At 34.7% G+C, this 144,179-nt stretch overlaps 4 protein-coding genes across 6 annotated transcripts; 1 reads left to right on the top strand and 3 right to left on the bottom strand.

Annotated features, from left to right (window-relative positions):
• Positions 1–57,137: 57,137 nt before the first annotated feature.
• Positions 57,138–62,483, bottom strand: LOC130979998 (probable alpha,alpha-trehalose-phosphate synthase [UDP-forming] 9). 2 transcript variants are annotated; one of them, XM_057903588.1, is made up of 5 exons: positions 62,299–62,483; positions 62,088–62,197; positions 58,980–61,000; positions 58,613–58,886; positions 57,138–58,501 (listed from the first exon to the last, which is right to left on the bottom strand). In XM_057903588.1, the coding sequence occupies exons 3-5, from the start codon at positions 60,962–60,964 to the stop codon at positions 58,178–58,180; spliced, it is 2,583 nt and encodes an 860-aa protein (XP_057759571.1). In that variant the 5' UTR covers positions 60,965–61,000; positions 62,088–62,197; positions 62,299–62,483; the 3' UTR covers positions 57,138–58,177. The 2 variants fall into 2 exon arrangements, with proteins under 2 accessions (XP_057759571.1, XP_057759570.1); XM_057903587.1 differs by lacking the exon at positions 62,299–62,483 and having other exon boundaries at positions 62,088–62,285.
• Positions 62,484–72,287: 9,804 nt separating this feature from the next.
• On the top strand, positions 72,288–72,929 carry LOC130980636 (classical arabinogalactan protein 9-like). Its single transcript, XM_057904296.1, has one exon. The coding sequence runs from the start codon at positions 72,288–72,290 to the stop codon at positions 72,927–72,929; it is 642 nt and encodes a 213-aa protein (XP_057760279.1).
• A 26,112-nt stretch (positions 72,930–99,041) lies between these two features.
• On the bottom strand, positions 99,042–101,111 carry LOC130980635 (protein FAR-RED IMPAIRED RESPONSE 1-like). Its single transcript, XM_057904295.1, has 5 exons — positions 100,780–101,111; positions 100,239–100,642; positions 99,826–100,130; positions 99,229–99,507; positions 99,042–99,149 (listed from the first exon to the last, which is right to left on the bottom strand). Exons 1-5 carry the CDS (start codon positions 101,109–101,111, stop codon positions 99,042–99,044), a joined length of 1,428 nt encoding a protein of 475 aa, XP_057760278.1.
• Positions 101,112–102,873: 1,762 nt separating this feature from the next.
• On the bottom strand, positions 102,874–107,987 carry LOC130980072 (potassium transporter 6-like). 2 transcript variants are annotated; one of them, XM_057903696.1, is made up of 9 exons: positions 107,790–107,987; positions 107,370–107,487; positions 106,664–107,153; positions 106,475–106,528; positions 105,106–105,366; positions 104,956–105,008; positions 104,659–104,782; positions 104,306–104,560; positions 102,874–104,088 (listed from the first exon to the last, which is right to left on the bottom strand). In XM_057903696.1, the coding sequence occupies exons 2-9, from the start codon at positions 107,403–107,405 to the stop codon at positions 103,019–103,021; spliced, it is 2,343 nt and encodes a 780-aa protein (XP_057759679.1). In that variant the 5' UTR covers positions 107,406–107,487; positions 107,790–107,987; the 3' UTR covers positions 102,874–103,018. The 2 variants fall into 2 exon arrangements, with proteins under 2 accessions (XP_057759679.1, XP_057759678.1); XM_057903695.1 differs by lacking the exon at positions 107,790–107,987 and having other exon boundaries at positions 107,370–107,764.
• Between the last annotated feature and the right edge of the window lie 36,192 nt (positions 107,988–144,179).

Raw genomic sequence — 144,179 nt, 5'->3', positions numbered from 1 at the left:
GACATATTCAAAAATATAGTCTAAGTTATCATATGATTTTTCTAATGGTTCCATGAAACAAGACTTAGCAATTTCTAATTGTTTGGTAAGGTCTTTTTTATCCTTCTTTTTTGGACATTCATTTGCATAATGTCTTTCTTCTTGGCAATACCAACACTTACAATTTTCTTTTTTATTTGGGCAATAGTCATTTTTTTTTGTTTTTTGTTTTTATTGTTACTTCTTTTTCTAAAATACCTCTTTTTTCTTCAATTTGGATAGTATTTTTTTTCTAAATTGATATTTTCTTTTTCTTTGAAAACTTTTTATTAAGACCATATTTTTGAGGTATTTCTTCATTATCCTGACAGCAAATTCTAATTATATTTTCAAATTTTTTTGAGTTGCTTCTTGCATACAACGTTCTTTTATTTCCTCTCTTATTGTAGAGGTTGCTCCTCCAAAATTATTTTCAATTGTTCATCTATTTATTTCTCTTATAAATCTTCCCATTATAAATTCATTAGCAGGGTATGGAAATTTTGTTATATACATACTAAGATAATGGTTTTTATCTTCTTCGTTTAGTTTATAATAATATATTCTATATTCACATATGTAAGATTCTACATTACATAAATCATATATTTGAATATTAGTTAAATGGTTTTTCGCTTCTTGATATTCTTTATTATAGACTTCTTGTCTATGATCTATAATATTTTTTTCTAAAAAATTCTTTATATAGAATCATCATTATATGTAATATCTTATCGTAAACTGTTGTTTTTGTTGCTAATTCTTCTATTATTTGGTTTTCTATTGATGTCATATAATCTCTTATAGTTCCTTTAGTATGAAACCCTATATAATTCCAGATATCTCCTCCAGATAATTCACTAAGTTTTGGATTAGTAAAGGCTTCTAATAAGAAGGAATTCAACCAGTTCTCAAAAATTTCTTGTTCATTCTTTTTACAGTCTAAATCGAGCATTCTTTCTCCTTCCGTTTCCTGGATTTTAGGAACGTACTTTGATGGTATTTTTGTATACTTTGAATTTTTATTTATAAATCCCTTTTTAAAAGCATAATTTTCAAAACTTGTTTCCCATTTAAATTGAGATTGATTATCCTTAGATGTTCCAACTTCATTTTTTACTTGTATTGGAATTGCTGGTTCTTCATCACTTGAATAATCTAGGATGTGTTCTTCATTTTCTATATTTTCAGAATTTACTAATTCTTCTTCTATTTGAAATTTTTGTTCCATAATATTATTTTCTTGAGCCATTTTTAATTGTTTAAAAAGCATTATAACTTCTTCTAATTTTTTTTCAATATTCATAATTTCAATGGTGGTTTTACTTTTAGTTTTGTTATGTTGGCTATATTTTAAATTTTTTCTTCTTTGGGATTCTCTTTCTGAAAATATTTATTTAATATTTATTTAATTTCGTTTATATTAGGTTCCTCTTTTTTCTTATTTCTTTGAAAATTTATGAATACTAATATTTCTTTAAGCATATCTACTATAGAATTTAATTGTGGGTTAAACGTATGATAGAGATGTGGGGAATCATTTCCATGGTAGCATTTTTTAGAAATTTCATGTGAAATATAAGTTTTTTCAGGTTTTTAAAGTCCTTCAATAAAACTTATAGTAAAATAAAGATTTTGAGAAAAATCATTCTGTATTGATTTTAAGAATTCGGTATTATTACAATTAACATTAGTTAAAATCATTAGTTTTTGATCTATTAATTTTGATAATTTAATTATTTCTTCTCTTAAATCTTTTAATTTATTTTTTTCTATTAGGTGACGCTTTTCTCATAAAATGCTATGATTTTAAGTGTTATGTAGTTAAAAGTGTGGCTTTAGAATGTATGGTTTAAATTTTGCCTCGTAAACATCTTTAAAAAAAAGTTATTTTTGGGATCTTTATTTGAGTGGTGCCTTTATTTATATACGAAGAGACATGAATTGAGCACTAATTCTACTGTCTTTTGATTTCCACTTCTTCCGAAAACAACCTCAACTCCACTCTTAATCTAAATCTTAATTCGTCCATAATTTTTTGTCTTTCTCCCTTTTAATTTTCTTCTAACTTAATCACAGTAAAATCACATACATAATTAATTGTTTTACATTTTTCTATTGACATCGTATATTTTTTTTAATAGGTAAAAGAAGCATAAACGTACGTCTTATGAGCTATTCTAAATCTAAAATTTCTTTATATAAGTGAAATAAGGTATAGTTATTTGATAATTCATTTATTATTATTATTATTATTATTATTATTATTATTATTATTATTATTATTATTATTATTATTACATAAGTGAAATAAGGTATAGTGAAATTCTTCCGCCTGGATCCTTCAAATACTAAGGGAAGTGAAAAACGATTTAGAAGTGGAAAAGAGAAAGGAATTGAACAACAATAAAAAAACAAGACTTTGCAAGGCCTACAAATAATGATAGCCGCAGTTGCCCCACAAAAACTTCTTCCTAAATTTTGGTAATCGATTATACTATTTAGTTTAAATTTAATATAATTTTTTCTCGTACTTCACTTTCTAATTTCATTATTTTTTTTTTCTAATTAGCAGTAACCAAAGATATGAAATTTTGTTACTTAACCATGTGTTTGAAGATAATTGTTGATTTGGCGAATTATAAGCGAGTTGTTGCTTTAGTTTGTGTGTGAATGGTATGTCTTAATTTGTATATAGATATTTTTTATGCTTTAATTAAGTTGTGGTTATGAGATGTCTTTTATATGACTTGTTACAAATTAATAATTTGTGATCATTTTTTATGGCAATGTCAAAAGGAATGTATCACAAATTATTAAATTAGTTTTATGTTATTTATAAACTTGTAATTTATATTATTTTATGAAATTTTCATTACTAATTAGTGTTTATCATGAGTTTTTATGAAGTTAAAAATTAATTTAAACTTATAACTTCTCGTTATATCATTACTCTTAATTTTATCATATCATAAAACTCAATTATGCAGCAAAATTATATTTACTTATATATTATTTATTTATGAACCAATCAACTTGTTTATTAATAGATAAAATTATTTTATTTCATAACTCATATATTGAATTATACATTAAAAATAAGTTAAATAATATATATTTATATACAAATATATAAAGACTATTTTTAATATATACATATTTTAAAAATATTTTAATAAAAATTCACATATAACTATGTTGAGTTTGAAAACAAATATTAAAAATAATGATCAAATATTATTAAAATATTAATTAAATATTATTAAAATATTATTAATTGGTTGTTTAATGCATTTGATCAAATGTGCAGAAAATAAAATGAAACAAATTGGCCTAACAAACAAATGTTTAAAGTCCATGAACAAATTCAGCGTTGTACAAAATTGATTCAAGTTAGTGGCTGAACTTTGGTATTAAGAAAGAAAATACAAGCTAAATTACAAGCCCAGGAATCAAGCTTAATGAATTCAAGTAAGGAATCCAAGAGACCAAATTTCATATGGTCATCTCATCCTTGGTAACTGAAACTCCAAATTCAATTCAATTTAACTCTCTTGGGGCTTCCACCGAAAGCTTCTCTCCTCTCTCTCCTTTCTCACTTGCTTCGGTCACGTCACTTTATCTTTGATGAGCGAATAATTTATACGTTTTTTGGCATTATTTTTAGGAAGTTTTTAGTATGATTTAGTTACTTTTTAGTATATTTTTATTAGCTTTTAAGAAAAATTCACATTTCTGGACTTTACTATGAGTTTGTGTGTTTTTCTGTGATTTCAGGTATTTTCTGGCTGAAATTGAGGGACCTGAGCAAAAATCTGATTCAGAGGCTGAAAAAGGACTGCTAATGTTGTTGGATTCTGACCTTCCTGCACTCAAAATAGAGAAAAGATAGGCCAGCCGGGAAGCAGGAAAGAAGTTGTACTCTTGTCGCGAAACCTCATTCCCAGACGACCTTCACGCTACAACTTACAGAATCCCAATTGGCGCGCTCTCAACTGCGTTGGAAAGCAGACATTCTGGGCTTTCCAGCAATATATAATAGTCCATACTTTGCTCGAGTTTTGTCGACGCAAACTGGCGTTCAAACGCCAACTTCCTGCCCTATTCTGGCGTTAAACGCCAGAAACAGGATAAAAGCTGGAGTCAAACGCCCAAACTGGCATAAAAGCTGGCGTTTAACTCCAAGAAAAGTCTCTACACATGAAACCTTCAATTCTCAGCCTAAGCACACACCAAGTGGGCTCGGAAGTGGATTTCTGCATCATTTACTTATTTTTGTAAACCCTAGTAACTAGTCTGGTATAAATAGAATATTTTACTATTGTATTAGACATCTTTGGATTATCCTTAGATCATCTTTGGACAGTCCTTAGACCTTGTTCTTATGTATTTTCAACGGTGGAGTTTCTACACACCATAGATTAAGGTGTGGAGCTCTACTGTTCCTCGAGTATTAATGCAAAGTACTATTGTTCTTCTATTCAATTCAAGTTTATTCCTATTCTAAGATATTCATTCGCACACAAGAACATGATGAATGTGATGATCAAGTGACACTCGTCACCATTCTCACTTATGAACGCGTGCCTGAAAAACACTTCCGTTCTACATGAAAACAAGCTTGAATGCATATCTCTTGGGTTTCTAATCAACGATTCACATTGTCTCCCCTCTAACAATGGGGCATCTGAATTTGAGATTAGAACCTTCGTGGTATAGGCTTGAATCAATCGGTTGCATTCTTGAGATCCAAAAAGTCAAAACCTTGTCTGTGGTATCCGAGTAGGATCTGGGATGGGATGACTGTGACGAGCTTCAAACTCATGACTGTTGGGCGTAGTGACAGACGCAAAAGGATCACTGGATCCTATTCCAACACAAGTGAGAACTGACAGATGATTAGCCATGCGGTAGCTGTGCCTGGTATTTTTCATTCGAGACGAGAAATCCGACAGTTGATTAGCCGTACAGAAACCGTAGAGGACCATTTTTACTGAGAGGACGGGAGGTAGCCATTGACAACGGTGATCCCCAACATACAGCTTGCCATGGAAAGGAGTATGAATGATTGAAAGAAGACAGTAGGAAAGTAGAGATTCAGAAGGAATAACGCATCTCCATACGCTTATCTAAAATTCCCACCAATGAATTACATAAGTATCTCTATCTTTATTTTATGTTCATTTATCATTTAATTATCAAAACTTCATAACCATTTGAGTCCACCTGACTGAGATTTACAAGATGACCATAGCTTGCTTCAAGCCGACAATCTTCGTGGGATCGACCCTTACTCACGTAAGGTATTACTTGGACGACCCAATGCACTTGCTGGTTAGTTGTGCGGAATTATGAGGAAAGTGTTGAGATTATGATCGCGTGTACCAAGTTTTTGGTGCCATTGTCAGAGATCACAATTTCGTGCATCAAGTTTTTGGCGTCGTTGCCGGGGATTGTTCGAGTTTGGACAACTGACGGTTCATCTTGTTGCTTAGATTAGGTAACTTTCTTTTTGTTTTATTTTCAAAAAAAATTTATAAAATCGTAAAATAAAAAATTTTGTGTTTCTTGTTTGAGTCTAGTGTCAATTTTAAGTTTGGTGTCAATTGCATGTTTTAATTTTTCTAAAATTTTTTTTCAAAAATTCATGCATTGCATTCTTCATGATCTTCAAGTGTTCTTAATGAGTCTCCTTGTTTGATCTTCATATTTTCTTGTTTTGTGTCTTTTCTTGTTTTTCATATGTATTTTTGAATTCATAGTGTCTAAACATGAAAAATCTCTAAGTTTGGTGTCTTGCATGTTTTTCTTTTCTTGAAAATTTTTCAAAAATAAGTTTTTGATGTTCATTATGATCTTCAAAGTGTTCTTGGTGTTCATCTTGACATTCATAGTGTTCTTGCATGCATCATTTGTTTTAATCCAAAATTTTTATGTGTTGAGTCATTTTGTGGTTTTTCTCTTTCCTCATTAAATTCAAAAAATAAAAAATAAAAAATATCTTTTCCTTATTTCACCCATAAATTTCGAAATCTTTGGGTTTGCTTAGTCAAAAATTTTTAAAATAAGTGTTTCTTGTTAGTCAAGTCAAGATTTCAATTCCAAAAATTTATCTTTTCAAAAATCTGTTTCAAAATCAAATCTTTTTCATTTTTTCCTTTGCTTTTTGAAAATTTTCAAAAATCTTTTTCAAAACTTTTCAAAATCTTTTTCCTATTTTTACCTCATATTTTTCGAAATTAATACTAACAATTAATGTTTTGATTCAAAAATTTCAAGTTTGTTACTTTCTTATTAAGAAAGATTCAAACTTTAAATTGTAGAATCATATATTTTGATTTCTTATTAGTCAAGTCATCAATTTTAAAAAAATCAAATCTTTTTCAAAAATTTGTTTTTCAACCATATCTTTTCAATCATATCTTTTTAAAAATCAAATTTTCTTCAATCATATCTTTTCAATTATATCTCTTTTAATTTGATTTCAAAATATCTTTTTCTAACTTCTTATCTTTTCAAAATTAATTTCAAAATCTTTTTCAAAACCACCTAACTAATTTTCTCTCTCTAATTTTCGAAAACTCCTCACCCTTTTTCAAAATTCTTTTAGTTAATTAATTGTTTCAAATTTTAATTTTAATTTTATTTCTTCTCTCAATTTTTGAATTCTAACTAAATTTTAAAATAAAAACAAAAATATTTTCCCTTTTCCTTTTAATTATTTTCGAAAACTCTCTCTCTCATCTTCTTCTATTTATTTATTTAATCACTAACACTCTTCTCTTCTTCTTATAATTCGAACCCTCTCTCCCTCTTTCTGTTCGAATTCTTCTTCTTCCTTCTTCATTCTTATTCTTCTTCTCTTCTACTCACATAAAGGAACCTCTATATCTGGGCAAAGAGGATCCCTATTATTTTCTGTTCTCTTCTTTTTCATATGAGCAGGAGCAAAGACAAGAACATTCTTGTTGAAGCTGACCCTGAACCTAAAAGGACTTTGAAGAAGAAGCTAAGAGAAGTTAAAGCACAACAATCCAGAGAAAACCTTACAGAGAATCTTGAAAAAGAAGTAATGACCGAACCCAACAATAATAACAATGCAAGGAAGATGCTTGGTGACTTCACTGCACCAAATTCCAACTTACATGGAAGAAGCATCTCAATCCCTGCCATTGGAGCGAACAACTTTAAGCTAAAAGTCTCAATTAGTTTCTCTAATGCAACAGAATTGCAAGTTTTATGGACTTCCATCAGAAGATCCTTTTCAGTTCTTAACTGAATTCTCGCAAATCTGTGATACTGTTAAGACCAACAGAGTTGATCCCGAGGTCTACAAGCTTATGCTTTTCCCTTTTGTTATAAGAGACAGAGCTAGAATATGGTTGGACTCTCAACCTAGAGATAGCCTGAACTCTTGGGATAAGCTGGTCAGGGGTTTCTTAGCCAAATTATTTCCTCCTCAAAAGCTGAGCAAGCTTAGAGTGAATGTTCAAACCTTCAGGCAGAAATAAGGTGAATCCCTCTATGAAGCTTGGGAAAGATACAAGCAACTGACCAAAAAGTGTCCGTCTGACATGCTCTCAGAATGGACCATCCTGGATATATTCTATGATGGTCTGTCTGAATTGTCTAAGATGTCATTGGACCATTCTGCAGGTGGATCTATTCACCTGAAGAAAATGCCTGCAGAAGCTCAGGAACTCATTGAAATGGTTACAAATAACCAGTTCATGTACACCTCTAAAAGGAATCCTGTGAATAATGGGATGCCTCAGAAGAAGGGAGTTCTTGAAATTGATGCTCTAAATGCCATATTGGCTCAGAACAAAATGTTGACTCAGCAAGTCAATATGATTTCTCAGAGTCTGAATAGATTGCAAAATGCATCCAACAGTACTAAAGAAGCATCTTCTGAAGAAGAAGCTTATGATCTTGAGAACCCTGCAATGACAGAGGTGAATTACATAGGTGAAGCCTATGGAAACACCTATAATCCCTCATGGAGAAATCATCCAAATTTCTCATGGAAGGATTAACAAAAGCCTCAATAAGGCTTTAACAGTAATAATAGTGGAAGAAACAGGTTTAGCAATGGCAAGCCTTTTCCATCATCCTCTCAGCAACAGATAGAGAATTTTGAGCAGAATTCATCTAGCTTAGCAAACATAGTCTCTGATCTATCTAAGGCTACTCTAAATTTCATAAATGAAACAAGGTCCTCCATCAGAAACTTGGAGGCACAAGTGGGTCAGCTGAGTAAAAGGGTTACTAAAACTCCTCCTAGCACTCTCCCAAGCAATACAGAAGAGAATCCCAAAAGAGAGTGCAAGGCCATAACTGTGACCAACATGGCCGAACCTGAAGAGAGTGAAAAGGCAGTGATTCCCAGTGAGGAAGACCTCAGGAAACGTCCACTGGCCATTAAGGAGTACCCCAATGAGGAACCAAAGGAATCTGAGGCTCATACAGAGACCATAGAGATCCCTTTGAACTTTCTTTTTCCATTCATGAGCTCTGCTGACTATTCATCTTCTGAAAAAGATGAAGACATTGTTGAAGGGCAAGTTCCCCAGTATTTAGGAGCAATCATGAAGCTGAATGCCAAGCTATTTGGTAATGAGACTTGGGAGGATGAACCTCCATTGCTCATTAATGAACTGAATACCTGGATTCAGCAAACTTTACCTCAAAAGAAACAGTATCCTGGCAAATTCTTAATACCATGTACCATAGGCACCATAACCTTTAAGAAGGCTTTGTGTGACATAGGGTTAGGTATTAACCTCATGCCACTCTCTGTAATAGAGAAACTAGAAATCTTTGAGATACAGGCTGCAAGAATCTCACTAGAGATGGCAGACAAATCAATAAAATAGGCTTATGGACTAGTAGAGGACATGCTAGTGAAGGTTGAAGGCCTTTACATCCCTGCTGATTTCATAATCCTAGACACTGGAAAGGATGAGGATGAATCCATCATCCTTGACAGACCTTTCCTAGCCACTACAAAAGCTATGATTGATGTTGACAGAGGAGAGTTGGTTCTTCAATTGAATGAGGACTACTGATGAGCGGATAATTTGTACACTTTTTGGCATTGTTTTTAGTATGTTTCTAGTAGGATTTAGTTAGTTTTTAGTACATTTTTATTAGTTTTTAGTTAAAATTCACTTTTCTGGACTTTACTATGAGTTTGTGTGTTTTTCTGTGATTTCAGGTATTTTCTGGCTGAAATTGAGGGACCTGAGCAAAAATCTAATTCAAAGACTGAAAAGGACTGCAGCTGCTGTTGGATTCTGACCTCCCTGCACTCAAAGTGGATTTTCTGAAGCTACAGAAACCCAATTGGCGCGCTCTCAACAGCGTTGGAAAGTCGACATCCTGGGCTTTCCATCAATATTGATAGTCCATACTTTGCCCAAGATTTGATGGCCCAAACCGGCGTTCAAAGTCACCTTCAGAATTCCCAGCGTTAAACGCCGGAACTGGCACCAAAGTGGGAGTTAAACGCCCAAACTGGCACAAAAGCTGGCGTTTAACTCCAAGAAGAGTCTCTACACGAAAATGCTTCAATGCTCAGCTCAAGCACACACCAAGTGGGCCTGGAAGTGGATTTTTATGTCATTTACTCATCTTTGTAGTTCTTAAGCTACTAGTTCCCTATAAATAGGACCTTTTACTATTGTATTTTGAATCTTTTGATCACTTTAGATCTCTAGATCATCAGGGTAGCTATCTTTAGTCTTATGCTATCTTAAATCATTGGGAGGCTGGCCTCACGGCCATGCCTAGACCTTGTTCTTATGTATTTTCAATGGTGGAGTTTCTACACACCATAGATTAAGGTGTGGAGCTCTGCTGTACCTCGAGTATTAATGCAATTACTATTGTTCTTCTATTCAATTCAGCTTGTTCTTATTCCAAGATATTCATTCGCTCTCAAGAACTTGATGAATGTGATGATTATGTGACGCTCATCATCATTCTCACTTATGAACAAGTGACTGACAACCACTTCTATTCTACAAGCAAACAAGGCTCTAATGTTTATCTCTTGGGTTCTTTAACCGGAATATTCGTGGTATAAGCTAGAATTGATGGCAGCATTCAAGAGAATCCGGAAGGTCTAAACCTTGTCTGTGGTATTCTGAGTAGGATTCAATGATTGAATGACTGTGACGAGCTTCAAACTCGCGATTGTGGGGCGTTAGTGACAGACGCAAAAGAATCACTGGATTCTATTCCGACATGATCGAGAACCGACAGCTGGATAGCCGTGCCGTGACAGGGTGCGTTGAACATTTCCACTGAGAGGATGGGAGGTAGCCACTGACAACGGTGAAACCCTTGCAAACAGCTTGCCATGGAAAGGAGTAAGAAAGATTGGATGAAGACAGTAGGAAAGCAGAGAGACGGAAGGGACAAAGCATCTCCATTCGCTTATCTGAAATTCTCACCAATGAATTGCATAAGTATCTCTATCTCTATCTTTATGTTTTATTCATCATCTATAACCATTTGAGTCTGCCTGACTAAGATGTACAAGGTGACCATAGCTTGCTTCATACCAACAATCTCCGTGGGATCGACCCTTACTCGCGTAAGGTTTATTACTTGGACGACCCAGTGCACTTGCTGGTTAGTTGTGCGAAGTTGTGTTTATGCCATGGTATTGAGCACCAAGTCTTTGGGGCCATTACTAGGGATTATTTGAGTTGTGAAAAGTAGTGCTCACAATTTCGCGCACCAAGTTTTTGGCGCCGTTGCCGGGGATTGTTTCGAGTATGGACAACTGACGATTCATCTTGTTGCTTAGATTAGGTATTTTTCAGAGTTCTTAAGAATGAATTCTAGTGTTTCAAGGTGATGATCCTATCATCACCAAAGCTGATTGATTCTCATCAATTTAGCTCTTGAATGCAATGTCCTGCTGAAGCTTGGCTATCCATGTCTAATTCCTTTAGACTGAAGCTTTAGACTAACATTGCATGATTCCTGGAATTCTCATTAAAAATTTTGATACCTTTATTTTCTTTTCCACTTAATTTTTGAAAAAACCAAAAAAATTACAAAATCATAAAAACCAAAAATATGTTATGTTTCTTATTGAGACACTAGTCTCATTTTAAGTTTGGTGTCTTGTATGCATTGTTTATTTGATCTTGGTTCTATTTTCAAGTCAATAATACAGGGAACTGAAGATTCAGTATATGTAGTAGAGGAATTATACAGAAAAAGCTGGGCGTTCAAAACGCCCAGTGAAGAAGGAAAAACTGGCGTTTAAACGCCAGCCAGGGTGCCTGGCTGGGCGTTTAACGCCCAAAAGGGTAGAGCTTTGGGCGTTAAACGCCAGAATGTGCACCATTCTGGGCGTTTAACGCCAGGATGGCACAAGAGGGAAGATTCTGTTTTTAATTCAGATTTTTTTCAAGTTTTCAAAGTTTTTCAAAATCAAATCTTTTTTTAAATCATATCTTTTCAATCAAATTTTTTTCAAAATCAATTTCTTTCCTTTTTCAAAGATACTTGCTAACAATTAATGATTTGATTGAACATTTCAAGTATGTTGCCTTTTCTGTTGAGAAAAGTTTAATGTTTGAATCATATCTTTTCTTGTTAAGCAAGTCATTAATTTTTAAAACCAAATCTTTTTAAAATTGTTTTTCAAATCATATCTTCTCAATCACATCTTTTTCAAAAAAGTTTTCAATCATATCTTCTTCAAAATCTTTTTCAAAATGATTTTAAAATCTTTTTAATTAATTTTCGAAAAAACGCTTCCTCTCTTCTCACATCCTTCTATTTATGGAGTGACACTCCTCCTCAATGCATAATTCGAACTCTATCTCACTAAGTTCGAATTCTTCTACCTCTTTCTTCTATTTTTCTGTTCCTCTAACACCTCAAGGAATCTCTATACTGTGACATAGAGGATTTCACATTTTCTTGTTCTCTTCTCTGTCATATGAGCTGGAACAAAGACAAGGGGATTCTTGTTGAAGCTGACCCTGAACCTGAAAGGACCTTGAAGCGAAAGCTAAGAGAAGCTAAGGCACAACTCTCTGTTGAGGACCTAACAGAAATCTTCAAAGAAGAAGAAACCATGGCAGCCGAAAACAACAACAATGCCAACAATGCAAGGAAGGTGCTAGGTGACTTTACTGCACCTACTCCCGACTTCTATGGGAGAAGCATCTCTATCCCTGCCATTGGAGCAAACAACTTTGAGCTTAAGCCTCAATTAGTTTCTCTAATGCAACAGAATTGCAAGTTCCATGGACTTCCATTGGAAGATCCTCATCAGTTCTTAGCTGAATTCTTGCAAATCTGTGACACTGTCAAGACTAATGGGGTTGACCCTGAGATCTACAGACTTATGCGATTCCCTTTTGCTGTAAGAGACAAAGCTAGGATATGGTTGGACTCACAACCTAAAGAAAGCCTGAACTCTTGGGAAAAGCTAGTCAATGCCTTCTTGGCAAAGTTCTTTCCACCTTAAAAATTGAGTAAGCTTAGGGTGGAAGTCCAAACCTTCAGACAGAAGGAAGGAGAATCCCTCTATGAAGCTTGGGAAAGATATAAACAATTAATCAGAAAATGTCCCTCTGACATGCTTTCTGAATCGAGCATCATAGGTATTTTCTATGATGGTCTGTCTGAACTGTCCAAGATGTGTTTGGATAGCTCTGCTGGAGGATCTCTTCATCTGAAGAAGACGCCTGCAAAAGCTTAAGAACTAATTGAAATGGTTGCAAATAACCAATTCATGTACACTTCTGAAAGGAATCCTATGAACAATGAGACAAATCAGAAGAAAGGAGTTCTTGAGATTGATACTCTGAATGCCATACTAGCTCAGAACAAAATATTGACCCAACAAGTTAATTTGATCTCTCAAAGTCTGTCTGGAATGCAAAATGCACAAGCAGTACTAAGGATGCTTCATCTGAAGAAGAAGCTTATGATCCTGAGAACCCTTCAATGGAAGAGGTGAATTACATGGGAGAACCCTATGGAAACACCTATAATTCTTCATGGAGAAATCATCCAAATTTCTCATGGAAGGATCAACAGAGACTTCAACAAGGTTTCAACAACAATAATGGTGGAAGAAACAGGTTTAGCAATGGCAAGCCTTTTCCATCATCTTCTCAGCAACAGACAGAGAATTCTAAGCAGAGCCGCTCTGACTTAGCAACCATGGTCTCTGATCTAATCAAAACCACTCAAAGTTTCATGACTGAAACAAGGTCCTCCATTAGGAATTTGGAGGCACAAGTGGGACAGCTGAGCAAGAAAATTACTGAACTCCCTCCTAGTACTCTTCCAAGCAATACAGAAGAGAATCCAAAAGGAGAGTGCAAGGCCATCAACATGGCCAAATTTGGAGAGGAGGAAGAGGCAGTGAACGCCACTGAGGAAGACCTCAATGGACGTCCACTGGCCTCCAATGAGTTCCCTAATGAGGAACCATGGGAATCTGAGGCTCAAAATGAGACCATAGAGATCCCACTGGATTTACTTCTGCCATTCATGAGCTCTGATGAGTATTCTTCCTCTGAAGAGGATGAGTATGTCACTGAAGAGCAAGTTGCTAAATACCTTGGAGCAATCATGAAGCTAAATGACAAGTTATTTGGTAATGAGACTTGGGAGGATGAACCTCCTTTGTTCACCAAAGAACTGGATGACTTGTCTAGGCAGAAATTACCTCAAAAGAAACAAGATCTTGGAAAGTTTTTAATACCTTGCACCATAGGCACCATGACCTTCAAGAAGGCTCTGTGTGACTTAGGGTCAAGTGTGAACCTCATGCCTCTCTCTGTAATGGAGAAGCTAGAGATCTTCGAGGTACAAGCTGCAAGAATCTCACTAGAGATGGCAGACAACTCAAGAAAACAAGCTTATGGACTTGTAGAGGATGTTTTGGTGAAGATTGAAGACCATTACATCCCTACTGATTTCATAGTCCTAGAGACTGGGAAGTGCATGGATGAATCCATCATCCTTGGCAGACCCTTCCTAGCCACAGCAAAGGCTGTGATTGATGTTGACAGAGGAGAATTGATCATTCGAGTGAATGAAGAATCCTTTGTGTTTAAGGCTCAAGGATATCCCTCTGTCACCATGGAGAGGAAGCATGAAGAGCTTCTCTCAAAACAGAGTCAAACAGAGCCCCCACAGTCAAACTCTAAGTTTGGTGTTGGGAGGCCACAACCAAACTCTAAGTTTGGTGTTGAACCCCCACAGTCAAACTCTAAGTTTGGTGTTGGGAGGTTCCAACATTGCTCTGACCATCTGTGAGGCTCCATGAGAGCCCTCTGTCAAGCTACTGACATTAAAGAAGCGCTTGTTGGGAGGCAACCCAATGTTATATTTAATCTATTTTCCTTTGTTATTTTATGTTTTCTGTAGGTTGATGATCATGGGAAGTCACAAAATCAATTGAAAAAGCAAAAACAGAATGAAAAATAGGAAGAAAAACAGCACACCCTGGAGGAAGGTCTTGCTGGCGTTTAAACGCCAGTAAGGGTAGCAGTTGGGTGTTTAACGCCCAGTCTGGCACCATTCTGGTGTTAAACGCCAGAAAAGGGCAAGCACTTGGCGTTAAACGCCAGAAATGGGCACCAGCCCGGCGTTTAACGCCAGAATTGGCAAAGGGTGCATTTTTTGCACGCCACTTGGTGCAGGGTTGAATTTTCCTTGACACCTCAGGATTTGTGGACCCCACAAGATCCCCACCTACCCCACCACCCTCTCTCTTCTTCTCTACCCATTCACCAATCACCTCTACCACTCTTCCCTAAAAACCCCTCACCTATCAAATCCCACTATTCTCTTCACCACTCACATCCATCCTTCATAAAACCCCACCTACCTCACCATTCAAAATTCAAACCACTTTCCCACCCAAACCCACCCCTTTGGCCGAACCACAAAGCCATCTCCCTCTCCTCCATTTCTTCTTTTTCTACTCTCTTCCTTCTTCTTTTGCTCGGGGACGAGCAAACCTTTTAAGTTTGGTGTGGTAAAAGCATTGCTTTTTGTTTTTCCATAACCATTTATGGCATCCAAGGCCGGAGAAACCTCTAGAAAGAGGAAAGGGAAGGCAAAAGCTTTCACCTCCGAGTCATGGGAGATGGAGAGATTCATCTCAAAGGTGCATCAAGACCACTTCTATAAAGTTGTGGCCTTGAAGAAAGTGATCCCCGAGGTCCCTTTCAAACTCAAAAAGAGTGAATATCCGGAGATCCGACATGAGATTCGAAGAAGAGGTTGGGAAGTTCTTACCAACCCCATTCAACAAGTCGGAATCTTAATGGTTCAAGAGTTCTATGCCAATGCATGGATCACCAAGAACCATGATCAAAGTGTGAACCCGGACCCAAAGAATTGGCTTACAATGGTTCGGGGGAAATACTTAGATTTTAGTCCGGAAAATGTAAGGTTGGCATTCAACTTGCCCATGGTGCAAGGAGATGAACATCCTTACACTAGAAGGGTCAAATTTGATCAAAGGTTGGACCAAGTCCTCACAGACATTTGTGAAGAGGGCGCCCAATGGAAGAGAGATTCAAGAGGGAAGCCGGTTCAACTGAGAAGGCACGACCTCAAGCCCATGGCTAGAGGATGGTTGGAGTTTATCCAACGCTCAATCATTCCCACTAGCAACCGGTCCGAAGTTACTCTAGACCGGGCCATCATGATTCATAGCATCATGATTGGAGAAGAAGTAGAAGTTCATGAGGTTATAGCCCAAGAACTCTATAAGGTGGCGGACAAGTCCTCTACCTTGGCAAGGTTAGTCTTTCCTCATCTCATTTGTCACCTCTGTTATTCAGTTGGAGTTGACATAGAAGGAGACATCCTCATTGATGAGGACAAGCCCATCACTAAGAAAAGGATGGAGCAAACAAGAGATCCCACTCATCATGAAATTCCTGAGATACCTCAAGGGATGCACTTTCCTCCACAAAACTATTGGGAGCAAATCAACACCTCCCTAGGAGAATTGAGTTCCAACATGGGACAACTAAGGGTGGAGCACCAAGAACATTCCATCCTCCTCCATGAAATTAGAGAAGATCAAAGAATCATGAGAGAGGAGCAACAAAGACAAGGAAGAGACATTGAGGAGCTCAAGCACTCCATAAGACCTTCAAGAGGAAGAACAAGCCGCCATCACTAAGGTGGACCCGTTCTTTAATCTCCTTGTTCTTTATTTTTCTGTTTTTCAAAAATTTTATGCTTATGTTTATCTATGTTTGTGTCTTATGATCATTAGTATCTTAGTGTCTATACCTTAAAGTTATGAATGTCCTATGAATCCAACACCTTTCTTAAATTAAAAATATTCTTAATTGAAAAAGAGAAGAATTGCATGAATTTTAAATTTTATAACAGATTAACTATTTTGATGTGGTGGCAATACTTTTGTTTTCTGAATGTATGCTTAAACAGTGCATATGTCTTTTGAATTTGTTGGTCATGATTGGTTGGCTCTTGAAAGAATGATGAAAAAGGAGACATGTTTCTGAGGATCTGAAAAATCATAAAAATGATTCTTAAAGCAAGAAAAAGCAGTGAATTCAAAAAAAAAAGAAGGAGAAAAACGAAAAAAAAACGAAAAAAAAAAGAGAAAAAGAAAGAAAAAGAAAGAAATAAAGTTGTGATCCAAGGCAAAAAGAGTGTGCTTAAGAACCATGGACACCTCTAATTGGGGACTCTAGCAAAGCTGAGTCACAATCTGAAAAGGTTCACCCAATTATGTGTCTGTGGCATGTATGTATCCGGTGGTAATATTGGAAGACAGAGTGCTTTGGGCCACGGCCAAGACTCATAAAATAGCTGTGTTCAAGAATCATCATACTTAACTAGGAGAATCAATAACACTATCTGGACTCTGAGTTCCTAAAGAAGCCAATCATTCTGAATTTCAAAGGATAGAGTGAGATGCCAAAACTGTTCAGAGGCAAAAAGCTAAAAGCCCCGCTCATCTAATTAATACTGATCTTCATAGATGTTTTTGGAATTCATTGCATATTCTCTTCTTTTTATCTTATTTGATTTTCAGTTGCTTGAGGACAAGCAACAATTTAAGTTTGGTGTTGTGATGAGCGGATAATTTGTACGCTTTTTGGCATTGTTTTTAGTATGTTTCTAGTAGGATTTAGTTAGTTTTTAGTACATTTTTATTATTTTTTAGTTAAAATTCACTTTTCTGGACTTTACTATGAGTTTGTGTGTTTTTTTGTGATTTCAGGTATTTTCTGGCTGAAATTGAGGGACCTGAGCAAAAATCTGATTCAGAGACTGAAAAGGACTGCAGCTGCTGTTGGATTCTGACCTCTCTGCACTCAAAGTAGATTTTCTGAAGCTACAGAAGCCCAATTTGCGCGCTCTTTACGGCGTTAGAAAGTAGACATCCTGGGCTTTCCAACAATATATGATAGTCTATACTTTGCCCAAGATTTGATGGCCCAAACCGGCGTTCAAAGTCACCTTCAGAATTCCCAGCGTTAAAGGCCGGAACTGGCACCAAAGTGGGAGTTAAACGCCCAAACTGGCACAAAAGCTGGCGTTTAACTCCAAGAAGAGTCTCTACACGAAAATGCTTCAATGCTCAGCCCAAGCACACACCAAGTGGGCCCGGAAGTGGATTTTTATGTCATTTACTCATCTTTGTAGTTCTTAAGCTACTAGTTCCCTATAAATAGGACCTTTTACTATTGTATTTTGAATCTTTTGATCACTTTAGATCTCTAGATCATCGGGGTAGCTATCTTTAGTCTTATGCTATCTTAGATCATTGGGAGGCTGGCCTCACGGCCATGCCTAGACCTTGTTCTTATGTATTTTCAACGGTGGAGTTTCTACACACCATAGATTAAGGTGTGGAGCTCTGCTGTACCTCGAGTATTAATGCAATTACTATTGTTCTTCTATTCAATTCAGCTTGTTCTTATTCCAAGATATTCATTCGCTCTCAAGAACTTGATGAATGTGATGATTATGTGACGCTCATCATCATTCTCACTTATGAACAAGTGACTGACAACCACTTCTATTCTACAAGCAAACAAGGCTCTAATGTTTATCTCTTGGGTTCTTTAACCGGAATCTTCGTGGTATAAGCTAGAATTGATGGCGGCATTCAAGAAAATCCAGAAGGTCTAAACCTTGTCTATGGTATTCTGAGTAGGATTCAATGATTGAATGACTGTGACGAGCTTCAAACTCGCGATTGTGGGGCGTTAGTGACAGACGCAAAAGAATCACTGGATTCTATTCCGACATGATCGAGAACCGACAGCTGGATAGCCGTGCCGTGACAGGGTGCGTTGAACATTTCCACTGAGAGGATGGGAGGTAGCCACTGACAACGGTGAAACCCTTGCATACAGCTTGCCATGGAAAGGAGTAAGAAGGATTGGATGAAGACAGTAGGAAAGCAGAGAGACGGAAGGGACAAAGCATCTCCATTCGCTTATCTGAAATTCTCACCAATGAATTGCATAAGTATCTCTATCTCTATCTTTATGTTTTATTCATGATCTATAACCATTTGAGTCTGCCTGACTAAGATGTACAAGGTGACCATAGCTTGCTTCATACCAACAATCTCCGTGGGATCGACCCTTACTCGCGTAAGGTTTATTACTTGGACGACCCAGTGCACTTGCTGGTTAGTTGTGCGAAGTTGTGTTTATGCCATGGTATTGAGCACCAAGTCTTTGGGGCCATTACTAGGGATTATTTGAGTTGTGAAAAGTAGTGATCACAATTTCGCGCACCAACTACCTTGTATTTAAGACTCAAGGTTCTCCTTCTGTACACATGGAAAAGAAGCATGAAAAGCTTCTCTCAATACAGAGTCAAACAAAGCCCCACATTCAAACTCTAAGTTTGGTGTTGGGAGGCCACAACCAAACTCTAAGTTTGGTGTTGAGAGGCCACAACCAAACTCTAAGTTTGGTGTTGAGAGGCCACAACCATGCTCTGATTATCTGTGAGGCTCCATGAGAGCCCACTGTCAAGCTATTGACATTAAAAAAGCGCTTATTGGGAGGCAACCCATTTTTATTTATCTATGTTAAATTTCTATTATTATTCTGTGTTTTCTTTAGGTTGATGATCATGTGGAGTCACAAAAACAACTGCAAAAAAATCAAAGCAAAATAAAAAATAGCATTGAAAACAGCACACCCTGGAGGATGAACTTACTAGCGTTTAAACGCCAATAAGAGTAGCAAAATGGGCGTTAAACGCCCAGTCTGGCACCATTCTGGGCGTTTAACGCCAGAAAAAGGCACCAGACTGGCGTTTAACGCCAGAAACAGGTTACAGCTTGGCGTTAAACGCCAGGAAAGGTATAAAAGCTAGCGTTCAACGCCAAAAACAGGTAGCAGTCTGACGTTAAACGCCAGTATTGCATACAGAGGGCGTTTACACGCCTAAATGGTGTAGGGATGAGAAACCCTTGACACCATAGGATCTGTGGACCCCACAGGATCTCTACATACCCCACCTCTCTCTCTCTCCCCCTCACACATCTCTATAACACTCTACCCAAAACACCACTCACCTATCAAATCCTATCCTCTTCCCTATATTCTCTTCACCAATCACATCCATCCCTCTTCCCCAAAAAACCCCCCCCCACCTACCTCACTTTTCAAATTCAAACACTTTTCCCTCCCAAACCCACCCAATTCCATTCGGCCAGTCTCGCTCTCTTTCCCTATAAATACCCCTTTTCACTCCTTTATTTTCACACATCACAAACACTCTCTTACCCCCTTGGCCGAACCTATCTCTCTCTCCATCTGCTCCATTTTCTTCTTCTTCCCCTTCTTTCTTTCTTGTTTTGCTCGAGGACGAGCAAACCTTTTAAGTTTAGTGTGGTAAAAGTATTGCTTTTTGTTTTTCCATAACTATTTATGGCACCTAAGGCCGGAGAAACCTCTAGAAAGAGGAAAGGGAAGGCAAAAGCTTCCACCTCTGAGTCATGAGAGATGGAAAGATTCATCTCAAAGGTCTATCGAGACCACTTCTATGAAGTTGTGGCCAAGAAGAAGGTGATCCCTGAGGTCCCTTTCATGCTCAAAAGGAATGAGTATCCGGAGATCCAACATGAGATTCGAAGAAGAGGTTGGGAAGTTCTCACCAACCCCATTCAACAAGTCAAAATCTTAATGGTTCAAGAGTTCTATGCAAACGCATGGATCACTAAGAACCATGATCAAAGTATGAACCCGAATCCAAAGAATTGGCTTACAATAGTTCGGGAAAAATACTTAGATTTTAGTCCGGAAAATATAAGGTTGGCGTTCAACTTGCCAATGATGCAAGAAAACGCACGCCCCTATACTAGAAGAGTCAACTTTGATCAAAGGTTGGACCAAATCCTCGTGGACATATATGTGGAAGGAGCTCAATGGAAAAGAGACTCAAGAGACAAGCCGGTTCAATTGAGAAGATCGGACCTTAAGCCTGTGGCTAGAGAATGGTTGGAGTTCATCCAACGCTCCATCATTCCTACTAGTAACCGATCTGAAGTAACTGTGGATCGAGACATCATGATCCATAGTATCATGATTGAGGAGGAAGTGGAAGTTCATGAGATCATACCTCTAGAACTCTACAAGGTGGCTGACAAGTCCTCCACTTTGGCAATGTTAGCCTTTCCTCATCTCATTTGTCACCTATGCAGTTTAGCTGGAATTGTCATAGAGGAAGACATCCTCATTGAAGAGGACAAGCCCATCACTAAAAAGAGGATGGAGCAAATAAGAGAGCCCACTCATGGACCTCAACAAGAGCATGAGGAAATTCATGATCAAGAAATCCCTGAGATGCCTCAAGGGATGCATTTTCCTCCACACAACTATTGGGAGCAAGTCAACACCTCTTTGGAAGGCTTGAGTTACAACATGGACCAACTAAGGGTGGAGCACCAAGAGCATTCTGTCATTCTCCATGAGATTAGAGAAGATCAAATAGCCATGAGGGAGGAGCAACAAAAGCAAGGAAGAGACATAGAGGAACTCAAGAGCACCATTGGATCTTCAAGAGGAAGAACTAGCTGCCATCACTAAGGTGGACCCGTTCTTTAATTTGCTTGTTCTTATTTTTTCTATTTTTCGACTTTATGCTTTATGTGTTATCCATGTTTGTGTCTTCATTACATGATCATTAGTGTCTAGTATCTATGTCTTAAAGCTATGAATAATTCCATAAATCCTTCACCTCTCTTAAATGAAAAATGTGCCTAATTACAAAAGAACAAGAAGTACTTGAATTTCAAATTTTATCTTGAAATTAGTTTAATTATTTTGATGTGGTGACAATACTTTTTATTTTCTGAATGAATGCTTGAACAGTGCATATTTTTTATAGTGAATTTTATGAATGTTAAAATTGTTGGCTCTTGAAATAATGATGAACAAAGAAAAATGTTATTGATAATCTGAAAAATCATGAGATTGATTCTTGAAGCAAGAAAAAGCAGTGAAAAAGAAAAAAAAAGTAGCGGAAAAAAAAGAAAAAGAAAGAAAGAAAAAGCAAGCAGAAAAAGCCAATAGCCCTTTAAACCAAAAGGCAAGGGTAAAAAGGATCCAAGGCTTTGAGCATTAATGGATAGGAGGGCCTAAAGGAATAAAATCCTGGCTTAAGCGGCTAAATCAAGCTGTCCTTAACCATGTGCTTATGTCATGAAGGTCCAAGTGAAAAGCTTGAGACTGAGTGGTTAAAGTCGTGATCCAAAGCAAAAGAGTGTGCTTAAGAACTCTGGACACCTCTAATTGGGGACTTTAGCAAAACTGAGTCACAATCTGAAAAGGTTCACCCAGTTATGTGTCTGTGGCATTTATGTATCCGGTGGTAATACTGGAAAACAAAGTGCTTAGGGCTACGACCAAGACTCATAAAGTTTCTGTGTTCAAGAATCAACATACTGAATTAGAAAAATCAATAACACTATCTAAAATTCTGAGTTCCTATAGATGCCAATCATTCTGAATTTCAAAGGATAAAGTGAGATGCCAAAACTATTCAGAAGCAAAAGGCTACTAGCCCCGCTCATCTAATTAGATTAAATTTCATTGATATTGTGGGATTCATTGTATATTCTCTTCTTTTTATTCTATTTTATTTTCAGTTGCTTGGGGAGAAGCAACAATTTAAGTTTGGTGTTGTGATGAGTGGATAATTTATACGCTTTTTGGCATTATTTTTAGGTAGTTTTTCGTATGATTTAGTTACTTTTTAGTATATCTTTATTAGTTTTTAAGCAAAATTCAAATTTCTAGAGTTTACGATGAGTTTATGTAATTTTCTGTGATTTCAGGTATTTTCTGGCTGAAATTGAGGGACCTGAGCAAAAATCTGATTCAGAGGCTGAAAAAGGACTGCTAATGCTGTTGGATTCTGACCTCCCTACACTCGAAATGGATTTTCTAGAACTACAGAAGCCTAATTGGTGCGCTCTCAATTGAGTTGGAAAGTAGACATCCTGGGCTTTCCAACAATATATAATAGTTCATACTTTGCCTAAGTTTTGACGACACAAACTGGCGTTCAAACACCAACTTCCTGCCCTATTCTGGCGTTAAACACCAGAAACAGGATAAAAGCTGGAGTTAAACGCCCAAACTGGCATAAAAGCTGGCGTTTAATTCCAAGAAAAGTCTCTACACATGAAAGCTTCAATGCTCAGCCCAAGCACTTACCAAGTGGGTCCAGAAGTGGATTTCTGCATCATTTACTTATTTCTGTAAACCCTAGTAACTAGTCTGGTATAAATAAGACCTTTTACTATTGTATTAGAAATCTTTGGATTATCCTTAGATCATCTTTGGATGTTTAGTCCTTAGACCTTGTTCTTATGTATTTTCAACGGTGGAGTTTCTACACACCATAGATTAAGGTGTGGAGCTCTGCTGTTCCTCGAGTATTAATGCAAAGTACTATTGTTTTTTTATTGAATTTAAGCTTATTCCTATTCTAAGATATTCATTCGCACACAAGAACATGATGAATGTGATGATCAAATGACACTCATCACCATTCTCACTTATGAACGCGTGCTTGACAAACACTTCCGTTCTACATGAAAACAATCTTGAATGCATATTGGTGCGCGAAATTGTGAACAATACTTTTTCACAACTCAAATAATCCCCGGTAATGGCTCCAAGAACTTGGTGGCTCAATACCATGGCATTACACAACTTCGCACAACTAACCAGCAAGTGCACTGGGTCGTCCAAGTAATAAACCTTACGTGAGTAAGGGTCGATCCCACGGAGATTGTTAGTATTGAAGCAAGCTATGGTCATCTTGTAAATCTTAGTCAGGCAAACTCAGATGTATATGGTGATGAACGAAAATAACATAAAAGATAAGGATAGAGATACTTATGTATATCATTGGTGTAAGAGCTTCAGACAAGTGTATGAAGATGCCTTCCCTTCCGTTTCTCTGCTTTCCTAATGCCTTCATCCAATCCTTTCTTACTCCTTTCCATGTCAAGCTCGTGTAAGGTTTCACTGTTGTCAGCAGCTACCTCCCATCCGCGCAGTGAAAGCTAATGCACACACTCTGTCACAGTGCTGCCAATCACCGGTTTGGTTCCCTCCCCTACCGGAATAGAATAACTCTTTTGCGTCTGTCACTAACGCCCAGTAGGTTACAGGTTTGAAGCACGTCACAGTCATTCAATCATTGAATCCTACTCAGAATACCACAGACAAGGTTAGACCTTCCGGATTCTCTTGAATGCTGCCATCAGTTCTTGCCTATACCACGAAGACTCTGATCTCACGGAATGGCTGGCTCGTTTGTCAGGCGAGCACTCGGTTGTCAGGCGATCAACCATGCATCGTGCAATCAGAAATCCAAGAGATATTCACTAAGCCTCAAATGCTTGTAGAACAAGAGTGGTTGTCAGTCACCTTGTTCATAGGTGAGAATGATGATGAGTGTCAATCATCACCTTCATCAAGTTGAAGAACAAGTGATATCTTGGTAAAAGAACAAGCGGAATTGAATGGAAGAACTATAGTAATTGCATTAATACTCGAGGTACAGCAGAGCTCCACACCTTAATCTATGGTGTGTAGAAACTCCACCGTTGAAAATACATAAGCATAAGGTCTAGGCATGGCCGAATGGCCAGCCTCCCAATGATCTAAGATAGCATAAAACTCAAAGATAGCTACCAAGATGTGTGTCAAATACAATAGTAAAAGGTCCTACTTATAGAAAACTAGTACATAGATGGGTAAATGACATAAAAATCCACTTCCGGGCCCACTTGGTGTGTGCTTGGGCTGAGCAATGAAGAAATTTCGTGTAGAGACTCTCCTTGGAGTTAAACGCCAGCTTTAGTGCCAGTTTGGGCGTTTAACTCCCAATTAGGTGCCAGTTCCAGCGTTTAACGCTGGGATTTCTTGAGGTGACTTTGAACGCCGGTTTGGGCCATCAAATCTTGGGCAAAGTATGGACTATCATATATTGCTGGAAAGCCCAGGATGTCTACTTTCCAACGCCGTTGAGAGCGCGCCAATTGGGCTTCTGTAGCTCCAGAAAATCCGCTTCGAGTGCAGGGAGGTCAGAATCCAACAGCATCTGCAGTCCTTTTGAGTCTCTGGATCAGATTTTTGCTCAGGTCCCTCAATTTCAGCCAGAAAATACCTGAAATCACAGAAAAACACACAAACTCATAGTAAAGTCCAGAAAAGTGAATTTTAACTAAAAACTAATAAAAATATACTAAAAACTAACTAGATCATATCAAAAACATACTAAAAACAATGCCAAAAAGTATACAAATCATCCGCTCATCACATATCTCTTGGGTTTCTAATCAACGATTCACATTATCTCCCCTCAGACAATGGGGCATCTAAATCTGAGATTAGAACCTTCGTGGTATAGGCTAGAATCAATTTACAGCATTCTTGAGATTCAGAAAGTCTAAACCTTGTCTGTGGTATTCCGAGTAGGATCTGGGATGGGATGACTGTGACGAGCTTCAAACTCATGACTGTTGGGCGTAGTGACAGACGCAAAAGGATCACTGGATCCTATTCCAACACAAGTGAGAACCGACAACTGATTAGCCATGCGGTAGCTGTGCCTGGTATTTTTAATCTGAGACGAGAAATCCGACAGTTGATTAGCCGTACAGAAACCGTAGAGGACCATTTTCACTGAGAGGACGGGAGGTAGCCATTGACAACGGTGATCCCCAACATACAGCTTGCCATGGAAAGGAGTATGAATGATTGAATGAAGACAGTAGGAAAGCAGAGATTCAGAAGGAATAACGCATCTCCATACGCTTATCTAAAATTCCCACCAATGAATTACATAAGTATCTCTATCTTTATTTTATGTTCATTTATCTTTCAATTATCAAAACTTCATAACCATTTGAGTCCGCCTGACTGAGATTTACAAGATGACCATAGCTTGCTTCAAGCCGACAATCTCCGTGGGATCGACCCTTACTCACGTAAGGTATTACTTGGATGACCCAGTGCACTTGCTGGTTAGTTGTGCGGAATTATGAGGAAAGTGTTGAGATTACGATCTCGTGTACCAAATTTTTGGTGCCGTTGTCAGAGATCACAATTTCATGCACCAATCTTCCAAAAAAGAAAGAAAGAAAAGAGAAATCACAGAGGCTATGGAGTTTTGAAAGGCAAAAAAAATTACCAAACCAAAGCAAAGAAAAGGAGCTACAACTAAGTAGCTAGCCTCTCTCGGTCAAAGCACAACAAAAGTTTCTTCCCTCATTTGCGTTAGACCGAGGAACCAAGAAGAAAGCTACAAGGTCACAAGCACCGTTCTGAAAAATATGAAAAAGGTGAAGTCAATAGTGCTATACTTAGAATCTACGGTCAAGAAATAAACTTACAGCCAAAGCAAGAACGCATGGCTCAGATTCAAGATTCTTGAAGAAAAAGGTTGAAAGAGAATATTAAAGGCATGGTTACATGTCATTGCTTCTACCCTCTCTCTTCTCTGTGAACGTTGCTGCTGCATCTGTGTATTGGGAGAAGAGAACCAACATGTGCTGAAGAAGGTTTCAAGCCCTGGAAGTTTCACTCCTCTATAATAGGAGTAAACGGCCAAGGATTGGAGCAAAGAGTGAGAGCACACGCTTGGGTTTTCATAGCTCTTTGACCTGTTTATTCTTCTCTTTTCATGGTTATCATTGAATATTTCTTTTTCTCAGTTTAGTCTGTCTGTGTTTCACTGGTAAAAAGTAAAATGTGAGGTTTTGTAAGAAAAAGCAAATGAGTGGAAAAAAGGCAGAGAGTTAAAAAAAAGTCATAGTTATCTCAGAAATTCTTTGTATGTATTTATGTTTTGTTGTCATGATCTTGAAGGAATTTCCTTGCAAGTTGGGTTAGCACTTTGTTGTTGAAAGCTAGGGTGAGTCCTGGTCAAGTTCAGGTTGGGTTAGAATCTAGACTTGTCCCAGATAAGATTGGGGTAGATCCTAGGGAGAATTGGTGAATGTAATCTTGTTGAAAGATAGTGAAAGTCTGTCATTATTGTGATGGAGACTGGATGTAGACTACATTGCACAAGGTACGTAGCTGAACCAGGATATATCTGTGTGTCACTTCTTCTTCTTTACTTCACTTCCGTTTCTGTTGCTCAGGAGACAAAATGAAAATGTCTCTCATCTCGTCACGAGACAAAAGTAAAAATATCTCCTAAGTTTCTTTGAAAAAGCATAAGTAACATTCAGAAGAAAAATAAGCTAAGATTCAACCCCCTTCTCTTAGCCACTGATAACCGTCAATTGGTATCAGAGCTTCGTCTCAAAGAGATCAAGCTTTGCAGCTTGGAGAAAAGATCCTGATGGCAAACAACAATGGTTCCAACATAGTGGCTTATACTTTGACAGAAGGACAGTCCAACAACAGACCTCCATTCTTCAATAGGAAAAACTACAACTATTGAAAAGAAAGAATGAAGATCTTTGTTCAGTCAGCGGATTACAACCTGTCGAAGATAATTATAAATGGTCCTCAAATCCTTACAAAAACTGGCGCAAATGGTGTTGTCACTCACAAAGCTAAAACAGAATTGAATGAAGATGACAAAAAAAAGGTGGAACTAAATGCCAATGCTGTCAACATGCTGAACTGTACAATCAGCTTCGAGGAATACCAGAAGGTCTCAAGATGTAAAACAACAAAGAAAATTTGGGATAAGCTCCAAGTCACACATGAGGACACCACATAAGTAAAAGAAATCAGAATTGACATGCTGAGCAAAGATTATGAGATGTTCTCTATGAAGAAAGGAGAATCAAGTGATGACATGTTCGAGAGATTCTCTATCGTCATTAATAGCTTGGATGCTATGGGAACTACTCATTCCGAACAGATCCTAGTGAGGAAAGTCTTGAGAAGCTTGAAAAGAGAGTGGAAATGTAACACCCTAATATTCAAATCCTTATGCTCGAGTCATAAGTCTGGTACAACTCTCAGGTGGATTTTTAATACATAAATATAAATAAAATTGAAAGGAGTATTAATTGAGAAGCCTGAAAAGAGTAAAAATAAAATTTGCGAAGTCACATCAGTCACGTATCGACAACTAAAAGATAAAGCGTAAAGTCAAACGCGATATACAGATAGAGGCATGGAGGAGATTAAGAGATAAATAACAGATAGATATATATAACATAAGTAAATAGCCACTAGTCGCGACCCGCGAAGTTTAGGTCGGCTAGGGTATAGTATGAAAGTAGTTGACAACAGTATCTCCTAGTCTCTCCCAAAAGAAACATAAGAGCCTCTATAGGCAAATTCAAAAGAGTTCAATACATAATATAATCTTTTCAAAATAAAGGTGGAGAGATTCTAAGCAAAATATAAGGTAGAGAATATAAAGATCTTCGCCATCTCACAGGTGAACCACAACTCACTTCAGAGCACCTAGACCTGTATTTGAAAAACAAGAGATATGTACGGAATGAGAACCCCCGACCCATGGGTTCTCTGTACAGTAAAAGTGCCAAATAAATACAATGTACTTCAATAAAAACTCACTAAGCATCCTAAACTTCTTTCCACCAAGCATTCACCCTATGTTCTCGCTAATCCATAAATAGGCAACTGTCATAAGGGAAAGCTAAATCTAACTCATATTTTTCATGCTTCCCAACAATCTAACTCTCTCACGAATCAGAATCAGAATCAGAATGATAAACAAAACCATCACCAGTTGTTCTGCCTTAGCAATTATATATCAATACATCATATCCTCACCTGGAGCAAGTGAATTCACTTCACTGTGTTTACCCAGGGAGCTTAAATTATCTCATTCAATAATTATCATCAATTTTCAATCACATCATCAATTCACCTCATCAAGAAAAACCCTTAGCGTCCACTGACACCAGCATAAGGGACCTCTCAGTTGTACAAACACAAGCAATACAGACAAGTAATACACAATTAAAGTACAAGTAGAACAAGTAGCACATAATCAGGTAACATAGTATATATGATATATCAATCCAAAACAAGTAGACAAACCCAAACAATTCAAATATATGCAAATGATGAATGCCTGCCCTATGGCTGATGATATCATCTGACAGTTATATAGCCAATCCGACAAGTCCTGGTAGCTAACCATTGGACTATCCCTCTGTCGTGCATCCCCAAATCGAGTTATTCTCAATCATAAAAATGATCATACTCATAATCATACAACACCCACATTGGTGTTTATCCACGGGAGCGAGCTCATCCGGAACTTTCACAGTGTCTGGCCACACTTACGACATAGTGTCAGCAGAATCTCGGATCTCAACTTGGAGCAGTGGAGCCAACACACTGCATCTACCCAAGAAAATTCGAGAATCAGATAGTTTCAATCTCAAATCATACTCGACTGGGAGTAAATGGGGGCTAACCACTACAACTACCCCAGAAGTCTCAAAAGCTCAACCTGGAGCGAGTGGAATCACCACTACTGTTGCTACTACCCAAGCGTCATAATCTCTGACCAGGAGCAAGTGGAATGAACTACAACCCTTGCTACTACCCAGGCATCACAATCTCTGACCCGGAGCAAGTGGGATGAACCCACAACCCTTGCATCTACCTGGGGAGCATCTATACTAACCAACCTAGAGCAAGTGGGGTGCAACCACAACCCTTGCTACTACCCAGGAGGTACGTTCTCATATGCCCAGGAGGAACACGGAAGGGGATCCTCACCTTCCTTCATCTCTCTCGGGTCATAATTTCGAGAAAGAGAGCTCAAGATAAAGCAATCATTCAAAGTCATATTTTCATTTCCAGCCAAAAATCAATATTCATCATAGCCATCCGGCTCATGGCATAACCAATAACCAGCCAATAATCAATATTTATCATAGCCATCCGGCTCATGGTATAACCCATAACCAGCCAATAATCGTTATCAAATGCAGCCCTTTGGCTCACGGAATACACCGCACTTCTATCACATGTCCTAGCTTCTTTTCATTACTAGACATACTATAAAGATTTAGGATATAAAGGGTGAGGATGGAGGCTCAGTAGCCTGAAATTTGACTTTGAAAACACATGTGCGCGTCTTCACGTGCGCACGCGTGGAAGGCAGAAAAAAATGTGACGCGTGAGCGTCGCCCATGCGCACGCGTGGTAGTCAGAAAAGCAAAGCGAGACGTACGCGTCAGCCACGCGTACGCGTGGGTGCGTTTTGTGCTCCTCGTACAAAACCAGCACAGTATCTGTACAACTCTTGGGATTTTCTATGGGGCATTTGTATCAGTGCAACGACGCGTACGCATTGACCAGGGGCATACGTGGGTGAGTAAAAATCGAGATTGACGCGTGCGCATTGGCCACGAATGCGTGTGGAAGCACGATTTTCCAAAATTTTTACTAAGTTAAAACGCTGCATAATTACACTTTTAAACCCCAAACTTCCAACACACATAACTTCTTCTACAAAATTTCTTTTTCAACCATTTCTGAACCGTTAGAAAGATCTTTGAATAAAATTTCATAAAAATTCATTTTTGAAGGATTTCAAATTCCGTGGACTAAATTACGGACTGCCGAAGTTGGCAAAAAATCAGTTTCTAACCAAACATAGAAATCACTTATTTTTCCAATGTTCACAAGCCAAATTCATTTCCATTCATCCAAATGGCCACAATCCAATCTCATTCACATAATTACACTCAACCAAAACCAAACCCACCTCATCTACACAATTTCACCCAAAACCATCAAATTCCACTCTTCAATTTCTCAAACCATATTAATCCATAACCAAACCAATTATTCACACATTCAATATCTAAAATCCATCCAATTACTCATGTCATCACACAATACACACGTCAACTTACCTTACTTACCTCTTTTCGGCCCAAATTCACAATCTAATTGCATATTCCACAAACCCATACTCATTATCCAATTCATCAAATTCTCAACACACCAAACATACAATTCACACAATTCTCAACCCAATCATTAATTTACATACATATCAACTATGCATATTATCATAAACCATTTACACAATCCAAACTTAATCCTAGGGGCATCTAGCCTAAGAATTCTCGTCACACCACACGGTACTTAAATGAAACTTAAACCGTACCTCTTGTAGCCAAACCAATTGAGCCTCTTCTTTGGAAGTCTCCACCAAGCTTAGCTCTAAGCCTCACCAAAGCTTCTCAAGCAACATCAATCTCCCAATTGTGTACCAAAATCATCAAATACACTAACATAACCAATTTCACATATATACATTAACCTAGGGTTCATGAAATTGATAAATCACAAGGGTTGGAGGGTTTCTTACCTTAACCCACTGAATTTTGTGATGAATATCACCCATGGCTCATACTAGAGCACTCCTAGACAACCAAAATCACAAGGTTTCCTCAAAACCCAAACGAAATTCAAATTTAAAGAGGAAAATGATAAATGGTCAAAGGACAGTGGATTACTCACCACAAAACTTAGATAGAATTGTAGAGGATGCAAAGAGCAACGCGTGGCTGCAAACGGCTCATCAATCGGAGTTCCGGAGAGAGTTATGGTGATTTGAAGATTAAAGAGAGTTAAGGTTTCTCTCTTCTTCCTCCCTTTACCATAGCTGCGCCCCCACACCCTTTCTTTAGGGTAAAATGAGCTGAAATACTTATAACTAATGTTTATATATGTTGGGTCTTGGTCCCACTTAGACCCGATTCACTTATTTTTGTCCGTTGGCCTAATTTTAGGCCAAAATCTTTAAGATTAGCGCTCTAAATCGCACTTTAAATATTTTTATCTTCCCTAATTATAATTCCTAATTTCTTAAACTCATTTACTTGTAATCAATTTTCTCAGCTGCAGTACCAGACAAATCTCAGCCGGTACTGCCGATCAAAATTCCAGTGCGCGTTTTTACGCAGGAAACCATGTTTTTTGACTCTGAAAAATTCACTGAATCCAAATATCATATTTAAATTATCAAATTCCGATTTCTAAATTTTCTAACCATATTCGCTCCTATTTAATTTATTATTTAATTAATTACGGTTTGACCGGGTTTTACATTCTACCCCGCTAACAGAAATTTTTTCCCTCAAAAATTCCATCCGTCACCACAAGTACGTGAGCGTAGTCTGCCTTTATATCCAACGCATGGTAGTTCCAAGGTCTTTTTACTCTACGCTCTTCCGTTGCCAAGCTCTGATTCCTCTATCTCCGAGGGTCTCGACCATTCGTCCAACACCGACCAACAGCCTCGTTTGTTACTTTCGTCATCCCATCGACTCACATCTTATTAAATCTCAAATCATGTCAGCAATAATATTACCATAATCACTAATCATAGTCATCATCCCACGTCACTATAATCAATCAAAAATAATCACCATACCTTAATCATACTCCATCACTATCCTCTCTCTGTGTCATGCCAATTACCACTAATCATAGTTCAATTCCAAGCATAACCTCCAAACTTAGTTTCTCATTCCCAAACCTTCGAATTTCCATATAACTTACTGTTTTAAAGTCTTTGACTAATTAATCAAAATCATAAGAATCCGCTTTCCTTTAATAATCTATAAAAGCATTCGAGACACATCTCTTTTGTTAAAGTTACCCAAATCAAAAATCATTTTCAAAACCATAACCACCCCACTTTCAAATTCTTGGAAAAATTTCGACAGCACCTCCCCTAAAAACTGGAGTTTGCCACCCATCACGGGTTTCCTCAAACCAATCTCAGTACCGCATCAGCATTTCAATTTAAAGGTTTCTAAACTTATCCTTCGAAATCAATCATTGTAAATCTTGATCTAAATCCAAGATCACCATGACCAATTATTATAGTACTCACTCTTCAACACGACAACATAAACTCAATCATCATTTAAATCTGATTACGCATCAATGATAATTTCCTCATCCGTTTCAGAACCATCAAGGCTCACAGCCGCAATCAAATTCCAATTATTTAGAGATTATTACTTGCAGCAACCCACAAAACCCTTCGAGTATTCAAACTTAAGATTTTATAGTAAACTTTTACAGCTCCTATTCGTAGCTACTGCTTCCGCAAGTTTCTGCTGGATTACTCTGATCTCTCGTCTAGTACTAGTCTTATCACTTACTTTCTCAAGTACTAAACTGCAATTTAGCATGACTGGAATTCACTAGATTTCTATCTATGATAGCCAGAACCAAATACCAACACGTTGTTACCGATCTTTCCTTTACCTCTTTTCACACCATCGGATCTAGCGGTATCCCTCGTCGTCATAGTGACCACATTACCTTGTTGTTCGCCCTTGGTAGTATTCTGGTTGGCCTTCTCAAAATAGTTCCAGGACATGTGTCCAGCCCCTCCACAACTATCGTAAAATCCCAATCCAGCTCAACACGGAGTTCCCGGATGGTAGCTTCCACATCGTCTACAAGTCATTCCACTCTGAGGTTGCTTTCCATTCCTCTTCCCTTGGTGATTGTTGTTGTTGTTCCTTCGGGGATTATCTTGAAAAATCTCTGGTGTAGGGATTTGGTCTCGTCTTCACTTGTCCCTCAAACGATGAGCAACTAAAGATTGAATCTGCTTTATTTTCTTTTCTTGCAGTTCACTGTCATTGGGTTTCGAACAATAACCCATATAGTCCTCAACAATTCCGATCCCTTAGATATAATCCAACTCGCTTCTGCTATTTATTCTTAACCTTTAAGAGTCTAGCTACTCCTCTAAGTTAACTAAATATCGCTCCGTCTCAGCAACTAATGGTACTCGACTAATCGTCGACTTGGACTCTACGATTATCAACACTTGTCATGCATCACGAACGAATATTACAAATTAATGATATGCAGGGAAGTCAGAAGTTTAACTGCTAGTTTACAATTACCTCGGGTATGAGAATCGAATTCAGTTGCATCCCGACCTCCTCTGTAGGGACAATTCCAAGACATATGCCCTGATCTCCCACACCTGTAGCATACACCTAACCACAATCGTTACGGCCTATTTGGGTGATGACTTCTACATCTCTGACAGCTCAAAACATCTAAAGCAGCCGCTGTCTGTTTTCCTTTACCGTTCCCTTAGGACTCCTCATACGTTGCAAAGTTTTTCCATCGTGGGAAAAGTGTTGTGTGTATCCTTGGTTGTGCTCCCTATGACTCCCTTTCTCTGTAGCCAACTTTTTCACACACTCTTCAGCAACTTTACTCTTATTCCTCCGTAAGCATAATGCCATAACCTTACATACTAAGCATCCGATTAATCCCATTCACCATAACTACATGCACATGCTGATCAATATCAAACTCAGCCAAGTCTAAGCCCAATTCATACTCTACCTACCTCAATACTTAACAATTTGCCATCTACCCAATGTTATTCCGATTCACATTCTAATCATTCAAGGCCTATAGCATAAGTTTTTTGATAATTAATCATTTTTAAATTTCTACACAAGTGTTCAATTTCACAAACTTTCATTCCCATTCAAATCCAACTATTCCAATGTCAATTATAAGCCCATTCTTCTCTAAATCATCAGATTTCAATCAACTCAAGCATAATTAAACAAATCGTTCAAGCAACTATCCACCTCCAAGTGTTCCACTCGTCAATCCAAAATCAACACACCATTCTTATATATACCACTGCCAAAATTCCTATCACGATGTTTCCTCACCGGTTCATCCTTGGAAATTCCTCTTTCCGGTTACTTCATTCATGTCCATGAGACACCCTTCGAGTCTTGTCTACACTAGACAAGCGATATCGAGGTGATCAAACTCAATATCTCAAGTTAAGTGCTTCAAATTACCAAAGATACACTCATAAACTTCATGCTAGATGTATCGATTAGATACCCTAACTAGCACAGGCACAGACTCAGAGTATGCATTTAAACATAAGTAGTTCCGTCCCTCAGGCTCACGAGGACGACCTGCTCTGATACCATAATGTAACACCCTAATATTCAAATCCTTATGCACGAGTCATAAGTCAATGATATTACGGTGGTACGACTCTCAGGTGGATTTTTAATACATAAATATAAATAAAATTGAAAGGAGTATTAATCGAGAAGCCTGAAAAGAGTAAAAATAAAATTTGTGAAGTTGCATCACTCACGTATCGACAACTAAAAGATAAAGCGTGAAGTCAAATGCGATATACAGATAGAGACATGAAGGAGACTAAGTGATAGATAACATATAGATATATATAACATAAGTAAATAGCCACTAGTCGTGACCTGCGAAGTTTAGGTCAGCTAGGGTACAGTATGAAAGTAGTTGACAACAGTATCTCCTAGTCTCTCCCAAAAGAAACATAAGAGCCTCTATAGGCAAATTCAAAAGAGTTCAATACATAATATAATCTTTTCAAAATAAAGGTGGAGAGATTCTAAGCAAAATATAAGGTAGAGAATATAAAGATCTTCTCCATCTCACAGCTGAACCATAGCTCACTTCAGAGCACCTGGACCTATATTTGAAAAACAAGAGATATGTACGAAATGAGAACCCCCGGCCTATGGGTTCCCAGTACGGTAAAAGTGCCAAATAAATACAATGTACTGAAATAAAAACTCACTAAGCATCCTAAACTTCTTTCCACCAAGCATTCACCCAATGTTCTCGCTAATCCATAAATAGGCAACTATCATAAGGGAAAGCTAAATCTAACTCATATTTCTCATGCTTCTCAACTTTCTAACTCTCTCACGAATCAGAATCAGAATGATAAAAAAATCATCACCAGTTGTTTTGCCTCTGCAACTATATCAATACATCATATCCTCACATAGAGCAAGTGAATTCACTCACTGTGTCTACCCAGGGAGCTTAAATTATCTCATTCAATAATTATCATCATTTTTCAATCACAACATCAATTTATCTTATCAAGAACAGCCCTCAGCGTCCACTGACACCAGCATGAGGGACCTCTCAGTTGTACAAACATAAATAATACAAACAAGTAATACACAATTAAAGTACAAGTAGAACAAGTAGCACATAATCAGGTAACATAGCATATATGATATAGCAATCCGAAACAAGTAGACAAACCTAAACAATTCAAACATATGCAAATGATGAATGCCTGCCTTATGGCTGATGATATCATTTGTCGGTTATACAGCCAACCCGACAAATCCTGGTAGCTAACCATTGGATTGTCCCTCTATCGTGCATCCCCAAATCGAGTTATTCTCAATCATAAACATGATCATACTCATAATCATACAACACCCACACTGATGTTTATCCACGGGGGCGAGATCATCCGGAACTTTCACAGTGTCCGGCCACACTTACGACATAGGATCAGCAGAATCTCGGATCTCAACTTGGAGCAAGTAGAGCCCACACACTGCATCTACCCAAGAAAATTTGAGACTCAGATAGTTTCAATCTCAAATCATACTCGACTGGGAGTAAGTGGGGGCTAACCACTACATCTACCCCAGGAGTCTCAAAAGCTTAACCTGGAGCAAGTGGAATCACCACTACTGCCGCTACTACCCAGGCGTCACAATCTCTGACCCGGAGCAAGTGGGACGAACCACAACCCTTGCTATTACCCAAGTATCACAATCTCTGACCTGGAGCAAGTGGGGCGAACCCACAACCCTTGCGTCTTCCCAGGGAGTGATGTAAGGAATTTGTTGTGATGGTCTAGAATTTCTCAAATAAATTCTCGTTGCAAGTATAGTTTCTAAACCAACAAATAATCCTCCCAATAAAAAATTTGGTTGTCAAATGTACAAACCCCAATGAAAATTAACCGAAGTATTTAAACCTCGAGTCATCTCACAAAGAATTGCAATGAAGTGAATGATTATTGGCTATGAATGAACAAAGGGGGTTTGATTGATAAAGGGGACAAGAATTTAAATGGGCAAATCAAGTAAGCAATTTAAGAAAACAATTAATAAAGAGAGACATTAATGTCAAAGATTGAGAATATAGGCCTTCTATCCTAGACATACAATGATTAATTCATCCTATTTAGTCAACTCCGGCAAATGGAAGAAGGTATCATGTTATCTTCACATAGGGAGAACGTCAAACAAGATTAATTAATCATATCACGATAGCAAACAAGAATTTATCTTATTACGTCATCCCCGACAATGGAGGAAGGTATCATGTTATCCTCACACTCGGACAAAGTCTAATAAGACTAGCTAATCTCAATCCAAAAGTCCTAATCAGCTTACTAATTGAATTAGTAAAAGATTAGCGTCAATGGAAACAATATTAGCTAACAACTCTAGATCACTAACATAGGTTGGGTATGCATGACTCAAGATTACCTAATTACTCTTTCCAAGCCAAGAACACTCAAAATCTACTCTAACATCCAACCAAGTATTTTGTCAAACACTTGGAAGGCATAAAAAGAAAGCATGGTAAATTGTAAGTAAAGATAAAATTTACCAACTATCAATTGCAAGGAAAGTAAATTCACAACTCAAATCAACAATAAAAGAACATCAAACATTAAATTGCATTAAAAAGAGATCCAAATCCAACATGAGTGCATGAACATAAAAGAGGCATAAAAGTAAAATTAACATCACAAACTAAGAGAATGAAGGTGTAGAAGCAAGAATTCATAAAGGAAACAAGATGAAAACATGAAATTGGATCTAGATCTAAGATGAAAATACCCTAAGAACCCTAATTCTAGAGAGAAGAGGGAGCTTCTCTCTCTAGAAACTAAGCTACATGATGCAAAACTCCAAACAATTGCTCCCCCTTTGCCCAAGCTTGAATTCTACATCAAATAGTATCAGAAATGAGTCGGATTAGGCCCAAAATACTTCAGAAATCGCTGGCCACGAGTTGCTTTTAATGAGTCACGTGCAGCAACCCACGCGTATGCGTCATGCATGCGTACGCATCTCTCAACGCCAGGTAACTATGACAAATTTTATCTCATTTTAAAGCCTCAAATGTTAGCTTTCCAACGCAACTAGAACCATCACATTTGGACCTCTGTAGCTCAAGTTATGATTGATTGAGTGCGAAGAGGTCAGGATTGACAGCTTTGCAGTTCCTTCATTTCTTCATGAGTTCTCCCACTTTGCATGCTTTTCCTTCAGTCCTCCAATCCAATCTTTATCTTCTAAACCTGAAATCACTTAAAAAACATATCAAGGCATCTAATAGAATTAAAGTGAATAAAATTTAGCTATTTTAAGGCCTCAAAAGCATGTTTTCACACTTAAGCACAAATTTAGGGAAGATTATAAAAGCATGCTATTTCATTGAATAAATGTGAGAAAAGTTGATAAAATCCCCCCGAAATAAGCACAAGATAAACCACAAAATTGGGTTTTATCAGGGAGCCTCTATACTAACCAACCTAGAGCAAGTGGGGCGCAACCACAACCCTTGCTACTACCCTGGTGGTACGTTCTCATATGCCCAGGAAGAACCAAGGAGGGGATCCTAACCTCCCACCATCTCGCTGGGGGTGATTTTACAATACCAGGAGGAACAAAGAAGGGGATCCTCAACTTACTTCATCTCTCTGGGGTCGCACTTCCGAGAAAGAGAGCTCAAGATAAAGCAATCATTCAAAGTCATTCTTTTATTTCCAGCCATAAATCAATATTCATCATAGCCATCCGACTCATGGCATAACCCATAACCAGCCAATAATCAAAATTTATCATATCCATCTGGCTCATGGTATAACCCATAACCAAGCAATAATCGTTATCAAATACAGCCCTTTGGCTCACGGCATACACCGCACTTCTATCATCACCCTCAACAACTCATACAATCATCATTAAACATAACTCATTATTAATCTCACTTACTTCATCTACAAGTTATCACATGTCCTAGCTTCTTTTCATTACTAGACATACTATAAAGATTTAGGACATAAAGGGTGAGGATGGAGGCTCAGAAGCTTGAAATTTGACTTTGAAAACTCAAAAATCAACCTTGGGGTGAAAATAGGGTCACGCGTGCGCGTCTACCCATGTGCACGCGTGGAAGACAAAAAATAACGTGACGCGTGAGCGTCGCCCACGCGTACGCGTGGTAGTCAGAAAAGCAGAGCGACGTGTACGCGTCAGCCACGCGCACGCGTGGGTACATTTTGTGCTACTCGCACAAAACTAGCACAGTATCCGCACAACTCTCGGGATTTTCTATGGGGCATTCGCATTAGTGCAGTGACACATACGTGTCGACCAAGCACACGCATGGGTAAGTGATGCCAAGGCATCTTAGGCTAGTTTCACTAGCATTTTTCTGTTAGTTTTAGTTGTTTTATGCATTCTCTTGAGCTTAAAGTAACCAAGAATGGTTAAATGAACAACAAAGCAATGAACCATCCAAAACATTATGATTATGTTGCAAATTCATGAGTTTTTAGTTATATTACTTGAATGCTATGAATGGATGATTTCTCATGAAATTTTGCAAGACTTTGATGCAATTGTTTGGATGATTTCAGGGAAGAAGAGGCTAGGCAAGGAAGCAACAAAAATCAATAAAGGAAGCTTGGATATCAAATAGGACGTTTAAGCTCCAGTTTAAGGTTAAACTGGAGCTTAAACACCAAAATCATGAGAAGAGAGGAAATGCTGTAACTGGCGTTTAACCTCCAGTTTGACCTCAAACTGGAAGTTAAACGCCAGAATGAGAGAAGGCACTAAGGAGCATTCCACGTTTAACCTCCAGTTTGACCTCAAACTGGAGGTTAAACGCCAGAATGATGATTTGAACCAAAGGAGCATTCCACGTTTAACCTCTAGTTTGACCTTAAACTAGAGGTTAAACGTGTTTGACACTTTCTTTTCTCACCAAGAAGCATTCCACGTTTAACCTCCAGTTTGACCTCAAACTGGAGGTTAAACGCCAGAAGTAAGAAAGGCACCAGGAGCTTAAACGTGTTATATGGAACAGCTTGACCATGCCTTCTTCAAACATAAATAACTTGAGCTACAAAACTCCAAATGAGGTGATTCAAAATGCATTGAAAAGAAGACATCTAGAGCTTTCCAAGCATATATGGCATGCATGGTTGATACTAAAAATTGAGGGAGAAAACAGCCCCGTAATGTGCATAGAAGAGCATAGTACCAACATGCAATCAGGCCAGCTGACCTCTTCACCTTCCATGGAGTATAACTTGAGCTATAGAGATCCAATTGAGGTGCTTCCAGTTGCGTTAGAAAGCTGACATCCATAGCTTTCCAACGAGGTATAATAGTCTACATTTGGCATCAAATTGGCAAGATTGACAAGAGAACAAAGTGACGACTCAAGAAAAGGGGGTGCTTTCTTCATTTCCAAGTTTAACCTCCAGTTTGACCTCAAACTGGAGGTTAAACGTGTTCGATAGTTTTTGCCTCCAGGGTGTGTTCTTCATTTCCAAGTTTAACCTCCAGTTTGACCTCAAACTGGAGGTTAAACGTGTTCGAGCCTAATTGCCTCCAGGGGTTGCTTTCTTCATTTCCAAGTTTAACCTCCAGTTTAACCTTAAACTGGAGGTTAAACGTGTTCGACTATGTACACTCCTGGGGTGTTTTCTTCCAATTCCACGTTTAAGTTTTAGTTTGACCTTAAACTAAAACTTAAACTTCAACTTAAACACCACCATTTGAAAAGGTTTCTGGGCCAATTATATTGAAGTTTAAGTTAGCAATTGAGCACAAATATTAACTTAAACTTATTATGGCATGAAACCCAATTGAATATCATGGTTTATGAGATTGGGCCTGAAGAATTAATGAGTCTGGATCATCCATTTGTTGAGTTGTGTGTCATTACTTGTTTATCACTAAGTTTGCTCAATGAATGTTACAGATTTGAATCACAGCCTCATCAGGATTATGGACCATAAACCCAAAGCAAAAGGAATTCAAGGAAAGGCCTCAAAGCCCAAGAAACACAACAGAAGCTCAATTTAGAAAGTGTATAAATAGGATAGAATTGAAGTTAGTTAGTATCTTTGGAATCTTTTTGACCTTTTGACACTTTTTGGACACTTTAGAACTTTTTATATTGTGTAATTGAATTCTGAGCTATGACTCACTAAACCCCTTTCATTGGGTTAGGGAGCTCTATTGTAATTCAATGAATCAATAATAGTTTTATCTTCTTCTTCAATCTTTTCTCTTGAATTTTGTTAGAAAGCTTCTCGATCTAATTCCATTGGGTAATTGTCTTGGGAAAGAAATTACCCATAATTGGAATCCTTCGGAACCTTGGGAAAGGAATGGAGGATTCATGCTAGAGAAGCTTTCTCACAGTGAATTGGATTGGGGTTTGGATGGATATTGTGACATGTAATCCTACCAAATTGTGGTCCATGAAATTGTGTGGTATAATCAGTGATCAAGCTTCATCTCTTCTTGTGAATATTTAAACCAAGGGATTGGGAATTTGTTTGTTTTTAGAGAGAATTGGTGAGCCAAGGAATTGGGATCCAATCATATAAGATTGCCAAGCAAGATTCAATGAATGCATTGGTTGAGGAAGAGATGAAAATGTTTTGATTCGGAGATTTCAATATCTCCTGACCCCAATGAACTCCCCATCTCTGATCTACCTTTTCTATATACATTCTGCAATTTCAATTCATGCAAATCCTCCCCAATTTCCTTTTAATTTCAGCAATTTAACTTTTAGCACTTAATTTCTCGCCATTTAAGATTCTGCTAATTTCATTTCCTTGCAATTTACATTTCCCGCCAATTTACTTTATGCAATTCACATCCAATTCTTGATTTCGCTCAACTAACCAAACTTCTAATTCGAATTGCTCACTCAACCAATCCTTGTGGGATTCGACCTCACTCTATTGTGAGTTTTTACTTGACGATAACCGGTGCACTTGCCGGAAGGAATTTTGCCGATCGTGCAATTTCCTTAATCGTAGCTATACTCAGTTTATAGCGCATCAGTAAGTAAAAATCGAGACTGACACGTGCGTGTGGAAGCATGATTTTCCAAAATTTTTACTATCTTAATAAGCTGCAGAATTACACTTTTAAACCCCAAACTTCCAACACACATAACTTCTTCTACAAAATTCCTTTTTTTAACCATTTCTAAACCGTTGGAAAGATCTTTGAATAACATTTCATAAAAATTTATTTTTCGAAGGATTCCAAACTTCGCGGACTAAATTACGGACTGCCGAATTTGGCTAAAAATCAATTTCTACCCAAACATAGAAATCACTAATTTTCCAATGTTCACAAGCCAAATTCATTTTCACTCATCCAAATAGCCACAATCTAATCACATTCACATAATTACACTCAACCAAAACCAAACTCTCCTCATCTACACAATTTCATCCAAAACCATCAAATTCCACTCTTCAATTCCTCAAACCATACTAATCAATAACCAAACTAATTATTCACACATTCAATATCTAAAATCCATCCAATTACTCAGGTCATCACACAATACACACGTCAACTTACCTTACTTACCTCTTTTCGGCCTCCGGCCCAAATTCACAATTAAATTACATATTCCACAAACCCATACTCATTATCCAATTCATAAAATTCTCAACATACCAAACATACAATTCACACAATTCTCAACCCAATCATTAATTTACATACATATCAACTATGCATATTACCACCAACCATTTACACAATCCAAACTTAATTCTAGGGGTATTTAGCCTAGGAATTCTCATCACACCAAACGGTACTTAAATAAAACTTAAACTGTACCTCTTGTAGCCAAATTAATTGAGTCTCTTATTTGGAAGTCTCCACCAACCTTAGCTCTAATCCTTACCAAAGCTTCTCAAGCAACACCAATCTTCTAATTATGCACCAAAATCACCAAATACACTAACATAACCAATTTCACATATATACATTAACCTAGGGTTCATGAAATTGATAAATCACAAGGGTTGGAGGGTTTCTTACCTTAACCCACTGAATTTTGTGATGAATATCACCCATGGCTCATACTAGAGTACTCTTAGACAACCAAAATCACAAGGTTTCCTCAAAACCTAAACCAAATTCAAATTTGAAGAGGAAAACAAAAAATGGACAAAGGAAAGTGAATTACTCACAAAACTTAAATAGAATCGTAGAGGATGAGAAGAGTGATGTGTGGTTACAAACGGCTTTTCAATCGGAGTTCCGGAGAGAAAGTTATGGTGATTTGAAGATTAAAGAGAGTTAGAGTTTCTCTCTTCTTCCTCCCTTTACCATAGCTGCGCCCCACACCCTTTCTTTAGGGTAAAATGAGGTGAAATGCTCATAACTAATGTTTATATATGTTGGGTCTTGGGCCCACTTATGCCCGATTCGCTTATTTTTGTCCGTTGGCCCAATTTTGGGCCACAACCTTTAAGATTAGCGCTCTAAATCGCACTTTAAATATTTCTACCTTCCCTAATTATAATTCCTAATTTCTTAAAATCATTTACTTGTAATCAATTTTCTCAACTGCAGTACCAGACAGATCTCAGCCGGTATTGTCGGTCAACATTCCAGTGCGCATTTTTACGCGAAAAACCATGTTTTTCGACTCAAAAAAATTCACTTAATCCAAATATTATATTTAAATTATCAAATTTCAATTTCTAGATTTTGTAACCATATTCGCTCCTATTTAATTTATTATTTAATTAATTACAGTTTGACCGAGTTTTACAGAAAACTAAGGCTATTGTTATCTCTGAAAGCAGTAACATAAGTCAAATGACCTATGATGAGCCAAGAGAAAAGTTACTAGCATATGAAATCACTCATATAAAAAAGGGTACAAAAAGAGAAGGAGTGGATATTAAATTTTGCACTGAATCATTGGATGATGAATCCATTTACTATTTATTAAATGACGAGTTTGTATTTTTTGCTAGGAAACTTAGAAAGATGATGAGACTCAAAGAAAGAAACAGAGGTGGCAGCTCAAAGAAACCAAAGAAGGACTCAAGTAAGGTCATTTGTCACAACTGCAGAGAAGCTAGACACTGGAAAAGGAAGACAAGTCTCAGAAGGGCAAAAAGAAGAGACTTGTGGCTTCTTGGGAGGATCTCAAGGTTGACTCAGATGAGGAAGAAAACTCTAAAGATGAAGCTCGAATCTGTTTCATGGCTGATGATAAAGATCAACAAGAAGAGGTAAATTACTATGACTTATCTCTTGATGATTTGCATATTAATATTGATGATCTCATTCACCATTCTAAAAAATTGCTGAATAAATACAACAAATATAAATCTAAAAATGAGTTTTTGAAAGAAAAGGTGAAGGAGACCAAATGTGCTTTTGATTTCATTGAAGAAAATAGATTTTTAAAATCTGAAATAAAAAAGTTTAAAGGAAAGCACATTATTGATCCTTCTCAAGAACTTGTTGCTGGAAATAAAAGATTAAATAAAATGATCAAAAGTTTGAATAATAATTTAGCAAAATTTCCACATAGTTCAAGCAACTTGGACAAATTACTTGCTAATCAAATACCATTGTTTGAAAAATCAAGTTTAGGGTACAAAAAATGATGCAATTTTTGAAAAATCACTTGCAAAATTCACAACATCATCTTCAAAAATAAAATCATCATTTGATGAAGCTGGTCTTGAATATTCATATAACTTTGATACTAATTTTGAAAAGCTAAATTTTTATAAAAATGCATCTTAATCAAAATCTAAACCTACATCAAATAACTCTAATTTGGGTTACATCTCTAACAATGAAGCTGTCTTTAGAAAACCCTTCTTTTACAAAAAGGCCTCGCATTCTAGAAACCCATTTGTGTCACAAAATTCTGGTTTAAGATTTTTTGCAAGAGGAGGTACTAATGTTAGAGATGGATCTTTCAAAAAAAATGCACCATTTTCAAATACCAGAAAATTCAAATCTTTAAATTACCTTCAGCATCATACCTTGAATAATTTTCAGCAACATGCTCACACAAATCATTGTTTTAATTGCAATAAACCTGGTTACTCTTCTTTCCAATGCTTTATTAACAAAATAATAGTAGAAAACAAAATATACAAGGCTGTTTATAATTTTAATGCATTTGGGCAACCAATAAGGATTAACTTCAAAGGATCCAAATTAGTTTGGATACCTAAGGTCACTTAAAAGCTTGTTTTTCCTAGCATCCAAGAAGAAGAAAGACATGTGGTACTTGAATAGTGGATGCTCTAGGCACATGACCGAAAAGTCCACTTTCTTTATCAAGCTTGATAAATACGATGGAGACTTTGTGATTTTCGGTGACAATGGTAAATAAAAAATTGTGGGCATAAGTAAGGTTGGTAAGAATTTCTGAACTTTCATTGATGATGTATTTTGAACTGATGGGTTGAAATACAATCTTCTAGGCATTAGCCAATTGTGTGATTTATGTTGTTTGGTTATTTTCAAGAAATTAGAATGCCTGGTTGTTGACGTGGCAAAAATTAGTCGATTAAGAAATTAGTATAGAAATAATGTTGCGAGTACAGTTCTTAACCGACGAAAATCTGCTTATCAATTTAGAAAGGGTTGTCACAATTTTAGAATAAAAATACTGGGAGTAGAAATCCCAGGTCGTCTCCCAACTGAGTTGACAAAAGAGTGCTATTTTATTAGTCAGGGGTTTTTCGAGAAATTTTTGAGAGTTGAGTTGAGGAACAGAAAATTTAATGATGGTAAATTAAAGCAATGTGAATTAAAAGCGAATTATATATTCAAAGTAAAAGCCTTGACCGGGGATAGATTAATTGGAAGTTCTATCCTTGTTAGATTTTCCCAAGTAGAATAGCAAGAGGTTGCTGTTTTCACTTAGTTAACTCTTACCAAATAAAGGAAAGTCAAATGATTGAACTAACTCTTATTCACAAGTCCTAATCCTCTCTCTTGGGAAGGGTTAGCGTTAGTGCCTAGAGAGTTAGCCAACAACTTCTAATTTAACTAATCACTTGAGTATTCCAACTCAAGGGTCTCCTTTTAATCAACCCCCAAGTCAAGTTGGGAGTCTACTCCGTTGACATGAGTACAACATTCACAAACTTATAAGAAGAAGACATGATAAATTAGATAAAATAGGAACTGAAAATTAATTAAAGGTAAAAATAATTCTTTGCATTAATAAATTCCAAAATGCAACATCCTTATCTGAATAGGATTAATGGGAAATTAAAAGAGTAAAGGAATAAGGAAACAAACTAGAATAGCAACTTCAACGGAGGTAATGACTCTTCTCAATATCCAAAGCAAAAGCATCAAAAGCATCAAAACTAGAAATTTATGAATGTGAGGAAAACCTAGAGGAAGTAGTAATTTCTCTCTAAGATTCTAATCTTAAACTAAACCTATGCAAATGAGAATGTGTGTTGAGTCTCTGCTTATACCCTGGCTCTAGTCTATGTTTCTAGGCCGAAAACTGGGTCCAAACTTGGCATAAAATCGGCCCCAACATTTTCTACAATTTATGCAGGTAGGGCATGTCAGGCGTACGTGTCAGTCATGCGTACGCGTCGCTGGTCATCCTCGCGTGTCACGCGTACGCGTCAGGCACGCGCACGCGTCAGGCACGCACACGCGTCAGGCACGCGCACGCCTCGCTCTTCGCTGGCTATCTCCTTTAATTCTTGTGCTCCTTCCATTTATGCAAGCTTCCTCTCCATCCTCTAAGCCATTTCTGCCCTATAAAGCCTGAAAACACTTAACGCACAAATCACGGCATCGAATGGTATAAAGGGGAATCAAAACACACAATTTAAGGGTTTAGGAAGCAAGTTTTCAATTGTAGCACAAAACTAGGAAAGAATTGTAAAACTATGAGAATTGCATGAATAAGTGTGCAGAGACTTGATAAAAACCACTCAATTGAACACAAGATAACCCATAAAATAGTGGTTTATCAGTTGTATGTGAAAAATTTGGTAAAATTTTGTTTGAAGTTAAAAGATGCAATAATGTGTATGGACTAATCTTAGAGGAACTAAAGAACAAAATGTAGTTTGTTTTACTTCCATGGAATCTGAGAAATGGTTATGGCATAAGAAATTGAAACATGCAAGCAAGTTTCAAGTTTCTAAGCTTGTGAAAAAGAATTTGGTTAGAGGTCTTCCTAAAATAAGATTTGACAAAGACATCACTTGTGATGCTTGTCAAGTGGGCAAACAAACCAAAATCTCTTTCAAACCTAATGATGACATCTCAACCAAAAGACCATTAGAATGCTATATATTGATCTTTTTGGTCCTACAAGGACTCAAAGTCTTGGTGGTAAATTTTATGACTTAGTGGTGTTTAATGACTATACTAAATTTGGATGGATTCTTTTCTTAGCTCATAAGAATGATGTCTTTCTTACTTTTTCAAATCTATGCAAAAAGATTTTAAAAAAGAGATTTAAAAATAGCTTTTATAATAAGTGATCGTAGAAAGGAGTTTGAAAACCAAGATTTTGAAATTTTTTGTGATGAATTTGGTATTTCACAATTTTTCATATCCTAGAACACCTCAATAAAGTGGGATTGTTAAAAGGAGAAATAGAAGCCTTCAAGAAATTACTAGGGCTATGCTTTATGAAAATAAAATTCCAAATCTTTTTTGGGCTGAAATTATACTTTGAATCAAACTACCATTAAAATTTTTTTAAAGAAAACACCATATGAGCCTTGAAAAAGAGTACCACCCAATTTTAATTACTTTCATATTTTGGGATGCAAATGCTTTGTGATACATACTAAAGATAATCTTAAAAAATTTGATCAAAAATTTTATGAAGGTGTCTTTGTTGGATATTCAACCACTAGTAAAGCTTATAGAGTTTACATCAAGAAACATAGAATAATTGAGGAGTTCATACATGTCACTTTTTGTGGTCCTAACTCCATTTCAAGTGTTGTTAAAAATATTGATGTAGGAACTGAGATTGTACAAAGTTCAGATAGAATTCAAGAAAAAGACAAACTTGAACTTACAATGGAAGATGTTGCTCATGATTCTGCTGACTAAAATCTAGGAGACGATTTTGTTTTGTCTCCTCCTGATACAGAGATTTGTGAAAATCTTAATGGAACTGATCTTGTTCATACTCGACTTGAAATCACCTCACCAAAGCTAAGAAAATGGAAGTTCTTGATGAACTATCCACATGAATTTTTCATTGGAGATCCCTCTCATGGAGTTACCACTAGATTCTCAAGTAGAAAGAGAGCTAAACTTAATAACCTCGCTCTTTTATCACAAGTGAAACCCCAAAATGTGAAGGAAATACTTGAAGATCCCTCTTGAATAAAGGCAATGGAGGAAGAGTTGGTCCAATTTGAGAAAAATAAGGTTTGGACTCTGGTGCCTTATCCAAATGGTAAGAAGGTAACAAGTATCAAATGGATCTTTAAAAATAAATTAGGTGAGAATGGTAGTATTATTAGAAATAAAGCTAGATTAGTAGCTCATGGGTTTGATTAAGAGGATAAAATTGACTTTGATTAGTCATTTACTCTTATAGTTAGAATGGAAGCAATAATATTATTGCTTGCCTATGATGCCTAAAAAGAATTTAAACTCTTCCAAATAGATGTTATGTGTGTCCTTTTTAAATGTCCTTATTGATAGGAAAGTATACGTAGCTCAACCCCCCAGTTTTGAAAATAAAGATATTCCAAACCATATTTTTAAACTTTCTAAAGCTCTTTATGGTTTGAGACAAGCTCCAAGAGCTTGCTATGAAAGACTTAGCTCTTTCTTGTTGAAAAATAGCTTTCAAAGGGGTACTACGGATACTACTCTTTTCGTTAAAGAATCTAATGATCATTTCATACTTGTTCAAATTTATGTGGATGACATTGTGTTTGGATTAGCACATGAAGCCTTGTCTGATGAATTTGGAAAATTAATTACTAGTGAGTTTGATATGAGTATGATGAGAGAACTTATTTTTTTCTAGAACTTCAAATCAAAAAAATTTCTAGTAGAAGTTTTGTACACAAGTTAAATATGCTAAGGAGTTAATAAAGAAATTTGATTTAAAAAATTTCAAACCAATGAGTACACCTATACATCCAAAATTTCAAACTTGAAAAGGATGAAAAAGAGAAAAATGCTGATAAAACAACGTATAGAGGAATGATAGAATCTCTCGTATATTTATCCTCCTCTAAACCGGATATTGTTCATAGTGTGGGTGAGTGTTCTAGATTTCAATGACAACCCAAAGGAATCACATTTTTCAGTTGTTAAATGAATCATTAGATACATTAAAGGCACATTCGACCCCCGTTTATGGTATTCTAAAATTAATAAATTTTGTGTAGTTGGGTATTGTGATGCAGTTTTTGCTGGAGATCATGTGAATAGAAGCAACACTTCAGGGATTTATTACTTTCTTGGACAATTCTGGAATGTGTGGTCAAGCAAGATGTCGCAGGAAGATAAAACTGGGCATATGATGACTCCTTCTAAGTTCCATGAAGTTTAGACTATGTGTTGATAATTTTAAATGAATCTGAATTTGAACTAAATCCTTGGTAGTCAAATGTGTTTTCTTAAAACCACCACTAATCCTAAGAGAAAGTTATTTTATTTTATGAAGTGGATCTCATTATTTATTTTGATCACATACACCCAAAAGGAAGTATTTGCATTCATTATTTTTCAAGTCAAATCAGTTTCAAATTCTTTTTAATTTTTTATTTGACTTGTCATTTCAAAACTGCTTGTATTGTTTTTAAAATTCAAAATTCTTTGAATCTCGTTTTATTAAATTGATTTATATTTTCAAAAGATTTTTGAGCATTTAAAACAGTTATTATGATAACTTCTCATCTTTTTCACCACTCTCATTTTTTCTTACATATGGAATGTTTTTAACTGGCATCGTTGAGTATTTTGGTGTTGATCTGAACGATGAAACCCAAGACAAAATTTTATATTTTAAGAGTAGTGGTGCTGTAAAGTAATCTAAAGAAAATGGCACAAAGGCCGCCAATGATACGGTTTTGGAAGAAGAAGAAGTTTCTCTTGCAACTAAGGATGAGGGATCTGATGTTTAGCCCAATTTGATGCTGCTATTTTCTTAGATTCTATTTTTGGATGATACAATTTCTTATAATTTCTAATAACACTAACACTATTTCCTGTTTTAAACTTGTGCTTTGCATATTGAACTATTTTTTGTGTAGGTTTCTATTCTTGACATAAGTATTGTATGAAAATAAATCAAAACAGTTATATTAAAACTATTGAACTTATGATGCTTGAGACTGGTTACAAATTTTCTTTGTTTTAAATCATTACTTCACGCAGTTATGATTATGTATATTGCTCTGATTGTGAATATTGCTTATACTTATTATAGCTTTTGTTTTGTTTTATTTTGGTATCTGAGTTTTTATTAAGACTGCTCCATGATGTTGCTGCTAAAAAATTGTTTCTGAAGTATTCATTCATCATTAGTTTTTGTTCTATTTCTAAATTTTAGTTGTTGAACTTTGTTGGGTGACTGTAACTTAATCTTTACACTTTTACCTATTGTGTGTTGAACTGTGTCCCTCCTTAATGACAAAAGGGGGAGAAAGGCATACTAATAAATTGAAACTGTTTCATGTTTCATGTCCTTTGATTATTGTACTCTGTTTTAGCATTAATTTAGTTTTAAGCACTATTTCATGCCCGCTTGTTGTGATAAAATTCTTACTCTATTGTGTTTGCTCTGTTTTGTCTTTGATGTCAATATGGGGCTGATTGAATTATAATTTTTTCATCATATGTTTTGGTTTGCTAATACGTTTTCTTATCAATTTTCAACTGATCTAAAAGGATTACATGTAGCATGTGCCTATTACAAGTTTGCTCTATTTGAAAAAATTATTTGTACTTTTATATAGGAATTATTTATGTGATCTAAATAGGTTAATCAGAGTACACATTAAAGGAGAGCATAGTGAAAGGGAGAGCAGTCCGTAAATCATTCAAGGAAAATTTTCTCTCCAAATTCTTTCAATTCATTTTAATAATGTTTGTCATCAAGGAGGAGATTGTTGAGTTTGGAAACAAATATTAAAAATGATTATTAAATATTATTAAAATATTAATTAAATATTTACTAAAATATTACCAATTGGTTGTTTAATGCATTTGATCAAGTATGCAGGAAATAAAATGAAACAAGTTGGCCCCAGAAGCAAATATTTAAAGCCCATAAACAAACTCAGTCTTGTACAAAATTGATTCAAGTTAGTGACTGAACCTTGGTATTAAGAAAGAAAAAACAGATCCAATCACAAGCCCAAGAATCAAGCTTAATGAATTAAAGTAAGGAACCCAAGAGACCAAGCTTCATTCAGCCATCTCATCCTTGGAAACTTAAACTCCAAATTCAATTCAATTTAATTCTCTTGGGGCTTCTACCGAAAGCTTCTCTCTCCTCTCTCCTTTCTCACTTGCTTCGGTCATGTCACTTCATCTTCTAAGAAAGAAACAAAGAAAAGAAAAAGCACAGAGGCTATGAAATTTTGAAAGGCAAAAAGAAAATTGCCAAATCAAAGCAAAGAAAAAGAGCTACAACTAAGTAGCTAGTCTTTCTCGATCAAAGCACAACAAAAGTTTCTTCCCTCGTTTGTGCTACACCGAGGAACCAAGAAGAAAGCCATAAGGTCACAAGCACCATTTTGAAAAATATGAAGAAGGTGAAATCAATGGTGCTCTGTTTGGAATCTACGCTCAAAAAACAAACTTGGGGTCAAAGTAAGAATGCACGGCTCAGATTCAAGATTCTTGAAGAAAAAGGTTGAAAGAGAAGATTGAAGGATGGTTACATGTCACTGCTTCTACCCTCTCTCTCCTCTATGAACGTCGCTGCTGCATCTGTGTATTAGGAGAAGAGAACCAACATGTGCTAAAGAAGGTTTCAAGCCCTGGAAGCTTCACTCCTCTATAATAGGGGTGAACGGTCAAGGATTGGAATAAAGAGTGAGAGCACACGTTTGGGTTCCTATAACTCTTTGAGCTGTTTATTCTTCTCCTTCATGGTTATCATTGAATATTTCTTTTTCTTAATTTAGTCTATCTGTGTTTCATTGTTAAAAGGCAGCATGTGAGTTTTTTAAGAAAAAACCAATGAGTGAAAAAAGGAAGAGAGTTAAAGAAAAAGCCATAGTTATTTCAGAAATTCTTTATATGTATTTCTGTTTTGTTATTATGATCTTGAGGGGATCCTCTTGCAAATTGGGTTAGCACTTTGCTGTTGAAAGTTAGGGTGAGTCCTAGTCAAGTTCAGGTTGGGTTAGAATCTGGACTTGTTTCAAATAGGATTGGAGTATATTCTAGGAAGAATTGGTGAATGTAATATTGTTGAAAGTTAGTGAAAGTCCGTCACTATTGTGATGGAGACTGGATGTATGCTACATTGTACAAGGTAGCTGAATCGGGATACATCTATATGTCACTTCTTCTTCTCTACTTCACTTTTGTTTCTATTGCTATGAGACAAAATAAAAATGTCTCTCATCTCGTCACGAGACAAAAGTAAAAATATCTCCTAAATTTCTTTGAAAAACCATAAATAACATTCAGAATGAAAAGAAGATTCAACCCCTTCTCTTAGCCACTGATAACTATCAAACTATTTTTATATAAAATTAATAATTAATAATCATTAAATAATTTAATATATTTATAAAATTATCAACTATAAATTTTAATTATTAATTTTATATAAACATAATTACGTGCAATTTTTTATTATGTATTTTTGTGTGAATAATTATAATACCAAAATGTGTACATGTAGTATTTATAAATAATAAATTATTATAAATACATTAAAAAAATGACACATCAATGAATAAATATAGATATATCTTAACAAATTAATATTATCACCCCTATGTTGTATACACTGTGTATCTCATATTCTTCGATAAAATTAAAAATAGATTTATTTCATGGTGGAGATGCAATTTTAGGAATATTTTTTTAAAAGATTATGTTTGTCAATTTTTTTTAAAATAAATAATGAATGTAATTTTATAACTAAAATAACTCTTCATTCTTAGTTAAAGAATAATAAAATAAACTACTTATTACAATATTTATTTCCTAACTAAAATAACTCTTCATATATTAAATTATATTTTAAGGAATTTTACTATTGTGTCCTAAGGGCATAGATTAAGCATATCATAAAAAAAAAGTTTTAATGTTATTTATTGTTTTTATGCATTAAAAACATAAAAAATTATTTTTGTAATAAATATTATTAAAATAATTCTTTTTATGGTATGTTTAACCTATGCCATTTAAGGCACAGATAGCAAAATTCTATTTTAAATAATATAATTAAAATATTTAAAATTATAAATATACTTTAAAATTAATTATTGTCTTCTCATTTCAAGTATATTAATGAGTAATGACCCAATTAATCTCTACATCGAAAACAGTTTAATTAAACTCCTTTTGAAAAAATGGTTTAAACAATAAATACTTAAATAATAAATGCTTACATTAAAAGTAACTTATAAATAATTTTATATTTGGTTTTTAGTTCTAAAAGTGCTTATTTTAAAAGAAATGTGATAAAAAGATTTTTATTATGAGAGAAGTCTTTTTTTAACTTCTCTATAAGCACTTAAATAGCTTCTTAAAAAGCTAAAATTTGATTTTGAAAATAACACAAGACATTAATAATACTACTTTTCATAAGTCAAAAGCTAAAAAAAAATAATTTTTGAAGTTTTCCAAACGGGCCCTAAGTTCCAATCACGTGGTTTTAACTTAATTCACCTTCACGCGCCACTATCTCTAACAAACTTTTGACTTAACGGGCAAATATAAATAACTGCCTTTTTCATCTGAATTCGTTTTTTTTTTCCAAATTTTCTCTGTATTTTCTTTTTGTTCTGCAGCCTTTGTATTCTCTTCCTTCTCTATGTTCTCTTCGTTCTTTGCGTTCTCTTCGTTCGAAATCAAATTTTTTTTTTATCTAATTTGAAGATTTGGATCAAATTTTTTGAAATTAAATAGTAAAATCAGCTTTGAACATGTATTTTGTTTTTGAAGATAATGAATGATTTAAGATCAGACTATTAATTGAACTAGGGCGATTTGGATTATTATTTTGAATCGAATCAAATGGTTGAGGTGTGGTTCAAATCTAGTTAATGTGGTTTGTTAGTATTTTATGATTCTGTAGTTGAATACTTCAGTGTAAAGACTATGAAATTTATGTGTTATTGTTGAGAAATTTCGGTATTATTTTTTTTTTGATAAGTTTTGTATAATTCAAAACTCTTTCTCTTCCTCCTCTTTGTCTTCTGCTGTTTCTTCTTTTTCATCTTTTTTATTTATCTTTTTCTTCTTGTTTTACCTTCTCATGTTTCTTCTTATTTTATTCTCTAAGCAAGAATAAAAACAAGAAAAAATAAAACAAAAAAGAAAAAAATACATAATGCTGTAAAATTACAAGAAAAATGATGAACTTACATTCATTCAACTAAATAAGATTATAATACACTACAAACATGTTCATTCAAATCTAATATGAGAAGTAATGTTTTTAAAAAAAGAAATAAAAGCAACAGAAAAAATAAAGAAAGAAAGAAGTAGAACGTAGCATTAAAGAAGACATTTTTGAGTTTTTGTAGTAAAATTTTGGTGTAAAAATTAAAAAATTTTATGTGTTATTGTTGAAAAAATTTTGGTGTTATTTATTCTGATAAAGAATAAATTACTATTTGTACCCATCAAAGATACAGATGCTGACAAATATACCCATATAAGAATAAAACGACAATTATAACCACGGAAGATGGCTTCCGTATGCCAAGAGTACCCAGATATTGGTTACACAATTGGTCCGTTAGGGTATTCTTGGCATACGGAAGCTATCTTCCGTGGGTACAATTGTCGTTTTATTCTTATATGGATACATTTGTCAGCATTTGTATTTTTGATGGATACAAATGGTAATTCATTCTTCTGATAAATTTTACATAATTCAAAATTCTTCCTCTTTCTCCTCCTCATCTTCTACTGCTTCTTCTTTTTCTTTTTCATCATCATCATTATCTTCTTTTTTACTTATTCATCTTTTACTTTTTGTTTTACCTTCTCATGTTTCTTCTTGTTTTACTCTCTTAACAAGAATAAAAACAAAAAAAAAATAAATAAAAAAAAGAAAAAACATATAATGTTACAAAATTACTAAAAAGATTATAAACCTACATTTATTCAATTAAATAAGATTGCAATACATTACAAACATGTTCATTCAAGTCTAATATGAGAAACAATGCTCCTAAAAAAATAAGAGCAACAGAAAAAAAGAAAAAATACAGTATTAAAAGAAGATATTTTTGTATTTTTATAGCAAAATTTTGGTATAAAAACGAAGAGATTTATGTGTTATTGTTAAGAAATTTCAATGCTATTTATTCGGATAAATTCTGCATAATTCGAAACTCTTTCTCTTTCTTCTCTTCATCTTCTACTGCTTCTTCTTCTTCTTGTTTTTCTTCTTCATCATCATCTCCTTCTTTTTTTTATTTATCTTTTTTTTTCTTATTTTATCTTCTCATATTTTTTTGTTTTACTCTCTTAACAAGAATAAAAAAAATACAATCAAACAAAGAAGAAGAAAAAATACATAATGCTTCAAAATTACTAGGAAGATGATGAACTTACATTCATTCAACTAAATAAGATTACAATACATTACAAACATGTTCATTCAAGTCTAATATAAAAAACAATGCTCCTAAAAAAAGAAATAAGAGCAACAGAAAAAAGAAAGAAAGAGAAAGAAAAAAAAAAGAAAAAAATGCAGCATTAAAAAAGACATTTTTGTGCTTTTGTAGCAAAATTTCGGTGTAAAAATAAAAAAATGTATATGTTATTATTAAGAAATTTCGGTGTTATTTATTCTTATAAGTTTTACATAATTCAAAACTCTTCCTCTTTCTTCTTTTTATCTTCTACTGCTTCTTTCTTTCATCTTCTTTTTCTTATTTCATTTTTTCATAATTCTTCTTATTTCATTTTCTTAAAAGGAATAAAACCAAAAGAAAGAGAAAAAAAATTAATGCTGCAAAATTACTAGAAAGAAAAGGAAAAAAAGAAAAAAAATGCAACAATAACAGTAGCAATAAAAGAATAATGATATGAGGAAAAAATACGCGAAGAAAAAAAGAAAGAACGCAGAGAAGAAGGAAGGACGCGAAAAAGAAGAAAGATATGAACGTTCACGTTGGTTGCAAGAGAGTTGGAGTGTGTATTCACGCTCTCACTAATGAAACTGATTTTTGTTGGATTTTGACAAACTTTATTAGATTTAATTGTCAAAAAAAATTTGAATGTGTAGCAAACTTCTCTCTAATTTCAAATACATTAATTATACACATTCTCTCTCTAAATTTTATAGTCTAATCCAAAAATATATCCTCTTCATTTTTTTTTCAATTGAGATAGTAAAGTATGAACTTTAACCATTCAATATTTTTTTATATTTTTTTATCCCACTTATAAAATTAATAATAAAAAATTACATTTTATCCTTTTGAATAAAAAAAATTAAAAAGATTTATTACCGTTTAATCCTAGTCATTTATTTAGATCTAATGACTATAATTAAACCTCTCATTTCTCATATAAAAACACCTTTCTCACCACATACCACCTTTTATATATATATATATAGTTAAATTCTATTTAAAAATAAGAATATTGGATTAAATGAAAGAAAGAGAGAAAAACGTGTCCTTGTTGTCTTCATTTCAGATTTAGATCACTCCGATAGCACTTAATTTGTTATTTTTCTTGTCGTTTTTCTTCCCCACCCACCCCCCACCCCCCCAAAAAAAAAAACCCGAAGGCATTTTCCTGACAACAATGTCTTTATTGAATAGTATAACTAGATGTAGAACTACATTAAAAACACAGAAGATAAACCACCTTATTGATGAATAATTTATGAAAAATTAACTAATTTAAGTTAGTCTAGTAATTAAATAGTAATATGTTTAAACAAATATTAAAAATTCAAATTTGTTTTATGTATGCAATAACCTATTAACTAACTATAAATTTTTAAATGCAACTTTGATCCACAAAAATTGATCTTTAGTCAAACTAAAAGATACCATGAGTAAAAAAAAAAATCATGTAAAATTCATGTAAAATGAAAAGGTTGAGATATAAAGTTCCAACCTCGGTAAAAAGAACATCAAATGAATTGGAAAGTAACAAATGCTAAGCCTTATTATTGATGAATCAAAATCATGTAAAATTAAAAAGTTGGTAAAATAAAAAAATAAAAAACTAATTATTTTTAAATCAAAATGATAAAACTCACGCATCATAAAAATTATAAATTTGATAATAATTAATTTTTTATTTTATTATTTTATCAATTTTTTTTGTTTAAAAATATTTTTCCCTTATATCACAAACAAAATGAATGGTTGGACTTTATAAACATCTGTTTACAGCATAAACTACACTTCTAATCTAAAAGATATTTTTGAACATCTAAATAATCGTATTTGACAAATAAATGACTCTTGATCCTACGAAGGGATGATAGAAAAACTCAAAAACTCTTTATAGGGTTAGTGGTAAATGCTAAGACCTAAGAATTGTGATATTTGATATATTTGACAGTTGGAAAGCTTTTACTCGGTTGTATTGGGACACAGCTAATCCTTCCGTGTCACAAACAAAACAGTTGAAAAAATTCTTTGCCTGCCACCAACTAGCCATATTTTCATGACCACCCCGTAATTGGCCTATAACTATAACCTTCATTAAAAAGCTCAACTTTAAAATTTTTTGGTCAAAAATCCAATCTATGGCTGTTGTTAAAAGTATCCACCGCCCTAAAAAGAACCATTTAATTACAATAGTTTGAGATTCCAAGGAATTTTTTGCTTCTATTTGGTCACGGAAAAGGGGTCATTTGGAACAAGAGATCCCACACCATATGGGTATATTATGTATATAGTTGACAAAAAGTGTAACTGTACAAGTTATGGTGCCCCTTGTTCAATGCAAAACAATCTATATGGTCTACAATTCGAAGCACAACTTTAGCATAATTAGGTGTCACCAGGAAATATAAACAATTGGTGTAACCAATTTTGCCATGTACATCAGAATCGTCAAGTCTTCAATGCATGCAAAACCAGTTCAGGTGCAAAGAATCACATTTGCACAAGCAAGGTCCCACCACGTGTCAGGCCAAGATTAAAGGTAAAATGTTAGATAAAGTTCTCTATATGCACTCCATCCAGTTCTCAAATTAAATAAAGACATGTGAGTACTCTTTTCTTGAGATAAGTATATTCTTTTTGCTTTTTAGTGCGTGTTTGGTTGAAGGGTTAACTAGGAGGTGGAAATTCTCATGGTGAGTTTAACGTGTAAATTACACGTGTAACCTGTCCATAAAAACTTCCACTCCATTTTTAGCTCAGGAAAAATGTCCACATGTCATCATCTAATTGGAAAACTGAATGAAATAGATATAAAAAACTAAATCTAGTTATTTGTCCACAAGATAAATAACCAAAGATCTGATTCACGGGTGAAGAACTCGTCATTAGAGCACCATAAGGAACCAATAATGATGTCTTGCTTTATTCCAACTCAAACTGTGCTTTCAAAAGAAACCTGGAAATGTGGTAAATGCCTGGGTTTTGGATTAGATGAAGAACCAAGTCCCTGCAGCAACTTAATGACATCTGCAGAATCATCAAGATAATACTTGGCCTTGCTCGGCTTGCGACCAACAGTGCAGGCGAAGATATCTGGGGCTACTTGGAATGATGGGCATGACACTGTCCTTGATATGCTCTCAAACATATCTTCATCAGAAATATCATCTCCAATGCACAACACAAAATCCGGTGAATTACCACCATTAACCATATTTGTAAGAACCTTTTCAGCTACCTGACCTTTGCTTATACCCTGCAGAAAGCAAAGCAAGATTTGAATACCAAGTCCATTTCAGCTTATGAGCTATTTAGCTTTCACATTAATATAATTAGATCAAAGAATAACAGGATTTTAAAAATGGACCTGTGGCATAACTTCAACAATATGCTGGCCCCTTTTAACAACTGCAGGTTCATTGGTAAGCACACTTTCTAAGTGGCTCAATAACTCTTTGGCTTGGCAAGAGCCAAAATCAGGGTCTGCATCTCGATGATGCCACACCAAAGCACTCTCCTTAATTTCAATATTTGACCCATCAGTTGCCTCTGTATATGACTGCATAATGGGCTCCACAACCTTTTTCCACTCTAGATCCGCTGATAAATGACTCATTTCCCATTCAAAATCTTGATTGCTCCTGAAAACCAGAAAAGAAATATGAAGTCAGTCTTTTTTTCCTTTTTTAAATTTGAGGGAGGGGGTGATAAAAAGTGAAAAGTGTAATGCAAACCTTAAAAAGTAGCCATGTTCAGCCGCCAGTCCAATCATTTTGCAAGATATAAACCACTCACATAGAGAATCTCTTCCCCTCCCACTAACAATGTACACAATGTTTTTGGCATCATTACACAAAGCATTTAGCACAGAGATAACTTCAGGGCTGGGAATTTTACTTATAGAAGATTGTGGTACCAGAGTACCATCATAATCAAGAAATATGGCCCGCCTACTGGTTCTTTTGTAAGCTGAAACGATGTGATCAATGGACAACTTCCTAAAACCAGGAGAAAGGGAAACAACTCTAACCCCCAGGCCCAACCCTATTACCCAGCACCTTTTGGTATAGTGATCTTTGCATGCTCTTTCCAAATCCTGCATAAAGCTGCGTGCCCAATATGCCACATCATGAGAACTGACATATCGGTAGTGTTTCTCATGCCTCAATTGCTTCTCTGAATCATTCATAGTGAGTGCTGAATTCAAAGCATCAGCCACAGCATCTATGTCCCAGGGATTGACCCTGATAGCCCCACTTAGAGAAGGAGAACAACCAATAAACTCAGACACAACAAGCATGCTTGAACGAGGAGAATCAGCTGTTCTACCCAATGTTTTATCCAGTTGTTCAGTTCCTTGTCTACAAACAATATATTTATATGGGACTAAGTTCATGCCATCCCTCACAGCATTAACAATGCAACATTCTGCAACAGCATAGTAGGCACTCTTCTCAAATCGAGCAACATGACGGTCAATCAATACAACCGGCCGATAATTGGTTGAACCATAAGTGACATTGATTCTCTGGACAATTGAATAGGTTTCTTTCTTTGCTTCCTGAACATCCTTCCCTGAGCCCCTTGCAGGATTCACAATCTGAACTAGGACAACTTTTCCCTGCAGATCTGGATTCTGCTCTAGCAGCTGCTCCACAGCAAGAAGCTTCAAACTGATTCCCTTAAAAATATCCATGTCATCAACACCAAGAATCACTTTCTTACCCTTAAACTCTTCCTGAATTTCTTTTAATTTAGCAGACGTAGAATGAAGATTTAATACTGACTCAAGCCTGCCCATGTGAATGCCTACAGGCAAAATTTTTATAAATATAGTTCGGCCGAAGTAATCGAGTCCTATATGTCCTCGTTTAGATTCATAATCTAGGCCTAGCATTCTACTGCAGCAAGAGAGAAAGTGGCGAGCATAATCAAAAGTATGGAAACCGATTAAATCAGAATTCAATAATCCCCTGAGAATTTCATCCCTTACTGGCAGAGTTCGGTAAATTTCAGATGAAGGGAAAGGACTGTGGAGAAAGAATCCAAGTTTTACTCGATTATACCGCTTCCTCAAGAACGTAGGCAAAACCATCAAGTGGTAGTCATGAACCCAAACAAAATCCTCATCAGGATTGATTATTTCCATCACCTTGTCTGCAAATATTTTATTTGCAGAAACATAAGCCTGCCAGAGCACACGGTCGAAGCGGTCACCATGATCAGGGCATATAGGAAGCATATAATGAAAGAGAGGCCAAAGTTGCTGCTTACAAAAACCAAGATAAAACTTTTTCTGCAGATCATGGGGAAGAAAAGTAGGCACGCAATTAAAATCCTCCAGTAATTTCTGAGCAATTTCTTCCTGCTCATTAGCATCTATTTCAACTTTGAGGGATCCCACGTAAATCACTTCGGTCTCAGAAGAAAAACCATCCTTTAATTGTAATAAGATTGAATCCTCGTCCCAACTGAAGCACCATTTACCAGTATCTATATCTCTTTTGGCCTGCAATGGCAACATGTTTGCCACTATGATTCTCCTCTCCCGACACCCAGATGAACTAACATCTGAATCAGCATCATTTCTACCACAGGCATCCAGATCAGAAATAACTCCTGGAACAGTCATAACCCTAGGAAGAGTTCTTGGGGTATTTGGAATACCGAGTAAATCTCCAGCTAAGTCTAGAAGATTAACATATGATCTTGACACCATGACTGATCGAGGAGAAACTTGTCTTGAATGATGTTTCTATTGATTCATACCCATAAATAAATAAATAGAATTAAAAAAATAAATACTGCAATCAGCAATTCAGCATCCAGAAAATAATATATCATCAAAGTTCCAACAAGGAAAATAACCAAAAAAGCCATCAGATTAATGAAGGACCTCATCAATATTGATTTGATCCATTGACACTAGGTAACAAATTTAGCATTCTTATCTAAGAAACCAGTAAATATAGTAGTTTTTAACGCAGAATTCCAGTTCTGTTCATTGCATATATTTCATCGAAAATTACCATGATAAATTACAAATCATCAGACAGGAGTAAACAGAAGGACTGACTTTGGAAAACAACAAGATCATATCATCTTATAAGTTCTCGCTTCAACGGCTAATAATAATATACACAGGTTCTATTGGCCACAGATTAGAGGCACTGTTATACAAAAGCACTCATATTTGTAGCATTGACTCCACAAATGGAAGTATTTACCCAGTATCAATTTCAATCATCAACTGGTAAAATGAAAGAACTGTTAAAGAGTAAAGACATAAGTGAGTTTCAATTCAAAGCATGCTAGTACACCACAAAAATACAAAACTAACAAGCGGACCAAAAAATGAAAATAACCCGAATAACCCCATGAATCTGAACTATTTAAATACAATTACTGCAACCAACTACTAATAGATATCTGTCCAAAAAAATTTAGCCAAAGTTGAAATGAGACGTTTGGGTTCAAGGTTACATTAAAGGAGACTAGAAGTCAAAACAAAAGGCATATATCTTAAAATAGAAACAAGGAGACAAACATAGAAGCCACACAAGCAAAACCACAATCAAACTCGTTGAAAAAGTGATTAGGAGCCGCAGCATCATCCATCAACCCCAAAATAAATCAAATCAAATCGGAAACTAAAAAAGTTGAAAAAGAAAACAAGCTTATCATCGTAGAAGAAAATATACTCTCCATCAAGCAAACAATACAAAAAATTAATATGAATAAAAAATAAAAAATAAAAAAACAGTAATTATAACAATTAACAAAAGAATAAACAGAGAAATTAGGTTTGAAAAACTGAAAGCGGTGGTGGTGAAGAGTGGCACCTGAAGCAAATTTTGAAGATATGAATCACCACATTTACCAAACTTCAAGGCTGGTCAATCGTCAACTCCTTTGCACAAACATCAAAGCCAATACACGCAGCAACTACTACCTGAACAAGAACAAGAACAAGTTGTTTGGCTACTAAGAAAACGAGAGAGAGAGAGAGAGAGAGAGAAATGGAAATAAGAGGCAAAAGCGCAGATCAAGCACCTTTGAGAATAAACAAGAAACTTTCAAAGAAGAAAACAAAGCTTAGGGATGAGTGAGAGAAAATTTGGAAAAACGCGGTGAAGAAACTGCGCTGCTTTTACGAGAGAAAGAGAGAGAGAGAGAGAGTTGAAAGGTTTTTGGAGAATGAAATGAGGGAAGAAGAAGAGAGCAGAACGCTAACAACTAGAATTTCTCTTTTTTTCTTTTTTTAATTTCTTATAGTTATACCTCAACTTACTGTAGCTCAATTTGGATAGACTTTACCCACTTTCCATTTTTGTTTTTAATTTCTTTTTTTATAAAAAAATTCTATCACCTAATTCTAGAAAATTAAATTCTTACTTTACTTTTAATTATAATATTATATTTTCCTCATTCTTCTTTTCTTTATTATTTGCTCAATTATAATTATATTGTTTTCAAATTTTATTTTAATTTGAACTTTATCTTTAATATTTTAATTATATTCGTAGATATAGATAATATATAATATGACAATGTTACTTAAAGTGTCCACATATAAATAGAAATAAATTTTTTCAATTGATAATATAAAATATAATTTTTTATCATATACATTTTAAATAGAACAAAACAAATATGAAAAAGATAATATATAATAAAAAATCACACTTTATAATATTAATTAAAAAAATTCAAAAACATCTATTTTCTATACAATTATTATGTCAATATCTCTACTAATGGTATTAAGGTTTGTGAAAGTTTTAAAAATAATTCTTTTGAACTTTTAATTTATGAAAAATAGTAGTATTAATAGCTAGTATAATTTTAAAATTATAATTTTTAAAATTAAATTACAGTTTTTTAAGAAGCTATTTAAAAGTTTATAGAGAAATTAAAAAAATAACTTTTTTCATAATATTATTACTTTTTATCATATTTTTATAAAATAAGTGTTTTTAAAATTAAAAATCCAAATACAAAATAACTTATTTATAAATTATTTTTAATATAACTATTTATTATTTAAGTTATTTTTTCAAAAAGAGTTTAATTAAACTGTTAATCCAACTGAACCTAAATATTAACACCCCAAATATAATTGAAATACGTTTAAAATATTAAATTGGATAAAGTTAAAATAATTAGATGGAATGTTTAATACTTTCAAAAACTTCACAAACAACAAATATATTTTACCTTAACTAATAAGAGTTTTTTTTTTTTTGGTTTAAAGAAGTGGAGAGCTTTTAAAATAAATAATAAGTTGACTACAAAGAATCTCTTGGAATCATCTTATTTTTACTTATAAATGTATAAAATATTGAAAAATTGTTTAAGAAAGAATTGAATTCACTTTATATCAGTAAAAGAATTGAATTTATCTCTAAACTTATTTCTATTAACATAAAACTACTCTCTCTTTTCTTCTTTTCAGTTTTTTAAGACCCTTTTTAAAGAATTAGAAGCTGATCTAGAACAAAAGTAAAAACAAATTTAAAAATAGAACTAGAAGAGAATTTTATTTAAAATTTAAAATTTTATATTTACTAACATTTTAATTTATATAAAGGTTTCATTCTTAAACACTCCTACAACTTTAATTTTTCTTAAAACACATTAGTATTTACAAATTACAAGTTCAAAGTATTCTTTTTTTTAAAATTATATGTTAGCATTATTTTTTATTATTTTTTTATTTCTTTTGAAATATAACTCTTTTCTTTGAGTTCAAGATCAATTAAATCTCATGTATTGCATGGGTCAAAAACACACTACTTGAAATTGAATCTATTTTCCTCTTACATGCTACCTGTATTATACCATATTACCATTAAAGTCTAAAACCATAATTATTCTACTCTCTCACAAGCAACCATGAAGTGCGAGGTAACTAATATTAAACCCAACCCAAGAATATAATAAAGTACAATTTAAATTTTTTATATTTGTTTCTTTATAAATTATAGTTATAAAATTCGGTCCGACCTGATTGATTGAATCGAAAAATTCGAGACATTTGGTTATTAACCTAAATTAGATCATTATTTAAATTGGTCAAATAATTAATATAGTCAAATTTAATCAAACTCAATCAAAAATAGTTAAAACTTGATTAAATTTAAAAATATGATTTTTTATATATGATATTTTTTATTAAATATATTACATAATAAAATGAAATTATATTTACAAAGTTAAAGAAAAATAATATTTTATTAAGTACAATATATTTTTATTTTTATTTTATTCTATATTTACAAATATAATAAATATAAATTTATAAATATTTAAAGAGTATAATAAATATAAATTAATTAATGAGTTATTAAAATTTAAAAATAACAATTAATTTAATACAGAATAAAATAAAAAAAATTTATTTTAAAAATAAATAATTAAATAAAATTTTATATAATTATTTAATTATGATCGAATTAACCGATTTAATCTAGAACCTATTAATGGAATTAATGATCTAATAATAGAGTAATCTAACCGATTCAATTATTAATTCATTTATGATAACTATCTTACACAAACTCTCAACCTTATGTTTGACTCTTTTTAATTTTAGTGTTGTAATTCCAGTAATATTTTCTAACAATGTGAAATTTTAGTTTTTTTTTTTTTTTGTGGATACTATAAATCTGAGAGTTAGATTTGTAGTTTTCAAAATTTTTTTTAAACACATAAATCTAATGTTTAGATCTTTTATTTTATATATATATATATATATATAGTGGTGGAGCTTAGTTCAGACAAGGGGGGCTACGGCCCCCCAAACTTTTTATACAAAAATTAGTAGTACTTTTTTAAAAGATAAAAAATAATTTAATTGGTTTAAATATTTTACTATGACTTAAAGTACCCAATAAATTTAATAAGCAACACTCTTTCTACCTTTAAGTTTAAATATAAAAAATTAGATATTTTTATTTATTTAATTTAATATTATTTTATATTTTACTATTTATTTAATTTAATTTTTTATATGATAAAAAATAATTGAATATTCAATAAGTATTAATATTATTATATTTGTATAAATTGATAAAAAAAATTCAATAAATATTATAAATTTTAATATTTGTTCTTCTAACTTCTTCTTTACATATTCTACAGGATATATATTCAAATTTTATTATAAAATAATAATGAAAAATTAAAGAATTGATGCATTTTTTAAGAGGAAGACTAATATTTAAGAAGGAGAACATATAATTTTTACAATATCAACACATGTAGATAGTTTTTCTACTTTAATGAATCGCGAAAAAAGTGAGATACAAATTTTAAAAGTTCAAAAAGTTACATCTGATAAGTTTGACCTTAATTTTTTGGAATGAGACCCTGAAAAACGGCTTTAAATTTGGCAATATCACCAAAACCAGAGAAATGAGATTAGACGAGCTTATCTTAAATGGAGTTCATATCAAAAGCATTTTGACAATTATCTTCTATGTGGCCCCCCAAAATTTTATTTCAAGTTCCGCGACTGTATATATATAAATCTGACTTTTAGATTTGTATTTTAATGTTAAAAATTCTTTTAAACATATTAATCGGATCTTCAAATTTGTTTTATAGCAAAATAAATTATTTCAGCATAAATCGGAGAATTTGATTATTGTACTATGAATTTAAATCTAAAAATTTAATTTATTATTTAAAATAAAAAAGATGAAAATATATATTAAAAAATATACCAATTAACTATGATAGTAAATTATACACAAATTTTCCTATTTTTAAAAAAAATTAGCCTAAGTTTCGTAGATATATAAAGAATTCAATTACGCTATAATTGGCGAAAGAAAAAAAATCACATTTATCTTGCCAGTTGCCCAACATGGTAACTGAAGCGATGCATTTGAAAAGGAAAGACCTTACCAATACAATATTATCATCTCTCTTTCTTTTCCTTCTTTTTTTAATATGAAATCTTACGTCAAGTTAAATGATCGTTTTTCTGCATTCTTATCTATAACTGTGGTTGAATACTTGAATGATCTTATTTTAATTCTAAGTTTCTAACCAAAATGCAATTTTAGTCATTTTAATTATTTAAAATTAAACTACATCTCTAGTTGATACCATATTTTATGATAATAAAACACCATTATCCACTATTCGTGCAGCTAGATTATTTTATTTTTACCATATCAGCGTGCTGGAACTATATTAATTATTTACATTTTGTCAATATAAATAGTTTAATTTTAATATACTAATAATATAAAATATTTTATATAATCGTTCTATTATATATATTTGTCTTTTGAATGATTATTTATTGTGTGAATAAAAAGGATAATTATTTTTATTAATATAATAATACGTAACAAAATACATCTAAAATTATTTTATCCTAAACATAATATCAAAATAAAAATCTATAAACAATCCCAACTTGGTAGCAGCCTGGCACATTTTGTTTACCAGTCCAATTTGCTAAAGAATTTATATTAATTAGTGGATTAATAGGCACTATTAAGTTTTGTTTGTTTAATAATTAATATTAATAAATATAAAATTAGTCAAATTTTTAATAAATATTTTATATTTTAATTAAAAATTCTAGCATTTATATAAAATGCAACAATAATGATATTTTCTAGATATACATGATGAAAATTATTTTTTAGAAATGAAAATTTGTACGTTAATTCCTCCCCAAGCAATTCCCATTATTATATATATATATATATAATTTTGTTTTAGAACCAAGAATAATGCTCACTTTTTAGATTTTGTTTAACACTTCATGTATGACCTTTCAGATTTTCGAATACTAAACTACTAAAATGCTCCCATTGTTTCAGCTAAAACAACTTTTCAGGGATATAAGTTACAAAAAATATTATGTTAAGCTCCTCTTATATTATATAATTAGATTAAATTATTATAAATGAGCGATCATTTTCTCAAAGATAGTTGGATATATATAATTGATAAAAAGGAAAAAACAGGGAACGAATTGATATTTTATAAGAATATGTAAGTTCAAGTCTTTCCAAACAAGATCATTGAAACAAAATTTATCTCAAATTTATCTATACTGTTGAAAAAAAAATTATAAAGATAAAGAATCAATTGTTTGGAAATCAAAATCGCTATCACACCAAGGTAATTAACCGTTTAATTATCAACCACATTAATTAGTTAGTTTCATTTGTATTTTATGTTGGCTGGAGAGAGGAGTTAAATCAGTCATTCTTGAATTTGTACTTGAGTTTTAAAGTGATCTCTAAAGTTAATATTTACTCAAATTCGTTTTTGAAATTGTTCTCAAAGATTCATAATAGTCCTTAAAATAATTTTTTCGTCCCCAAAATTATTCTCCAGGACTTATAATAGTCCCTAAAATAATTTCCGTCCATCCTTGTCATTAGAAAGGACTAAAACAACATCGTTTTATATTTAAAAAAAAATACATCCCTCCCCCCTTTTCCTGGTTTCTTTTTTCCTTTCCTCTTCCCCAACCCTTTTTCACTTCTCCTTTTCCTTCCTTTTCTACGCTCTCCTTCTCCATTTCTAGTTTCCTTCTCCCTTTTCTCTTCTCAAACCCTTTTTCAGTTCTCCTTCTACTACCCGTTTCTCTTCTCCTTTCCCTTTCCTATTCCAGTTTTCTTTTTTCTTTTCTTTTCACGGTCTCTTTTCTCTTCCCTAATTTTTTTCTCCCTTTTCTTTTTACGCTCCCCTTTTTTTTTTCCAATTCATCTCCAATTCTCCTTTTCTTTTTTCAATCTCTTTCCATAATCATTGTCAATAAAAAGCAGTATTTTGTAAACTGTTTAAGTAACTCAGAAGAAATAAAATAATAATTTGAGAAAATACTCAGAGTGGTCCCTGAACTTGCACTCGATACTCAAAGTGGTCCTTAACCTTGCACTGGCCTCAATGTTATCCCCGAATTTAACACAAGTGTTTCACGGCCGTCCCTGGAGCATTTTCCAGTGACGGAAAGATGAGTTGGACTTACGGAGGCCATGCTGGAAGCCATGTTGGACTTCCAAAACGACGTCGTTTTGTAATTTGGCGCCCAAATTGCATTGAAACGTCATCGGTTAGTGTTTGGAGAAGGGAATTAACATGCAGGGCATACTTCTCTCTCAAGCCAACACAGTCTCTTCATCTTCTCCTTATTTTCTTCAATGGCGCCAGTTTGAGGGGATTTTCGCTGGCCTTGTCTCTCAACGAAATCAAGCATATTGTGATTATCCCGTCTCTGTTGCACACGTAGTGGTCTAACGGGAAGCACTTTGATTGTTAGAGGTAAGCAAAATAGAAAGGATAAACACAATAGCTACCATCTACTGCTCTGTTTTTGTTGATCATGACTTTTTGTACATTGTTAAGTTGTTATATATTCATTCGCTCATCCTTTTGTTATATGGTTTTTCTGAAAATTTTTGTTAGGGTTTTCTGCGTATGTTGATTTTGCGCTTTTTTTGTTATTATTTTTTGCTGCAATGATGGTCTCTATGGTTGTAATGTGCTGAAAATAGAAGAATGTAGGTTGTTTATGTATGCTGTTTATTTGTGTTCATGGAGGGTTAGGGACTTGTGTTATTGTAGCTTTCCTGGTTGATGGCTATCTTGATGATCAGTTGCTATTTTTTTTTCAGATGGGTCTCATAACTATTGTGTGTCACCATGGGGGATCCTTTGTGAGGAGTGAAAAGGGTGTTGTGTCATACACCAGGGACTATATTTCAGAGATTCCGAAGGTTGATCCTGATAAGCTAGATGTCTTTTTCATCAAGAATTACTACAAAGAACTTGGGTATGATAAGGCAGAACATTGTTGGTGGCTGGTTCCAAAGAGACCCTTAGAGATTGGCCTAAGGGAACTTAACTCTGATGCTGAGCTGTTAGAGATGTGCTTCCTTGCTGAAAACAACGATGGAGAGGTGCACGTGTACTATGAACATGGGGTATCTATTCCAATGTATTTGGAAGAACCACCATTCAGAAAGGACAAGGAGGAGGTGGTGGTTGAACTCCCTACCCAACCAGTTTTGCTGAGAACAGGAGCAAGCTCCAAGGTCATTCCTCCAGACCCAGTTCCAACCCCATGTATCAACCGTTCGAGTACTACCAAACCCACCCAGGAGGCAACCTCTACGAAAACTACCCCTGCCCCACCCATGGACCATACTGAAGTACCAGCTGCAACCACCAAATCAACTCCAACCCTCAAATCCACCATTCCGACCCCAATTTCTATGGCTGCTACCCCCCTACACCACCCAACCAAAACATGGGTCATACTCAAGAGCCAGCTCCAACTACCAAATCAACACCAATTCCCAAAAGTACTCCAACAGTGGTGCCTAAGCCAAAACAGGGTAAGAATTTCCAACCGAAAGTACCCTCAAAGAATGGGACAGAGAAGAAACAAGCTGCTTTGAAAGAAACTGGAAAGAAAGGCAAAGAAAGAACAACACTGAATAGGAGATATATAACCAGGGGTCTAGCCAAAGGTCATGTGGGGAGGCAAACAACTAAGGGTAAGGGAAAGCTGACTGATACGGTTGTGTTATCAAAATCAGACTCTTCGGACAGTTATGAAAGTGCGGAGGATAGTGCTTACAAGCCCGGAGCTGAGGAAAGTTCGAGTGATGAAGAGGTCACCAATACAATACTGCAAGGTAAAAGGAAAGAGGTAAACAGGAAGCACCCTAAAAAAGTTAAGGAGAGTAATTTGTGGAAGGAGATACTAGAACCTGATGATGGATTAGTACCTGAGGATGATTCCGGTGAAGATGATGAGTTCTTTTATGGACAACCGGGAGGCCATAGTCCTGATATTGGGGCTTATGATGCTCATGATGAATATCATGATGAGTCAGACGGGGCAGATTCTTGGCATTCCGAAGAAATGAGGACACCCCCTAACTCAGAGGATGAATTTGCTGAAGTTCAGAATAACGACGCATTTCCTGTTTTCAGAGAAGGAACAAGGTTTGGGGAAATCCGATTAGAGGTTGGGATGAAATTCAACACCAAGATTGAATTTAAGGAGGCTGTCAGGGAGTATTGCATCCAGGAAGGTAGGAGAGTTAGATTCAAGAAAAATGATAAAGTACGATGCAGGGCTTCATGTAAGGTTGAGGACTGTCCATGGGTAATCTATGCCTCTATGGATAGTGAGAGTGTTTGCTGGCAAGTTAAAACCTTCAATGATGATCATACCTGCCCAAGGGAGATAAAAAATAGATTAGCTAACAGAGGATGGTTAGCTAGCAAGTTGGTCAAGAAGCTTAGGAAATTTCCGAATCTGAAGCACTCTGAAGCTTTAACTTACTTTAAAAGTAAGTATGACTTGGAGTTGAACAAATCTTCCCTGACAAGAACACTCGGAGATGCAAGGCACATTGTGTATGGTGATGCTGCTGCACAGTATGGGATGGTGAGAGATTATGGTGAGACTCTCCTTAAGTGCAACCCTGGTTCCACTGTGCGCATCTCCACAATTCCTCATCCAAACCACTCAGAAGAGCCCACTTTTGACAAGATGTACATTTGTCTCGATGGATGCATGAAGGGGTTTAAGGCAGGATGCAGACCTCTAATTGGGCTTGACGGAGCATTCCTGAAAACCAGATTTGGTGGACAAATATTGGCAGCCATTGGACAAGACGCCAATAATCATATTTACGTAATTGCCTATGCCATTGTACCAGTGGAGAACACAGATAACTGGAGGTGGTTCCTTGAACTGCTGCATGATGATCTAGGGAGCTACACCCAAAATGGATGCTGTTTCATTTCGGACATGCAAAAGGTAACGACGAATTTGATATTTAGTAGTTATTGCTTTCATGATTCTGATTCCAATACCCCTGGTTTGTTTTAGACATTGTTGCTGTCATGTTTTGCTTTAATGATTCTGTTTCAATATGCTTGTATTAATATAATGGGATAGTAGTGTAACTTACTATATAGCCGGGACTAGGTTACTGTCACTTATGTATGTGTAGGGACTAGTTTACTGTCACTTATGTATGTGTAGGGACTAAGTTTATGTCACTTATATAAGTTAAGGGACCAAATTGGGTCCCGATATTATAAGTTAATAATTTCTGTGGTTCCCTGCAGGGACTAATCACAGCTGTCCAGGAGGTCTTCCCTGGTGTCCACCACAGATTTTGTGTTTGACACCTGTGGAGAAACTTCAATAAGCAGTGGAAAGACAACGAACTCAGAGGATTACTGTGGGAGTGTGCAAGATCTACCACTCAAGAGGGATTCCTTGAGGGGATGGTGAAAATTCAGAGAGCTAAGAAGGAAGCCTGGGAGTACCTTGCCAAATGGCGAAGAGATGCATGGAGTCGGGCCTTCTTCCCTACCCAACCAAAATGTGACAACATATGTAACAATGCTTGCGAAGTATTCAATGCAAGAATCAAGGAAGCAAGGGCTAAACCAATTATCACACTACTCGAGGAAGTTAGAATGTATATCATGAGGACAATAGCCCGAAACAAAATGAAATTCAAGAACCATGTTGGGTTACTACCCCCTGTTCAACGTAGCCGCTTGGAAAAGATCAGGAATGCTTCAAAGAATTGGCTGCCAATGTGGTCCGGAGATGCGGACTATGAACAATTCGAGGTACACGAGTGGCCGACAAACATGGTAGTGGACTTGGGAAAGGCAATATGCACGTGTGGACTTTGGCAACTGAGTGGTATTACTTTAATTGTCATTACCCTTCCAATAATTATTCTGATATTGTAATTGTTTTCCTTAATTTATTGTGGATTGCATACTGGAATTAAGGTTGATTACTTAGTAACTTGGATGCATATAATTGATTTGAAACAGGGATGCCCTGTGTCCATGCTTGTGCTGCAATGGCTAGGGCAGGCAGGCAGCCCGAAGACTTCTGTCATAGATGGTTGACAATGGATGCATACAATGACACCTATGCATTCCATATCAATCCTATTCCTGGATAGAAACTATGGGAGAAGTCTCTTCAGAATAGGCCACAACCACCCAAATTTAGGAAGATGCCAGGGGCACCCAAGAAGAAAAGAAGAAAGGGAGTTGATGAAGGCCCGGTTGGAGACAAGAAGCAGAAGATCACCAAGATGAAGAGGGTATATAAAGAGGGTTCATGCCGTCATTGTGGTGGCAAGGGTCACGACAAGAGAAATTGTGCTAAGAAGAAGGCTGATGACAAGGCTGCAGCTGTGGCAGCTGCTGCAGCTGCTGCTGCTGCTACTGAAGCTAATACAAGAAATAATCAACAACCTCTCCCTGCTGCACCTGAAGTCCCAGATGAGGGCAATGCTACTGAGATTGAGGTTGGCATGAGTCAACCAATAGTGTCAGAAAATGAAAATGAAAATGAAGAAGCCCACCAGGTAAATCAGCCCCAGGCAAGGCCACCAAAGCTCACTCAAAAAAGAAGACAACCTCCACCACCTGCAACAGCTTCGATTCCTCCAGCAGCAACCAGTCCTCCTCCTCCAACTGTTTCAAATGCTCCTCCACCAGCCACTGTTCCAATTTCAAATACTCCACCTTTGACAAGTGCTTCTATCGATCCAATGGTTGGTGCATCAGCAGCTACAGCTTCAAGGTTGCGTAACGCCATGCGTTTTGTTCCAACTCCAGGGTTCAAACCACCAAGAAAATTCAACAAATGAACACTTTGCTAATCCACTGTTAAGATATTTTACTTTTGAACATTGAACTTTATGGTTTCTGATTTCCATGGTAGTTAAATACTCTATGTTGTCTTTTGATCGTGTATGTCTTTTGGATTATGGTAGTTAAATACTCTATGTTGTCTTTTGCTCGTGTCTAGTTTGACACAGACAACTTCGGAAAACAATTAACCATGTGGGAATGTTATTGTTAGATGTTTCAAATTCTATTACACTTGCTTAGCTACTTAAAATAGAATTACACAAATCAATTCATTTCTTCATCATAATGCTACACAATATTCAACTGGAAATCACTGCTTCCATACTACACAAAACAACAATTACAATTACTGTAACAACAACCAACAACAAACAAAATGCTACTTTTAGAGCCTTAACTTCACACTCCAACTTTCCAAGTTTCCAAGCAAATTTCATTCTCCACTCCTCCATTTCAAAGCCATAACTACCTCTGTCACTTTCTTCTTCTTCATCAGCCAATTTGTCAGCCCACATAAAGAGACCACACCACCACTTACCAACACTCTGCAACCATATTTCATGCCCATGAAGAAGAAATGTTACAAATTTAATAAGCAACGACGCTAGGTATATTCATTAACAAAAATCACTTACATTGTAGTTAGGACAACCATAAAATGGTCTCCCTGGATTCGCCTCTGTTCCTGACCACTTCAGGACGGGTCGGCTACCACACCCCCACCTATCTGGAACTCGTTCCTGACTGCTTCTGGTGGTTCTCCTCCCACAGCTTCTCTCTGAACGTCGGTTACTGGAGCTACTTACATGGTTGCTGCCTCCACCCATCATGACCCACTCCACTCAACTCAAGCTCAACGGTGCCGGGGAAGACGAAGCAGAGCAGAGAAGAGGAAACAGTCTGGTTTCTCGTGATAAATTAGGGATTAGGGTTATAAATGATTTCAGGGACTAAATTGAGTTAAAAAAAGATAACTGCCACATCAGATAACCGTTACCTATCCAACGTGGCCCCTCTCCATACACGTCAGCGCGCCGTTAAGGAATATTCCCCAGAAAATGCTCCAGGGACGGCCGTAAAACACTTGTGTTAAATTCGGGGATAACATTGAGGCCAGTGCAAGGTTAAGGACCACTTTGAGTATCGAGTGCAAGTTCAGGGACCACTCTGAGTATTTTCTCTAATAATTTGCTAATTTACAGAGAGAGATAATGAAAGATAGAAAGAATTACAAAAGGCAAACTTCCTGCGGGCATTACCTCTCTTGCCGTCGTCGCCCTCTTTCTTAATTTGCTTTTGGGCCACCGTGACGCCTCCTCTCATGCATGTGCTTCTGCTTTTCTCTGCTGCAGTGGCCTGTTTCTTTCTTCTGCTCTGCCGATCTGCTCTACCTTTTCTTCTCCCATTTATTCTTTTTTTTGGCTTCTTATGTTTTAATTTTTGTTGTTGATCGATGTGATGTTGTTGCATATTTATTGTTACAACTGATATGACTTATAAAAGTTTTTGTTTTTTAAATCAAATTATTGGCTTGAGCATGATTATCGGATATCTACATAAACTAATATGAATTTGATAGTTTAATTATTATTTGCAATGATGATGTTGTTGTTGTTGTTACTGTGAATTTGAAGAAGAAGAAGAACAGTGTGAAGAAGAGAATTGGTGAAGATAATTGGGGATTTTTTTTATAAATACAAAACAACGTCATGTTGGAGATTAGGATTTTTTTTTTGTATAAATACAAAACGATGTCGTTTCAGTCCTTTCGATGATAAGGATGGACGAAAATTATTTTAGAGCCTACTATGAGTCCCGGAGTATAAGTTTGGGGACGAATTTGAGTAATTATTAACTTCAGAGATTACTTTGAGACTCAAGTACAAGTTCAGGAACCACTTTGAGACTTAACTTCCAAGGAGAAGTATGCAACTATAATTTTAAGATATAGCTTTTCATTATTAATGAGCCAAGGTAAATATTAAATCAGTATTTAAAAGATTTTAGTGCAGATAAAATAGCATTTAATAAAAATTTATTGACAAAATAATTTTTAAAAGAAATTAAAATTTGACAAATGTATTTCTGAATTTGTTGAAATACTTTTTTGATGAGAACAATGCTAAAGTGGTCATTGTATTCTGATGATAGAGCAGCAATTAAACCTAATTATTGAGGTATAGTTTTTAATTAATTAAAAATAAAGGTTCCAAAGTGAATTGAGAAGGGAATTTAAATCATTTAAGTGTTAATCCAACCTAGTTAAAGAAAACCAAGTGCATTCTAATCCAACACACTTTCAAAATTAAAACACTTAAATAAAGGTTAAATAGCTTTTGTATGCAGTACTCTCTTTGCCTTTTGTATTTCTCAAAGTAAGCTTGAATCTAGACAAAAAAATAAAAAATAAAACACACTTAATAATAAGAAAAACAAGGATTGTTTCTATGGTCTTCAATATGTACGACAATGGTTTCTCGGTAAAATCTTTTTTTTATAGAGCTTGATTGTTTTCTTTAATGTTGGAATCATTCCTACTTTGATCATGCTAACCGGTTACACATTAATGGTTGTAGCTGTTGGCATTGAAGAGAAAATTTTTTTTTCTTTGGTTCCATATAATGTGTAGCAATTTTCTCTCCATATATGAATTGATTATTGTTTATAAAAAAATCAATCATGTGTTATTTTTACTTAATCATAGATTGTTTGATTGTAATATTTGATTGTCAATTCATTAATACATACATTGCTTATAAAAAAAGTGTATTAGGATATTATTAATTATGTTTGTCATCACAAGGAACCAAATCAATTCTTGACTCAAAAAAAAAATTTATTCTACAATTCAATTTAATCTTACCATAAGCCCTACTCTTATTCCTCCCAAATTAGTAGCATTTCTATCATAGGTCCTAGTAGGCCCTAGTCTTTTCTGTGGTATTGAAGGTTCTAAGCCAAACACAAATACCTTGTTTGAAATCGTAAATTTCCGCCCGCCATTTTTTTTGTGGACGTTACATTATCCCTCTATAAAAATTCTTTCTCTACCTCTTCATAGGTGCTTATCGTTCTCCAAATCTTATTTCCTAACTATTTGACAAAACACCATTATTATAAAATTCAACAACAAAAAGAAAGAAAAAAGACAAGAAGAGCATTAACCTAGTGGCGAAGAAGATTTGTTGAGAATGGGTGTATTTTAGAGATGATGATGAAAGAAATCGAAGTCAAAGTCATCATCTTAGTTGTTAGAGAATGTATTGGGCTCGATTTCAAAGGCAGTCAGGTGACGAGAACGGTTGTAGGGATGGACTCAGCGATTATGGTATCGCTACACATACTTAACTTTTTGTGTTTGATCCTCTTGACCAATGTCTTTAGATGGGGTGAAGACTTCAAAAGGGGATCCAATTCCAAAGGACTGTGATAGAAAAAGTAGTTACATATTTTTTAATGAGATTAATGATTTTAGTAGGACTTTTGGCATCTCTAAGAGACTCTAGAATAAAGTTTCAATCCAATTTATCGTAAGTCTTTTCTATGTCTACTTTTATAGCCATGAATTTCTTTTTACCTTTCTTATTCTTTATAGTATGTACCACCTCCTATATAATGAGAATATTATCCGAACTTGTCTTTTCAAGAATAAAATTGGAATGAGTGTCAGCTATGATTTTAGACATGATAGATTTCATTCTAATAGCTTAAATTTTCGTGATAATTTTGTAACAGATATTACAAAAACTGATCAATCTAAAATGAGAGAAGTTTTCAAAGGTATCAATTTTTGGGATAAGAGATATAAGAATCTGATTAACAATTTGGATGTTGTTAAGGTTATTGAAGATATCCTTAACTCAAGCACACACATTGCTCCCAATTTTTATCCCATGACTATTGAAAAAATTTTAGAGGTAAACCATCTTCACTTGGGACTTTCCAACTTTTTATATTAAAAATAGCATATTTTATGTCTTCATCACTGACTGGTCTATTCAAGATCACCATCTCTTCATTCAATAAGATAGGAAAAGAACTTGAGACAGAAAAAGCATTAATATCCGAACTGCTGCAATTATTGAAAAATAACTTTTTAAAGAATTCAACATCTAATTCTTTGAGGATCACATGATTATTGCTCCAGTTATCATTATCAATTTTTAAAAATAAAATTTTTTCTCCTTCGATTATTAGCTTGAAGATGAAAGTAACTAAAATTTTTATCTCCAAACTTAATAATGTTGCATCTAGATTTAGAACCAATAATTTTTTTTTTGAATGGCTAGACTTTCATATTCTTTCCAGATTTTCTTATGAAGGTTCTCCAAGAAAGGATTATAAATAAACATTTTTTTTATTAATACCATCTAACCTATTCAAAATTCTATTTTTTTTAAATATGTCCAAATACTTTAAAATTTTAAATCTTTGCTATATTATTAAAAGAAGAAATATTATTAGTCAATAAATCATAATTATTCCAAAAATTATTAACTGGGTTGTTATAATCCTCATGTAAAATTCAAAGGACTAAGAAACGAAAAGGCTTATCATAATTATCTTGAATTGAGAGCCCGAAATAATAAGAATGGACTGGTGATTCGACTTTAGCTTTAATAAATGTTTAATACCTGCATTGTCAAACATATTCGTTCAAAATGTTACTGGTCACTCTATCTAGTTGCCTTTTAGTCTAACCCCGTTGTTAAGTGAAGGGGCCACTAAACCTCATATATTCAATAGCACATTGTGTACAACATTCGATGAATCTATTAGTATCAACCTCTAGATTAGAGCTACTTCCTGTGTTGGACTTATTTAGTGGAGTTGAAATCACCTTCAAAGCATAAATGACTATCAATAACAACAATAAGTCCTTCTAAGTGTTTCTAAAGGTCCCTTCTATTAGCAGGATGGCTTCCATAGACTATTGTAAGATACCAAGAAGACTCTTTATTCCAACATACTCTAAGGTGAACAAATTATCTATAGATTAAAATTGGTGTAATTTTTTAGGATTCTTTATTCCATAGACACCAAATTTCTCTGTTTCCCTGATGCTCCATGAATCAAAATTCATCCTTTTAATAATGCTTTGAGTTTTATCATCTAAAACGTGAGTCTAAAAAAGACAAAAAAATTATTTCTTAAAACCAGATCTTTAATTGTAGAGGTAAACCCCTTGACGGAGACACTTCTACAATTTCAAAAATTAACATTTTTAGACATCATAAGAAAATCATCAGAAAAAAAAGATATAAAATGCTAGAAAACTTTAGTTCTCTTTGACAATTGAGTTTGTCTATATTAGGATAGCTTCAAGTCTACATTTGTAATATCAATAAGTCCATCATGTTGAGTATCAAGTTTTATTTTTTCATTCTCCTGACCCTCACCTGAATTGATAGAAAAATTATTCTCATTCTCGTTCGAAGAATGAGAGTGAGGATTCTCAAGGGACTTTATCTCTTATAGTTTGGAATTAAAGTAACTAATTTCTCTTGCAATAAGTACATAACCTTTATGGATTCTGGCTTCGTCGTTAAATTTGATCATATAACTAAATTGTATCCAGTACTCCTAGTGGTCTTCTTCTTATTCTTTCCTTGTTTGTTGGTTATTGACTTGTTTTTCCATAAATCTTGGTTACTCTCCTTTAGTTGGCTTCTTAGTTACCTTTTTTAGTTGCAATAACATTTTTTCTATTTTGGTTCCCTAATTTGGCGAGCTGTCCAACTTCATTACTTGTGTTAGTTCTAGATTTTTTACCACCAAATTTTTGTCTTTGATTTGGTACCATTTTCTTATTTTGAACTTTAGAAAATTACTTTCCTTCCTTATTTACAATGCTAGCTTTTTGGTCTGATTTTTCAGCTGTTTGCTATTCTGAACCTCTTCTGATAGTATACTAAATCGAGATTAGTTGTAATCTGCCTTAATTTATTTTTATTCTTCATATTTATTGATTTTTCTCTTTTATCGTTTTTTTACAATTCTTCATGCTTTTAAAAAAATAGCTTGATTTGTTTCCACGATCGTTACTGATTGTTGATTCTTAGGAAAGTGAGTATCCTGATTTTTTTATTCTTTATCCTCCATAGAATCTTTCCTAATTTCATGAGGCTTTTGTCTATCTTACGGCTGATTCTGGTATTAGCGGCTCCTCCATCCTACTGGTTATTTTGATTTTTGACAGTTGCTTGATTTTGGTTCTTAGCCTTAACTTTCTTAGTCTTTTTTAGACATCCATCACTCTTATGACTATATCTACCACATTGAAAGCATATCTGATGACAACTTTCATACTTTAATTTGAGTTTTCTTTCCAGAATTGAAAAGGATGATACCAGCTTTTTTCTCAAGTAAATTTTTGTATAAATCCGTACAAATTTATCTCTTGAATGGATAGATGTGTGTTCATATACTTTTAGAATGTTTTCAATTATTTTTTTCACCTTCCAAAGGAAGTACTTATTGTAAAGTTCTGTTGGGAGATTGGAGATTCTAATCCATACAATTGCCTTTTGAACTTCACTCTCTCGAGGCATGAGCAAAGGCCTCTACCTTTGTATCAAGAGGTAGTGATTAACAATCATCCAAAGTCCTTCAAAACAAGAATGAAAAAAGTAATATTCCTAGTTAGAGAAACGAATTAGGAAGTATCCTCTTACAAGATCTATGACACGAATTGCTTCTTTTTTTTTTCATCTTTTATTGATTCATCTTGCCATAATCTGTAGATTCATATTTATCCCTAAGGGATTGACTATGAATGTTTGTTTTTATGGCCTGTACCATTTATTATGATCTCCTAAAAATACCTCTATAGTTGAATTTGGATAGAAGAGAGTCTAAGAATCTTCCATTCTATCTATTGGGTCTTCATTGACCATCTCGATAATTTTGTACGGATTCAGTTTGTCAAATCCAACATTTATCAACTTATCTGTATAGGAGGGTTTAATGACTTTAGTAATATCAATTTCAAGGGTAGCATCCTCTTTGCTTGAAGTTTTAGGCTCCTCAAAGACAATTTCTAGTTGTTCTCCTTTATATGCAATCTCCATATATTTTTTTGGTTGGTCATTGTCATCCATCTTAAATTTTTTATGTGCTTCTTGTAACTAGTTTTTTTTTTGAAACAAAAAGTTCAATACAATAAGGTTGAGCAGTTAGAAAGTACAAAGTTAATAGGTAACAAAACAGAAAATTAAACTGTAGTCATTTCTGCATTACCATCCACAATTAGAAGGATAAAAATCAGCCCACTCTTTCTAGCTCTTAATTGATTTGTTGATAACCTCTGCAGCGGCCTTGGCCCCCTCGCACTCTGCTATCATCTAGTATCAACGAACAATAATCCAATAAACTTCTCTGCCTACTTTTAAGCCGCGTTTCAAGAAACTCTTCAACACATTCTACGCTAATCAACATCTGATCAATGCGACTGCACGATTGGTTCCAGAACAAAGTAAACTTACAGTCATTCAGCTTTAAATTCACTAACTCCATATCCTCTATCCAGCTTCTAAAATCTTTCGCTGCTGCTGTTAAAGTACTGGCTCCTTTCCTTTCATCTACTGTCACAACTTCATTGAAGTCACCCATATAATAATAAAATCTTGTAACTAGATTTTCTTTTTTTAGTGACCATTTTTTAGTTTCAACGATGATTGTTTCTAAATTTATTCAAATTTTTTTAATAATGATTATAATTTTGAAGTTACTTATCTAATTATCTATCTCAAGTGAAACAGAAGTCACAAAAAAAATAATCACTCAAAAAATCTTAAATGAAACAGATTATTAAGCATACCTCCCAAGACACAATTAAATATTCAAATAACAATCTTTCTTTTTTTATTTTCAATGCTAGTTTTTTGGATCTGATTTTTCAAATATGTGCTATTTTGAACCTCTTCTGATAGTACATTAAACCAGAATTGGTTGTAATATGCCTTAAATTTTTTTATTCTCCACATTTATTGACTTTTCTCTTTTATCCTTTATTTTTACAATCATTCATGCTCTAAAAGAAAAAATAGCTTGATTTGTTTTCACGATTGATACTGATTGCTGATTCTTAGGAAAATGGGTATCCTAATTTTTTTTATTCTTTATTTTCCATAAAATTTTTCCTAATTTGATGAGGCTTCTGTCCACCTTGTGGCTGATTCTGGTATCAGTGGCTCCTCCACCCTACTGATTATTTTTATTTTCGACAATTGCCTGGTTTGATTCTTTGTCTTAACTTTCTTAGTCCTTTCCAGACATCCATCGCCCTTATGACTATATCTACTACATTGAAAGCATATCTGATGAAGACTTTCGTACTTTAATTTGAATTTCTTTCCCAAAATTGAAAAGGATGATACCAGCTTTGTTCTCAAGTCAATCTCTGTGTAAATGCGTAAAAATTTACCTCTTGAATAGATAGACGTGTGTTCATATACTTTTAGCATGGTTTCAATTATTTTTTTTCACCTTCCAAAGGAAGTACCTATTGTACAGTTCTGTTAGGAGATTGGAGATTCTAATCCAAACAATTGCTTTTTAAACCTCACTCTCTCGAGGCATGAACAAAGACTTCTACCTTTGTATTAAGAGGTAGTGATTAGCAATCATTCAAGATCTTTCAAATAAAGTATGAGAAAAGTAATATTCCTAGTTAGAGAAACGAACTAGGAACTATCCTCCTACAAGATCCATAACAAAAATTGCTTCTTTTTTTCCATCTTTTATTGATTCGTCTTTCCATAATCTATAGATTCAGAATTATCCCTAAGGGCTTGACTATGAGTGTTTGTTTTCATGGCTTGCACCATTTATCATGATCTTCCAGAGACACCTCTATAGTTGGATTTGGATAGAAGAGAGTTTGGGAGTTTTCCATTCTATTTATTGGGTCTTTATCAGAGATGTAGTCATTAGTGACTATCTTGACAATTTTGTACAGATTCAGTTTACCAAAGTCATTATCTATCAACCTATCTTTTTAGGAGGATTTAATGACTTCAATAATATTGATTTCAAGGGTAGCAACTTTTTTGCTTGAGGTTTTAGGCTCCTCAAAAACAATTCCTAACTGTTCTCTTTTATGTGCGATCTCCATATATTTTTTTGGTTGGTCATTGTCATCCATATTAACTTTTTTTTATGTGCTTCTTGTAACTAGATTTTTTTTTTGAAACAAAAAGTTCAACAAAACAAGGTGGAGCAGTTAGAAAGTACAAAGTTACTAGGTAACAAAACAGAAAATTAAACTATAGTCATCTCTGACATTACCCTCAACAACTAGAATGAATAAAATCAGCCCACTCTTTGTAGCTCTTAATTGATTTGTTGATAACCTCTGCAGCAGCCTTGGCCCCCCTCGCACTTTGCTATGCTCCACTATCAACGGACAATGATCTGATAAATCTCTCAGTCCACCGTTAAGCCGCGTCCTAGAAAACTCTTCAACCCATTCCACACTAACCAACACTCGATCAATGCGACTGCACAACTGACTCCTGAACCAAGTAAAGTTACGGTCATTCAGCTCTAAATTCACCAGCTCTATATCCTGTATTCAGCTTCTAAAATCTTTTGCTGCTGCTGTTAATGTGCTAGCTCCTTTCCTCTCATCCGCTGTCACAACTTCATTAAAGTCATCCATGTAACACTAAAATCTTGTAACTAGATTTTCTTCTTTTCGTGACTATTTTTCAGTTTCAACATCGATTGTTTCTAAATTTATTAAAAAATATATATTTGTAGTTACTTATCTAGTTATCAGTCTCAATAAAACAAAAGTCACGAAAAAAATAACTAAAAAATCTTAAATGAAACAAATCATTAAGCATATCTCCCAAGACACAATTAAATGTTCAAATAACAATCTTTCCTTTCTTATTTTCAATGCTAGTTCTTTGAGTCTGATTTTTCAGTTGTTGGCTATTCTGAATCTCAGTATATTAAATCGGGATTGGTTGTAATCTGCCTTAATTTTTTTTATTCTCCATATTTATGGGCTTTTCTCTTTTATCCTTTTTTTTACAATCATTCATGCTCTAAAAGAAAAAATAACTTAATTTGTTTCCACAATCATTACTTATGGCTGATTCTTAGAAAAGTGGGTATCTTGATATTTTTTATTCTTTATCCTCCATAGAATCTTTTCTAATTTGATGAGGCTTCTTTCTACCTTGTGGCTGATTCTGGTATCAGCGGCTCCTCCCCTCTATTGATTGTTTTGATATTCGATAGTTGCCTGATTTAGGTTCTTAGCCTTAACTTTCTTAGTCATTTTCAGATATCCATCGCTCTTATGACTATATCTACCATATTGAAAGTATATCTGATGAAGACTTTTATACTTTAATTTGAAATTCTTTTTCAAAGTTGAAAAGAATGATACCATCTTTTTTCTCAAGTCAATTTCTGTGTAAATACGTGCAAATTTACTTTTTGAATGGATAAACTTGTGTTCATATACTTTTAGCATGGAGATTGAAAATTTTAATCCAAACAACTACATTTTGAACATCACTCTCTCGAGACATGAACAAAGGTCTCTACCTTTGTATCAAGAGGTAGTGATCAACAATCATCCAAGATCCTTCAAATAAAATATGAGAAGAGTAATATTCTTAGTTAAAGAAACGAACTAGGAAGTATCTTCCTACAAGATTCATAACACGAACTGCTACTTTTTTTTCCATCTCTTATTGATTCATCTTTTCATATTCTGTAGATTCATATTTATCTCTAAGGGCTTGACTATGCGTGTTTGTTTTCATGGCTTGCACCATTTATCATAATCTTCCAGAGACACCTCTATAGTTGGATTTAGATAGAAAAGAGTTTGAGAATTTTTCATTCTATTTATTGGGTCTTCATCAGAGATGTAGTCTTCAACGACCATTTCGATAATTTTGTACGGATTCAGTTTGTCAAAGCCATCATTTATCAACCTATCCTTTTAAAAGGGTTTAATAACTTCAGTAATATTGATTTCTAGGGTAGCATCCTCTTTGCTTGAGATTTTAGGCCCCTCAAAAACAATTTCTAACGGTTCTCCTTCATGTGCGATCTCCATATATTTTTTTGGTTGGTTATTGTCATCCATCTTAATTTTTTTTATGTGCTTTTTGTAACTATATTTTTTTTAAACAAAAAATTCAATACAACAAGGTGGAGCAGTTAGAAAGTACAAAGTTACTAGGTAACAAAACAGAAAATTCAATTGTAGTCATCTCTGACATTACCATCCACAACTAGAAGGATAAAAATCGGCCCACTCTTTCTATCTCTTAATTGATTTGTTGATAATCTCCGCAGCGGTCTTGGCCCCCTCGCACTCTGCTATCATCCAATATCAACAGACAATAATTCGATAAACATCTCTGTCTACTTTTAAGCCGCGTCTCAGAAAATTCTTCAACACATTCTACGCTAATCAACATCTGATCAATGCGACTACACGATTGGTCCCAGAACCATGTAAACTTACGGTTATTCAGCTCTAAATCCACCAGTTCTATATCTTCTATCCAACTTCTAAAATCTTTCACTGCTGCTATTAAAGTACTGACTCCTTTCCTCTCATCCATTGTCACAACTTCATTGAAGTCACTTATATAATACTAAAATCTTGTAACTAGATTTTTTTAGTAACCATTTTTCAGTTTCAACATTGATTGTTTTTAAATTTGTTCAAAAAAAAATCTTTTTTAAATAATGATTACAATTTTATAGTTATTTATCTAGTTATCTATCTCAAATAAAACAAAAATCACAAAAAAATAATTAATAAAAAAAATTTAAATAAAACAAATTATTAAATATATCTCTCAAAACACAATTAAATATTTAAATAACAATTCTTTTATAATATTTATGACATATAAATATTACAATTCAATTCGATATCACATACTTAAGCCAGGAATGAATAAATATCATATGATTTATTTCAAGAGTTTTATTAACAAATTTTCTTCTGATTATTAAAATAAATAATAAAATATTTATAAAAATAAAATCCTATAATTTTTTTATAATATTATAAATAATTGTATATTAAATATCAAAATTAGTCCTTGAGAATTATACCTGTCAAATAAATTATTTTTTATTGCTTTTCAATAAAATTTTTAATATAAACATGAGATAATAAATTATATTATAAAATAATTAAATTTTTAATAAATATATTTATAAAATAAATTAATTTTTTTAAATAATCCTTCTTAAAAAATTATAAAATAATAAAAAATTAAAGTATTAATTTAAAATTATTTAGAGATTAATTTAAATATTTACTATTATATTTTTAATAATAAATGGATATAAACTCTGACGATGTCACGAATCTTTCAAAAACTCTGAAGATGCAAAAAGGCAATGACGGTGTACGATTGAATGAGCTGGGCGCGAGCAAATGCCAGCTAGGTAAAAAGGAATCAAGACAAACTACTCGTTTCGATCTCTCAAAATTTAACACGGTTATAAAAAAAATTAAAAAAAAAAATAACCCTGTGATACTTTTCTTATAAAGAAAAAAAGAGGAAAAAAAAAAGGCTAGAAGCTATTGGATGTTGGAACCACAATCATACTTGATCCGGTAAGCAAATCGATCAACATATTAGAAGTACTCTTTTATTTACTTTTTTTTAAGTTAAAAATAAACTTAAACCCAAATTTTTTAAATAAAGATAAAAATAGGCTATGTTATTTAAATTATAATTTGTTAGTATTTATTTAATTTATCATAATTTTTTAATTTATATAAATAAAAGTATGGCATATCATTATTGGTTAAAAAATATTATATCAGTAATAATATATATTAAAAATTTTATATCTTTTATAAAAAAAAGTAAAAATAAAAAGTATTCTTAAAATTTATTTAGAAGAATAAATTCATAATTATACACAAAACTCAAATTTGAATAAAACATAAGAAAACAAAGTAACTATTAAACCGTAGATCTAATGCTACTTCCTCAATGGCAACTTCTTTGTTTTTTTAATAAAAATCATTATTATTATTATTTACAAAATTCAAAATATTTAATTAGTAGACAACAAATTTAGGTGGTGGATATAATGAATAATACTATAGTAAAGTGTATTTTTTAATAAAAAGTAACGATTATTTTCCAAATAAAAAATAATTAAAAGAATTAATCATAATCTTCACTCTTTATCGGTTGACCTAACTTGATTTGTCGTTAGAAAATATTTTTGGATATCATAGTGATGGTTATTAATTAAAAAAAAAATAAAAATAAAAAAGAATTGAGTGGTGAGAGGGTGAGTCAGCAGGAGCACGCGAGTGCCCCCTGAAAAATGAAAATGCATGAGTTCTGACTTGCCTTTTGGATAAGCATAAACATGTGTATGTGGTCATATACCACACGCCATTTAACATAGCCACTAAAATAAAAACCATTTTCTTCCCACTTTCCAACTCCAATGGAATTCTCCCCCCCCCCCCTTATTAAATTCCCTTTACTCCCTTCTAGTGCCCCGTGCCAACCTTTCCCTAACTAGCATTTATCACTATTCTTCTTATCTTCACCTTCCTTTTATTCTTTGCACATTTTTTCAGAGCCCCTAATGTGTGACTCAATGTCATATTCATAGCTATTCTACTCTTTCTCTTACCACATCATGTGTTATCCTTTTATATGTATATTTGCACATGAATATGATGAAAAAAAATATCATTACGCAGATTAAGCTTTGATCATTTAACTACTCTCATAACACAAATTTTACATTCTGTTGAGGTTAAATGAAATCATATGTGTAAATCAATTATAGTTTAAATGATATAATCTTTTTGTACTCATTTAATAGATCATGAATTTGAGTTTTTTTTATCTTTAATTAAAAAAATAAAATTATATGTACATCTATGTCTATATTAATAATTTTTTAAAGATGAATATGGCCAAATTGGAGAGAGATCTATTTTAAAAATTTAAACTCGCTTCTAAATTAACACTAAACCTAGAAATAAAAAATAAAAATATTAATAAAATATTCTTAATGTTTTTTTGTTGTTCATCTAATATCTAAAATTTTATCTCCAACTAATCTGAATTCGATTCAAATCATATCTGGTTGTAGTAGGTGAGTTTTTTAGCAGAGATAATTGCATATACCAAACTTTAAATTTGAGATCTATTTAAAGGAATCCAAATCATTTACTATTTGAACTTATTCCTATTGGTTACTTATACTATATTTGATTGGAAGGAAAGAAATTAAGAAGAAAAAAATAGAGAGAAATAAAAAGAAAAAAAAAGAAAAAAATAAATGCATTTATATATTTTTTAGATATATTTAAATAAAAAAATCTATAATATTATAAAAAGATTATTTATTTTTATATATTATAAAATATATTAAAAAATAATATTAAAATATGATAAGCTAGTACTTTTTTTTTTCATTTTTCTATCCAATGTTAGAAAAAAAACCTAATAAATCTCACCTTCTTTTGTACTATTTACTTTTTTTTATTTTGACTCTCCACTTTAACTAAATAATGAAAAAAGCTATTTTTTTCTCAAATTCTTTTTTTTTCTCTTTCTTTCGTTTTTTTTCCTCAGCAAACAGAACCTCGTGGCTCGTAGTGTTTCTGCTTGCATACTAGATCTTTAATTTGGATCAAAATCCCCTATCTGTCTCTTGCTCCATATTCAAACTTCATATATATTGCGAAATAATTTTGTATCTGAAACTTATTTAAAAATTTAAGAAGTGTACATCCAATTAAAAAAATATTATATTTGCAAATAATTCAAATTTTTGTTTTTGTATTTATCCCACTAACAGATACAATTCCTGAAAGGCAAAGGCAAAGACAATGTTTGAATTGAATGCGGCACTTGTCCGGAGTATTATATATTCCTCGGATTTATCCACAAAGCTTGAATGGAGATATATTATTCTAACAACTCCTACCTATGTGATTGATAAAGAAGCATTATTATTCATGCCACTCTATTATTTATTCATCTTCAACTACCATGCTACAAACCAATTCAAACCTTATCCAACAACAAACGCATTCAGCTTCACCTAAGATAGCAAATTAACGCCTGCCAATAACCAACGTTTTCCGATCCCCCAACCCATAATCCGTATTAACGTGCATTCAATTATTTTTTTGGGTTCGTAACCTAAGGAGGGAGGCTCGAATATGAGATTTTTAGGTAAGAATGAAAAGATTAGGTCATTGGAGGCATAATTCGTTGGCGTGTATATTATTATTATTATTATTATTATTATTATTATTATTATTGGATAGAACTAATTAATTTTAAAAATTAGTTTAAAAATAAAAATATCTTATATTTATAAATATTATAAAAAATTTATTATTAAGATTGCGTTTGGAAGAAAGACTAAAATATAGAGACAAAAATTAAGAAACAAATATTGAATTAAATTTTTGTATTGTATTTAAAATAAAATATATCAAATATAAAAATTAAGAGACAAATTTAAAATTTAAAAAATTAAAATAGAATATTTTTAAAAATAAATGCTATAAAATTTTATTTTTAAAAATGTTAATTTTTTAGATTTTTACTTTTTAATAATATTAAAATAATTAAAATTTTAATTCTATTATCTAATTATCAAATACAATATTCAGTCTCAACTTTCTCGTATAAAAAAAACTGACGCAGCCAAAAGGGACATATGAAGGAGACTCTCTTTTGCCCAAGCTGTGCCGTCGGCTCAGTTGTTTTGTCCACTTGATCAATAATGTGGAACTAACTTGTTAATTTTAATGAGCGATTATTTGGATTTCAATTATTTTTATCCTATTATTGAAATAATAGATGATGGATATAACTTATAGAGTCTTGTGGAATCACGTAATATAAATCTTAATAATAAGGTGTTCTGAATTTAATTTATAAAATAGATGAGTTTTAAAAAACACGGATAACATTGAATTAGGGTACGATTTGAATTTCTGATAATAAGGTTTAAATATTGTTAGTTTCATTGAATAAAAAAAAAACAAAGAATGTAGATTAAATTTGAATTTATTATTATAATATAATATTCTTGATAAAATTAAATTGATTAAATACAGTTTTTAATCTTAAACTACAATTTAAATAATGCTTGAAAAGTATACTTTATTATCATATCAAACAAGTGGAAAACAGATGTGGCCAAGTGGCCATTAATATCTTTCTACTTTCTAGCTACCTAAATTCTATATACCATATCTTTCAGCTTTTTTTTTAGTGTTCACATTACTCTTGGTAAGACTAATGAAAGAGGTTTGACCTATAATCTAATTTCTTCTTTTTTTGTTTGTTTGTTTGTATTTTTTTTCCTTCCAATTTTGATGTTTCATGTCAATGTCATTGTTCGGGTAGTATTCATTCTATTTCTTATTTTCTTTGTTTCAAAGATAGGGTTGCATTGGCTTTATTAGTAGTTAGTGTACAAAACAATGAGTGAGTAAAGGACTACTACTCCAGTAAGCAAGACCAAATAGATTGCAATATTTCATTTTTTGTTGGCATTACATTATTATCTAATCTTATATGGATAAATTTTCCCCTATCAATGCAAGGATATTCCTCTTTCTTTATCATATGAAAAGTTTTCTTTTTTTTTTTTCTTTTCAAATTTGTTTTCCTAAATAAATTATCTGAAACTCTAAGACCGTAGTGTGTCTCCCATTACACCAATTTTCTTGTTTATGTCAAATCATGGGAATTTGATGCACTATAAGAGTGGAAAAAGAAAAAGAAAAAAAAAGTATGGAGTTGAATTAAATTTTGTGAATTTGTGTTTTCATTATGAAAATGAAAATAAAATACTCTTTTACAATAACAATAAATAAATAAATACATAAAATCATAATTAAATATTGAAAATTGAATAATAATTATACTTAATACTAAAGAAATAAAATTAAATTCACCCCTTGCTACAACGGTGCCATTGTAGACCAATCAAAAAGTTTCTTTTTCAGTGATATTATCTTGGAGACGTATGGAATATTCATGGAATAATGTTATTTTTGTTAGGTGAGAATGCGTACTGAACATCCTTATTATTATTAATTTATTATTTAATAATTAATGCCACCTTTTAGTTCTTTTATTCGAAATAAATAAGGATTTATCAAAATGAAGACCAAGTCTTTAGAAATGATATAGAATAAATACAATATTAATAAGTTGGAGCCACAAGCCAAGACAAGAAGGAGGCCAAAGCAGAGCATATTATATTTATGTGAAAAAAAATCACAATCAAAATTCAAGGAAAAATTCAGAAAACCAAAAGAAAGATGTCTCCTCAAATTTATTTACACTACTATTAAAGGATCCTAGGTATGTGTGCCTTATGACTTATGAGCTATGAAGATACCTCCATTGAGAATTTAACTCAAAATTTTAGTACATATTTGTATATTATTAAAATTACTTATTTGGTTATAATTGATATGAGACTTATAATCTTGTTATCCCTTTAAGAATTGTTAGATGTTTATATATGACGAGTTCACAATATTGACATCCCCTTTTCTTTTTGGCAATTTCACTTCTTTAAGGGACATTAAACTCTTAAGTTAAACTAATTCAATATTTAGTTTAATAACCTTAAATTTATAAGTAGATTTGTCTGATCCTTAACTCAGGTCTCAGCAAGAGCACCAAAATCATAAATGCCAAACTTTAGATTAGGTGTAGAGAATTTCTCTGATTCTTCAGGAATATGCTATAAGTTTTGAATACTTTTTTTTTTGGAGATGAAGTTTTGAATACTTAAGAATATTCCAACCTTTGGAAGGGCTTCGGCTTGCATTCCTTTTGTTTGGTAGTTTTTGGGTCTAAAAAAAGGTACGTTTGTAAAAGTAACGATATCTTTTTTTAAGGTTCACAAATATACATATTTCCCCGGCCCCGAAAGATTTACGATACAAAAACCTATAATAAACCATTTTAAGTAGGCCTAGTCCATTACAATAACAAAACTTGGCATCCAACAAAAAAAGAAGGTAACATCAGCTCACAACCTCACTGTCACAGGTTTGAGGTTTTTAATTTTTACCGTGAAAAGAAAAAGATAATCTATCATAATTTATTATTTTTTATCATCACTTAATTATCAAATCAATTCTTTTAGTTTAGTAATTTAATAATATATTTTATTTCATACTTTTAAATATTGGTAACTAATTGATAACTGAAAATAATAAATTCTGATGATTTTCTAATACAATTCTTAAAGAAAAAGACAATACAATCCCTGACATTATAAATACAATAAATAATTCTTATAAAATACTATTGAAAAGAAATACAATATGGTTCGAAACTGATTTTTAAATATTTCTACCAAGTTGTATAATAAATTAATAACTAATGTAGTATAATTTCATCATAAAAACCAATAGTAGTAATCATATACTACCAAAGGTGTCTACTGTCTCAATGCCAAAAGAGGCCTCAAAATCACTTCCACTTTTCAAACTCTAACCAGGATGCTAAAATCAGAGGGGAAAAACTACTAAAAGTCAAGATATAGATAGTAGTTGGTAGACTGTAGCTTATCCTTTATGCAAATAGTTGAAAGTAGTTTAGTATTTATAATAGTAGTTGATAGATATCTCCATAAATTTGTCTACATTAACATGGTAGTCAGGGCTTAGAGAGAAAATTTATTTATTGTGTACCAACATGATCCACTGTCCTTTTGTGTCCCCGGAGCATTGCTTCCTTGTTTTGTCCTTTCTTTTGATTCTATTCTCTGTTTCTTTCTAGTTCTCTGGGCAGTACCAATTCATAAGCCAGGCCATCAACCCCTCAAGCATAGTGTGAATAGTAAAGGTAGTTGGGAATTGATAGGTACCTGTAGCGTCCGTCGTTTTCTTCAGGAGCCTTGTCGCGCGGTCGCCTCCAACATCTTACGCCTCAAGAACTATCTCGCAGGCGCAGTTGCCGGAGCCAATGTCTCCAAGAGCTCCCTCATCTAATCGTGCGTCGCCCGGTCCCCGGGGTTATTAGTATTCAATCTGCAGCTACGGTGGCAGAGCCTCCATCCTCTCAACTTGTCGAAGCATGAATGTTGAATTTGATTTTCTCTTGTTTTGGGTCTGCAGTGAGTGGGAGAGGTTATTGTTTGAATTTGTGGGTTGTGGGTTGTTGTTTGGGTCGGGTCGGTTTCATCCGGCCTTGCCCACTGACCCAAAAAAACAAAAAGAAAAGTAAGAAGCAAGATGTGGTTACACGATCAGGTGTTCAAAGCAAAATATCGTGCTAAGAGTCTAAGACATTAACTTCATTAAAACTTATGCGGCTGAAACAACTTTTTGAAGAACTCCAATATAGCAAAATATTTGAGCTACACAAAAAAAGTTCAATCCCATTAAATGAAACGTGCCTAAAATATTACTAAATCTTCCAAAATATTACCATATTCATTCGTGCCTTGAATGTGAAACGTTCCTTTTCAATCTCGAAATCACTACTAGAGTTCAAATTTCTCTCAAAATCTCTCAAAACTCATTTGAGTTATCTACTTTTACTAGAGAATCGCAAGATTTCAAAAAGAAGAAGAAAAAACAAACAAAAATAAGAACGTAGACTGCGAAATGTATGAGAAAAACTACTGTTTATTTAAAATCTCGCATTTTTACGTTTCTCCTAGTTGGATTTAAGGTTTACTAGATTGAGTTGCTTCATTTAGTAGATTGAGTTATTCTGATTCCATTTTTTTTTTTGCGTAACTAGAACATACGAATGAAAATGTGTTGTTAGTTTCTTTTTGTGATATATAGTTTGGTTCATTGGAGTTGCTAATTTAGATTCACTTGATTGTTAGCCTGTTCAATTGAGTTCTTTTGCATGTAGAAATATTTTTCTTGCTAATTGAATGTTTATCACGTTTTCTTCAAACGTGAATGGAGTTCGGTTCATTACAGTTGTTGATTTAGATTCACCTAATTGTTAAGTGTTCAGTTGAGTTCTTTTGCATGTAGAAATATTTTTCTTGATGATTGAATGTTTGTCACGTTTTATTCAAAACATGAATAGAGTTCGGTTCATTAGAGTTGCTGATTTACATTCACTTGATTGTTAAGTGTTCAATTGAGTTCTTTTGCATGCAGAAATGTTTTTCTTGATAATTGAATATTTGCCACGTTTTATTCAAACGTGAATGGAGTTCAGTTCATTGGAGTTGCTGATTTACATCACTTGATTAAAATATGCATGTTTGTGTTTGTCGGTGTATTGAGTGAAGTATTGACCAAATTTTTTTGTCCTTACAGCAAAAATGAAAAAGATGATGGTGGCAAAAAAGCAGAAGCCGCGCTATAACGTAAGCATATATACACATCAAATATATTTATCCCCTTTTATTCAAATAAACTCTATTTTTATGTTATAAACATATCATAACATACTGTTTTAAAACCTTGCAGAAAACTCACGATCTCAGATGCCAGATAAAAGCAATAACGAGGGTGTTCAAGGCAATCAGTCAGCAAAAGAGAGATATTATCGATGAAATGGGATTCGGTGCGCTGGCACATATTACGGAAATGAATGTCTCTCAGAAGCTCTTGAGAGAATTAATTGCTTGCTATGATGACTATTATGGATACTTGGACACTTTGCATGGCAGAATATACATACCACCTGCCAAGGTAGCAGATGCGTTGGGTATAAACCACGACTGTAATATCCCTTCAACTTGTGCTTACTTCGGTTCTTTAATTTCTTTATTTTCAGTTCATTTGGGTATAGAAAATGAAACTAAACCTTTTTGACTGATTTGTTGCTATTAAAACGTTGTAGGGAATCGTTTTTCTGATAAGTTTGAGTACGGGAAACTCAGTGAGCAGAATAAGCAGATAATCGATAGCTTCAAAAGTGCTACATTGGCATCTTTGACAAAGTTTATCCTTGATATGAGTGTTGAGGGGGAGGAGAACCAGAAGAAATTCAAGAGGGCTTTTGTCGTCTTTGTCCAGAAGTGCTTCTTGCTTCCGACGACAATGAGCACGGCCTCCCCGATCCATAAGCCCCCTGCCCTTTGCGTGGACAACATCCGACAATGGGATTGGGCAACTCATGTGCTGAGCTTCTTGAGGAAAGGGATCAAAGCCCGGAAGTAGGGAAAGAAACAGTCCGTTGACAGCTGCGTGTTTGTATTGATGATGATATATTTCCATGAATCCAAGTTCCCTCGACTAGATGCACCTGAGACTCTCGGGAGACCATGGGTGGCCCACTGGAGACAGAGTCTTCTGCTCGAATGGATAGCTAAGGAAGAAACTGATACGATGGTAAATTAAAAAAAAATTCTCTTGAAAATTTGGTTCAGTTGCTTCTAAAATACTCTGCTAACTAAATAAGTTTATGTTTTAGGGACTTGTGTACAGAGCATAACTAAGGGAGAGAAAGATAGAAGAAAAGAAGGTGTCGAAAACAGTTCTTCTGAAGGGGAAAGAGAAAGGAAAGCTGAAGAAAAAAAAAAGAAAGTTGTTGTTCTGGATCCCTCTTTGGAAGAAGATAGTTTTTCCGAATCTAACTCCGAATCTGAATCTGAGAAAACACTGTCAACCAAAAGAACAAGACAACAAAGGCTGGTGAAAAACAAAAGATTGTTCCAACGGATTCGGAAACAACAAGTGAATCTGAAATCAAAAGCAGTCCGACGGATACAGAAAGTACAAGTGAATCCAAAAACAAAGTTTCGAAAATGACTATTTTTGGTTCATTGCTATGTTTGTTTGATTTTTATTTGGCTTAATTTTGCTTCTATTTGCTGAGAATTGTTCTTTTGCGCTTGTTCTTATGTATCGCAGAGAAGAAGAAGAAATTGAAAAAACAGCGACAAAAAAAGAAAACAACCACATAAGGTGGTTAAAAAAGAAAGCAAAAAAAGGAAGCTTGTTCTGACAGATTCGGAGAGCACAAGTGAATCTAAAAACCAGTAAGTTTGGGAATTGATTATTTTCGGCTCATTGCTATGATTGTATGATGTTCATCTAGTTTAATTTTGCTTTTATTTGCTAAAATTGTTTGTGTGTGCTTGTTAAGTAAATTACAGCTATGATATCTGTCTCCGGTATAAATTCGATGTGTTTGTATGTGTTGCATTGAAAAAAAAATAAAAAAAAATACCGACAATGAAAAGAAAACAACCAGAGAGGGTTGCCAAAAAACAAACCAAATCAAGGAAGCTTTTTCTAACAGATTCAAAAAGAAAAACTGAATCTGGAAAGGAGTAAATTTCTAAAATCATATTTTCAGTTCATTGATACTTTTGTTTTAGGTTCATTGATACTTATTTTATGAATTTTCAGGAGTGAACAAGTAAAGGCCAGGGCTGCAGAAAGAAGAAGAGAGGCATTGCAGCTATTAAAAGAAAAGAGAGTAAAGAAAAAAAATAATGGAGCTTGATAAACAAATGTTGCTCCGGATGACTTTGACTCGACAGAGTCGTGAAATGATTTATCCGAGACGTAAGATTCAGTTGCTTATATCGAGTTCTTTTTCTTTATTTGCTAACTTTTCCTACCTCTTGTAATTCCTCTGGATTTACTAAATAATATTTATTTTTTTCTTAGACTGTAGACTATAAATCTAGACAGTGAACCCTTACAAACTCAGACAAGCTCTACACCGTCTGTAAATGCACTGGCCAATGCCAGGTAAATTTGGTTCTTTTCTTGGTTTAAATTCGGTTCATTGGATTCCAAAAATGAATTTCAGGTGTTTTTAATCCTCTGCCTTTAATCTTGGTTGATGATTTTAATTTGGTATCTTTTCTATCAGGAAAAATATCCTGAAAACCCCGATAAAAGTTTTTAGAAGATATAAACTCCATCAAAAATAGAGTTTCCAAACTCCAACTGTGTAAGTTGAAATATTTATGTTGGTCTTTTAGATTTCGGTAATAATTTTTGTTTAATTAGTCACACAGAATCTGTGTTTAATTGTCAGTAGCACTACACCTGATCCTTAACTCCAAATCATTGCTGTTAGAGGAGAAACTCATTCTCAACTCTCAATATGTGAGTTTTTCAATGTGCAGCTTTCAGTTTCTCGATACCTATTCTGGTAATTCAATATTAACTTCTTCCTTGTTCATCTTTCGTAGAGTTCCTATTGTTATGTCTCTTCCTAGTTCTCTTGTTGAAGAGATAATAAAACATCGAGAGTCCTTCACCAATGTCCCTTCTAAGAGCCAAATAGAAGAAGCTTCTGTTAATGAGTAAGTTGTAATTAGAATTAATTTTTATTAGTTTTAATAGTATAGGATAATAATTTTGGGTCGTTATTGAACTCTTTTCCGTTTAATGCAATAGCCTTCCCGAAGAACAACAGCAACCGTGCCAAGAAGTTCTGGTGGCAGGGTAATCGGAAAAAGAAGCACAGCCTGATTTGCAAGTTTTCTGTTTGTTAACATCTGGGTAATTTCAGTTTATTACATGGTTTATTTGTGGTACATTTGAATCTAGAAATCAATTAGATGTGTTCTTTATTGGACTCTTTTCTGTTTTTTACAGCTGTCCTCCAGAACCCGAAAAGTAGGCCGGCGAGGAATCTTCCTTGAGGAGGACGAAGTCAGAACCTCCGTTGAATGTATATGTTTTAATTACTATGATTTTTATTAGCTTTCATGTTATATGATATTGCTTTTTCATTATTATTTAAAATTTTCCTCTATCGTCTTGCAGTGCTCCTCCTCCTTGGAATTGGGAAGATGATGCACCTTCCTTCAGCCTTAGGATAAGTCTCCCAACATCTCAAACAACTCCCCCGACCTTTCAGCCGACGGTGACATAACTTGAAATCCTGGCAGAGGTGGTGATAGATGTTGGAGTGGCGGCGGCATTGAAATATGCTAAGGAAACCAGTGCCATGCCGAGCTTCACAACCGCTGCAGGGTATAAAACTTCAGAGAAAGAAAAAGAAATCACGGAGGAGCTGAGGAAAAAGTGTTATCATTGGATGATAAATCTAAAGGAAACCAAAGATACTACTAATGAATATGACGCCATATTCGTCTTGAAGCATGAAGCGCATTTGGAGGGGCTTAGACATCATTTCTTATCTCTAATGTCTGAAGAAGATATAGAAAACACGGTAAATTTTTTGCCTATTACGTTAACATTAATGATTTTTCTAAAGACTCTTATACCGTATATCTCATAAATTTTCTTCCTGTAGGTGGTCAATGCAATGTGTATGATTCTCAATGATAGAAAATGTCTCCGGTTTCAGGAAGAAATATACCGTGTGCCGACGGATATTGTGGTAAGCCAAATTTTTTATTCCCTGAGTAATTTACCATTTCTGATAAATAATTCGGTTCATTTGTGATTTCACTGAGATTTATTTCGCACATGTTAATGTTAGGAATCCATGGCGAGAAATACATTGATCCAAATACCAACAAAGCCTACCGAATCGATATTGATCAGTATGCGCACTACCGCCGTTTTCTTGACAAATGAAAACTGGCATCACATCCAATTGTAAGTTGTAATTTCTAAAACTTCTTTGATAATTCTATTGTTTGCTATCGTTTAGACTGAAATATTTTATCATTTTCCCAAATTTCAGCTGTTTGTGCCAATTTGCAACGGAGGACACTGGTGGTTGTGGATTGCCGATATGAACAAGACGGCATTCTATGTGCTTTAGCCTGTCAACAAAAAGAAAGATGAAATACCTGACCTGAGAATTAAACTGAGCAAATTTGTTGTAAGTTATTTACATCATGCATATTTTGTTGTAAATTATTCAAAGATAAATAGCATTCGGTTCATTGGGGTTGGTGATTTACATTGACTTCATCCATAAGTGTTCAGTTGAGTTCATTTGCATGCAAAAATATTTTTCTTGCTGATTGAATGTTTATTATGTTTTGTTCAAACATGAAATGGAGTTTAGTTCGTTGTAGTTGGTGATTTACATTTACCTCATCCTTACTTTTTATATCCTTTTCAGGGATTAATAGTCTCCCAGATGAGGGTTTACGATGAGACAAAACCCTTAATAGAGGATGGAGAGGGATTAGAAGCAGAGTATATCAGGCTCAGTGGTCAACAAACAAAGTAAAAATAGTCCTATGCTATATTGCTATTTTTAATGTGTTTTATTTTGTATACTATTAATCATATTTTACTTATTTTTTTGCTTAGCTATGATTGCGGGATATACGTCATAAAATGGTTTGAAACAATTGATTCTCAAAAGATTAAAAAAGGGAAGAGTTATCAATATAAAAACTGGACACAAGTAAGTAATTTCTAAATTAATGAAATTTGTTTCATTTCTTATTTCAGTTGGGTTTATTTCTTATGTAACTAATTCCTTTTAATTGATATGTAGGAAGAAATTGATTCCTTCAGGCGCGAATATGGTCCAAATATTCTGTGGCACAAAATGAACAAAATCAGAGACCAAGTGATTCGGGCAACTGAAGGCATAAGACTCCCGAAGCCATCTACTGCCCTATCCAGTCTTTTTTGTAAATTCACATATGAGGATATAGATAGTAAATAGGACATAGTTTGTTTGACTGGTTGTAATTAATACTATTTTGTTTAACTTGTTTAAAAAAGTATACACTGCTTCTTTAAAGTATATATGTGAATATTAATGTAAATGTTATTGAAAATCTAATGTTAATGAAAAATCTAATGTTAATGTATATATCTGTTGGAATTGTCTGGTTGCTGTTTTTTTTTTCTAGTTTCACAGTGAGAATATTTATCAAACATTAAGAGTCCCAAAAACACAAATTAACCGAAATTAATAAACAAGATGAACTGAAAAAGTGCATATATCACTATAGTAGAAAGCTAATTTGAAAGAAATGTATATATCAATATTCAGTTTCAGAAACACCTGAACTCTTTGACATAACAGAATAAAGTGACTATTCAATAAACAAAAAAGTGACTATTCAATAAACAATTTCAGAAAGCTAATTTGAAAAACAAAAAGGTGACTATTCAGTAAATAATAACATCAATCAGAAATTAACTCTCTTGTAACTTCAATGAACCAAAATTTTCTCATTCATGATCTGAAAGGAAATTTATGTTAATAAAAACTAAAACTCCTGTAATCCTCTTCGGGATAATTCATATCCTGTGCATTGTAAAGGCTGGAGCTTGACTGAATCGTTGATCCACCATCTAAAAGGTTCAACTGCAAAAGACAAAATAAATCGTATATTAACAAAATACACAAACGAATTTTTCCCCAATCGAAAGCAAATCAATGTTACCTCGCTTGGAGCTGGCTTTTTCTTTTTCTTTGAGGCGTTTGAGATATTTTTTTCCAAGTTGGATCCTAGTCTGTTCTTGGGGCGGCCTCTTGTTCTCACACGTGGCGGGCTTTGGAGGTCGTTCACATCGCTCAATGTCGCCTCTTCGTGAGATAACAAACTTTTTCCTTTGCTTTTCGCTTGATACTCTTGTATCTCGGCTATGACATTGTCAAAATCTTGGTGAAGAATTCCGGTCAGTTCCCCGGATTCTGACGCAAATTCGCAAATATTACGCGACTAAAACACCAAATCGTCGAATCTTTAGAGGCTCGTCTTAGCTGCTCTTGATGTGTGTGTGCCTCCACTTTATGTTCTTGCTCCAGCATTCTAGTATATATTTCGGTGCCACTTTATCTACTCGCTCGAAGCTTAAGACGCTTAACAAATGGCGGCACAGTACGCCCCTTGACTCGAAGAACAGGCACTGACACTTTACTTCTCGTGATACTGTGACGTAGGTGACGAAAAACTTGTTGAATGAGGAGTTAGAAACCTGCTCTATGACTTTGTATGTCGTAAAACCTAGGCTGGAATTGATCTTGTGATGCAGTTCACCTTTCCTCTGAATTGTCCTTGAACTTCCCTGAACTTCTCGTGGGTATACACGTGCTGAAATTGGTCCTCTATTACTGGTTTTGTTGCGCACGGTATCATGGTGTGAAAATATGCAGCATCAAATTCTTTCTCTTTTTGCTCTCTGCTTGCTAGGCAATTATCGTATTGCTTCACAAATTGAATCAAGGAGTTGTTCCATGTGATGAACTTGTTGAAAAATACGTGCCTGCTCTCGCTCCTTTGTGTGCTTCTCATCCCGACCCAAAAGTGGTGATCCAGGTAAACTGGAATCCATAAATGGCAATCTTCGCACAATGAATAAAAAACATGAGTCCATATAAACCGAAAGCTGTGCACGTTTTGACAAAAAAAGTAACATCATCAAAATAATTCGAATAAAAAACATCGGTTACCTGAGCGCCATTTATTGCCTCCGACGCCAAACTTTGTGACAAAATCGTTCCAGTTTCTGTCGAGTGCGTCTTTTGTAAACGAGTTCCAAACGATGTGGCTCATCTCTTGTTTAATTTCTTCGTATCGCTTGTAGCCGTTTAGTTTGCTTGGGATTTTCTTCATGATGTGCCAGATGCACCACCGGTGAATTATTGTTGGCATGCACATCTCGATGGCCTTTTGCATCGATGCGCATTGGTCAGTGAGAATGCCTTTTGGTGCCTTCCCTCCTATGCAACGGAGCCAACACTCAAATAGCCATTTGAATGATTGGATGTCCTTGTTTTTTATCAGATCACATCCAAGAAGTGTCGGCTGATCGTGGTGATTCACTCCCACAAAAGAACCAAAAACCAGATTGTACCTGCAAAAATAGACACTCTCGCATAGTTATGAACCGAAATGTGTTGCCTGTGTGAACCTAACACTTAATTTCGGTGAACCGAACATCTATTTGTGTTGTAGGTGGTGTCAAATGAAACAACATCTTCTCCAAAATACTCGCATGCAGCCCTGCTTCTTGCTTCGGGCCAGAATGCATTTTTGATGGAGTGATCGCCTTCGAGGTTGAGCTCAAAAAAGAAATTTTGATTCTTTTCTTTCATTCTTAATAGGTACTTACCAAATTCTTTGGCATTGTCTTGTTCAGACACATTTCGTACTTCCTTTGTGATGTAATTCCTCACGTCTTTTTCTATAAAACTTTGTTCCCAATGACTGCCTGCTACTGCTACGAATGATTGGTAAGTTTTGCTCGGTTTGATTCTGGCTTCCTCGTTGTTTTTGATGGTGCGATGCACGAACATGCTTAGCTCACTGTGTTGTTTGAGCATCTCTGCTCAGTTTAGACAGCAGGGGTGTGAATGGTTTAGAACAATTTTGGAAATTGTCCAAAGACCGATGTCCTTCAATATGTGTACGTAAATCTGGCTGGACAGTTTATGCCAGTTGAGGGGTCTGTCTTCAGAGTTGGAGATATCTTGGATTTTCACCTCCCCTCTCTGCTGCATACGATTAGTTGATTCTTAATCTCGTCTCCCTTCCGAGTCGTGTTCCTTATTTTGGTAGAAAAATCGGTAAGTTTGGAATAATTTTTGTAGAACTTTTCGGCTTCTTCTAGTGTCTTGAAAATCATCCCAAACTTTGGGACAAATTGTTCATCCACAACACACCTGAACTGCAAAATGAACCGAACACATTATTAAAGCGAAACGATTGTATAATACTAAATGAACGAAACATTGTTCATTATATAAATTCAAATTCGAACAACTGTCTGCAGAATGAACCGAACACATTATTAAAGCGAAACCATTGTATAGTACTAAATGAACGGAATATTGTCCATTATATAAATTCAAATTTGAACAAATGTCTGCATAATGAATCGAAAATATAAATCAAAGCGAAAACAATGTACAATGCTAAATGAACTGAACATTGTATATATAAAATCAAATTCAAAACACCTGTGTCTACAATTTAGAGATTATAAATTCAATTCAGCCATTGCATTCCATTCAATTCGATTCAAAATTGAATAATCCAAACCTCGTCCAGTTGATGGGATTCAGAAGAATAATTCAAAGCGCTCTCATTCAACTGATTTGAAGTTGAATCATTCATTGTTTTGATAGCCTATTGAAATATGAAAACGAAGAAGATAAATCCACAGATCGAAAAAGAAAACGAAGAAGAATAGCAAGAAGAACGACGAGCAGCAGAGCAGATTCAAAAATTGCAATGCAGATTGTAAACGTTGAAGAAGTTTTAGGTAATTCTGTTACGTTAATAGGAGGGGGAGGGGGCGCGCGTGTATTTCACATAACTTAGGGAAGGAGGGGGAGGCGCGTTTAAAAAAAATGCTTGGATGATTTGGTTATGTTTTTTGTATGGATGTGGAGCATCGTTGATAGAAAAAATAAAGTATATGACTCTTGTATAACAATCAAGCAGTTTAACATATTTCTAATTCCATATTTCATGAGAGGACTAAACACATTGAGATTGATAATCATTTTACTATATAAGAGATCATATCTAAAAATATCATCATAATCTTTGTTAGTTCAAAATTCAAATGACCAATTGACAAATATCTCAACTAAGCTTTTTAAGAGGTTCTAGAATAAGTTACTTATGCAACAAGCTTGGAATATATGATCTATATAATCAAGCTCGAAAAAAAAAGTGTTAAAAGTCAAAATGTAGTTAGCAATTGGTAGATAATAGCTTAAGCATTTATGCAAGTTGTTAATATTTAATAGCTTAGCATTTATAATAGTAACTAATAAAAATCTCTCTAAATACATTTTTTCGATTTTTTGGATGAAATAAAAGCAATGAATTATTTTTCCTATTTCTCTACATTAACAAAAACAAAATAAATTCACATGACAAGTGCACCACCAATGAACCACATGGCTGGTGCACCTCCATCTCGGAAAGGGGAAAAGGATGATGAGAGCCTTGGTACTTCACCAAAGAATTCTCCACAATGTTCCATAATTTTTTTTTCTTTACATTTTCATTTTATTTTTCCTTTTCTTTTCCCGGAAGAGAAAGGGAGAGAGATGTGAACAAGAGATGATGCAATGTAGTGCAAGCGGACAAAATAACCAAAACTTTGTACTTTTTCCTCCACCACCTCTTTTAATGGGGTGGTGGCATTTGGACTATCCACATTAGATAACAAAATATGTACATTGATTAAAACTCTATCCTTATATGTTGCCAAAAATTAAATTTGGTACATCATCCCTACTTCTAAAGAAGATTGATGTGGCACACTAAGTACAAGTGAGGATGACCTACTATTCCTCCTTAGGAATTCATACACAACATTAATACCAAATTTCTTCAACACGCTAGACCCTGCTTTGGCCCTCATGTGTGATTGCCCTATAATGTAAGCTACCCCAGCTTCCCTAGCTTCCATTATCTCCTCCAACTCTTCCATTATTCCGGTGTCGATCTTCGGGCTCTCTGGGACGAAAAACCTAACCCTTTTCTTCTTCGGCTGGATCACAGGCGACTTTATCTCCTTTAGCTCCGATGTTCCGGCCAAGTCATCTGCATTGTTATTGACTGCATTATCCGAGTTGTCCTCTTTCATCATCATGGTATGGCCAGAGCATGTTCCAACAACTGCCATTTTGTCGTCGCTTTCAGTCTCGTCGTTTGTGGAGTTTGATGCAGTGCTTCCGGTCTTTATGAACTCGGCTAAGCTGCATATGAGATCGTTCTCAAACTCTATGTCATCTTTGTGGACATCACGGTACCCATACCGGACTATGCATCGGTAGAGCCGGAAATCTCTTGGACCTACGCGACCAACTAGAAACCGTTCCTCCGGTCTAACGTGTGGAACTGGCACATGCTTGATGCAGAGGAAAACAACTACCTGGTGAAACGCCGGCAGGTTGGTTACAAAGTGGGAGAAGATTGCAGGGATTCCGGACACTAGCTCAGTGTGTATGAGACCAACCCCACGCACTCGAACAATGCCTATGCTCGGACCTATACCGACTAGCCAGTTGATCGAAACCTTGTTTTGGACGTCAAATTCATACTTCTTGAGCGTGCCATAGTGCCAAACATACATGACAGTCATAAATACAAATGCCAATACAATAGGTACCCATGCTCCTTCTAGAAACTTGACGAGAGAAGCCGAGAAGAAGAGCGCCTCGATGGTGCCAAATATGAAAACAAATCCAAGTGCAAGGAGAACATTCTGGTGCCAGCACAGAACTATAACCAGAGACATCAAACACGTGGTAACGAGCATCACTGTAATAACTGCCAAACCTGTCGCGTGAATGCGAAGTCTGTCAGATTCTTGTCTGAATAAAACAGATATTATACAAAGTTATCAAATTCTACTTTATGTTCAGTAAGATCATGCAAATTAGGTACGAGTCAACACTACATGAAATTATTGTGATTGCATATTACAAAAAAATCTTGATTCAGTAGGTTCTGTAACATCAATGTACAAGCGATTCGCAATCATTGTCATGCATACCTGACGCATTACCCAAACGCCTTGTGTCTCGGAAACCAATAGTCACGGCCAAACACAAGAGCATCAGTAGCCAATTGATCTCGGGGATATATATCTGGCCATGAATTTTAGATGATGTGTGAACCACTTTGACTCGCGGAAAGCAACTTAATGCGGAGCATTGTTTGATAATTGAGAAAGTCCCCGTGATGATGGCTTGGCTTCCAACAACAGCCGCGAGTATGGCTATCACTAGAACCGGCCACCTTAATTTCTCTGCAAGGTAAAAGTATGAAAGCTGTGAATTAGCTTGGCAACTCCTCCGCCATCTACTACCTCTCTCGCCCTCAAAACATAGGAGCCATACTACATACCTGGTACAGATACATAAAATCCGAAGTGATACTCTTGCCGAACTACATGATTCCTGGATAAATAAGCAGCTTGTCCCATATATGCAAGGACCAGGGATGGATAAACCACGGAAGTGAAAGCAATCTGCAGAATTTGTACATTCATAAATTAAAATAGGCATTTCCGAAAGCACCGAGAGGCACATACCCCTTCCAGCACCTCCCCTTTTTCTGACACCTTAGATGTGTTTTGGGGTCTTTAACTACTGTTGTATATTCGGTTATATCAAATGCGAACAAAACCCAAACAGTATATACCTTGATTGATAATTGTGAGAAGTGTCCAAGATCAGCAAACATCGCTTCTGATCCTGTATAAATGCAACCAAAATCGTGTGAATGTTGACATAAAATTTTTTTACAAAGAAAACATTGGCATATAATTGAAGTTACCAATCATATTCAAACCTGTTATGCATAGCAAAATTCCACCAAGGGCCATCCAACCTCCTTTCTGAGAGTTCCTCAAAAATTGGAATGCATAATATGGAGAGAGTGCTTTGTATACATGAGGGTTCCAGTGAAATATGTTATATACACCAATGGCACTGATGCAGAAAAGCCACGTGATGACGATAGGAGCAAATAAGAAGCCAACCCTGTGTGTGCCGTAGTGTTGAAGGGCAAACAAGCCTATCAATATGATGCATGCAGCCGGAACTTCTACATCTGCCAGGTATTAAGTTTCAATTGCAAGTACTATTAGTGACAAATATGCAACTTGCTCCACATAAAGGAACACAGTAGTATTGAAATTCAAATTCTACATGCAAACAAAAGAACAGAAACTTGCAAACTTATCATATCAGACTCGAGTCTTATATTCCTATGTTAAATATATTGCCCAAGGCATTTCTACAAAGGATCACAATACAGGGTTGACTTTCCAGGTTACAAATATCTGTCACAGACAAGTGCATAACAAACGCAATATCCTGATTAGTCCCTAATGAAGTTTTTGTATCCAGGCATGCTGACCAACTGACCTTGCTTACCTAGAGTTCAGAGACATACTTGGCCAAGTGTAACGGCCACGCTTTCTAGACTACTGATCCAGGTATCCAAGCAACCAATTCAGCCAGGGGTACGGTTTCACTTCCCTCCAATCCCTGGTCCTGATCACCCTCAATAGTCAATAATTGGCACAACACACATAAACCGAAAGCTCTTTCTACAATTTACACTTTTGCCAAAGTTTCCTGCCTAAAGAGAAATCCCTCGCTCTCCTCCCTTCCGACAGTGCTAGGCTTAATATATCCCCATCCCTTCCCCCTATTGATACCAAATAGGCAAATATTATAGTGAAAGTGAAGGACAAGCAAGTTCTATCCCAATTCCTGAATAGTAAACTGCTATTCCTATTCATACCAACTTCACAAGAGAGCTCTCTCTTAAGCCTTTTTTTTTTTCTCCTTTTGGCTCCCAAACAAAAGGTTCTTCTGGTGACTTCGAGCCATCAATGCGTACTCCATCAATAGAATTAAGACAAGTCGGCAAGATGACCCGGGCAAGAGGATAAATTACCAGTTAATCAAACAAAATTTACCGAAGAAGAAATGAGTTTAGCTATGATTTGGGAGGGGGGGAAAAGAAGGGGAAAAAAAGAAGGAAAAATTAAAGTCAAACAGGTGCAAGTCAATACTGTTGCTATTTTGCTCCTTTTTGATCTTTGGTCAAGAAAACTATGCAGAGAGTATTCAACCATGACCCGTCTCTTTAAATTATAAACCAACAAAACAAAAAGCACGACCAGGCACAAGAAAATCTTTGAACTTACACCTATGATGCTCTCGGGACATTGAAAGCTCAAATCCTGACACAGCTGAGAAAACTGCACAAAAATTTCAAAAACCCTCAATCAATTAAATCTAAACACAAGGTCAACACTTTCCATTTCAAAAATGAATAAATAAACACACACGAAAAAGGGAAATTGTGATGCCATAAGAAGAATAATAATAATCACCAGAAAGAGCAGGTGTGAGGACCCCATCACCAATCACCATGCAAGTTCCAATCAAAGCAAGAACAAGAAGAATCCTCTGAAGCACCTTATGCTTCTCCAAAGTTGACTTGAGCCTTGATGCAAAGCTCCTCTCTGGTGCCACACCATAACAATCTTTCTTATACTCTGTGAGTTCCTCATCTGCAACCTGCACATTTGGCAGTGAACTCACCCTGGCATGGCGGCACAGCAATGAGTAAAGCGCAAACGTTCCACCTTCTCCATTATCATCAGCCTTAAGCACTATGAACACATATTTCACCAGAGGAACCAAAGTGAAGGTCCAGAACACCAGAGATAACACACCATAGATCTTATCCACGGGCACAGCATCACCAACTTCATCAGAGAAAGTGCTTCGAAATACGTATAAGGGTGAATTGCTCAAATCACCATAAACAACACCGAGGCTCTGATATGCTAGAGTCAGAACCGTCTTCCATGATTCTATCTGAAAACAAAAAAAAATCACAGAACAAAAGGAAAACGAAAAAAAAAAATTAAAAAACTAAAGAAACCTCACATTTTTGTATAAACCACTAAAAACAACGTTATTCAAATCGAGAATACCAGAATCTTTCACAAACACCCCAGAATGAAATGAAGTTAAAAATTGAAACTTTGCTGGTTTTTCAGCATGCCCATGTAATTGTAATCTTTCTCTCACCTTTGAGTTTCGACGAGTTCCACCTTCAAGATCCATTCTCACACTTTAGCTCAAAGAACCATATTTCTTTCTCTCTTTCTTTTTTTCCTTCTTTGATGATGATGAATGAGTCCAATGGCTAAAACAAACTCCGCGGTTTCAAGTAAAAAAGGGAAAAACTTTTAGAAGAAAACAAAACTAAAAAGAGAAAAAAAAAAAAAAACGCTCTCATGTACAAAGAAATTAATGAGAATATTAATTACTAATTACTAATATATACTATATGTGTATTTTTGTGTGCGGAAAAAAAGCTGTCCATTTTTTATTATTTTATTCTCTCTCTATGAAGCAACTCTCCAGATCCATGATGGGGTTCTAAACAAATTCAAGGAATCCATTTTTAAAAAAAGACTAGCAAAATATAAAAAATAAAAATTCAACCTTTAGAAAACACCTTCTCCAGTGTGCAAATAGTAACAGGAAGATTCACACGAAATGTCAATTTAAATTATTTTATTGACACCAATAGAGTCTTGAAAAAAGAGAAAAGAATGGATGGTATCTTAGTTGGGGTGCTATCAGTGAGTAGAACAAACAACCATTGAATGAAGGAAGCAAACAAGAAAGAAAAAGCCACACCTTATATGCAAAGCACTGATAAATACATTAACAAATTAGAAGGCTTTATTATACTATTTGCGTGTGTTTTTGGACAAAGTGAAAGTGATTAACGAAATTTGTCTACGGTGATTAATTATCACACGCTATAGAAACTAGAAAGTTAGGAACAGGAAAGAACTAATTTAACTAAACACACTGAGCAAAGTTTGATTGGCGTGGTTGGTGAGAGGTTTTTGCTTTTGGAGTTTGGAGTTTGGAGGGTCTCGCGTTAGTTTTTAGTGTAAAAGCCATTTTCGATTACTAAAATTATGGACATTTGGGTTCCTTAACAATTTTAACATCAACCATTTGTGTATTCGTTCAATTCAGTCCCTGCAATTGTAATTATTTGACGATAAATTACATGGTGATATGTCAGGTATGTTCAGGTAAATTTATTTTTATTTTTTTACTTAATTTTTATTTTTATTATTTAAAATATTTTTTGTTAGAATATAATTAAGATCAATTAGTATTATTTAGTATATCTATCTAAATATTTATTATAAAAGATTACGTTTTTATTATTATAATTCTTTTAGTATCCATAAATACTCTTTTATATTATATTATTTCAGATAACTTAAATTGACAACTTAAATAGACTGAATAATACACAAAATATTTTCTTTAGTTTGATCTCTTGTTTCTAACACTTTTTTTATTCTCTTCTCTTTTTTCTCACACACAGTTAAACATGAATTTGGTTTCTTTAAATTTTGAATTTTTACTTTAGAAAATAAAATGTGATCTCTCACTCTTGAATAGTTTCTTTCTCATATTTTCTCTTGATCCCACCTATGAAATAAATGGTGAGAGATCACACTTCCTCCTCTAAAGTAAAATTCAAAATTTAGAGGATCCAAATCCATTAAACATGGGGTACACATGACCCGGTCCGATTCGAAGATCCGGTCCAGACTCGAATGATTTGGAGTTAATTTGGTATGACTTCATCGGGTTTAGGATCGGATATGGGTCTCAAAAATAGATCCTTCATTATTTAAGTTCGGATTCGGATCAAGACGAATCCAGCTTCACCTGACCCATGTGCACCCTAGGAGAACTAAAAAAGATATATATGTTTTAAATTAATTTTAATATTATGTTATATTAATTATAAGCTTATTGTTTTGTTTTTAATGACATTTGTTGAATTAGAAAATAGATCAAATAAGCATGAAATTAGAACTAATAGACAAATTCAAGTTCAAGTATGGTTATCAACTTCTCTATAATAAGTATATAAGATGATTGTTGGGTTGTCTTTGGAGGTGAGTGATGGAAGGAGGAATCGATTTTGGGAAGATGTCTGGCTACAAAGTGGGTCGCTAAAGATGAGGTTCCAAAGACTTTTCTCTGTTTCAAACCAAAAAGGATCTGTTATAGGGGATTGTGGGTTTTGGGATGGGTTAGAGTGGATTTGAAACTTCAGTGGAGGCGAGACTTATACCAATGGGAGTTGGAATTAGTGAATCTTTTGCATGAGTCTTTAAGGCCTGTAAAACTAGTATGTAATAAGCAAGACATAGTTGTTTGGAAGTTTGACAAGGAAGGAATTTTTTCAACTAACTATTTTGTACAAGTAGTGTAGTCAAAAATTCTTTCGAAGGATATCACCAGCTACAGTTTTACCAGAACCATATGGAAAGGTTTGGTTCCGTCACGAGTGGAGTTATTTATTGGTTTGCTTTGATAGGAAGAGTAAATACGAAAGAAAGACTACTTAGATTTGGAATTATTAGTCATGCTGATAACACATGTGTATTATGTAAAAGAGACGTTGAACATATTCACCACTTGTTTCTGGGTTGTGAGTTTACTTGGCAGGTGTGATGCCAATGGCTTTCCGACTTTGAGAGATCGTGGTCTGTTTCGGGCTCACTAAAAGAACACTTTGAGAGTTGGATATGTGTTGATAACAGGAAGGAGGAGCGCAACAAGTGGATAATGTGCTCTTTGCAGTTATATGGAATGTCTAGTTAGAGAGAAATGAGCGAATTTTTAATAACAAGGAAGGTGGTCCAGAAGAGGTGTTTCAGAGAGATCCTTAATTAGTTGTAGAGAGTGAAATAATTTGGATCCCTTTTGTTGTTGATGGCAATGCCGGAAATGACACTGGGGATAGTCTGATTTCATTTCTTATTTTTCTTTTCTTTATATGGTAATACTTGCAGTTTAGTCGTTTGTCGCTCCATTGTATTGTGTTGAGCTCTCTTGTTCAAAAATTTTTTTTTATAAATGAATGCATCATAATTTTGGACATAAAATTTATCAAGACCCGGACTTCATCCGGTTGAGATCCGGTTTCAGTATGGCCTAAAAGTAGCGTAATTTCATCGCGTCAAGGGTCTGGTAAAAGTTTTAAAAATACACTCGATTATTATTTAGAGTCGGGTCTGAGTTAAGACGAATTTGATTTCACTCGACCCATGTACATCCTTAATTAAACATTAAAAAAGCATAAAAAATATTATTTTCTCTTCTCAAAATTTTTAGAATATCAAAAATAAATAAAAACATAGATGTAGGTGTAGTAGTGGGGTTCTAATAAGATAGGATTGGAGCAAGGTAACTATTCTCCTTTTTTAATGTTTGATTGGGTGCTTAAGACATTTTCATTTTCGTTGATCCATTTGCATTTTCAATCAAATTTAAATCTTAAATTGTATTTAATTCTTTATTTTCTATTTTCTTTTTTAAAAATTATTAAAAAGAAAAATGTTTGTGATTGAGTGGATAAATAATAAATTTATAAGTGAGTGAATGGATTATGTGTTCTAATTTGAGGCCACAGTTAAAATGAAAAATTTTTTAAAAATTTTAAATATTGTAAATTGAAAAATGAGAAAAGGCTGACTGGTTTGAAAAAAAATTAGAATTGAAAGAAAATATAAGGGACGCTAGACGGGTACAATAAGTTGAAGAGGCCAAAGAGGTTATCTTCGTGATTTTATGTTAAATCTGGTTCAACAAGTTTGGTGGTTGAGCATGTTTTTTATTAAAATTTTCATGTTACTTATTTTTTGTTCATTATGAATGTTGTTAGTTCAAGCAAGTCCCACAATGATCTCTGAGATTCAAGCGATTATTCAATGTGATTTTTGAGATTTTAATTTTATTATTATAATTTTTCAGATACAGCTTCAAACACTATAATAGTCTCTGGATATTTTTCCGGTGATGAATCAGTAATTGCTGCGCTAACCTAACATATCTATTTACCATCAAGTGAGTACTGGATGAGAATGCAAAATAGAAGCAAAAACTTTCAGGTGGTAGAATGGTGCGGTTGTGGCTGTCGTCTAGTTCTCAAGTGGTCTAAAAAGATTCAAATCTAAACAAATAATTTTTTGGTTGTCCCAATTATAATGTAAGTTATCGTTATTATCTTTGTTGTTATCATTGTTCTTCCCTCACACTTTTTTTGTTCTTCTCTGAGATTTGAACATGTTATATCTTTGCTTGATTACAGACATGTGAAAAAAGACGGTGTAAACTTTTTGTGTGGACGGATACTGAACAGGATGAAATGGTTAAAAGACTAAAATCTTATAGAGACAATCATGAAATGAAGATGATCTTTGATTGGAGGCTTGGGAGGTTGGAGAAAGATTCCGGAATCAAAAATTGATTTATTAGTTGTTAGTACTAGTTATACCTATATTGATAGTGTTGATTGTGATCCTGTATTATAAATCATGAGTGAAATAAGTTGGTGGTGGTTATCTTGTATTCATTAAATGAATGATGAATGAAAAAATGAAAATGTAATTATGAAGATAAAAATTGATGATTGGTGTTTGTTGATGAAATGAAAAATTGATTAATTATGAATTGAATGTATTTGTGTTTGTTTATGGAATGTACCAAGAGTAATAGTATGCTAAAAAAGGCAACATGAGTAATTAAAACAACCATAAAACATGAAATTAATATCTTATACCAAGTTTTAAACCTAAATCACTCAATCAAAAAGTGTATTAGAATAAAGTAGCCATAGTTAAAGATTTTCATAACAAAACATAAATGACTATACATCCTTCTATAATTAATGTTTTATACCTAATTTTAAATCAAAACAGAAGTTCTATACACATTAAGTTAAAACCTTTCATTCTTCTTTTTTGGAGACTTAAATCCTAGAGTTCGAACAAATTTCATGAACTTGGCAAGTCTTTATGTTGTCCCTAAACTAGCACATTGCATGACATTAACTGGGCCAAAAATTGGTTGTAGAGAATATCTTTTTCTTGGTAGCAACTTTGATGGCCTGATATGTCTAGCCACCTAGATCATTAAAAAAAATTATTAAAAATTAAATGAGCATTCAAATGAATCACATAAAATTGTGTACTAGAATTTTTGGATATCTGTTGAGAATTTTCTAATTTAGAGACAGTATGTAGGCTGAGATAAATCAATCTCCACAGGTTTGCATTAGAACTGGCTAGTACCTTCACAGAAGGTTGCAGAATATGCTCATTGTTTCTAGTACCTTGGTCACAATCATCTTTAAGTTGCTCAATTGGTTGGTCATATGTAGCAGTGCATGTTTTCATTTTCTTGTTCTTAGCAGCAGTAGCTGCTGCAACAGCATCAACCACCCTTTTTTTGTAATCTCTCCTTGTATCTCTTTTTTCACAGAAGCTACATGTAAATCTCTCTAATTGCCTCTTTAGATGAATCTTATCTCCAATATTACTGTCAAGTTTGGAATCAGATTTTGTCTTCTTAGACTCTCCTCCACCTTTTTCATCTACATCCATCCTTCTCTTTATCTGGAGTTTTTCTGGTTTTTTTTTTAATCTTTGGTGTATGAGGCCTGTTATATTCCTCTTCTTTCTTCCATAATGGTTGGCCAGAAATGAAATTAATGTGATGATTTTTTGTATGTCTCTGTGATTATCTATCTCTGACAAAATTATTTTGGTGACGTGTTAACTAGAGAGAGTGCAGCACATGCATGCACACAAGGAATACCTACATATGAGCAACAACCAAGATGTTTTACAACATGTTTAATAATATACTTTTTAAAGAATTAGTTACGATACATTGCAAAAATAAAGTAAATGATCGGTTAGTATTTAGAATTGGCAGGTACACAACCTTTTTTTCTAAGTCTACCACATGGTTAGTTGGGTGTCTATGAACCTCAATTTTTATATCCATTATCTCCTATCAAAATTAACTCAATTATAATTTTTAAATTTTTTTTCTGACTTTTTTCAACCTACTCTTTATAATTGGTGTAAGGACCCCAATATGATTGTTTAGTTTCACTTTGTTCTTAGGTATAATTCGCATTACAAACATTCTAACTTTCTCCAACAATATTATTATAGGTTTTGCTCTTGCATCCTTAATCTTTGCATTGAATATCTCATATGCATTATTATATATGTTGTCCAATTTTGGTTTATGGCTGAATGAGCTCTTAGTTCATGCCTCCATTGGCCATTTATCTAAATATGTCCATGCATGCTTATTCAATTTTTTTTTATTTTTTTTCATTCTATCCATGAATTCTTAGATATGTTGTTACCCTTGAACATTCCAACAAAAGTCTCTTTAGTTGCAAGTCCTTCCAACGCTTGTTGAATTTCTCCATAAATATCAAATGTAGGAAAGATAATGCATCCGAAGCATCACCTCTTAAACTGCTCCAATTAATCCCTGAAAACTATAAATATAGTAAAATTCAGTAGTCATAGAGAACTCACTTAAATGTATACACATAATAGTCCCTGAGATTGATATTTGATACCCATAAAAGTCCCTCATGTTTAATCCGAACGTCTAACTTAGTCCCATATGGCTTACATACTCTCAGCCATATACAATGACAATAATACAAGTAGTTTAATTATAATAGCAATTAAATATTGACATAGCTTACAATAGGATTAATATTTCTTGAAGATGTATCTTTATCTTTTGCATATCTGGTATAAAGCACCAGTCATTGTCTTTGTAGTGTTGCAAGTATAGATACAGTAATTCAAGAAATCACTTCTAGTTCTCCTTATTCTCTATGTTCACAATTGCCCAAGCTATGACATAGATATGATATTAGCATCCTATCTGATCGCTGACAAAATCTTTTCACCAAATTGAGTCTTGAGGAATGCTCCATCTAATTCAATTAAAAGACTGACAACGAGCTTTGAATCTATCTTTACAGCCACTCAAGCACATATATATTTTCTCAAAGACATTTGGTTAAGGTATGGTACATATTTGCACTGTTAAATTGAGATTAGTTTTCAGCAAAGTCAAGCCATAGTCCCTAACCATCTTATGTAATTCTTTTTCATTATCATACACTACATTTCTAGCATTTATCAAAGTCCTTGAAATTGAGTTTTTGTTTAGTGTCAAATCAAATCGTGTCCTGAAATAAGTAAGTCGTAGTTTCTCAATATCTGAAGTTAGGATATTTCTTAATCTTCTTCACAAGCTTGTTTCAAACCCAATTTCTATTAGTAGTCCTATTTTTATCCTCTCAGAGACATGTGCGGTCATCGTTAAAGATTTTGATTTGCCAACAAGTATCCTCATGGTCTCTTGATACATAAATCACCCAAGGACATTCCTTAACGTTTCAAACTGCCTTGTACCTTATGCTATCATTCTTCACAAGAAATATATGGCTACTTTATTGAATTGTGTATTCTCGAACAACTTTTCTAAACTCTCACTTGGTGCCAAACTTCATACCAACCTCAAGATGTAATTTTCCAAATCTTGCACCCTCCGTAAACACTGGCAGGACATGCATCATCAAAATCATTGTCTTCTAGTTCATCTTATGAATTTAGGAGAGTCTTCATCTTCTCTGAGAGCCATGAATTAGCTTCAGAATCTACACCTTCAACAAAATTACCAACAAAACCAAGATCTACTTCATCATCACTAACTTCTTGACTAATGCATCAACTTCAATCAGGATCTTCTCCTTCTCTTTAGATAGAGTACCAACATTTTTCTCTTTCTTATTTTTTCAGACCTTGCTCACCCTACTCTTATTTCCAATTTTGACATCTTTTCTTGTAGTATCAAATTCAGAGGAGCTGTCTACATTAAAAGTTGGCATAAAAAAAATTATTTTCTGCACTTTCATAAGAGTCAGAAGACACTTCAAAAAATTTCATTATTAAAAATTTGGCTCTTCAATATTCTGAAAATAGACCTTGTATAGGGTCTCCTAGATATGCTAGATTTGTTGGGCTATTTGGGCTTATTGGACTTATCTGACTTGGTGTGTGTGGGTGGACTTCATAGGGTTAGTGGCTGGATGCTTATGGTGGGCTTGATTTGCTTAACTTTGATCTTAGTTGAAACTTTGGTTTTTAAAAGTGATATTTGTATTCTTTTTAGAGAATTCTTCTTAATGGAGTTAGAATTAATGTGTGTTGGATCCATAAATAGTATTGGTGGATTGAACTTATCATTGGTGATGGGAATAACCATGAGTGCATAATTCTCATTTGAGGAGAGTCCATAAGAAGATTTGTATTAGCATTGCACCCTTTTGCATCATCATCATCTAAGTAGACAACTACTTCATTGCCTTCTAAAATCTCTGAAAATAACACTCTGTACTCCAAATATACATCAATTACTCCATCATTTTTCTTAACATAATTCACCATCTCTCTTAGTTCTTTGTCGTTATTCAAGTTTTTCAACCCATTCTCCAAAGCTTTTCTAGGTACATGCCACCAGCATTGCTTTATCTCATTATATCTAAACTTCTTATGGTAGTTCTTCAGGTAAAAGACATCTAGAGTATCCACATCTAGATCACCTAAATAAGTTTTATTATCTGGAGAATATACCATCATCCTTTCTTTATTTTTTTTGAAGTCACCCCTACGATGAAACATAATGTCTATCATCTCTTCCAACTACAGAAAATTCAAAAACGATTACTTCATAGTCCCCCTTAACCTAAACAGATTTTTGTGAACTACTGATACATCATAAAAAAAATCAACACCACTAAATACCTATTTTTTAACATTATAACCATCATTTATCGTAGTCCTGTTTCATCAAGTTAAAATAGAACATTGATACAAAATTCTAACCTAACTTAACCACCATCAAATCTTAGAAACTAAATTAACAAAAAAAACATAAAATACCAACCACACTCACAAGATGAATACACATCAATGTGTGAGCTATTGTCAACCAGTTGTATAGGGATTGGATTGAACGAATACGCAAATAGTTAAAGATGAATTGTGATTTTAAAATTGTTAAGGAGCACAATTTTCATTTTGTAAATGATTAGAGATCAAAAATTGATTTTTGCTCTATTTTTTAGTGTAATTGATGATAAGAGAAGAGAATAATGTTATAATATTCCTCCATATGTCAATAAAATAGAGGGGATAAAGTGGCATATTAGCATATTAGCATAGTAATTTTAGTATTTAAGCTTATGTTTGGTTTTAAGAATAAGATATATAATACAAGATATTAGAATATGATATATAAAACAGAGACACAAAAAATTAGTATTTTTATATTTTATTTGGTGATAAATTGAATCTAAGATAAAACAAGCAATAAAAATTCTGATTTACCTTATTTTTTTTCATACAAAATTTAGAACAAAAAATAAAATGATAAAAAATATAATTATAAAAATTTGATTGTAATAATAAAAGAAAAAAATTAAGTTGTGTCTCCGTCTAATGTCTTTGTTCTTTCTGACAGAAAAGACACAAAATACACTAATTGAACGTCTTAGGACATAATATTTCTGTCCATATCTCACCTATTAAACATAATTTTATATTTTTGTATTTTTATTTCAATATCCTATCTTTATAAACAAATGTAGCCTAAAAGATTCAATATATAAAAATATAAATATTCTTTTTAAATAAATCAATCATATTATCTATATATTAAAAATTAATCACTAATAAATACTATATAAAACATGTATTTAATTTAATATCTCGTAAACAAATTTATTACACTAGTATAAGTAAGTTTACTTATTCTTATTATAATAAATTTAATTATTCTAGTAATTAATTATTTAAATAAAAATTATGTATAAATATATATATATATATATAATTATTAATTTGATAATTAATTTTTAGTATATATACATATAGTTTTTTATTTTTATATATTTTATATTAAAATAAAAAATATTACGTATACACAAAATATCAGTCACTATGTAGATACATATATTTTATATGGATAATTAATTTTTAATATATATATATATATATATATATATATATATATATATAATATAGTTATAAAATAATTAACAAAAATTTAAAATAATACAAAATTTATCTTAGAAATATTTATTGTGTTATATATATAAGTAGTATAACATAATTTTTCTTTTGTAAACTATTTCACAATTTGGATTATATTATTATTAGGAGTAAATTAAAAAGATTTAACATTATGTAGATATTATATTTAAAAAATATTTTTTCTAAAGATAAAAAGTTATCCATTAAATAATAAAGAATAATATTTTCAAATATTAAGAAGCACAAATAAAATAAATATAAAACCTACCGTTTTAAATAAAAAATTTAATTTTGAATAAAATAAACTTCAAAAGAAATAAATAATGGTTTAGAACAAATCAAATAGAACTTATACCTTATGGAATGATTATTGATAAAATATTATAATACATTATTCTAAAGATATTATCTATAAATAACATAAATATTTGAGTTTTTTTAAAGGTTTAATTATTTTGTTAGTTTATTTTTAATTAGGTCTCTATATTTTTTTTTCGTTTAATTGGGTCTCTATATTACTTTTAATTTTATAATTAGGTCATTTACATGTCAAAAATATTAAAATTAATAGAATATTTTTTTAAAAAAATATGTGATTAAAGATCTAGTTAGATTCTTAATTGTGAATATCTTTAATTTACAAACAAATATTTAATTAACTTTAATATTTTTATACTAAAAAAAATCTAATTATAAAATTAAAAATAATGTAAAGATTTAATTAAAAAATACAAAATTTTAATTAAAAATTTAATAAAATTATAAAAATTAATAGAATAATTAAAATTTTTTTAAACATAAAAGAATTTATCTTGACTCTATTTTTACCTTTTTGCACTGGACAAGCTTTACTTACCAAATAAGAAAGCATTGAAAAAAGTAACATAAAATAAAAATTGTGTTTGGCTTATATTTTTATTGTTTATTTTTATTTCAATACTTTTTGTTTTTCAAATTTTTTGAAAAGAAATAAAAATAATAAAATTTTATTTTTTGTTTTTTACCTTTTTTTCATAAAATTTTAAAAATAAAAATATTAAAAATAAAAAATAAAAATATAAACTAAATGTATTTTTATTTTTATGATAATTTGATTTCACTCAAATTAAACCAATAAATTTAGTAGAAATTTATTTATTTATTTATTTTCTTTTATATTGTCTCCTTTTTTTTCTAAATGGAAAGGAAGGAAGGTTTATTAAGTAACCGGAAGATGTGGGGGGGAAAAGTAACTTGAACTTGAAGGGAAAAGGTCGAAGAAGATAATAGAAAGATAAGCTTAGATCCGAGCTGGATCCTTTTCATATGGCTTAATTTTTGTGATTATGAATTCATGGAACGGTTTAATGGTTTATATGAATAGATACAAGCAAAGGCATCTTTTTTTCCCTTTTATTTGCATAGAATTTGTTAATTGGCTTGGTAAAAGTTGGCAACTCAGAACAGAAATAACTTTTGTTATTGAAAAAAATGTAATAACGCTATCATGCATCGCCCCCATATGTTCCTAAAGGGCAGCCAAAAATTCAATTAAATAATCATATATACAAAAAAATAATCAATATATATTTGTGTATAAATATATATTATTTAATTTATTGTTAATATGTATTTATATTTTAATATCTTATTATTAAAATTAGTCGAAACATATGTAGTGATGTATGTATACTATAAAGAAGAGAAAAATTAATGAAAAGAATAAAAATCCTTTTTAATAAATAATTAAATAATTATTTAAAAAACTATATATATCATTTTATTTTTATTAATTTTCTAACTAAATTATAGACTATTCTTTATTTTCTCCACACAAAACCTTTTTGTCGTAGATTAGAGTACTATTGTTGCGTAGCCTCGTGAAAAAAAAAAGGTCGTCACTTTATATATTCAAGAAGTATATAAATTTGTTAATAACTTCAAATGATTAATAAAAATATATAGCTATCAACTATGCACAGTGCATCCAGCAGAAGGGCCCTTTTATTTTTGACAAGTAGTGATGCCTTCAACTTCATCAGCTTCATAAAGGGTTGCACGTTGTTTTCATGCTTTTGGTGTACACTTGCATTGTCATATCGTTGACAACTCTTATAATAGGAGAATTGTAGAACATTAATACTAATCTTTCAGTAACAGTAACACTACAGTAACAGATAGATATGAGAGGTGGAGAGAGGGAAAAAGAAGAAGGGTATGAAAAATTAATAATATTTGGGAGAGAATAAAAAATTAATTTAAATAATATAAAATTATTTTATTTAATATTTATTAATTATTATTAAAATAATTATATAATTTTAGATATAATAAATATATAATTATAAAAACTATATATAAAATTATAAATGGTATATTATAAAGATAATTTTATTATCATTAAAAAAACAAGAGATAAATTCTCTTAATTAAAGATGTATATGTGTTTAGTGGTAAAACTATATATATAAGGGAAGGAATCATATTGCGGATGGTACAAGAAACTTCTTTCTTTTTACTATAAATATATGTATATTGTAACAATTTCAGTTAATCCTGTTATTGTAATTTTTTATACACTTTTTTTTTTAAGAATGTTCATCTATTTATTTTACTCTCTCCTTTTTTTTAATCTCTAATAAACTCGCAGTTCATTATTACCTTGAGTCTGATACCTTCGTATGGTATTAGAATTCAACGATCCATGAATTTTTCTATGCCATCTCTAATAGCTCCAACAAGATTTTTAAATTAAGATGCGTTCATTATATTTTCAGCAATCAAGCTCAACAAGAACAACTTCAAAGCATGGAAGAAGTAAGGACTAGCATGCATAAAGGTAAACAAATTTCAGAATCACCTTGATTCAAGAAAAATACCTGTAAAATTCAACTTAGAATTAGAAAAGAAGTGAGGGAATTAAAGCTCACTTAGAATTAGAAAAGAAGTGAGGGAATTGAAGCTCAAGAATATACAGAATGGAAGGTGCAAGATCAGTGCCTGATAGCGTGGTTAATGGCAACAATAGAGCCAAACTTTGTGAATCACATAATAGAATACTATTATGCATATCAGATCTAGTACACACTGAGTGAGTATTTTGAAGCTAGAATCAAATCAAGAATCAAACAACTCAAAACTCAACTAAAAACGTTCAAGAAGCAAGGGTCCACAGTGACAAAATACATGGACAAAATCAATCAAGTTGCAGATGCACTCAATGCACTTGGAGTTTCACAGAACAAAGAAGAGTACATTAAAACCGCATTAGCAAGTCTCGGTGAAAAATACAGTGCCTTCATCACAGTCTCTACAGCAAGAATTGATAGAATGACAAAAAGCGAATTTGAAACACAATTTCTTACTCAAGAAAAACTCGTCGATAGATTTACAAGAACAGATCTCGGTCCAATTCAAGCAAATCTGGTCCAAAGTGAAGAAACTCAAGAAAGAACACAAAAAAGAAGATTCAACAATTACAACAACTATAGAGGAGGCTTTAGAGGTTGAAGAGGCAATGGCTACTTCAGAGGCTCTGGAAGATGATCTTGGTAGCATGGAAGTCGGCCCCAATGCCAACTCTGTGGAAAGATTGGGCACACTGTCGTGCAGTGTTATCACAGATTCAATCCTAATTTTGTAAGCCCACAGTCGCAACCACTCAATGCAGCACAACCGCCATCAGCAGCTTTCCATACTGGAACAAGTTCTCCTCAGAACAATCAATAAGGATTGCAAGAAGCAAAGGCTTAAGCACCTAATCCGCAAGCCTATCTCAACATGCTTACAACACTGCCGGATATAGCCTGGTATCTGGATTCTTGTGCATCTCACCACAATACCTATGATTGGTGCGGAATTTATTAACCACACTTACTAACCGGCAAGTGCACCGGGTCGTACCAAGTAATACCTTACGTGAGTAAGGGTCGATCCCACGAGGATTGATGGATCAAGCAACAATGATTGATTGATTGGCTTAGTTAGGCAAGCAGAAATTGGTTTTGAGATGTTTAAAAGGTTTAAGTTTGAATTCAAAATATCAAAAGTATAGACAATTAAATAAATTGGGAATAAAATATGGATAAACAGTTAAGGCTTCAGAGTTATCTATTTTTCCGGATTAACTTTTCTTACTAACTATTTTAATTATGTAGGATTTAATTTATGGCAAACTATATGTGACTAGACCCTAATTCCTTAGACCTTCCTAGTCTCCTCTAAAATTCATTAACTGCCAATTCCTTGGTCAATTAATTCCAATTAAAGGGTACATGATCAAATTCCAGTTTGCATGCCACAAAAACTCTAATTACCCAAAGAATAAAAGGATTATATGTCACGTATCCCGTTAAATCCAGATAATTAGAATTTAGGAGAATATGTTTTCAAACTGTTGTTCAAGTATAGAGCTTTTCCAAGTTTTACAAGAACTCAAATAGAAAGAGGGTCATACTTCCGTTCCACCCAAATTCATAAAATAAAGAGCGAAAACAATTCTTAAATTATAAATCCATACATAAATTAAAATAGAAAAAGTAATAAAATCAATCAATACAAATAGACAGAGCTCCTAACCTTAACAGTGGAAGTTTAGTTGCTTATGGAATGTAGAATGTAAATTTGTATAGAATTCCCTAATGGAATTCCTCTAATGTAATGTGTAATGTCATGTGCAATAGAAGAGAAGTCCCCCCTATTTATAACTAATCCTAATTAATTTAAAATCTAATTATCTAAAAAAAATAAAAATAATATTTTTTCCTAAAAGATAAGATTTGAATTTAAATTTGAATTAATTAACAGATTTTCAGTTGATGGGTGGGGACCACTTGCTATGTCCATTCTGCAGCTTCTAATCTGTGTTTTCTGGGCTGGAAAGTGGGTCAACACAGCCCAGAAATCACACCAGCATTTTCTGTATTTTTGCAGATCGCGCATGTGACGCGTCCGCGTTGTCCACGCGTTCGCGTCATTTGTGCATTTTTCAGTCCACGCGTTCGCGTCAGGCACGCGATCGCGTCATTGCGATTTCTCCATTCCGCGCGGTCGCGTAGCCATGCGTCCGCGTCGGTCTTCGCTGGTCATCTCTTTGGTTTCTTCTTTTTCTCTGCAGAAACTTCATCAAGTCCCTCCGAATGCTACCTAAAATAAATAAAATTGCACAAAACTCAAAATAGCATCCATAGTGGCTAAAATATAATTAATTCTTAATTAAACTCAACAAATTAGATGCAAATTCACTAGGAAAAGATAGACAAGATGCTCACGCATCACAACACCAAACTTAAACTGTTGCTTGTCCTCAAGCAACCAAAACTAATATAGGCTTAGGATGTGAATTTGCATGAGAATGAGAGTTCGATTAAGCTCATGTCTCTTTTTATAGTGGGGTTTATAACTGTAATCATGAATATGTTTGGCATCTCACTCTCCTTTGAATCAGAAATGTCATTGTCATTCGGATTTAGAATCCGGATGATATTATGAATTCTCTGATCTTTACATTTCAGTTTAATCCTTGAACACAGCAACATTTACTTTAATTTAATTTCTTTGGTGCTTTGCACCTTGAGCCTAGCCGTGACTTTAAATGTTTTGTCTCAAGAGTTACTTGACACAAAAACACCACAAGCACTTAACTGGGAAACTCCCTTTGAGTTCTAATTTTTCTTTCAGTTACTCCCAGACAGTGGTGCTCAAAGCCTTTGGCATACTCTGTTAAACGCACTTGGTCTCAACTCTAAGCGTTCTGTCTCAAGGATTACTTGACACAATTACACCACAAGCATATGACTAGGGAAACAACTCTTTGAGATTTTAATCATGTCCGACCTCCCTAATCATTGATACTCAGAGTCTTGGACCTTGTTTTTATTTTATTTTATTTTATTTTCGCTGTTTCTTTTGCTTCAAGGATTAAATTTTTTATTTATTTCAGAGAAGTCATAATAATTCTCTAAATTCATGTTCCTTATACATCAACATCACTCGATTTAAATTCAAATATATACTGTTCATATCATGCATTCAAAAATCACAGAAAATACCACCACATTTAAGTAAATAAGACTATTCTTAGAATTAAACTCAATTTCTCATGTAATACATCACTTCTTTTTCTTTTCTTTTTAGATTCAAGTTCAGTGAGTGGTACATGAAACATCTTTTCAGCATTAAAGAAATAAAAGCCAAAAAACTAGTCCTAGAATTCTAACTAATAAAAGATCATGCAACAGACAAAGTAAAATAGCAGAAAATCGGAATATAACATAGAAAAAGAAAGGAGGAATAAAAATGAAAGGAACTCAACCACCTTAGTTATCTTAGCGGTCGCTTTATTCTTCAGGTTGTGATCCTCAATTAAGATGATTCGCCTCCCTTTTGTGCCAGAAAACCAATAAGCGCAGCGTTAACACCAAACTTAAATGTTTGCTTGTCCTCAAGCAAAGAAGAACCGAAAATAAAAGAAACAATTATTAAGAGGAGAGAAAAATAAGAGGAGAAAAGAATAAGAGAGAATTAGGATTGGGGGAGAGAGAGAAAGAAAACTGGGCGGCGCAAGCGATGCGGCCATTTGGGGCATGCGTACGCGTGGGTCGCGAATGTTCTTAATGACGCGTTAGCGTCAGGCATGCGTCCGCGTGCCCTGGGTTTTGTGCGATTTGCGCGAAGCCAGCCGCGCGCCCGCGCGACTCTCTGTTCAAATGGCTTGGTAGCCAATTATTCATACGACGCGATCGCGTCATGCACGCGTTCGCGTGGATGGTCATATGTGCACATGACGCGGCCGCGTCAGGGACGCGTCCCCGTGACCAAATTTGTGCTTCTAACACACTTCCTGCCCCAAGCCAGCACAACTCTCTGCCCAAACACTCTTTTACATCGATTTTGCAGGTCACGCGTCCGCGTCAGTGACGCATCCGCGTGAATGGCGAAAATCACAAACGACGCGAACGCGTGGGTACGCAAACGCGTGGGATCGTTTGTGCGAAAGGCTCCATTCCTGCGCCACTCCTGTGCAACTCTCTGTTAAATTTATTTTTTCACTCACACATGCTCGACGCGTTCGCGTCAGTGACGCGTCCGCGTCGGATGCGCTTCCTTTTTTTTATATATAGCTTGAGGTGTTCGGTTCCTGGGAGAACATAGTTGCATGATCAGAAAATTAGTAAGAACTCAATAAAAATAAAATAAATACGAAAACTACTACTACGAAAAATAACTAAGAATGAAAAGAAACGATCATACTACGGTGGGTTGTCTCCCACCAAGCACTTTTAGTTAAAGTCCTTAAGTTGGACATGTGGTGATCTCCTTGTCATGGTGGCTTGTGCTTGTACTGATCTAGGAATCTCCACCAATGTTTGTAATTCCAATGGCTACCGGGATCCCATACTAGGCGCATAACGCCTTTGAGAAAATTGAAGCAAGTGACAAGGCCCCAAGAGAGTTGATTGTGGGAATGAATTTCAGGGTCCCAAATCTTGCTTTTACGTCCGTCTTCTTGTGGATCACCATTATTTTCACCTGGTGGCAAGCAATCTGAATCCTCACAGAGACATCCAAACAATCTTCTAGATCCATTCAATTGAGCTCTACACCAATCTTTGTACTTCAATTTGGAGCATGCAACCATACTGAACCTTGCTTGACATCTCTTGCCACTAACCATCTTCCTCTTACTCTTAATGCCACAAAGAGCTCTAAGTTGACCATCCGTCTCTAGTAGCCCATATTCAAGTGGGAAAGTACATGTTAAGGATAGGAATTTTACCCACTTAAATGTTGTATTGGATGGTGATGGCTTTGGAAGAGGTCTTGCAAGCTCCACTCCCTTGTGTTCTTCTTTGAATTCTTCTACCTCTTTGCAAGCTTTCTCAATTTCAACCTCTTCCTCTTGGTAGCTTTCTTCTAATGCAATCTCTTTTTCATTACTTACCAAGGGCATTGGAGGTTGTGCAGCTTCCTCTTCTTCTAATTGCTTGCTTATTTGGCTCATTTGCACTTTCAAGTTTCTTATTGAGGCTCTGGTTTCCTGCATAAAACTTTTCAAGATTGCTTCGAAATCATTGTTCTGTTGGGGCTGAGAAGACTGAAACTGGTGGTTATTAGAATTATTCTGTTGAAAAACACCCTGAGAACTATGATTAAAATTTTGTGGCCTCTGAGGTTGCTCTCCCCACTCAAAATTTGGGTGTTGGGTGTTGATAGTTAGGACTTGCATGCCACTCATCTGTTGAGTAAGTAGACTTAATTGCTGAGTCATAAGCTTGTTCTAGGCAAGAATAGCATTAAGAGTGTTTATTTCCATAACACTCTACTTCTGAGAAGTCTCAATATCTGATGGTGGCTCTTGACATGGGTAGAAAGATGATGGTTCTTGGTAGTTGGAACATGGAGCACTGAAGTTTCTTTAGTTTTGGCTTTGCCAACCAAAATTTTGATAGTTCCTTCATCCACCATAGTATGAATCACTACTTGGATGTAAGTAGTAACCCATGTGATCTCTTTCCATTATTTTTCCTTAGCATAAAACATAAAAAAGGATTAAACGCACCATGTTGTAAACAGGAAAGCAAAGAAGACAAAACAGAAAATTTTTTTTAGAGAAAAATTACTACGGGGACACCAAACTTAATTTCAGAAATTAAGAAAAATATTGGTGCTATTTATTTATTTAAAATTTTTTTTTGAAATTTTATTAAATATATTTTTTTATTTTTTTTATAAAAGGAAAAAAACAAAAAAAAGAAAGAAGGAAAACGTGACAGGGGAGGGGGGAACAAAGGAAAAAAGAAGGAAGTGTAAAAAGAAAAAAATATTAACGTAAAAAAGTTTTTTTTTGGAAAAATAATAAAACAATATTTAAATAAAAATTAAAACTAAAACGTCTAATCTAAGCAATCAAACAACTAATAGTTGTTAATCACTATCAATCCTCGGCAACGGCGCCAAAAACTTGGTGCGGAATTTATTAACCACACTTACTAACCGGCAAGTGCACCAGGTCGTACCAAGTAATACCTTACGTGAGTAAGGGTCGATCCCACGAGGATTGATGGATCAAGCAACAATGATTGATTGATTGGCTTAGTTAGGCAAGCAGAAATTGGTTTTGAGATATTTAAAAGGTTTAAGTTTGAATTCAAAATATCAAAAGTATAGACAATTAAATAAATTGGGAATAAAATATGGATAAACAGTTAAGGCTTCAAAGTTATCTATTTTTTCGGATTAACTTTTCTTACTAACTATTTTAATTATGTAGGATTTAATTTATGGCAAACTATATGTGACTAGACCCTAATTCCTTAGACCTTCCTAGTCTCCTCTAAAATTCATTAACTGCCAATTCCTTGGTCAATTAATTCCAATTAAAGCGTACATGATCAAATTCCAGTTTGCATGCCACAAAAACTCTAATTACCCAAAGAATAAAAGGATTATATGTCACGTATCCCGTTAAATCCAGATAATTAGAATTTAAGAGAATATGTTTTCAAGCTGTTGTTCAAGTATAGAGCTTTTCCAAGTTTTACAAGAACTCAAATAGAAAGAGGGTCATACTTCCGTTCCACCTAAATTCATAAAATAAAGAGCGAAAATAATTCTTAAATTATAAATCCATACATAAATTAAAATAGAAAAAGTAATAAAATCAATCCATACAAATAGACAGAGCTCCTAACCTTAATAGTGGAAGTTTAGTTGCTCATGGAATGTAGAATGTAAATTTGTATAGAATTCCCTAATGGAATCCCTCTAATGTAATGTGTAATGTCATGTGCAATAGAAGAGAAGTCTCCCCTATTTATAACTAATCCTAATTAATTTAAAATCTAATTATCTAAAAAAATAAAAATAATATCTTTTCCTAAAAGATAAGATTTGAATTTAAATTTGAATTAATTAACAGATTTTCAGTTGATGGGTGGGGACCACTTGCTATGTCCACTCTGCAGCTTCTAATCTGTGTTTTCTGGGCTAGAAAGTGGGTCAACACAGCCCAGAAATCACCCCAGCGTTTTCTGTATTTTTGCAGATCGCGCATGTGACGCGTCCGCGTCGTCCACGCGTTCGCGTCATTTGTGCATTTTCCAGTCCACGCATTCGCGTCAGGCACGCGATCGCGTCATTGTGATTTCTCCATTCCGCGCAGTCACGTGAGCCATGCGTTCGCGTCGGTTTTCGCTGGTCATCTCTTTGGTTTCTTCTTTTTCTCTGCAGAAACTTCATCAAATCCCTCCGAATGCTACCTAAAATAAATAAAATTGCACAAAACTCAAAATAGCATCCATAGTGGCTAAAATATAATTAATTCTTAATTAAACTCAACAAATTAGATACAAATTCATTAGGAAAAGATAGACAAGATGCTCACGCATCAACGATCAATGGAACCTCATCACAAGATCAGATTATGACGACATATAGCAAGTGTACGGAGGTAATGGCCAAGGTATAGAAATTGAATACATTGGAAGCACATTTATGCATGCATCCCTGTCACATAGATCATTTAAATTATAAAATCTTTTACATGTACCCACGATATCCAAAAACTTAGTGAGTGTGGCCAAATTTGTCTTAGATAATGGTGTATTTTTTGAATTCTGGCCTCACTTGTGCAATGTCAAATGTCAAATCTCAAAGAAGATTATGCTTCAAAAATTGCTTAAAGAAGGACTTTACAAGTTTGAAAGAATTCACATTTGACCAATAATAGAGCCTACAACCCCAAATCCAACAAATACACTAGTAACAAGAAAACTAACCTATTTCAATACACAAGTCATTGAAAAATCAGTCAATCTCCCTCCTAAATAATGGCGCTGCTGATGCTGCCAGTGCTATAAGCACAACTATTGCCGCAATTTCACCTACAAAAGGACTAATTGATTTAGCAAGTTTAAATAGTACAACCTTGAATAATATTTTTATATTTTTTGAATAAACATGTTGAAAAAGTAAAGTCGACCAGAGATGTTTTCAGTTCAGTCATACTTCAATCTCACTCACTAGAGTCTGTAACTAGTCCATATAGTCCAACCTCAACTACTGTAGTTAACCTTACTTATAAGGCAGTCAGCAACACAAGCCAACTTTGGCATAGAAAGTTAGGTCACTTACCTAATAAGGTAGTCACTATAGTTATGAAACAATGTAATGTACCATGTTTAGATATATCAACGAATAATACCAGTTATGATCCTTCTTTGTGCAATGCTTGCTGCATAAGTAAAATTTACCAACTCTCTTACTCTGACTCAAATACCAATTATGCACCTTTAGATCTTGTTTTCTCTGATATTTGGGGGCCAACACCCTTGTACAACATGTCAGATTTCAAGTATAACATATGCTTTATTGATGCAATCACTACACATTCTACTCAAAGTTAGAAGACAAGTATTTGAAGTATTCTTGCAGTATAATCACTGCTAGAAATAGGATTTTTTCGGACGAATTTTGATACAAAATTGAGATAAATTTCGAACAAATTAGAAACAAAATTTTTCTTTCGAACAAAATTGAGATGTTTTTTGTCCCAAAAATCCTTGTTGCTAATTTACATTTTGTCCGAAATTTTGTCTGAAATTTTTTTTCAGACGATTTTGTGACAAATTTTGAATAGGCATTTATCTGCTAGATTTCTAACTATTATGATATATTTTAGATGAATTTTAGACAAATTAGCCAACATAAAGATAATGTATGTCAGACAAATTTCAAACGTAAAAATATTTCATTTTAGACAAATTTAAAAAAAAATATACTTTATTTCAAACAAATTTTAGTTTAAAAGTCTAATGAATTTAGTCAAATATAACAATTTTTTTTTGAATAAATTTTAGACAAATCAAATATTTCTTTTCAATTAAATTTTAAACAAATTTAATTTAAAAGAATTTACGTATTTGAAACAAATTTCATACAAAACAAAAAATTATTTTCGCACAAATTTTTTACAAATTTAATATAATATTTCAAACTATTTTCATATAAAATAATTTACTATTTAATATATAAATATTTTAAAAAAATAAATTGTATTCGATCTGCTTTCTATATTAAGACCATCATAATCATTTTTTTTTCATATTACATAATTAAAATTATAAACACATAATAAAGTCATGAAAAAGTTAATTACCATAAAAGAGTTAAAAAATATTTATTATTAAAGTACTTTTATCCATAAATGTAATCAAACTAAAATAAGAAAAAATAATTAAACTAAAACAAAAAAAACCTTTAAAAAGGTCAAATATAATGAATAAAATAAAATGTACTAACTAATTCACCTAAAAATTTCTTAATCTAAATCAGAAAAAACATATATTCCAGACATTAATCACTCATCTTATCATCTTCATCATCACTAGAGCTTGTCCCAAGCTCATCTTCCGCAAGAACAGACAAGGTTGAAGGAAGTGGGAGATTCAACTTTTTATACAAAGCATGAAGTGTCTTTTCAGTAGAACCAACTCTTTTCTGTTGAACTTTTAGTTGACGTCCTTGATTTTTTAACTTGTGCTCAGCATTATTCAACTTAACCTTTTGCTCTTCATTGATCATTTCTTGCTTCTTTGCCTTTTTTTTCCACATGTGAAGTTCTTGCTCAATATTTAGATTATTTTGGGATGTCTTTGAACAATTTCTGGAATCCAACTTTAAAGAGAGATCTAAACAAAAAGCAGCTTTTTTTTTCTTTGTCACAACTTCGTTCCAAATAGTGTAATTATCTGGTATATCTAGGCCTTCCTTAGATGTCTCAACATCTCCCTCATTATCCAAGGATAAAGCTACTTGAGAAAGTTTTGTCTTTCACTTTTTGAATTCACCCTATAAAATCAATTCATTTTAATTGCAACTAAATATGCCATGAACAAATACTAGCATATAGTGAAAATTATTTTTGAAAAAGACAAAAGAAGAACACATTAGCATCACATACGATGATTTTCTCCGATTTTTCATCAATCCAACTTTTGTCCTTTTTGGTGTGGCATTTAGTATAAACCTCCTCTAGAGAAAGTTTTATTCCCGTAACTTTCTCCTATAATATTATAGTTTTAATCCACAAGAAAGAAAAAAGAATAAGAAAATATTGAAAATAATAAAAATAAGATTAAAATTAAACTATTTTTATCTTACCATTCTTCGTGCGTGTTCATCCATAGATATGGAACCACTAATGTGCATAAAACTTTCAGCATTTGATGCTCGATTCACAGTATTTGCTGCTGACCAGTTCTTAAAATGCGAATCTATAGCCCAATAATGTAAGAGTTGACACCAAATTAGTACGGGAATATATTTTGGTACATAGTTAGAATCTTTTAAATAATTGACTATCTCCTATTTCATCAACCTTCTTAATCGAGCACTCCTTTTAACTTTTGCCATTTTCCAAGGTACAAGATAGGTATAAAGGGTAAAGAAGTGCTTTTGAAATGAATGCACTATTTATTGCTTACACCTCGTTTAAGAAGACTTTATGCTTCAATACATACAGCACCTCACATGCGATGGCATTTTGATCACGTGTTTAAAGGAGTTCTTGAGCATGCATCGAATTCAAAAGCATGGAAGTATTTTGATAGAAAACATCCACAATTTTCTCAAGAACCATGCAATGTTAGACTAGGATTATGTGCTGATGGATTCACCCCTTTTGGTCAATCTGGTAAATAATATTCATGTTGGCCAACAATTGTCACTCCTTATAACCTGCCTCCTTTTATGTGCATGAAAATTCCTTACACGTTTTTATCTATGATTATCCCTGGTCTTCGTAATTTCAAAACTAAGATTGCTGTATATACCTGAAGCCTTTAATTGATGAGCTAAAATTACTATAGAAAGATGGTGTTTTAACTTATGATATTCATTTCAAGTCAAATTTTGTAATGTGAACTGCATTGTGTTGTGGACTATTAATGATTTTTCTGCATATAAAATGTTGTCTGGATGAATGACAGTAGGCAAGCTAGCATGTCCATACTATATGGAACGAACCAAGGCATTTCAATTAAGAAATAGGAGAAAGCCTGTAACACCCTACCATACAGAGTCTTATGCTTAAGTCATAATTCAGAGATGGCAAGGTATTACGACCTCTAAAATAAAAATTTAGTACGTATAGTAGTATGAATGATTGATTATAACTAGGAGCCTTTATAGAAAAAGGGGTAAACAAAAATCGCAACTCGAAAGCGCAACACTCCGATCGATAACGTAACGAACAAGGATAACCAACGCGAGGTTATATATATACAAAGGAGTGTCAAAAACAGGAATATCAAGACTCAAGATCCGGCTGCGAAGATAACCGGTCCGAGCGTAGCAATATATACATATGATAAAATAAGGAAAACCCCAAAGGAAACCCAAAGGGACACAAATACATAAAACCTATTCTCCAAAATCTCCCATAAGAGGAGTCATCACAGTTTGTATTATTTAATGGAGATAAAAGTATCTAAGCAAAACATATAAACTAAACAGAGTCCCCAAGAACAAGGAATCTTCGCAAATCTAGAAGTCTCCAGCATGCCTCAGCGGGAAACCTCACGTCCTGCATCTGAAAACCACAAAATCCGCATGGGTGAGAACCAGAGGTCCCCAGCATGGTAACAGCTTCCACATATATAATACATAATAATAGAGGAAAGCCAAAGGCAATCCTAGAACTTCCTCCAGATAATATCAAAGCTTATAAACAAGCTAAACCACATAAGGGCATCTGACTAAAGATTCTTCAGTCTAACTAATACTTCCCTTTCCAATTCCTTCAAACCTCCCAACCACCAGCAGGAGTATAATATATCAAACACAGTTATATCAGACAAGGAATATACAAATAGGAGCAGTTAAGACATTTAGACAATTAGTAAGTAATATGCAGTCAAATAGGCAATCTCAAACAATTCACATAGTATGCATATGATGAATGCCTGTCCCTAGTGGCCGATGATATCATCTTGTCGGTTATAAAGCCAACCCGACAAGTCCTGGTCGCTAACCATTGGACTGTCCCTCTGTCGTGCATCCCCAACTCGAGTTATACTCGTTATAAACTTGATCATAAACATGATCCATATCCATCACTCTCACTGGTGAATATTTCGGGGCGAGCTCATCCGGGTCTTTCACAGTGCCCGGCCACACTTACGACATAGGGTCAACAGAGTCTCGAGCCTCCACCTGGAGCACGTGGTGGCTAGCCACTGCTACTACCCAGGGAAACTCGTATCTCTGATAGTGGAAGTCCAATTCACAATTATCAATAATTCAGCATCAACATGCATGAATTCTCATCCATGGATCAACATCCATATCAGCCATCCGGCTCACGGTTCAGTCCAGAACCAGCCAATAATCATAGCATACACAGTTATTCCGGCTCACGGTTAAATCCATAACCAGCCAATAATCATAGCATACACAGCTATTCCGGCTCACGGTTAAATCCATAACCAGCCATTTCATTAACAATTACAGCCTTTCGGCTCATGGCATAACAAGCACTTCCACCACCATCCTCCACATCTCACATAATCTTCTTGATCCTCATTGATCATTCATTCTTCCCTTGCTTCACTCGCAAGTTACCTCATCCACTAGCCCCTTTCTAATAGCTAGGCATGTCATAATGATTTAAGACATAAATGGTGAGATCGGAGGCTTAGAAGTATGAGATTTGGCTTTTAAAACTCAAAAATCAACTTTGGGATGAAAACAGGGCCGCGCGTACGCGCACTCCACGCGCACGCGTGGATGGCCTCAAAAACTCATCGACGCGCAAGTGTCACGCATGCTAACGCGTGGATTCAAAATTTGCCAATCGACGCGCACGCGCCAACCACGCGTACGCGCGGGTGTTCTCGTGCCCCAGACACAACACTGGCACAGTTCTGGCATAACTCTCTGTAAAATGGCTGGGCATTGGGTGCAGCACAATCGGCGCGCCCGCGCACATCACGTGCACGTGTGGATGGCGCTTTCTGGAAGATCGGCGCGTACGCGCCAGGTGCGCCCACGCGCAAGGGGTTATTCTGCTAAAAATTTTCTAAGTTAAAAGCTGCAGAATTCACAGATTTAAACCCCAATCTTCCAACGGACATAACTTCCTCATTTTAAATCGTTTTTCACCCGTTCTTCGAACGGCATGGACATCCCGGATCCAATTTCATTTCTAAACAGATTTGGTACAAAACGGAGATCCGTAGTCCAAGTTATGTCCCGTCAAAGTATGCCCAAAAACCATATTTTTATACAAAACCACAATATGCCATTTTCAAAACAAGCCATTTACAATTCTTTTCAAAATCAACCAAAACATGCCATTTTCATCCCTTTTCTTTGAAATCAATCAAAATGTATCAAATTCAACATCAAGCCTCCTCAACTCACACATTGACACATTACCACAATCACCAAAATCACTATCTCATCATTTTACCCCACTTCACCCAAGTGGCTCAAACTCAAACACATTGACATATCACATACTATTCCTCATGCCAATTCTCAACAACACCAATTCCAATAAATCAATATTGTACACAATCAACATCATACTCACCATCAACATGGTTCAACCCACAATTCAACCATAACCAATCATCAAGCATATATCACAACATGCATATTTCTCATATATCATACAACCAAGGCATCAATAATCATCATCACATATATGACCACATCATATATCTCAATCATTCCACAACATCAACAATTCAATGCCTATCTTAGGGCCTCTAGCCTAAGTATTTCCTACTACATTACATATTAGATACGGGAAACCGAAACCATACCTTAGCCGAATTTCCCAAGCTCCACCGGAGCACTTCCAAATCACTTATCCACAAGCTCTCAAGGCCTCAACACCTCCAAGAACAGATTTTTCACCACCAAACCCTTTCCAAGCTTTTCAATATCACCAATCAAGCTCCAATATCCACACATACACAACCTAAGCCACAACCATCATACCCATACACAACATCTCAAAACCCAAACATCATAGGACAACAAAATTACACTAGGGTTGAGAATCTTACCATACCCAAGGTCCAAGGAGACAAGATTAACCTTCTCCTTCAAGAGAGGTGGGTCCTATAACATCAAAGAACCCAAAATCTCAACATTTTTGCTCATAAAACTCGAAAACAAGGCTGGAATTTCGAAGAGCAAAACGTGGCTTACCTCAAGATTAATTGTATGGGTTTTGTAGAGCTCTCCGCGGTGAACGCGTGGCCGCAAACGGAGCGGCAATCGGAGCTCTAGATCAAAAGTTATGGTGGTTTGAAGATCAAGTGAGAGAAAGAACTTGAGAGAGTGTTCTTCCCCCCATGGCCTCCATTTCAGCGTGTTTAGTGTCTCAAATGAGGAGAGAGAGTGCTGAAAACTAGGGTTTTGGTTTAGTTATGTTGAGCCAAGGGCCCACTTTGGGTCCGGTTGGCCCGGTTTGGCCCGTTCGGTCCAATCTTGGTCCGAATTCTATAAAATTGATACCAAAATTCTCGTCTCAGTCTCCTCTATCACATTTAGCCATAAAAATCACATTTTAGGCTTTCTAGAATAAATTCTCATTTATAGGTTAATTAGCCGTTAATTAACCGGGTTTTACATTCTACCCACCTAATTGGGAATTTTGCCCACAAAATTCAAATGCAATTACCTGAGAATAAATGCGGATAATCCGTTCGCATCTCCGACTCAAGTTCCCAAGTGTGTTCCTCAACACCGCCTCGACTCCATGCCACTTTGACTAATGAAACCTCTTTTCCACGCAACCGTTTGATAGTGGTATCATCAATTCTGACTGGAGCCACTGGAAGCGTCAAATCTTCCCTTAACTGAACCGATTCAGGTTCCAACACATGGCTAGCATCTGGAGTGTACTTCCGAAGCTGCGACACGTGAAACACGTCGTGCAGGTTCGAAAGATGAGGTGGTAGAGCCATTCGATACGCCACCGGTCCAATCCTCTCTAGGATCTGAAATGGACCAATGTATCGAGGATTCAACTTCTTTGCCTTAATCGCCCTACCTACTCCTGTAGTCGGAGTAACCTTAAGGAAAACATGGTCTCCTTCCTCAAATTCTAAGGGCTTTCGCCTCTGATCGGCGTAACTCTTTTGACGACTCTGCGCCGTAAGCATCCTATCTCGGATTTTCTTGATTTGCTCAGTAGTCTCAGCTATCATTTCTGGCCCCAACAAGCTTTTCTCTCCAGCTTCATACCAACATAGTGGAGATTGACATTTCCTCCCATACAAGGCCTCATATGGAGCCATTCCGATGCTCGCATGATAACTATTATTGTATGCAAACTCCACCAATGGCATATACCGATCCCAACTCGCCGGTTGGTCTAAAACACAAGCTCTCAACATATCCTCTAGTGTTTGGATCGTCCTCTCAGATTGACCATCTGTTTGAGGATGGTAAGCCGTGCTCAAGCTTAATTGGGTTCCAAAAGCCTTCTGAAATGCACCCCAAAACCTTGAAGTGAAACGAGGATCTCTATCAGAGATTATAGTAGCAGGTACACCATGAAGTCTCACAATCTCCTTTATGTATAACCGTGCTAGCTCCTCAAGGGTGTAAGTCATCCGAATGGGTAAAAAGTGAGCTGACTTCGTCAGTCGGTCCACAATCACCCAGATAGCATCAAAACCAGCTCTAGTCCTTGGCAATCCCGACACAAAGTCCATTGCAATACTTTCCCACTTCCATTGTGGAATCTCTAAAGGTTGCAACATCCCGGAAGGTCTTTGATGTTCAATCTTTACCTTTTGACAAGTTAAGCACTTTGATACATATTCTGCCACATCATTCTTCATACCCGGCCACCAAAACATCGCCTTCAAATCATGGTACATCTTAGTACTTCCCGGGTGAATGGAGAATCCGCTTTTGTGTGCCTCCTTTAAGATATCTTGCCTCAAAGTGCCAACATCCGGCACAATGATTCTACCCTTGAATCTCCATAACCCATCTTTTTCTTCCGACACTCTCCACTGTTTTCCTTGCTCAATAGCCGGTAACACCTTCCATAAGGCTTCATCGTTTTGATGAGCCTTTAGGAGTTCGGACTTAAAGTCACTTGAGATTTCTAATCTGCTCAAACACAAGGTTCCGGATACTTCTTGAGCACCGATTTTCAGACTCTCGAATCCCTTGAGCAACTTCTCCTCTTGGAGCATCATCCAAGCTGTACATAACGACTTCCGACTTAATGCATCCGCCACTACATTCGCCTTTCCCGGATGGTAATGCAACTCAAAGTCGTAGTCCTTCAGCAATTCCATCCACCTTCTCTGCCTCATATTAAGCTCTTTCTGATCAAAGAGGTACTTCAAGCTCTTATGATCAGAGAAAACTTGGAACTTAACCCCATAGAGATAATGCCTCCACACCTTCAAGGCAAACACAACCGCAGCGAGTTCCAAATCGTGCGTAGGGTAACTAACTTCATGAGGTCTCAACTGTCGTGAGGCATACGCCACCACATTACGATGCTGCATCAGCACGCACCCTAAACCCTTCAATGAGGCATCACAATACACCTCAAATGGCTCATTCGGCTCGGGTAACACTAACACAGGTGCAGTGGTCAACTTTCTCTTCAATGTCTGAAAGCTCTCCTCGCACTCAGGAGTCCAAACAAACGGAGTGTCTTTGCGGGTTAACTTTGTCATTGGCAAAGCTATCTGTGAAAAGTCCTTGATAAACCTTCGGTAATAGCCAGCTAAACCCAGAAAACTCCTTATCTCTGTTATGGTGGTTGGTTGTTTCCAATCCATCACAGCCTCCACCTTAGTTGGATCTACGGCTATTCCCTTCTTACTCACCACGTGACCCAAAAACTTCACCTCACTCTTCCAAAACTCACACTTAGACAGTTTTGCATAGAGTTTCTTCTCCCTTAGAATCTGCAACACGGTCCTCAAGTGTTCCGCATGCTCTTCCTCGGTCTTGGAATAAATCAGTATGTCATCGATGAAGACAACAACAAATTTATCCAGAAACGGACGGAAAGCTCTATTCATGTAATCCATGAATATCGCAGGAGCGTTCGTCAACCCAAAAGACATCACAGTGTACTCGTAATGACCATAACGAGTCCTAAAAGCGGTCTTAGGGATATCCTCACCCCTCACCCTTATCTGGTGATAACCGGATCGCAAATCAATCTTGGAGAAAACTCCAGCTCCTTGTAACTGATCCATGAGATCATCAATTCTCGGTAGTGGGTACTTATTCTTTATTGTAACCTTGTTCAGCTGCCTGTAATCCACACAGAGCCGCATACTCCCATCCTTCTTGTTCACCAGTAACACTGGAGCACCCCACGGAGAGACACTTGGTCGTATGAAATTCTTTCCCAACAAATCCTCTAACTGAGACTTTAGCTCGTTCATCTCTAGCGGTGACATCCTATAAGGAGCACTTGAGATTGGTCCCGCCCCGGGCACCAACTCAATAGCAAACTCAACCTCTCGGTTAGGTGGAAACTCATCAATATCATCGGGAAACACTTCCGAAAACTCACACACAACAGGAATCTGTTCCAACCTTTGATCATCTCCCGAAACGCCCGCGGTTAACAACATGATACCCTGACATTCGATTCCAGAACAATTCACCATCATTGAGTTCAAGTAATAATTATTCACCACGACCGGCCCTTCCGTATCTTCCGGCATAAAGTACACCGACTTTGTAGAACAATCAAGCAGGACATGGTTCTTAGATAACCAATCCAATCCCAAGATAAGATCAAGACCGATCATCGGCAAGCAGACTAAATTATGAACAAAATCACGCTGCTTGAACCTAAAGGAAACTTCCGGGCATCCTAGCCTAGTTACCGTGGCTTCATGGGTAGCATTGTACACTCTTAGATCATAACCTAAGGTTACAATCTTCAAGCCTAATTCATGAGCTTTCTCAAATGCAATGAATGAATGTGATGCTCCCGAATCAAATAAAGCATTTAAAGTTTGACCAGCTAATTCACAGTTACCTCGAATGAGTGTCTCAGATCCCTCAGCTCCTACAGCTGAAGTGGTGAACACCCGACCAGTCTGTTGTGCTTTCCCAGCACCTTGTTTTTGCCTCTCAGGACAACTTGCGGCTTTATGCCCCGCCTTTCCACAATTGTAGCACAAACCCCATCCGGCCTTGCATGGTACTCCCGGATGGTGACTTCCACACTTAGCACAAGCTTGTTCATTCTGAGGTTGCTTCCCAAACTTCTTCCCTTGGAAATTGTTGTTGTTGTTGGGCCTCCTGAAAGAGCTTCCCCTCTTGAAAGACGGACCTCTAGGTGCAAAGCTCTTCCCTCGGTTCTATGGGAATGATCCTTTGTGACTCCCTTTCTCAGCGGTTGCCCTTCTCACACACTCTTCGGCAACCCTACACTTGTTCACCAATTCGGAGAAAGTCCTAATCTCCATTGGTCCCACTGAACTGAAGATATCACTCCGGAGTCCTCCTTCATACTTAACACACTTCCATTCCTCATATTCCACCGGAGTCCCTTGGCACATACGAGAGAACCTGAACAGCTCCTCAAACTTGTCAGTATACTCTGATATGGACATAGTACCCTGCTTCAGCTGTAACAATTCAAGTTCCTTAGCCGTCCTAGCAGAAGTCGGAAAGTACTTCTTATAGAACTCTTCTTGAAAGACATTCCAGGGAATATAGTCATCACCCTGTTGCAGAAGACGTCGGATGCCTTGCCACCAATGCGACGCTTCACCGGTGAGCATATAAGTAGCAAACTCGACACGCTGCCCTTCAGGTACCACTTGTGCTTGCAGTGCTCGCTCTATAGCCTGAAACCATGTATCAGCCTCAGTCGGGCTAGTAGTTCCCTTGAACTTAGGCGGATTAACCTTCAAAAAGTTTGCTAGTGTCATCGGGCCTTGAACTCCGCCTCCATCATTACCATGGTTGTTCATCTGTTGACCAAGAGCCTCAGCAGTGGCTTGCATAGCAGCAGCCATGTTCTCCAACGCAGGCATAAAGTTCACCGGGTCATTAGGGTTATTCTCCGGTGCACGAGCATTCGTACGACCTCTCGCACTACCTCTACCGCGTCCACGAGGCGCCATCTGGTTCCAATACACACCCAACAATCGATATTAAGTTGATCAGTCTCAATATCGGAAGTCTAGTGCTTCAAAGTCCCAAATGCATGCTCATGAACGTTTATGCCAATTATATCAAGCAGATATACTAATAGCACATAACACACACACAGAGAATGCACAGAAGCATAGTCAGTCCATCCCTCAGGCTCTATAGGAACGAACTGCTCTGATACCATAATGTAACACCCTACCATACAGAGTCTTATGCTTAAGTCATAATTCAGAGATGGCAAGGTATTACGACCTCTAAAATAAAAATTTAGTACGTATAGTAGTATGAATGATTGATTATAACTAGGAGCCTTTATAGAAAAAGGGGTAAACAAAAATCGCAACTCGAAAGCGCAACACTCCGATCGATAACGTAACGAACAAGGATAACCAACGCGAGGTTATATATATACAAAGGAGTGTCAAAAACAGGAATATCAAGACTCAAGATCCGGCTGCGAAGATAACCGGTCCGAGCGTAGCAATATATACATATGATAAAATAAGGAAAACCCCAAAGGGACACAAATACATAAAACCTATTCTCCAAAATCTCCCATAAGAGGAGTCATCACAGTTTGTATTATTTAATGGAGATAAAAGTATCTAAGCAAAACATATAAACTAAACAGAGTCCCCAAGAACAAGGAATCTTCGCAAATCTAGAAGTCTCCAGCATGCCTCAGCGAGAAACCTCACGTCCTGCATCTGAAAACCACAAAATCCGCATGGGTGAGAACCAGAGGTCCCCAGCATGGTAACAGCTTCCACATATATAATACATAATAATAGAGGAAAGCCAAAGGCAATCCTAGAACTTCCTCCAGATAATATCAAAGCTTATAAACAAGCTAAACCACATAAGGGCATCTGACTAAAGATTCTTCAGTCTAACTAATACTTCCCTTTCCAATTCCTTCAAACCTCCCAACCACCAGCAGGAGTATAATATATCAAACACAGTTATATCAGACAAGGAATATACAAATAGGAGCAGTTAAGACATTTAGACAATTAGTAAGTAATATGCAGTCAAATAGGCAATCTCAAACAATTCACATAGTATGCATATGATGAATGCCTGTCCCTAGTGGCCGATGATATCATCTTGTCGGTTATAAAGCCAACCCGACAAGTCCTGGTCGCTAACCATTGGACTGTCCCTCTGTCGTGCATCCCCAACTCGAGTTATACTCGTTATAAACTTGATCATAAACATGATCCATATCCATCACTCTCACTGGTGAATATTTCGGGGGCGAGCTCATCCGGGTCTTTCACAGTGCCCGGCCACACTTACGACATAGGGTCAACAGAGTCTCGAGCCTCCACCTGGAGCACGTGGTGGCTAGCCACTGCTACTACCCAGGGAAACTCGTATCTCTGATAGTGGAAGTCCAATTCACAATTATCAATAATTCAGCATCAACATGCATGAATTCTCATCCATGGATCAACATCCATATCAGCCATCCGGCTCACGGTTCAGTCCAGAACCAGCCAATAATCATAGCATACACAGCTATTCCGGCTCACGGTTAAATCCATAACCAGCCAATAATCATAGCATACACAGCTATTCCGGCTCACGGTTAAATCCATAACCAGCCATTTCATTAACAATTACAGCCTTTCGGCTCATGGCATAACAAGCACTTCCACCACCATCCTCCACATCTCACATAATCTTCTTGATCCTCATTGATCATTCATTCTTCCCTTGCTTCACTCGCAAGTTACCTCATTCACTAGCCCCTTTCTAATAGCTAGGCATGTCATAATGATTTAAGACATAAATGGTGAGATCGGAGGCTTAGAAGTATGAGATTTGGCTTTTAAAACTCAAAAATCAACTTTGGGATGAAAACAGGGCCGCGCGTACGCGCACTCCACGCGCACGCGTGGATGGTCTCAAAAACTCATCGACGCGCAAGTGTCACGCATGCTAACGCGTGGATTCAAAATTTGCCAATCGACGCGCACGCGCCAACCACGCGTACGCGCGGGTGTTCTCGTGCCCCAGGCACAACACTGGCACAGTTCTGGCATAACTCTCTGTAAAATGGCTGGGCATTGGGTGCAGCACAATCGGCGCGCCCGCGCACATCACGCGCACGCGTGGATGGCGCTTTCTGGAAGATCGGCGCGTACGCGCCAGGTGCGCCCACGCGCAAGGGGTTATTCTGCTAAAAATTTTCTAAGTTAAAAGCTGCAGAATTCACAGATTTAAACCCCAATCTTCCAACGGACATAACTTCCTCATTTTAAATCGTTTTTCACCCGTTCTTCGAACGGCATGGACATCCCGGATCCAATTTCATTTCTAAACAGATTTGGTACAAAACGGAGATCCGTAGTCCAAGTTATGTCCCGTCAAAGTATGCCCAAAAACCATATTTTTATACAAAACCACAATATGCCATTTTCAAAACAAGCCATTTACAACTCTTTTCAAAATCAATCAAAACATGCCATTTTCATCCCTTTTCTTTGAAATCAATCAAAATGTATCAAATTCAACATCAAGCCTCCTCAACTCACACATTGACACATTACCACAATCACCAAAATCACTATCTCATCATTTTACCCCACTTCACCCAAGTGGCTCAAACTCAAACACATTGACATATCACATACTATTCCTCATGCCAATTCTCAACAACACCAATTCCAATAAATCAATATTGTACACAATCAACATCATACTCACCATCAACATGGTTCAACCCACAATTCAACCATAACCAATCATCAAACATATATCACAACATGCATATTTCTCATATATCATACAACCAAGGCATCAATAATCATCATCACATATATGACCACATCATATATCTCAATCATTCCACAACATCAACAATTCAATGCCTATCTTAGGGCCTCTAGCCTAAGTATTTCCTACTACATTACATATTAGATACGGGAAACCGAAACCATACCTTAGCCGAATTTCCCAAGCTCCACCGGAGCACTTCCAAATCACTTATCCACAAGCTCTCAAGGCCTCAACACCTCCAAGAACAGATTTTTCACCACCAAACCCTTTCCAAGCTTTTCAATATCACCAATCAAGCTCCAATATCCACACATACACAACCTAAGCCACAACCATCATACCCATACACAACATCTCAAAATCCAAACATCATAGGACAACAAAATTACACTAGGGTTGAGAATCTTACCACACCCAAGGTCCAAGGAAACAAGATTAACCTTCTCCTTCAAAAGAGGTGGGTCCTATAACATCAAAGAACCCAAAATCTCAACATTTTTGCTCATAAAACTCGAAAACAAGGCTGGAATTTCGAAGAGCAAAACGTGGCTTACCTCAAGATTAATTGTATGGGTTTTGTAGAGCTCTCCGCGGTGAACGCGTGGCCGCAAACGGAGCAGCAATCGGAGCTCTAGATCAAAAGTTATGGTGGTTTGAAGATCAAGTGAGAGAAAGAACTTGAGAGAGTGTTCTTCCCCCCATGGCCTCCATTTCAGCGTGTTTAGTGTCTCAAATGAGGAGAGAGAGTGCTGAAAACTAGGGTTTTGGTTTAGTTATGTTGGGCCAAGGGCCCACTTTGGGTCCGGTTGGCCCGGTTTGGCCCGTTCGGTCCAATCTTGGTCCGAATTCTATAAAATTGATACCAAAATTCTCGTCTCAGTCTCCTCTATCACATTTAGCCATAAAAATCACATTTTAGGCTTTCTAGAATAAATTCTCATTTATAGGTTAATTAGTCGTTAATTAACCGGGTTTTACAAAGCCATCATGATTTGATTGCCATAGACAATTCTTGCCAGATAATCACATGTTTAGAAGAAACAAGGATGCATTCTATGAGAATAGAATTGAGAGATCAGAACCTCGGTCAAGATTGATTGGAGAGCAAATATGGGATATAGTTCAGAATTATGATAAGATAAGTGATGTTGAGCAACTTGAGATAAAAGGATATGGAAGTATGCATAATTTGACCAAAAGAAGTATATTTTGGAATTTGCCTTATTGGCGTCATAATTTAATCCATCATAATCTTGATATAATGCATATTGAGAAGAATGTATTTGATAATATATATATATTTAATACTGTTATGCACATCAAAGAGAAGACTAAAAATAATGTAAAGGTTAGAATGGATCTATTATTATACTGCAAGCGAAAAAGTTTAAAACTGCCAGAACATAGTGGAGGTAAAATTATAAAATCCAAAGCAAATTACATATTTACCCTCCAGCAAAAGAAAGCAATATGTGAATGGGTGAAAGTTAAGGATGCCTGATGGATATGTTTCAAATTTAGAGAGATGTGTTGACATGAAGGAGGGCAAGTTATATGGAATGAAAACTCATGATTGTCGTATATTTATGGAAAGTTTACTCCCAATTGCTTTTAGTTCAATGCCAGAGCAAATATGAAAGCCAATAACAGAGTTAAGTCAATTCTTCCGAGATTTGTGCTCAACGTCGTTACAAAAAGATGTTCTCAATAAGATTGAAGAAAATATTCTAATTGTGCTATACAAATTAGAACGTATTTTTCATCTTAGATTTTTTGACTCAATGGAACATCTACCTATTCATTTATCATTTGAAGCATTATTTGGTGGTCTTGTACAATATAGATGGGTGTATCCTTTTGAGAGGTACCTTAGTCACACCTCTATATTTATTCTCAATTTTTTTATGATTTTATTAAATCAATAATT

Source organism: Arachis stenosperma, chromosome 5, assembly GCF_014773155.1.
Source record: "Arachis stenosperma cultivar V10309 chromosome 5, arast.V10309.gnm1.PFL2, whole genome shotgun sequence".
NCBI lineage: Eukaryota > Viridiplantae > Streptophyta > Magnoliopsida > Fabales > Fabaceae > Arachis > Arachis stenosperma.
The sequence above is the reverse complement of the archived record's forward strand: the minus strand, read 5'-3'. Positions and strand labels throughout refer to the sequence as shown.

Excerpts from the sequence above, each read along its gene's own strand:
- LOC130979998 (XM_057903588.1), bottom strand. The coding sequence starts at position 60,964 with ATGGTGTCAAGATCATATGTTAATCTTCTAGACTTAGCTGGAGATTTA. Across the intron at positions 58,887-58,979 it reads GAACATGGCTACTTTTTAAG|GAGCAATCAAGATTTTGAAT; the intron begins GTTTGCATTACA and ends TCTGGTTTTCAG. Across the intron at positions 58,502-58,612 it reads TTGTTGAAGTTATGCCACAG|GGTATAAGCAAAGGTCAGGT; the intron begins GTCCATTTTTAA and ends TGCTTTCTGCAG.
- LOC130980636 (XM_057904296.1), top strand. The coding sequence starts at position 72,288 with ATGCCAGGGGCACCCAAGAAGAAAAGAAGAAAGGGAGTTGATGAAGGC.
- LOC130980635 (XM_057904295.1), bottom strand. The coding sequence starts at position 101,111 with ATGCTCAAACAACACAGTGAGCTAAGCATGTTCGTGCATCGCACCATC. Across the intron at positions 100,131-100,238 it reads AGGCAATAAATGGCGCTCAG|ATTGCCATTTATGGATTCCA; the intron begins GTAACCGATGTT and ends CATTGTGCGAAG. Across the intron at positions 99,150-99,228 it reads AAAAGCCAGCTCCAAGCGAG|TTGAACCTTTTAGATGGTGG; the intron begins GTAACATTGATT and ends TGTCTTTTGCAG.
- LOC130980072 (XM_057903696.1), bottom strand. The coding sequence starts at position 107,405 with ATGGATCTTGAAGGTGGAACTCGTCGAAACTCAAAG. Across the intron at positions 105,367-106,474 it reads GTCCCGAGAGCATCATAGGT|ATGTAGAAGTTCCGGCTGCA; the intron begins GTAAGTTCAAAG and ends AATACCTGGCAG. Across the intron at positions 104,089-104,305 it reads GCGTTTGGGTAATGCGTCAG|GTTTGGCAGTTATTACAGTG; the intron begins GTATGCATGACA and ends TTCACGCGACAG.